The 135,120-nt window shown below is 54.3% G+C and overlaps 1 protein-coding gene, 1 long non-coding RNA gene and 1 other non-coding gene across 4 annotated transcripts; 2 read left to right on the forward strand and 1 right to left on the reverse strand.

Annotated features, from left to right (window-relative positions):
• The first annotated feature begins 51,440 nt into the window (after nucleotides 1-51,440).
• On the forward strand, nucleotides 51,441-52,461 carry LOC139010025 (uncharacterized). Its single transcript, XR_011471463.1, has 2 exons — nucleotides 51,441-51,768; nucleotides 52,247-52,461. It is a non-coding gene; the product is annotated as an uncharacterized lncRNA (long non-coding RNA).
• On the forward strand, nucleotides 51,811-51,940 carry LOC139011904 (small nucleolar RNA SNORA24). The gene has a single exon (XR_011471715.1). It is a non-coding gene; the product is annotated as a small nucleolar RNA SNORA24 (small nucleolar RNA).
• Nucleotides 52,462-53,373: 912 nt separating the features above from the next.
• PRSS12 (serine protease 12) lies at nucleotides 53,374-121,684 on the reverse strand. Of its 2 annotated transcripts, XM_070416890.1 has the most exons (13): nucleotides 121,216-121,684; nucleotides 110,232-110,370; nucleotides 104,653-104,825; nucleotides 100,872-101,028; nucleotides 89,272-89,450; nucleotides 87,032-87,173; nucleotides 80,625-80,821; nucleotides 79,082-79,223; nucleotides 70,704-70,909; nucleotides 67,377-67,455; nucleotides 66,674-66,796; nucleotides 59,124-59,404; nucleotides 53,374-55,494 (listed from the first exon to the last, which is right to left on the reverse strand). In XM_070416890.1, the coding sequence occupies exons 1-13, from the start codon at nucleotides 121,682-121,684 to the stop codon at nucleotides 55,187-55,189; spliced, it is 2,595 nt and encodes an 864-aa protein (XP_070272991.1). In that variant the 3' UTR covers nucleotides 53,374-55,186. The 2 variants fall into 2 exon arrangements, with proteins under 2 accessions (XP_070272991.1, XP_070272992.1); XM_070416891.1 differs by lacking the exons at nucleotides 87,032-87,173; nucleotides 89,272-89,450.
• Between the last annotated feature and the right edge of the window lie 13,436 nt (nucleotides 121,685-135,120).

The raw sequence follows: 135,120 nt of genomic DNA on the forward strand, positions 1-135,120 counted from the left end.
AACACACATTTGGCAAATCCTATATAATAAAAGCCTAATATGCAAATCAACCAAACGGCGGAACGACCGGCGGAACAACCGGTTGCTATGACGTGCACTGACCACCAGGGGACAGATGCTCAATGCAAGAGTTGCACCCAGCCCTCAGGCCCCAGGCTGGCCAAGGCGGGTGCCAGCAGGGGCTCCCTGATCACCCCGTCGGTCTCCCCACAGAGGGAGGTGACCGGTGGCAACGGCACGGGGTGGGGCCTGTGAGCAGGTAGGGCCAGGCCGGCCAAGGTGGGTGCCAGCGGGGGCCCCCAATTGCCCGGCAGGTTGCCCCACAGATCGGCCCTGATCGCTGGCCAGGCCCAGGGACCCTACCTGTGCAAGAATTTTGTGCACCGGGCCTCTAGTAAATGAATAAAGAGTAGAGTAGAGATTGGATGGGATGTTAAAAGTCACCTCAGACTTGTGATTCATCCTCTGGGCTGGAGGTCTCCTATGGAGGGAGGGAGGGAGGGAGGGAGGGAGGGAGCTTGCTTTTTATTTTATCTTATCTGTTTTTGTCAGGACTGTGGTACAGAAAACCTTTTTTAATGCAATGCATAAAATATTTAAATTCTACAAATAAGCTTTTCTCCTCAGCTGTATTCTGCAGCTGTAAATATTTAGGGGTGTATTCCCCCACATTCATGTTCTGCAGCACAAACTCATTTCTCGTCTCTGCAAACAGGTAAGTGCTGTGGCGTCTGTGTGAATAGGTGGCACTAGCGCTCCTCGCTCCTCATCTGAGCGGAGCGCTGGCCCCCGTGAAGGCCGTCTGTCTTCCTTTTGTTTCTCCCCAGTGTCTGTCCTCGCCTCTGTTTTCATTTCTCTGAGCTAATTTTTCTCTGGGTTGCCTTTCTTTTCTGGGCGGAGGCAAGAAAGACAGGAACTATCATTATTCATTTAAAATTTGCACAATGCAAATCGAGAAATTATTCACTATTTTTTTTATGATTTTCTTCTCTTCTGCTTTCTTCTTTGATTTACAACGAATTTGGCACGTCTGTGCTGTCAACATTTCCGGTTCCTTCCCACTACCTGCCCCCAGTGTCCAGCGAATCTCTTTCCCACAGCTTTCCCAGGACTCAGTCATTACCAAAGAATTTTCGATATCAAGGGGACTGTATTCCTCTGAGAAGCAGAGCCTTGAAATGTCCAGAAGCACTTCAAGTAACCAGATCACCCTCCCTCGTGTGGGCGGGCCTCAGCCTTCTCTCCCTACTTGTGTGGAAGTGTTTGTCCTGCTTAGATGTTGAGCTTTGTCAAATCCTTTTTCTGCATCTATTATATGATCAGGTGATTTTTTTCCCCTCCTTTATTCTGATAGTGCAGCTAATTGCATAAATCATTTTCAAATGTTGAACCATATTGCATTCCTGTTATAAAACCACTTGATTGTAATGCATTTTTTATTTATTTTTTTTAAAGAAAGGCTATGATTGCACTTTCTTTTTTTTTAAATACATTTTATTGATTTTTTACAGAGAGGAAGGGAGAAGGATAGAGAGTTAGAAACATCGATGAGAGAGAAACATTGATCAGCTGCCTCTTGCGCATCCCCTACTGGGGATGTGCCTGCAACCAAGGTACATGCCCTTGACCGGAATCGAACCTGGGATCCTTGCGTCTGCAGTCTGATGCTCTATCCACTGAGCCAAACCGGTTAGGGCTGTAATGCATTTTTTAAAAATGTTATTGAATATATTGGGGTGACATCCTATATAATAAAAGCCTAATATGCTAAGTGTCCAGTCGACTGGTCAGCTGTTCAACCAATCAAAGCATAATATGCTAATCATATGCTAAGGCCACTCAACTGCTTGCTATGACATGCACTGACCACCAGGGGGCAGATGCTCCAACTGGTAGGGTAGCTTGCTGCTGGGGTCCAGCTGATCAGGACTGAGCGAGACAGGCCGGACATGCCCTGGAGCCCTCCCATAGTCCCTCTGTGGCTGGCCAACCTCACATATCCCTCCCAGGCCCCAATCGTGCACTGGTGGGGTCCCTTTGCCTGGTCTGTGCCCTCTTGCAACCCGGGACCCCTCAGGGGATGTCAGAGAGCCAGTTTTGGCCTGATCCCACAGGCCAGGCCAAGGGACCCCATTGGTGCACAAATTCGTGCACTGGGTCTCTAGTTGGTTAATAAAATTACATAGGTTTCAAGTGTATAATTCTATAATACATCACTGGTGTATTGATTGTATTGTGTGTTCACCAACAATAGTCTCCTTCTATCACCATTTATCCCTTTACCCTCTTCTACCTCCCCCACCCCCCTTCCCCTCTGGTAATCACTCTAATACTGTCTTTGTCTATGAGTTGTTGTTTTTCTATGCTTAATCCCTTCACCTTTTTTGCCCAGCCCCGCCTCTCCCCTCCCCTCTGACAGCTGTCACTCTGCATTGTCTTTGTAATATAATTCTACATGTGACTTGCATTGTTTCGGATTTTATGCCCGTGATCACGACATTGATCTGTAATTTTATATAATGTTTTTGTTTGGTTTTGGTGTTAGGTTCTGGTCTCATAACAGGGATTGGGGTGACCTCCTCCTCCCTGTTTTATGCAAGACTTTTCACAATATTGGGATTATTACTTCCTTGAATGTTTTATAGCTTCCACCAGTGAAGCGATCTGAATCTGATTTTTTTTTTGCAAATTAAATTTCTTAAATCACTATAGAGCTCTTCATATGATATAATTTTTCCTAAGGCACTTTTGGTAAATTGTACTTTTCAAGGACTTTGTCCATTGCATTTAAGCTTTCAAATTTATTGGCATAGAGTTGTTGGTATTGAATTCTCTTTGTTTTCATTTGCATAGAAATGCCTTTATTTTACCTCAGGTTTGACAGATGTTTTGCTGGAGAGAGAAACCTGGATTAGCAGATTATTTTTCAGCACTTTAAGTAAATTCATTCCATCGTCCTCTCCCTCCATTGTTTCTGAGGTGAAGTCAGGTATCAACTGCACATGTTCAACTGTTTGTAATCAACTGAATAATATTTCTTTTCTTCTCTGCTGCTTCCAAGATTTCCTCATTATCTTTCGTTTGCAACAGCTTTACTACGCTGTGCCTAGTTATAGTTATTCTGCTTGGAGTTTGCCGAGCATCTCAGATCCGTAAGCTGATGTGTTATAATTAAATTTCAAGGAAAAAAATATGTTATTACTTCTTCAAATATTTTCTCATATTTGTGGAACTTTACCCATATGCCAGACTTTTTTATATATTTATTTCAGCTGTACATCATAGTGACTAGACAATTACATCATTTACAAAGAGATCCCCCTGATAATTCTAGTACCCACCTGGTCCCATACATAGTTATTACATTATTAGAGGCTCAATGCACAAAAATTTGTGCACTCAGGGGGGTCCCTCAGCCTGGCCTGTTCCCTCTTGCAGTCTGGGACCCCTTGGGAGATGTCCACCTGCTGGCTTAGGCCCACTCCCTGGGGGATTGGGCCTAAGCTAGCAGTCAGACATCCCTCTGGCAGCCCAGGAGCCCTCGGGGGATGTCCACTTGCCAGCGGGGAGCAGACCTAAGCTACAGTCGGACATCCTTAGCACTGCTGAGGAGGCAGGAGAGGCTCCCACCACCACCGCTGTACTGGCAGCCATCAGCCTGGCTTGTGGCTGAGCAGAGCTCCCCCTGTGGGAGTGCACTGTCCACCAGGGGGAAGCTCCTGCATTGAGCATCTGCCCCCTGGTGGTCAGTGTGTGTCACAGTGACCAGTCATTCTGCTGTTAGGGTCAGTTTGCATATTACCCTTTTATTATATAGGATAAAGACTGGCTGGTTTGCCCTAAAGGGTGTCCCGGATCAGGGTGGGGGTCCTGCTCGGGTGCCTGGCCAGCCTGGGTAAGGGGCTGAGGGATGTTTTCAGGCTGCCCATAACCCCTTCAGAGTGGGAGGATCCCACTGGGGTGCCTGGCCAGCCTGGGTGAGGGGCTGATGGTCGTTTTCAGCTGGCCACGCTCCCTGGCGACCCAAACTCCCAGCCTCTCCTTTTTTTTTTTCAGCGCCTCCTTGAATGGAGGCCAGAGTGGGCTGGAAGCAGGTGTCTGGGATTTATTTATCTTCTATAATTGAAACTTTGTAGCCTTGAGCAGAGCCCAGGGCTGGCCAGGGCAGGCGGGAAGCTTGGCTTCCTCCATTGTTGGGGGCAACCCAAGCCTCCTGCTAGCTCCAGGTCTGTGGTTGCCCCCATCTTAGTTGGGTTAATTTGCATAATTGCTCCTGATTGGCTGGTGGGGGTAGCAGAGTGGTGGGGTGATGGTTAATTTGCATCTTTCTCTTTTATTAGTGTAGATTATTGACTGCATTCTTTATGCTGTATTTTATTTTATAATTGCCAATTTTTACTTCTTAATTCCTTCACCCAGCCCCCAACCCCTTCCCCTCTGGCTGCGATCAGTCTGTTCTCTCTATCTATGAGCATGTTTCTGTTTTGTGTGTTTCTTTTGTTCTTTAGATTCCCCTAAATCTAAATGTGTCGTAACATCACCCATAGGCCAGACTTTTGATATGTTGCTCAGAGCACGGACGCTCTGCTCATTTTTCTTGAATCTCTTTTTCTCTGTGTTCATCCAACTAGATAATCTTGATTGATCTGTCTTCCAGTCAACTTACCTTTCTTCAGGCAGCCCTTATACGGATGAGGGACCACAAGGCTTTTCTAAGTTTCTAAAGAAACACTTTATCTCTGATAGCTACCAGGTCAAGATTTCTGAAAACCTGAACCAAAGTGTAAACCTGTGGGTGTCAGATCATCCCCTTATGTACCACTGAGCACACGATAGCATTTCCAAAGCGCAGTCTGAGATGGCAGGGTCTGTATGTTAGAAAATCACCTTCATTACAACAGAAGTCCTCCTTCTCAGTTATGATCCTGTTCTAACGATTCCATGTGCACGATTATTACCTTGATGTTTAAAACTATAAAGTAAAATTACCAATTTATTTCGACTTATAAAAATTCTCCAGCGTCTTCTTCGGCCATCTGTCAGGCCTTTTTATGGCAACTTGCACATTGGCGTGGCTATTTCAGTGTCTGCTCACAGTTCACGAGAAAAGTAATGCATGTCTAATTGTACAGGGTTGATTCTATCAGTTTCATCCATCTGTGAATAGGCGGTTCTAAGTGGAAGAGTAATAGGTAAAATTGAAGCCATTTGCCGTCAATCACAAAGCCTTTTTGGTATAATTCAGCAAAATTGAGAAAGTGAATGGCTCTCGTGCTTAGGTTACAATTATTTCTTTTTTTTTTTTACAAAATGAATGACTTCCAGTTCTTTGTTTTAACAAATTGAAGGAGTACCTAGTCAAGTCATCAGGTGAGAAAATATTAAAAATAGTTTTTAGATGTTTGCCGGGGGAAAAAAATGAAGAGAACTGAGTAACATTGCTAATACAAGACTCCTTAACATTCCATGTCCTCCCATATGGTAGTAAGAAATTTAAATATTTAGTTCCAACTCACAACATGCTTTGTGCCAGAGAAGCAAACTCTGAACGAATTACGAATAAAATGCAGCAAAGTTGTTTAGAAGTGAAATGGGAATCCTAGTTTACATAAAAAGGATAAGGCACCAAATCTCTGGCTATTCAAGACTTGGGTCATGTGACTTACGCATGGATGAACAGGATAAAAGAGCGCCGTGCTATTTGGATAACGTTAGATCCATTTAAAAGTTGAGGTTGCAAATTCGTTTTTATGCCGAAGCACATGTGCCCGTGGGCCAGCTCTCAGCCTCCTGCCCACATTCACCCTTCACTCTCTGCTCTGTGATGCTGGACAACGGCCCTTTGGGCACCTGCCCTGGTAGCAGCAGGATGTCCGGGCGTCATGACAGGGAGCTGGGAACCGACAGAAGAGGTTCCCTCTGCCTCCAGAACACTGCTGCGGGGCCTTCTTGCACCTGCTTACAGCCCATAGCGGCTGTGTGCTTCCAGTCTTTGATCTATGGGTTTGATGACTTTAGAATCTAATAATAGTGGGGTCAGGCATCGGTGTCCTCCTGTGGCTGGCTCGTTTCACTCAGCATCATGTCCTCAGGGTCCACCCGGATTGTTTCGCGTGAGAGGACTTCCGTGCTTTTAAAGGCTGAATACTTTTCCTCACGTGTAGCCCGCACTCCCCGCTCACCTGTCAGTGGACATTCAGGTAGTTGCCACAGCGTGGCTGTTGTGAATAAAGCCGCACGAACAGGCACGTGCTAGCAGCTCCTCGGGATACTGATTCAGTTCTTTTAGATAAATACCTGATGGTAGAATTTCTGGATTATATGCTAGTTCTGTTTTTAATTTTTAAGGCACCTCTATAATGTTTTCCACAGTGGCTGCACCATTGTGCATTCCCACCAGCAGTGTACAAAGGTTCCAATTTCTCCACATCCTGTCCAACACTTTAACACATATGTTAAATATATATTATAGATATACATAATATATTATATTAATTATATTATATTAATTATGTTATATTATATGTTAGCCATTCTAATAAGTGTGAGGTGGGACCTATCTCTATGGTTCCAATTTGTGCTTCCTGATGATTTGTGACATTGAGCATTTGTTCATGTACCTGTTGGCCATTTGCATGTCTTCTTTGGAGCAATGTCTAGTTATATTCCTAACCCATTTTTTAAAATAGAGTTACTAATTTTTTGCTCTTGAGATGTAGAAGTCCCTTATATATTTTAGAAAACAACCCTTATCAGATAGATTCAGTAAAGTTGCAAGACACAGGATCAAGATACAAAGATCAGTCATGTTTCTACACACGAATAACAAACTATCTGAAGAGAAAAACCATTCCATTTGCAATAGCATCAAAGAGAATAAAATTATTTAGGAATAAGCTTAACTAAAGAAAGACTTGCACACTGAAAACCACAAAATACTGATAAAAGAAATTAAAGAACACAATTGGAAATACTGACAAAATACTGATAAAAGAAATGAAAAAACAATTGGAAAGATACCCCGTATTCAGGGATTGGAAGAATTAATATTGTTAAAATGGTCATACAGCTCAAAGCTATGGAGAGAGTCAATGCAATCCCTAGCAAAATCCCAATGTCATTTTTTTACTACAGTAATAAGGAACACAATTCTAAAATTCACCTGGAACCACAAAAAGTCTTGGGAAGAAAAAAACAACAAACTGTAGGCATCACAGTTCCTGATTTCCAAATAGATTACAGAGCTACAGTAACCCAATTGTACACCTGAAACCTATGTAATTTTATTAACCAACTAGAGGCCCAGTGCACGAAATTCATGCACTTGGGGAGGGGGGTGCCTCAGCCCAGCCCAGCCCTCTTGTAGTCCAGGACCCCTCAGAGGATGTCTGAATGACGGCTTAGGAATAAGCTTAACTAAGCCACCTGTCAGACATCCTTAGCACTGCCACAGAGGTGAGAGAGGCTCCCGCCACCACCGCTGCACTCGCCAGCCATGAGCCCAGCTTCTGGCTGAGCAGCGCTCCCCCTGTGGGAGTGCACTGACCACCAGGGGGCAGCTCCTGCATTAAGCATCTGCCCCCTGGTGGTCAGTGCACAGCATAGCGACTAGTCATTCTGCCATTCAGTTCATTTGCATATTAGCCTTTATTATATAGGATGCTACCCCAATAAATTCAATGGAAATTTTTAAAAAATAGTATGGTGCTGGCATAAAGACAGACATATAGACCAACAGACCAGACTAGAGACACCAGGAATAAGTTCACAGTTAGATGGTCAGCGGATCTTGGACAAGGGCACCCAGACTAAGGCATGGGACAGGGATGTTGGCCTTTAGTAGATGATGCTGAGAGAGCTGGGCAGCAGATGAAAAAGGGTGAAACTGGGCCCTTACCTCACTCCAAAGTACAAAAATCAACTCAGAAATCCCTGGCCAGCGTGGCTCAGTGGTTGAGCGTCAACCTATGAACCAGGAGGTCACGGTTCTATTCCTGGTCAAGGGCACATGCCCAGGTTGCAGGCTCAATCCCCAGTAGGGGGCGTGCAGGAGACAGACGATGAGTGATTCTCTCTCACCATTGGTGTTTCTAACTCTCTCCTTCTCCCTTCCTCTCTGAATCAATTAAAATATATTTTAAAGAGAGAGAGAATGGATGAAGGTCTGAAACTGTCAGCACCAGGAGCGGGTAGCCCTGCTGAAGTGGTCAGTCTTCCCAGCCACTCCCATCCTTGTCCTCAGCCAGTGTGCCTGCAGACTGATCACGACCTGAGGGGACTGACCACGGCCTGAGGGGACTGACCACGGCCTGAGGGGACTGACCATGGCCTGAGGGGACTTACCAAGGCCTTAGGGGACTGACCACGGCCTGAGGGGACTGACCAAGGCCTTAGGGGACTGACCATGGCCTGAGGGGACTTACCAAGGCCTTAGGGGACTGACCACGGCCTGAGGGGACTGACTAAGGCCTGAGGGGACTGACCAAGGCCTGAGGGGTCTGACCACGGCCTGAGGGGACTGACCATGGCCTGAGGGGACTGACCAAGGCCTTAGGGGACTGACCACGGCCTGAGGGGACTTACCAAGGCCTTAGGGGACTGACCACGGCCTGAGGGGACTGACTAAGGCCTTAGGGGACTGACCACACCTGAGGGGACTGACCACAGCCTGAGGGGACTGACCACAGCCTGAGGGGACTGACCACAGCCTGAGGGGACTGACCAAGGCCTTAGGAGACTGATCGAGCTGTAAGGGGTGGAGCCATGCCCAGGCTTAGCTCCATGGTGCCAGTTCTACTGAGGGCTCACTGCCAGCTGGGGAGACCAGCCAGTGCAGGGCCCTGTCTCATGCAGGATCCCAGCGACCAGAGTGGAGGTGACCAAAGCTTCCCACCAGGTGGTGCATGCCTCGTCCTCACACTCCCTGGGTACGGAATTCATTGGAATGAAAAAAGAACATTCAAGAATTTCTAGTTTTACTCTCCTTACAGCATATTTTTCCATGAATAGCAGCTATTTTTTGTTTGGTTTGGGTTGGTTCTTCCAGTTTTTTCTTCTTTTTCTTTTTTTCTTTCTTTCTTTCTTTTTTGTTTTTTTTTTTTTTTTGGTTTTTTGTTTCCTGTTTGGAAGGAATTAGAAGTCTGGGCACTGCCTTCACCTATAAAATGAGGCTTTGGGAAACTAATACTTCAATCTCTGAGGTCTCTCCCAGACATTACAGTTTATAATGTTACTAGAGGCCTGGTGCACGACATTCATGCACTGGGGGGAGGGGGGTCCCTCAGCCTGGCCTGTGCCCTCTCGCAGTCCGGGACCTCTCGGGGGATGTCTGAATGACAGCTTAGGCCTACTCCCTTCACCGCTACGCTCGCAAGCCGTGAACCCAGTTTCTGGCTGAGCGGTGTTCCCCCTGTGGGAGTGCACTGACCACCAGGGGGCAGCTCCTGCATTGAGCACCTGCCCCCTAGTGGTCAGTGTATGCATCATAGTGACCGGTCATTTTGCCATTTGGGTGATTTGCATATTAGCCTTTTATTCTATAGGACTAGGGGCCCGGTGCATGAAATTCGTGCACTGGGGGGGGGGGGGTCCCTCAGTCCAGCCTGCCCCCTCTCACATACTGGGAGCCCTCAGGGGATGTCCTACTGATGGCTTAGGCCCGCTCCCAGCTCCCCTTGGGGAGCAGGCCTAAGCTGCAGTCTGGCCTCCCTTTGTGAGAGGCGACTGGGCTGATCAGGGGAAGGCACCAGCCCCGTCACCCTGCTACTGCAGCCACTGCCAGTCACCGCAGCCACCAAGGTGTTTTCATCAACACAGACTCCAGTCCCTTCACCATGAAAAAATGACAACTTTCTTTAGGCATTTTCAAGATGTGTCTTTCATAGGATATAACATTTCTTTCTTTCTTTCTTTATTATTTTTTTATCCTCACCTGAGGATATGTTTCCATTGATTTTTAGAGAACGTGGAAGAGAAAGGGAAAGACAGAGAGAAACATCAAAGTGAGAAGAACACCTTGATTGGTTGCCTCCTGCATGAGCGCTGACCTGGGCCCCAGACAAGAAAGAGCCTGCAATCTAGGTACATGCCCTTGGTCAGAATTGAACCCAGACCCTGCGGTCGGCAGGCCGAGGCATTATCCACTGAACCAAACCGGCTAGGGAGGATATGACATTTCTTAGCCCTCCAGCAGCGGACCATCGTTTTTTTCTCCAGGAGTGAGGTGGAAAAACCCTAGATCACCTTCTTGGATTCTTATTACTCAAGTTACTAAGAATATTATCAGTGGCGTACAGGGAGCTTAACCAATGAGCGGTCAGAAAAGGTGTTTCCTCTGTAGTTCACTCCAATCCCCGGCTCGGCCTCTGCCCAAGCTTAAGGCCTTAGGCCAGGCTTTAGGCCTGGGCAGGGGACCCCAGCCCCAGGCAATAGCTGGCTCCACCCCTTCCCAGGCCTGGGCAGAGGACCCCCAGCCTCGTGTGATTGCCGGCTCCGCCCCTGCCCAGGCCTCAGGCTTCTGGCCGGTGTGATCACCGGCTCCACTCCCCGGGTGGCATCTGGCGCTGCCCACCCCACCTACAGTATGCAAATTTAACGGCCATCTTTGTTGAGTTAATTTGCATACTCTTCTGATTGGCTGGTGGACATAGCGAAGGTACGGTCAATTAGCATCTTTGTCTTTTATTAGTGTAGATGAACAGGGATGCTGGGCATCACCTGAGGACATAGCCTTCCCCACCCACTTCTCCCCTCCAACTGGCTCCTCTCACGCCCCTCGAGGGTTCCCCAGCTCGCCCACCCCCACTCGCGCAACAAAACAACTGCACCTGAGCCCTTCTCGGGCGCCTCTTCCAGGGAATCCACCTGGCGCGGGACACAGCTCCTTCCAGGTGACTGGACATCTAACCTCATGGATGCCTGACCTGACTCGTCTGATGAGAACATCACCTCCACTTGTCAACGAAAAGAAGAAAGAAATGACGGAAACTAGAGGCACAGGAAATGTAGGGAAATGTAGCTTCGAGGCCGGGACTGCTTCTTCTCCTTTAAATGGAGATGCCCTTCCTCAGCCTCTACAAGGGCTCCAGGCCAGCGCCGTGCACAGTGTGACTCACAGCCCTCATGGTTCCTCAGATAACCTGCCCTCCTTCTCACACTGAGCAGACGCTGGTTTACAATCCTCACCTGCGAATAAATAAGCAAATAACTAAACGAAGCCAGGCTGCCGCCGATCCCTCGTCCAAACGGGTCAAATTCACGTTTCTGTGCATCTGTCTAGGCCAGTGACGGCGAACCTAGGACACGCGTGCCAGAGGTGACACGCGAACTCATTTTTTTGGTTGATTTCTCTTCGTTAAATGGCATTTAAATATATAAAATAAATATCAAAAATATAAGTCTTTGTTTTACTATGGTTGCAAATATCAAAAAATTTCTCTATGTGACACGGCACCAGAGTTAAGTTAGGGTTTTTCAAAATGCTGACACACCGAACTCAAAAGGTTCGCCATCACTGGTCCTAGCCAGTGGTCAGCAAACCATGGCTCGCGAGCCACATGTGGCTCTTTGGCCCCTTCAGTGTGGCTCTTCCACAAAATACCGGCTCTTCCACAAAATACCGACTTCTGCGCATGGCCCACGAAGTTTCAATCGCACGTGGTACTTTGTGGAAGACCAACACTCAAGGGGCCAAAGAGCCCCATGTGGCTCGGGAGCCTTGGTTTGCCGACCACGGTTGGCGCATGGCCTCCCCACGGACTCGGGCGTCTACCCGGTGCGCGGGCAGCTGTACGTGGCCTGGAGGCAGGTGTGGGGCATCCACGTGGCCAGCACGGAGGAGTACCCGCACCTGGAGCCCATGCCGACCACAGGGGCTTCGTCCACAGCAACATGATGGTGAGCCGCGTGGGCGCACTGGGAGGGGAACCCCAGTGGCCCCCTGGGAGCGGGGGCGCACCCCTCAGAGCTAAGCCAGGGGCGTCCCCTCCAGTCACCCCCTTTGAACTCCTCCAATGGCTTCATTCTTGCCCCGCCGCCTGCACTGGGTGAGGTTCAGGGAGCATCGCCTCTGAGGAGCACCCCGTGTGGGAGCCGCCCCCCAGAAGGCGGCCTCGTGCGTAACCTCCCCAGCTCTGCCCTGACCGCTCCCCGTGACAGGCCCGGGCCCCTCACTTCACCAGCTCAGCCTGAACCTCAGCGCTGAGCGCCCAGCACCTGTGAGGTCCACCTGCCCCGCGAGGGTCACAGGGGAGCACGCAGCAGCCCCCGCCCAGCGCTCCCCACCTGCTCTTCTGTGTGTGTTTAGTTTTGTGTTTTTCACGCTGGTGACAAACGTATGTTGTGAAGACCTGTCGCTACTAACACCCTTGAGCCTCCCCAGAGTGATTGAGCCTCGTTTTCTCCCAAATCAAACAAGGCAGCGGCCAGGGAGGGGGCGGGAGGCAGGGCGCTCCGAGCCCGGGCCCCTGACACAGTCGGAGGAGGTGGGACCCTGCGCTCAGGACAGGAGCAGGGCCGCCATGGGAGAGGCTGTAGAGCCAGCCGTGGGCCAACGCCTGCCTTTCACTTCCTGCCACTCTGGGATGATGGCAAACCCGGGTGGGACTGGGGTCGCGATGCCAGGCCGGCCAAGGGCATGGCCTCCTGCACATCGCCCGCTGTGACTGCGCTGACATGTGCGGGCAGCGGGGAGAGCCTGGGGCAAGTCCTCACCACCAGCATGAGTGATGGACGCGGATCACAGCTTCCAGGGGCAAAGGGAGGGAAAGGGCTTGTCACTGAGTGACCTTCTGTCATTTGCTTGTGACCCTTGGTAAAGGGACTGGCTGATGCATCCCTGTCTGACCTCTGGGACTGAGGGCCCAGGCAAGCCCTTCCCGCTGGGGCAGGCGAGGATTCGAGGCTCCGGCCTGGGCTCCGACCACAATGTCACCTCCTAAGACCCGCGTGACGTCAGTAACCGGCTCCGTTTCGGATGCGAGTGCAGGATCGGGCAGGAAGGATCGGCCCTGACACTCGCCCGACTGGAATCACGCCACGCGGACGCCTCCCTGTTTGTTTAGCTCTCATGTCCCTCATTTTGCTTTTATTTCTTAAGCTGCTGGGACCCACCAGGCTTCGTCACAGAAGCACCAATTGGGGGTTTAAAACAGACGCGTGTCTGAGAGAGCCCACAGTCTCGCCCAGTTTAATGCCATCCTGGACGCTCCCGGGTGCCCGCTGGGCAGAGGCCGGGAGGGTTCTGCGCCCAGCAATGCCTGAATCCTGGCTCCAGCCTGTGTGCCTTCGTCCACGAGGGGGAAAAAAGCTGGGTTCCGACACACGAGTGGGAGGCCCGTTCCCCTGACTGTTCATTCTTCCCGCAGGTTCTCCCAGGACAAACCTGTGGGCTCTTCACACACATGATCTTCTACAGGGAATACCCGGGGGGCCCCGAGGCGCTGGACGGAGCCTCCAGGGCGGGCAGCTCTTCTTCACCCTCGTCCTCAACCCAGTAAGTCCCTCGAGGTCCCCAGTAAATAGTGAAAAGCGAAAGGGCAGATGCAAATTAACTCCATCCCAACACCAATCATCCTGACTTATACACCGGAAATCACCTGCTCTTCTAACGTCTCTCTTCTTTTTTAAAAAATATATATTTTTATTGATTTCAGAGAAGAAAGGAGAGGGAGAGAGAGAGAAACAGCAATGAAGAGAGAAAATCATTGTTTGGTTGCCTCCTGCACGCCCCCTACTGGGGATGGAGCCCACAACCTGGGCATGTGCCCTGACCAGGAATCGAACTGTGCCCTCCTGGTTCATAGGTCGGCACTCAACCACTGAGCCACACCGGCCGGGCCTAACTTACCTGTTCTTTACAAATGAAAGTATCTCCAGAATCATCTGACGTGGCTGTCCTCTTTTTTCTCAATTCGGAGAGTAATACTCAGGCAAAGGGTTAAACCAGCACCGGATGCTGAGCTGGAGACTCCGTTCATAATATGCTGTTCTCGATACGCTAACATTTCCGCCAACAATTGTAAGACCCTTTGATCTATAATCTACAAGATTCGATGTGTCACATTTCCTTTCATCACAGAGCCATGGGGCTATGAGGAGACCATCATCTACTAGTGCTGGATCCTGTGAACCAGTAGTTGCACTGACACATGAGCAGTTCTTAGTGGAATTGTAATTCTAGAGCTTTCTGTCCAAATCAGTTCCACGTACAAGGGGGAAATTCAAATTGGGGTCATTCACGTGCAATAGATTTGCAAGAAACATTTTATACTTTTCACTAATGGAAAACCACATTATTTTCTTAGTTGGAAAAAAAAAAAATCTTGCCGTAAAGCTCGTGTGAATGTTGGATACTCACTTGGCCTAAACTAACTGCCCGGCTCCCTGAAGGTTCAGCAAGCGCTGCCCCTTGTCAGGCTTTTATCAATAATATTTGGCGACTTGGTCTGTGCGGATGCGGAGATCCACGGGGGAAGGAGGAGAAAAACTTCCCCATGATTCCTTCCTGATTGAGAGAACGGCCAGGAGACCACCGCTTTCCCACACGCTGGGGATAAAGCGACAGGCCCTGTCCAACACTGTGAGGCCGGCAGGAGCCCACGCTGGGTCCTCTGGGAGCCCACGCCAATGTCGGGGTGCAGCCGCAGCCCAGCCGTGCTGAAGGGAGATGCACCCCCTCCAATGTTGGGGTGCAGCTGCAGACCAGCTGTGCCAAAGGGAGATGCGCCCCATCCAATATCGGGGTGCAGCCGCAGCCCAGCCGTGCTGAAGGGAGATGCGCCCCCTCCAATGTTGGGGTGCAGCCGCAGCCCAGCCGTGCCGAGGAGGATGTGTCCCCAGCAGTAGTGGCTGCCAACAGGGCAGGGGAGGGCAGCGGCGGGCGTCCCAGGAGCTCTGCACCCCAAAGTCCATGCTGAGATCAGGCGTGCGGTGAAGGTGACGACGGCCCAGTGCATGCTGGGAGTGCGGCAGGTGACCGTCCTCCTCAGGCCGGAGGAGGGGTGCGGGGTGGAGTGGGCCCTGGCTGCAGGAGACACGCATTGCCATCAGCGGGGAGCGGACGAGCCATGGTCCGCGTCCCAAAGCGCCCAGGCCGCGGGCAGACGTGCCCTGACCGGGGGAAACCACATGTGTTCGTTGTTCACTGTTCACTGTTCACTGTTCACTGTTCACTGTTCACTGTTCACTGTTCACTGTCAGAGGGAGACGTGTGCTGGACACAAGCTATGCCGCTTACGTATGTTCCAACACAGCAGACTGAGCAGGAAGGTATACCTGGACTTTAACGAATGCATTTGGACAAGGTCTTCCCACGCGTCCACATAATGACAAGGGCCCCAATCGTCAGGACGGGGTGAAGGGGGCTGTGACCTCAGGGTTACACTGGTCCCAGCAAAGGGCCCACCCTCCTCACACAGTGACCACCCTCCTCACACAGGAACCGGCCTCCTCACACAGCAACCACCCTCCTCACACAGGAACCGGCCTCCTCACACAGCAACCACCCTCCTCACACAGCAACCACCCTCCTCACACAGCAACCACCCTCCTCACACAGCAACCACCCTCCTCACACAGCAACCACCCTCCTCACACAGTGACCACCCTCCTCACACAGGAACCGGCCTCCTCACACAGCAACCACCCTCCTCACACAGGAACCGGCCTCCTCACACAGCAACCACCCTCCTCACACAGCAACCACCCTCCTCACACAGCAACCACCCTCCTCACACAGCAACCACCCTCCTCACACAGTAACCGGCCTCCTCACACAGCAACCACCCTCCTCACACAGCAACCACCCTCCTCACACAGCAACCACCCTCCTCACACAGTAACCACCCTCCTCACACAGTAACCACCCTCCTCACACAGCAACCACCCTCCTCACACAGTAACCACCCTCCTCACACAGTAACCACCCTCCTCACACAGCAACCACCCTCCTCACACAGCAACCGGCCTCCTCACACAGCAACCACCCTCCTCACACAGCAACGGGCCTCCTCACACAGCAACCACCCTCCTCACACAGTAACCACCCTCCTCACACAGCAACCACCCTCCTCACACAGCAACCGGCCTCCTCACACAGTAACCGGCCTCCTCACACAGTAACCGGCCTCCTCACACAGCAACCACCCTCCTCACACAGCAACCACCCTCCTCACACAGGAACCACCCTCCTCACACAGTAACCGGCCTCCTCACACAGTAACCACCCTCCTCACACAGCAACCACCCTCCTCACACAGTAACCACCCTCCTCACACAGCAACCACCCTCCTCACACAGCAACCGGCCTCCTCACACAGCAACCACCCTCCTCACACAGCAACCGGCCTCCTCACACAGCAACCACCCTCCTCACACAGTAACCGGCCTCCTCACACAGCAACCACCCTCCTCACACAGTAACCACCCTCCTCACACAGCAACCACCCTCCTCACACAGCAACCGGCCTCCTCACACAGCAACCACCCTCCTCACACAGTAACCACCCTCCTCACACAGCAACCACCCTCCTCACACAGCAACCACCCTCCTCACACAGCAACCACCCTCCTCACACAGCAACCGGCCTCCTCACACAGCAACCACCCTCCTCACACAGCAACCACCCTCCTCACACAGCAACCACCCTCCTCACACAGCAACCACCCTCCTCACACAGTAACCACCCTCCTCACACAGTAACCACCCTCCTCACACAGCAACCACCCTCCTCACACAGCAACCACCCTCCTCACACAGCAACCACCCTCCTCACACAGCAACCACCCTCCTCACACAGTAACCACCCTCCTCACACAGCAACCACCCTCCTCACACAGCAACCACCCTCCTCACACAGCAACCACCCTCCTCACACAGCAACCACCCTCCTCACACAGTAACCACCCTCCTCACACAGCAACCACCCTCCTCACACAGCAACCACCCTCCTCACACAGCAACCGGCCTCCTCACACAGCAACCACCCTCCTCACACAGCAACGGGCCTCCTCACACAGCAACCACCCTCCTCACACAGTAACCACCCTCCTCACACAGCAACCACCCTCCTCACACAGCAACCGGCCTCCTCACACAGTAACCGGCCTCCTCACACAGTAACCGGCCTCCTCACACAGCAACCACCCTCCTCACACAGCAACCACCCTCCTCACACAGGAACCGGCCTCCTCACACAGCAACCACCCTCCTCACACAGTAACCACCCTCCTCACACAGCAACCACCCTCCTCACACAGCAACCGGCCTCCTCACACAGCAACCACCCTCCTCACACAGCAACCGGCCTCCTCACACAGCAACCACCCTCCTCACACAGTAACCGGCCTCCTCACACAGCAACCACCCTCCTCACACAGTAACCACCCTCCTCACACAGCAACCACCCTCCTCACACAGCAACCGGCCTCCTCACACAGCAACCACCCTCCTCACACAGTAACCGGCCTCCTCACACAGCAACCACCCTCCTCACACAGTAACCGGCCTCCTCACACAGCAACCACCCTCCTCACACAGTAACCGGCCTCCTCACACAGCAACCACCCTCCTCACACAGTAACCGGCCTCCTCACACAGCAACCACCCTCCTCCCACAGTAACCGGCCTCCTCACACAGTAACCGGCCTCCTCCCACAGTAACCGGCCTCCTCACACAGCAACCACCCTCCTCACACAGTAACCGGCCTCCTCACACAGTAACCGGCCTCCTCACACAGTAACCGGCCTCCTCACACAGCAACCACCCTCCTCACACAGTAACCGGCCTCCTCACACAGTAACCGGCCTCCTCACACAGTAACCACCCTCCTCACACAGTAACCACCCTCCTCACACAGTAACCAGCCTCCTCGCACAGTAACCGGCCTCCTCACACAGTGACCACCCTCCTCACACAGTGACCGGCCTCCTCACACAGTAACCAGCCTCCTCACACAGTAACCGGCCTCCTCACACAGTGACCGGCCTCCTCACACAGTAACCGGCCTCCTCACACAGTAACCGGCCTCCTCACACAGTGACCGGTCTCCTCACACAGTAACCGGCCTCCTCACACAGTAACCGGCCTCCTCACACAGTGACCGGCCTCCTCACACAGTAACCAGCCTCCTCACACAGTAACCGGCCTCCTCACACAGTAACCGGCCTCCTCACACAGTTACCAGCCTCCTCACACAGTAACCGGCCTCCTCACACAGTGACCGGCCTCCTCACACAGTAACCGGCCTCCTCACACAGTAACCGGCCTCCTCACACAGTGACCGGCCTCCTCACACAGTAACCAGCCTCCTCACACAGTAACCGGCCTCCTCACACAGTAACCGGCCTCCTCACACAGCAACCGGCCTCCTCACACAGCAACCGGCCTCCTCACACAGTAACCGGCCTCCTCACACAGTGACCGGCCTCCTCACACAGTAACCACCCTCCTCACACAGGAACCGGCCTCCTCACACAGTAACCGGCCTCCTCACACAGTGACCGGCCTCCTCACACAGTAACCGGCCTCCTCACACAGTAACCGGCCTCCTCACACAGTAACCACCCTCCTCACACAGTAACCGGCCTCCTCACACAGTAACCACCCTCCTCACACAGTAACCACCCTCCTCACACAGTAACCACCCTCCTCACACAGGAACCGGCCTCCTCACACAGTAACCATCCTCCTCACACAGGAACCGGCCTCCTCACACAGTAACCGGCCTCCTCACACAGCAACCACCCTCCTCACACAGTAACCACCCTCCTCACACAGTAACCACCCTCCTCACACAGTAACCGGCCTCCTCACACAGTGACCGGCCTCCTCACACAGTAACCACCCTCCTCCCACAGTAACCACCCTCCTCACACAGTAACCAGCCTCCTCACACAGTAACCGGCCTCCTCACACAGTAACCACCCTCCTCACACAGGAACCGGCCTCCTCACACAGTAACCGGCCTCCTCACACAGTGACCGGCCTCCTCACACAGTAACCACCCTCCTCACACAGTAACCACCCTCCTCACACAGTAACCGGCCTCCTCACACAGTGACCGGCCTCCTCACACAGTAACCACCCTCCTCCCACAGTAACCACCCTCCTCACACAGTAACCACCCTCCTCACACAGTAACCGGCCTCCTCACACAGTAACCAGCCTCCTCACACAGTAACCACCCTCCTCGCACAGTAACCGGCCTCCTCACACAGTGACCACCCTCCTCACACAGCAACCGGCCTCCTCACACAGCAACCACCCTCCTCACACAGCAACCACCCTCCTCACACAGTAACCGGCCCCCTCACACAGTAACCACCCTCCTCACACAGTAACCACCCTCCTCACACAGCAACCGGCCTCCTCACACAGCAACCACCCTCCTCACACAGCAACCACCCTCCTCACACAGTAACCGGCCCCCTCACACAGTAACCACCCTCCTCACACAGTAACCACCCTCCTCCCACAGTAACCGGCCCCCTCACACAGTAACCGGCCTCCTCACACAGTAACCACCCTCCTCACACAGTAACCGGCCTCCTCACACAGTAACCACCCTCCTCCCACAGTAACCGGCCTCCTCACACAGTAACCACCCTCCTCACACAGTAACCACCCTCCTCCCACAGTAACCACCCTCCTCACACAGTAACCACCCTCCTCACACAGTAACCACCCTCCTCACACAGTAACCACCCTCCTCACACAGGAACCGGCCTCCTCACACAGGAACCGGCCTCCTCACACAGTAACCACCCTCCTCACACAGTAACCACCCTCCTCACACAGTAACCACCCTCCTCACACAGGAACCGGCCTCCTCACACAGTAACCGGCCTCCTCACACAGTAACCACCCTCCTCACACAGTAACCAGCCTCCTCGCACAGGAACGGGCCTCCTCACACAGTAACCACCCTCCTCACACAGTAACCGGCCTCCTCACACAGTAACCACCCTCCTCCCACAGTAACCACCCTCCTCACACAGTAACCACCCTCCTCACACAGTAACCACCCTCCTCACACAGTAACCACCCTCCTCACACAGTAACCGGCCTCCTCACACAGTGACCGGCCTCCTCACACAGTAACCACCCTCCTCACACAGTAACCACCCTCCTCACACAGTAACCGGCCTCCTCACACAGTGACCGGCCTCCTCACACAGTAACCACCCTCCTCCCACAGTAACCACCCTCCTCACACAGTAACCACCCTCCTCACACAGTAACCGGCCTCCTCACACAGTGACCGGCCTCCTCACACAGTAACCACCCTCCTCCCACAGTAACCACCCTCCTCACACAGTAACCACCCTCCTCACACAGTAACCGGCCTCCTCACACAGTAACCGGCCTCCTCACACAGCAACCACCCTCCTCACACAGCAACCACCCTCCTCACACAGGAACCGGCCTCCTCACACAGCAACCACCCTCCTCACACAGTAACCACCCTCCTCACACAGCAACCACCCTCCTCACACAGCAACCGGCCTCCTCACACAGCAACCACCCTCCTCACACAGCAACCGGCCTCCTCACACAGCAACCACCCTCCTCACACAGTAACCGGCCTCCTCACACAGCAACCACCCTCCTCACACAGTAACCACCCTCCTCACACAGCAACCACCCTCCTCACACAGCAACCGGCCTCCTCACACAGCAACCACCCTCCTCACACAGTAACCGGCCTCCTCACACAGCAACCACCCTCCTCACACAGTAACCGGCCTCCTCACACAGCAACCACCCTCCTCACACAGTAACCGGCCTCCTCACACAGCAACCACCCTCCTCACACAGTAACCGGCCTCCTCACACAGCAACCACCCTCCTCCCACAGTAACCGGCCTCCTCACACAGTAACCGGCCTCCTCCCACAGTAACCGGCCTCCTCACACAGCAACCACCCTCCTCACACAGTAACCGGCCTCCTCACACAGTAACCGGCCTCCTCACACAGTAACCGGCCTCCTCACACAGCAACCACCCTCCTCACACAGTAACCGGCCTCCTCACACAGTAACCGGCCTCCTCACACAGTAACCACCCTCCTCACACAGTAACCACCCTCCTCACACAGTAACCAGCCTCCTCGCACAGTAACCGGCCTCCTCACACAGTGACCACCCTCCTCACACAGTGACCGGCCTCCTCACACAGTAACCAGCCTCCTCACACAGTAACCGGCCTCCTCACACAGTGACCGGCCTCCTCACACAGTAACCGGCCTCCTCACACAGTAACCGGCCTCCTCACACAGTGACCGGTCTCCTCACACAGTAACCGGCCTCCTCACACAGTAACCGGCCTCCTCACACAGTGACCGGCCTCCTCACACAGTAACCAGCCTCCTCACACAGTAACCGGCCTCCTCACACAGTAACCGGCCTCCTCACACAGTTACCAGCCTCCTCACACAGTAACCGGCCTCCTCACACAGTGACCGGCCTCCTCACACAGTAACCGGCCTCCTCACACAGTAACCGGCCTCCTCACACAGTGACCGGCCTCCTCACACAGTAACCAGCCTCCTCACACAGTAACCGGCCTCCTCACACAGTAACCGGCCTCCTCACACAGCAACCGGCCTCCTCACACAGCAACCGGCCTCCTCACACAGTAACCGGCCTCCTCACACAGTGACCGGCCTCCTCACACAGTAACCACCCTCCTCACACAGGAACCGGCCTCCTCACACAGTAACCGGCCTCCTCACACAGTGACCGGCCTCCTCACACAGTAACCGGCCTCCTCACACAGTAACCGGCCTCCTCACACAGTAACCACCCTCCTCACACAGTAACCGGCCTCCTCACACAGTAACCACCCTCCTCACACAGTAACCACCCTCCTCACACAGTAACCACCCTCCTCACACAGGAACCGGCCTCCTCACACAGTAACCATCCTCCTCACACAGGAACCGGCCTCCTCACACAGTAACCGGCCTCCTCACACAGCAACCACCCTCCTCACACAGTAACCACCCTCCTCACACAGTAACCACCCTCCTCACACAGTAACCGGCCTCCTCACACAGTGACCGGCCTCCTCACACAGTAACCACCCTCCTCCCACAGTAACCACCCTCCTCACACAGTAACCAGCCTCCTCACACAGTAACCGGCCTCCTCACACAGTAACCACCCTCCTCACACAGGAACCGGCCTCCTCACACAGTAACCGGCCTCCTCACACAGTGACCGGCCTCCTCACACAGTAACCACCCTCCTCACACAGTAACCACCCTCCTCACACAGTAACCGGCCTCCTCACACAGTGACCGGCCTCCTCACACAGTAACCACCCTCCTCCCACAGTAACCACCCTCCTCACACAGTAACCACCCTCCTCACACAGTAACCGGCCTCCTCACACAGTAACCAGCCTCCTCACACAGTAACCACCCTCCTCGCACAGTAACCGGCCTCCTCACACAGTGACCACCCTCCTCACACAGCAACCGGCCTCCTCACACAGCAACCACCCTCCTCACACAGCAACCACCCTCCTCACACAGTAACCGGCCCCCTCACACAGTAACCACCCTCCTCACACAGTAACCACCCTCCTCACACAGCAACCGGCCTCCTCACACAGCAACCACCCTCCTCACACAGCAACCACCCTCCTCACACAGTAACCGGCCCCCTCACACAGTAACCACCCTCCTCACACAGTAACCACCCTCCTCCCACAGTAACCGGCCCCCTCACACAGTAACCGGCCTCCTCACACAGTAACCACCCTCCTCACACAGTAACCGGCCTCCTCACACAGTAACCACCCTCCTCCCACAGTAACCGGCCTCCTCACACAGTAACCACCCTCCTCACACAGTAACCACCCTCCTCCCACAGTAACCACCCTCCTCACACAGTAACCACCCTCCTCACACAGTAACCACCCTCCTCACACAGTAACCACCCTCCTCACACAGGAACCGGCCTCCTCACACAGGAACCGGCCTCCTCACACAGTAACCACCCTCCTCACACAGTAACCACCCTCCTCACACAGTAACCACCCTCCTCACACAGGAACCGGCCTCCTCACACAGTAACCGGCCTCCTCACACAGTAACCACCCTCCTCACACAGTAACCAGCCTCCTCGCACAGGAACGGGCCTCCTCACACAGTAACCACCCTCCTCACACAGTAACCGGCCTCCTCACACAGTAACCACCCTCCTCCCACAGTAACCACCCTCCTCACACAGTAACCACCCTCCTCACACAGTAACCACCCTCCTCACACAGTAACCACCCTCCTCACACAGTAACCGGCCTCCTCACACAGTGACCGGCCTCCTCACACAGTAACCACCCTCCTCACACAGTAACCACCCTCCTCACACAGTAACCGGCCTCCTCACACAGTGACCGGCCTCCTCACACAGTAACCACCCTCCTCCCACAGTAACCACCCTCCTCACACAGTAACCACCCTCCTCACACAGTAACCGGCCTCCTCACACAGTAACCAGCCTCCTCACACAGTAACCACCCTCCTCACACAGTAAACGGCCTCCTCACACAGTAACCACCCTCCTCACACAGGAACCGGCCTCCTCACACAGGAACCGGCCTCCTCACACAGTAACCACCCTCCTCACACAGTAACCACCCTCCTCCCACAGTAACCGGCCCCCTCACACAGTAACCGGCCTCCTCACACAGTAACCACCCTCCTCACACAGTAACCGGCCTCCTCACACAGTAACCACCCTCCTCCCACAGTAACCGGCCTCCTCACACAGTAACCACCCTCCTCACACAGTAACCACCCTCCTCCCACAGTAACCACCCTCCTCACACAGTAACCACCCTCCTCACACAGTAACCACCCTCCTCACACAGTAACCACCCTCCTCACACAGGAACCGGCCTCCTCACACAGGAACCGGCCTCCTCACACAGTAACCACCCTCCTCACACAGTAACCACCCTCCTCACACAGGAACCGGCCTCCTCACACAGTAACCGGCCTCCTCACACAGTAACCACCCTCCTCACACAGTAACCAGCCTCCTCGCACAGGAACGGGCCTCCTCACACAGTAACCACCCTCCTCACACAGTAACCACCCTCCTCACACAGTAACCACCCTCCTCACACAGGAACGGGCCTCCTCACACAGTAACCACCCTCCTCACACAGTAACCACCCTCCTCCCACAGTAACCGGCCCCCTCACACAGTAACCGGCCTCCTCACACAGTAACCACCCTCCTCACACAGTAACCAGCCTCCTCACACAGTAACCAGCCTCCTCGCACAGGAACGGGCCTCCTCACACAGTAACCACCCTCCTCACACAGTGACCGGCCTCCTCACACAGTAACCACCCTCCTCCCACAGTAACCACCCTCCTCACACAGTAACCACCCTCCTCACACAGTAACTGGCCTCCTCGCACAGTAACCACCCTCCTCACACAGTAACCACCCTCCTCACACAGTAACCACCCTCCTCACACAGTAACCACCCTCCTCCCACAGTAACCGGCCCCCTCACACAGTAACCGGCCTCCTCAGACAGTAACCACCCTCCTCACACAGTAACCACCCTCCTCCCACAGTAACCGGCCCCCTCACACAGTAACCGGCCTCCTCACACAGTAACCACCCTCCTCACACAGTAACCGGCCTCCTCACACAGTAACCACCCTCCTCCCACAGTAACCGGCCTCCTCACACAGTAACCACCCTCCTCACACAGTAACCACCCTCCTCCCACAGTAACCACCCTCCTCACACAGTAACCACCCTCCTCACACAGTAACCACCCTCCTCACACAGTAACCACCCTCCTCACACAGGAACCGGCCTCCTCACACAGGAACCGGCCTCCTCACACAGTAACCACCCTCCTCACACAGTAACCACCCTCCTCACACAGTAACCACCCTCCTCACACAGGAACCGGCCTCCTCACACAGTAACCGGCCTCCTCACACAGTAACCACCCTCCTCACACAGTAACCAGCCTCCTCGCACAGGAACGGGCCTCCTCACACAGTAACCACCCTCCTCACACAGTAACCGGCCTCCTCACACAGTAACCACCCTCCTCACACAGTAACCAGCCTCCTCGCACAGGAACGGGCCTCCTCACACAGTAACCACCCTCCTCACACAGTAACCACCCTCCTCCCACAGTAACCGGCCCCCTCACACAGTAACCGGCCTCCTCACACAGTAACCACCCTCCTCACACAGTAACCGGCCTCCTCACACAGTAACCGGCCTCCTCACACAGTAACCACCCTCCTCACACAGTAACCAGCCTCCTCGCACAGGAACGGGCCTCCTCACACAGTAACCACCCTCCTCACACAGTAACCACCCTCCTCACACAGTAACCACCCTCCTCACACAGGAACCGGCCTCCTCACACAGGAACCGGCCTCCTCACACAGTAACCACCCTCCTCACACAGTAACCACCCTCCTCACACAGTAACCACCCTCCTCACACAGGAACCGGCCTCCTCACACAGTAACCGGCCTCCTCACACAGTAACCACCCTCCTCACACAGTAACCAGCCTCCTCGCACAGGAACGGGCCTCCTCACACAGTAACCACCCTCCTCACACAGTAACCACCCTCCTCCCACAGTAACCGGCCCCCTCACACAGTAACCGGCCTCCTCACACAGTAACCACCCTCCTCCCACAGTAACCGGCCCCCTCACACAGTAACCGGCCTCCTCACACAGTAACCACCCTCCTCACACAGTAACCACCCTCCTCACACAGTAACCACCCTCCTCCCACAGTAACCGGCCCCCTCACACAGTAACCGGCCTCCTCACACAGTAACCACCCTCCTCACACAGTAACCGGCCTCCTCACACAGTAACCACCCTCCTCCCACAGTAACCGGCCCCCTCACACAGTAACCGGCCTCCTCACACAGTAACCGGCCTCCTCACACAGTGACCGGCCTCCTCACACAGTAACCACCCTCCTCCCACAGTAACCACCCTCCTCACACAGTAACCACCCTCCTCACACAGTAACCGGCCTCCTCACACAGTAACCACCCTCCTCACACAGTAACCGGCCTCCTCACACAGCAACCACCCTCCTCACACAGTAACCGGCCTCCTCACACAGTAACCACCCTCCTCACACAGTAACCACCCTCCTCCCACAGTAACCGGCCCCCTCACACAGTAACCGGCCTCCTCACACAGTAACCACCCTCCTCACACAGTAACCGGCCTCCTCACACAGTAACCACCCTCCTCCCACAGTAACCGGCCCCCTCACACAGTAACCACCCTCCTCACACAGTAACCACCCTCCTCACACAGTAACCACCCTCCTCACACAGTAACCACCCTCCTCACACAGTAACCGGCCTCCTCACACAGTAACCACCCTCCTCACACAGGAACCGGCCTCCTCACACAGTAACCACCCTCCTCACACAGTAACCACCCTCCTCACACAGTAACCACCCTCCTCACACAGTAACCACCCTCCTCACACAGTAACCACCCTCCTCACACAGTAACCACCCTCCTCACACAGGAACCGGCCTCCTCACACAGTAACCGGCCTCCTCACACAGGAACCGGCCTCCTCACACAGTAACCACCCTCCTCACACAGTAACCGGCCTCCTCACACAGTAACCGGCCTCCTCACACAGTGACCGGCCTCCTCACACAGTAACCACCCTCCTCCCACAGTAACCACCCTCCTCCCACAGTAACCGGCCTCCTCACACAGTGACCAGCCTCCTCACACAGTAACCGGCCTCCTCACACAGTAACCACCCTCCTCCCACAGTAACCGGCCTCCTCACACAGTAACCGGCCCCCTCACACAGTAACCACCCTCCTCACACAGTAACCACCCTCCTCACACAGTAACCACCCTCCTCACACAGTGACCGGCCTCCTCCCACAGTAACCGGCCTCCTCACACAGTAACCGGCCTCCTCACACAGTAACCACCCTCCTCGCACAGGAACCGGCCTCCTCACACAGTAACCGGCCTCCTCACGGAGAAGCTCTGTAGCCTGGAATGCTCTCCGTTAACCGCAGCATTTCTCAGCAGCAGTGAAGAAAGGGCCGACCCAGCGAGCGTCCCTCGGTGAAGAGGGACCAGGACCGAGGCCAGCTCTCCAGTAGTGAGGGCCCCTGCTCCGTGTGGAGCTGGGATGTCGCCGTCCCAGGCCCTCGGGTGGACGCAGGGTTTGTTTGTTTCAAATATATTTTTATTGATTTCAGAGAGGATGGGAGAGGGAGAGAGAGAGAAACACCCATGATGAGAGAGAATTTTGATCAGCTGCCTCCTGCACGCCCCACACCGGGAATGGAGCCTGCAACCCGGGCCTGTGCCCTGATGGGAATCGAACCCTGACCTCCTGGTTCCTGCGTTGATGCTCAACCGCTGAGCCCCGCCATCCGGGCTGTTCGCAGGGGTTTTGGTTATGGACTCGGGTTCGGCGCCGTCTTCTCCGAGCCCGAGACGTGTGGCTCGGGGGCTGGGTCAGTCCCGACGCTGGGTGCGGCCTGCCTCGACCCGGAAACCCCGCAGAGGAGAGAGTGGGCTGAGATGTACAATCCTCCCCCCCAGGTGAAGGAGGGAGGCTCATTAATTTCTATTAATAGGAGGCCTTCTGCTGACCACCTCTCCAGCAGGGATCTGGCCAGCTCACGGATATGACAGATGGACTGGGAATTCTGCCAAAAGACGGGGTGCCAAGGGATGCCATCACAATGGTGCCAGTTCCCCTGGTTACAGATTAACACCCCAATAAAAATATTCACATGGGGTCATTATAGAGACACGGTGCTTGAAAAATGCTTTTTTTGGGGGGGGGGGGGGGGTCTTTTTTTTAGGTTTGATTCTCATAAGGGATTCTGGTGCCAGCTACTGGAAGAAGGAAAAACAGAAGGGACAGAGCGAGGGCAGGCGGTACCCCCGCCCCCCATGGGCCCCGAGGTGAGTAGAGGGTGCCGTGCCACTCAGTGAGCAAGACCAACGAGGATGCGAGCGGCTGCTTAGACCCGCGGCTCTAAGAGCTACAGGAGGCCCGCGCTGTGCGCACCGGGCGGCTTGTTTCGGTTTCCCAGCGGGCGTCCCCTGTCCGGCGGGAATAGAGAACAGGACTCCCTCCCGTTCTGAATCAGAACAAAGTCAGCACCTCATCCGGGAAAGAAATGTCAGCACGAATGTGACCTGAATCCCAGGCGGGAAACCTATCTACGGGCCACTGAAAACAGGACCAGAGTTCCTTCGCTCACTAGGTCACTCTGCAGCCGTGCGTGTGGCTGCGTGACAGCGGTCACCAGGGCACGAGGCTCTGAAGGGTTACGAGGCCACGGCCCCCGGGCCAGTGTGCAAAGCTGCCACGGGCCAGTCCACGGCTGGCCGACCGACCCTCAGTGTCAGGGGCTCAAGCCACGCTCCCCGGGGATGGAGAGAGAGACGGAGCCCGGAGTCTCCCTGCTGACGGGCCAGGCGGTGGGGCAGCGGTTCCCACGGGGGTAGCCCAGCCGCTGGCACGCAGGGCTCCGGGCGCAGAGGGCACAATGCGGAGGGAGCCATCTGGAGAGAAAACGTGGGACCCTCGGAAACTCACTGTCTCTGAGCGCAGCTGCTCCCTGGACTCCGGGTCTGGCTGGGGCGACGGGCAGACCGCAGGCTCCCAGGGGGGGCACAGCTCTCTCCGCTGCGTTGGCCTGAGCGAGCCGGTGGGCCGACGGGCGGGGAGAGGCCGGAACCAGGCCGAGGAGACAGACGGACACGCAGCCACACCAGGTCGGGTCTCGCTCGCCACCGGGAGCTCAGCATGGGCGCCGCTCAGCCCAGTGCCAGGGACCATGGTGCCTGCACCCCCCCCCCCCCCCCCCCGCCCATGAAATTACCAGCACAGGGCGCGGCTTTCGTCCGGGCATTAAAGCACCACGTGGGCATTTAAAGGAAAGCCCGTGGCGGACGCAATAGAACCTTTTAAAGGTTGAGCCCACTGGACGCTCAGCACAGTGTCGGGTGCAGACGCAGATGCAGGACCCCTCGCAGCAGCGCTGCCGGCCCTGGGGCGGCGGACCCCCCCTTCCCCACCCCCCCTCCCCCCCGAAGGCCAGGGCGAGAGCCCATTTCTGACCGTTTCCGTGAGGAAGACGTTGTCCTGTGTGAAGCCGGGAGCGTGCGGGGCTTCCTGTCCGTCCTGTCCGTCCTGTCCGCCCTGTCCGTCCTGTCCGTCCTTGGTGACCGTCCACACACCAGGTCCGGGCGCTGCCCGTCGGCCGCCGCGTTCCGGCTCAGCACGCGCTGACCGGGTCAGTGTTTGTAGGAGCCTCACCAGGCCTCTCAGCGCCCCCCGCCCCCCCCAGATGTAAAAGTAAAGGATGCCGACCAGGAAGCTTCCGGAGCACAGACTGGCCGAGCGAGCCCTCTCGGAGCTTGGGGTGACGGTCATAGAGCCGAACAGTAAACCGCCAGTGGTTTCCAGCCACCCGGGCTGGTGATTCTAACATTTAATTCTGTGCTGTCACACACCACGCTTCCTAAGAAAACTCTTCCAGCATGGGAGGTGTGTGCGTGTGCGGGGGGGGGGGGGGGGGGGGGGGGGGGGGAGGGTGCTGAGAGCGGCCCCTGGTCGATCTCGTGCTAATGCATGTGCATCGTGCAGGTGGCAGGTGCTCGCTGAGGGCCGGCAGCGGGGCACAGGGGTGCGCCTCAGAGTGGGTGACGTTTGCTATAATAAACTGTAATGCAGAATGCGCTTCCCCCCCCCCCCACCCCCCCCACCCCACCCAGAGCAGAGCCTTCCTGTGTGGCTACTGCCAAGACCACAACACAGAGCTGTCCCGGCTGCTGCACCGGCTCGGGCTGCCCCTGCCAACCTGGCTGCGCCAAGAGCTGCGGAAGGCCAGGTAGCGCCCGCGGGCACCGGGCCGGGCACCTTCCCAAAGCTCCCAGGAGCCATGGAAAGGCTGTTTAAACATGACGGGCCAGGATGTGGGGCCAGCAGTTACGAGGCCACGGCCCCCAGGCCAGTGTGGAAAGCTGCCCACAGGCCAAGGAGAAGATGGAACCCAGTTCCCTCCCTGGCAGGTGGGTGATGAGAAAGGAGAAGCACCCGTCACCCTGGGGCCAGGCCTTCCTCCTCGCCCACCCCTGAGCCCGCAGGGCTGCTGAACGGATGACATCAAACCCATAGGAGGCCCACCCGGTCCCCACTTCCCCTTCCTGCATCAGCCAGGACTGTGTGTGTCTCTGTAGGTGTCAGACACTGTTGGCCTGGACAGTGTCTTCTTGCTCTGATTCTAGAAAGCGTCCTACAGCACAAGCAAGATAAGCCTCACACTGTAGCATGAAATGCCAGAGGCCTGGCCCCGTGACAAACCCACCAAAGTGCTCAGAAAGAGTCGTAGGTGACCGCGTGCGGGAGAGCAGGGTGGGAAAATGGTGAGCGAGCTTCACCTGCACCCGAGAAACGTAACAGCTACGGAAAAAAACTAATTTTCAAGCAGAATCTAGTGAGTTCATGTAAAAATTAACTCCTCTTCAGTGCAGCGGTGGGTGCACCGACTTCTCTAGACCCGCGGGCAGCAAGGCCTGACCGAGTCCTCCCCGGGGAAGCGCTGGGTCTGAGGGTGGAGGCTGACACTGGTTCTGCGGAAACCTGGGCCGGAATCGGAGGGAAGGGTCGGCTCTGAACACACACGGGCATTTCAGTGGGAATCACTTTTTAAAAATGTTCCTCAGAACGAAACCTAGTCCATGAAAACTGGATGCTACCTGAGGTTATTAACACTTAAACTAGAGAAAAGCGACATGTGATTAGACAGTTCAGAAGGAACCTGCGTAGTGTACACCAAAGAGATGTACGCCAAAAAGCAAATTAACATGTGATTGTTACCCGATACTTGTGGCGACACGTTCAATACAAGGCCGGAAAAACAAGCCGGGTGGAGCCCCGTCTGTGGGATATTCCCTGCGTCGCTCTGGGAGGATATGGAACATAGTGCATTTATGGGTCATAAACCAAATTAGATGAAGTACAAAGATGAGCCAGGTGCAGTTCCTAAAACACATGACTTACATTTCAAATGATCGCATGAGTAGCCAAGTATTCAGGAAAGAAAAGAATGTCATAGGTATCATCCTGGGCTTATATTTACTTAATTTTTAAAATGCGCACTCCCCATAAAAAATGCAAGTAGTAAGTAAATTCCCTGTCGTGGTTATAAAAGCTTTTATAAAATGTTATCAAAAGTATGATTAGGAAAAACATGTATGTGCACGGCAAATCTATAGCCCACACATTTTTATTGTTGTGTGTGAAACTATTATCAATTATTCACTAATCAGAAAATAATTTTTAAGCTCCTTCCACTTACTATAAATTTTTCAAATTATATGATAGTTATGAATGAGCTAGGACCTGGTGCATTAAATTCATGCATGGGTAGGTCCCTAGGCCTGGCCAGAGATCAGGGCCGATCTGTGGGGTGACTGGCGCGGCTATGGGGGGCCCCCCGTCTTGGCTGTCCTGACACTGACCACTCGCCAGTCCCACCCCCCCCCCCACCACCACCTCCAGTCACCTCCCTCTGTGGGGTGACCAGCGGGGCAATCAGGGGACCCCTGCTGGCACCAGCCTTGGCTGGCCTGGAGCCTGAGAGCTGAGGGCAGCTCTGCATTGAGCGTCTGCCCCCTAGTGGTTAGTGCACGTCATAGCGACCAGTCGTTCCACCTGTCATTCAGCCATTGGGTCAATTTGCATATTAGGCTTTTATTATATAGGAATGTCTCTTGAAGTTGTATGCACCCAAATAATACACAAATTTTTAAACGAACAAGCTATTAGCAGACAGAATTGGCAGAAGGGTCAGCTTTGAAGACCCTTGGCTGTAAGAGTGAAATCAGAGTCATTTGGACAACAGGGGTGGGGTGGGGTGGGGGGAGACTGGGCCGCCAGGCCTCCTGCTGCCTTCCTTGCTGGAGGGGGAATGATGCAGTCCACCTAGGAGGCCTGGCCAGGGACCAACATGGTGAGACCGGCCCAGCAGTCACATACACTAGCATGTTTTCACCTGGACATCTCTACTGATAAAACAAAGAAGACTAGAATAGAAAACAGATACATTGATGTTTTAATGACGAGAGGTGCATTGAAACTTCTGGAAGAGCTGCTCCGGGCATGGTTTTGCCCAGGTACACGGGGTCAGCTGACCAGTCCAGCCTTTCAGGTAAAGGCTGAACACCTGCCTGTGTCATGAGAGAAGGAGAAGGAGGAACACAGGCCACCCTGTCCTCGCTCACAGCGCCGGGGCTGCCACCGGGAGGGGGGAGCCCAGGCGAGGACGCCGGCCGCTGGTGTCCAGGGGCCACGTGGAGGTTCTAGGACACACACACTCGCCGCGCCCTGTGCCCCCGCTGGCCGCACGGCGTCTGAGTGACATCAGTACACGAGAGGGAGGGACCGTGTGATGTGGACCTGGCCGTGGATGGACTCCCTTCGCTGCTGGCTCCACGCTGCCCCCTCAGGAAGAGGCGAGGGGCGTCCCCGTGTTCACACGCCCTGTTCCTGTCCTTCATGCTGAATGGAAGTGGCTGGAAGCATGGTTTCCCTCTGAGTCTTTTGAAATTAAACACACACCAACCTGGCGATGATTCCGACAGGAGCGTGGCCCTCGCAGGTGCAACAATAAACTGTGATGGGAGAAGGGGTGTCTGAGCCCCGGGTTCCGGGGGCCTCGGCCCGGGCGTCTGGGCCCCGGGGGACAGACCGGGAGGCGGGAGGTGGCCACGCGATCGGCCACGGACAGATGTGCGGGGATCCCGAGGGAGACGTAGGACGTTTGCCTTTCGTGCTAACACCCGGTGAGATCAGGGGCTTCGGGTCCAGCAGCCGCAGGCGGCTCCGCGGGGCCCTGTGGGGAGAGAGACCCGCGGCGGGGCCCCCAGACCCGGGAGGTGAGGCGCTTCCTCCCCAGACGCCGCGCTGCCCCACGGGCTCCGAGCTCTCCACACCTCGCTGGTCTCTTGTGTTAAAACTGCAGGAAAGGGGGTGGGAGAGAGACATTCAGCACGTTTCCCACCGACCTCTCTCCTCCGCCCCCTGCCCGTCTGGACATCAGACACTCTGGGTCCCCCCCTGCTGGGTGCCCCCCGAGTTCTCCATCTGGAACACGTCTCCCCAACTTCAGGGGGTGCTGTTCAACACGCCGACCGCCAGGCCCTGGCTTTGATGACGCCATCGCGCCCTTTCCCGAGAGGGCTGCCCTGCCGGTTCCTGGAGACGGTTCAGCCGAAGGCTCACCAGTGAGAGGCACCGGCTGCTCAGTCGTTCATGGAGAGGGGGTCCCTCATTTCAAACTGCACCCCATGGCTGAGCTCTGGTCCTCAGAGCTGAGTCCACTCGGCTCCCGCCTGCAACACTGCCGCTGCCTTCTTCCAGCCCACCCCACACCCCCCACAAGCACCCCCATGCGTGCACCCCCACACACACTCCCATGAACACATGCATCCCCCACACATGCACCACACATGCACCCCCCATGCACTCACACACACCTGTGCACACATGCACCCACCACACATGCACCCCACATACACTCCCATGCACGCATGCATCCTCCACACATGCACCCCACACACACACACCCATGCACACATGCATCCCCCATGCACTCACTCCCCATGCATGCTACGTACATACCCCACACACTCCTACCGCCCATGCATGCACACAGCCCCATGCATGCATCCCCCACGCATACACATACTCCCATGCACGCACACCCCACACACGCACACACACGCACCCAAATAGCCGGCAGGCGTGGGGAGGGCAGCCGGTGCTAGTGGGGGATAGTCCTAGGAAAGGACTGTGTTGGTTTGAAATGTTTCCCTCCTCTCACTCGCTACCTACGAGCAGACTCTAGCTCATACGGCCCAGCCATGGGTCCCAGTGGTGAGGATGAAAACGAAAGACAGTGTGACACGACCCGTCCCCAGGAAAGCTGGGCCCCACCAAGAGCAAGCTCTGCCCTGCGGCCCGGAGGCTGAGCAGACCTGGGGCCACTTCCCCACCCGGCGCTGCTGCTGGTTCTTGCCTTTCATGGTCCCCGGTTGGGCGTGTGTCCGAGTTCTCTGGCCAGGCCTGTGTGGCTCGGTGGCTGACATGGACCCATGAACCAGGAGGTCACGCTTGGATTCCCAGTCAAGGCACAGGCCCAGGTTGCAGGCTGCATCCCCAGTGGGGAGGACAGGAGGCAGCCAATTGATGATTTTCATCATTGATGTTTTTATTTTTTAAAATATGTTTTTATTGATTTCAGAGAGGAAGGGAGGGGGGGGGGAGAGATAGAAACATCAATGATGAGAGAGAATCACTGATCGGCTGCCTCCTGCAGGCCCCACACTGGGGATCAAGCCCACAACCCGGGCCTGTGCCCTGACCGGGAATCAAACCATGACCTCCTGGTTCATAGGTCGACGCTCAACCCCTGAGCCACTGCTGCTGGGCTATCATCATTGATGCTTCTATATCTCTCTCCCTCTCCCTTCTTCTGTCTGAAATCAATAAAAACTTTTTTTTAAGGAGTTATTTGTATGGTCAGTGCTCTTAACAAAAGTCACGAAGGATTATTCACTTTGTCTTTAGTGCATGAAATTCTGTAACCTCCCCTGGCACCTTCTTCTACCAGCCCTGCAGCTCTCTTAATCGATGAGGTTTTATCGTTCCTCAGTCTCATTCCCAAACATTACAAATACAAAGTGAACACACCCCTGAGGCCGGAACCAGCCCTATCGCCACCGACCTTCGAGCGTCCTTAGAGGAAGAGGAACGAACGGAAAAGTGTAAGAATTTAGGAAAGACGTTCGCTCGCCAGATCCAGGTCAGATTCTCAGTCTGCTCAGTGATCCCTTTCAGGGACGTCCAAGCAAACCTCACAGACTCCGAGACCTTGTCAGGAGGAGCGCGTCCGCCCCCAGCGCATCGCACAGAGAACCGCGTTGGACTGAGGGAAACGGGAAACAGCCCCAAAGCTCCGGGGCCTGCGACGAGCCTCCCGGGAGACCGGCTCCGCGGGCGGGCGGCGGGTTATGCGGGACAAAGTGGGTGCGGGAGACGCTCTCTTTCCATCGGTGCCTGGGGCGGGCCCAGAGCTTGCTCTGACATGTCATGCGTGATGCACACAGCGGGCCGAGGGGACGGGCTTTCTTTTCTCCATTCGGTAAATAATCTTCTGGACCTGGATTTTTCCAGTGGCGCCCGCTTTGAACAGAAGTGCCAGCTCGCCAGGCCATGCACGCGCAGGGTGTTGGCGTATCTTTTCAGAACTTAATTTGTGTCCCTCAAAGCACAAAGCAAACAAACAAAACTTCTAAAGGCACACAAAACACACACGCACTATCAAAAAAAATAGTTTACTTCACCTACAGATGAATAAACTGACAAACTTAGAAGTTGAAGATTATCATTTTACAAAACAATGAAAAGCTATGAAAATACAATATTAACAAACCCCCACTCCCCCCTGTGATCCGCTTGGTGCACATGTTGCTTCTCGGCAGTCAGTGGCAGGGTGTCCCCGGGGCAGCTGGGAACAAAGGGCACAGAGTGGCCCGCGGCCCAGGACCAGCTCCCTGGTCCGCACCGCGTAGCTCGCTCTTTCTCTGGGGGTTCAAAGCCCCGTCTGTCGATGAAAAAAGCCAAATGGGACCCTTGGTAACTGCCTTTCCCCTTTTATCAGCAGTTATTGCGACACTGGACTCTCCCACCCCCACCATGGTCTGCCCAGGGCAAGCCGCCCCCCGCCCCCGCCCCCGGGGTGGAAACGCTGGAAGCAGAGGTTGGGCCTGAGTGGCTGAACCCCTCCTCCCTCCTTCTCTCCGGGGACCGCCCTGGCCTGCTTTGGGCCCCTGGTAGAGTCAGCAGAAACCTGCGCTCAAGGACAATGTGTAACGCCACAGGCATAACCAACAGAGCTAGACACGAACCTAGAAACCTAAGTGCCTGCTCCAGGGAGGATGAGCAAGCGTGTGCATGAGGAAGGTGACGGAAATGCCTCCTCCTTCGTGTGGGAGCCAATGGCTCTGCTTCAAGTCGACAGACCCAGGAACCCAGGTGAGAGAACCTGGGCTGTGAGGTCACCCGCGCACCCGAACAGAAGCGGTGAGTGATAAACGGGACTCGAGCGAGGGACCAGAGAGAAACATTTGCATTTGTATTTCCAAGTGCATGTACTACTTTTTAATTTTTTTATTTTTATTGATCTTAGGGAAGGATGAGAGGGAGAGAGAGAGAGAAACGTCAATGGGAAAGAGAAGCATTGATGGTTGCTTCCTGTACGCACCCTGACCAGGAATCAAACCTGAATCCTAGCCCTCGCCGGTTTGGCTCAGTGGATAGAGCGATGGCCTGCGGACTGAAGGGTCCCTGGTTCGATTCGGGTCAAGGACACCTGCCTGGGTTGTGGGCTCCATCTCCAGTAGGGGGCATGCAGGAGGCAGCCGATCCATGATTCCCTCTCATCGTTGATGTTTCTATCCCTCCCTCTCTGAAATCAATAAAAATATATTTTAAAAAAGCAAAAACCTAGGCATGAGCCCTGACCAGAAACTGAGCCCACTGTCCTGTGGTGTTCAGGACGATGTCCCAACCCCCTGAGCCACACCGACCAGGGCCATGTACCACTCTTACAACCAACGCACCAACGGTAACCTATCCCTTACAATATATACGTCTGATGTTCATGACCGCCCGTGTCCAGTCTGGTGGGGAGATCACAGACAGAGATCTCAGCACCAGGTGACCTTAGCCTCAGCAGCTGGACGTCAGCCATGAGAGGAGCCGGGAGAGGAGCCACCTGTTGCCGTGGGCAGCCTCCCGCCAGAGCCTTCGTGCGCACTGCAGGGCGCTGGTGCTCCCAGTGTTGTCTGTGGGCCCTGGCGGTCCACGTCCCCTTCAGGGGGCTGCGAGGTCAAAACTGTTTTGCATCCCTTTGTCACTGCGTTGACTTCCACTGACTTTGCTACAGCAATGAGGGGCCCACAGGAGCCTGAGTCAGTGCTGCAGCCACGAATTCCTCACCAGCACGCTCAGGACCCAGTCAGCCCACCGGGGACACTGGTACTGAATTAAAGCCCTCGAGCACCGGTCGGGCTCATGTCCCCTGGCAGGCGTGGCGGACGCCCGCACACTTCTGCACCTGCTGCCGTGGGCAGTCGCCTCAAGAAAAAGCCCTCGAGCAACTGTGTGGGTTGCACATTGAACGAGCGAGCGGCTTTATAGCTTCACAATTCGTACTCGATCGACTTAAACCAGAGGAAGCCTGGCTGCTTCGTGCGTGGGCTATCGTTTCTGCGTGAACGAGTGACCAGCAGGGAACCCCGGTCATTCGGACATGAGCAACTGCCAGACATTTTTGGAAAATGAACCAAGTGCGTGTGTCACGTCGAGACAAACAATTGGCAGTACTTGTTGCCAAAGACAAAATGTGAGCGTTCGAGGGAACATGAGAATCCTGCAGGCCTCGCACTCGCTCCCGGCAGCCTAGCGGCGGACACTGGGACACTGTCTCTGAGGAGATGGATCGACGGTGACACATAGGACTCACTGTTACAGGATGAAACGTGTCAGCAGGGGGCACATCTGCATCGCCCAGTGGCCCGCATTCTCCGAAGGACCAACGCAGGAGGCTACAGAATAACTGCACCGAGTGCAGTCGCTCTAATGTGGAACGATCCATTCTTAGGGCGAGAGGAACTCGTGGCTTTTAATAGAGCTGAGTACGAAAGGGTCATTGCCATGGTTTCAGAGTCCACGTTACAGACACCCTCTGGGGAAATGCCACGCGTCAAGGTTCCGTGTCGTATCCAAGGGAAACAGCCACGGCTTCCCAAAAGGCCACGGATACACACTTCCCTTCCCCAAATGCGTCTCTGTGTGCGGTCACCTTTCCTTTAGATACTTCAACTAAGACAACACTTCAAAACAGACTGAGGGAAAAGTAGATATCAGACGCCGGCTGTCTTCTGTTGAGCCACGCATTAATGAGAATGGCAAAAAGGCAACACGGTGGCACTCTTCTCACTGATTTTTGTTTTGGAAAACATAGTTACTTTTCATTAAAAGTGCAGTATTCTGATGAGTTTGCTCCTATTACTTTTAAGTCACTTGATCTTTTTAATGCCTCGATTCGAATGTCTAATGCAGTGAGCACCGACCGGCATCACCCTACGACAGTGATGGCGAACCTATGACACGCGTGTCAGAGGTGACACTCGAACTCATTTTTTTGGCTGATTTTTCTTTGTTAAATGGCATTTAAATATATAAAATAAATATCAAAAATATAAGTCTTTGTTTTACTATGGTTGCAAAGATCAAAAAATTTCTATATGTGACACGGCACCAGAGTTACGTTAGGGTTTTCGAAACGCTGACACGCCGAGCTCAGAAGGTTCGCCATCGCTGTCCTATGAGCACACGCCTGGGGGGCCCGTAACCCTTTTAAATGGAAGGGCTCCTGGGACGGAGCGGGTGAGAGCCACGGCTCAGGAGGTGCCAGTAACTTAAGTTCCCAGAGCGACGCTCTCACCGCGGGCAGCGGCACAGAACACAGGAAAGGGGCTTCGGCAGAAACACCAGGAACAGGCCTCTGGGGCCGCAGGGATGTGGGCCGCTGACCTCACAGACTCTGGCGGTCGGGAGGAGGAGCCCAGAGGCCGCTCGGTTCGTCCGGTGGGGCGAGGACCGACCACGGCTGAGGCCCAGGCGTCTCCGTTACCAATCCTTCCCTCAGAGCCTTGAGCTGCGCTTGAGGCCCGGGCCCCGCCCCCTCTGTCTGCAGCAGGTGGACTGGCATCCTTGCCGACTCTCTCGGAGCCCCAGCCCCCACAGATGTGCACGCCGCTCACTCCTGCGATCTATTTGGCTCTTTGCTCAAACGTCATCTTTTTAAAAGTCCAACACCAACAACCCGACAGGAAAATGCAGCCTTTCCCCCGCCCTGCACCCCGGGGTCCTGTCGCCTGATCCATTTTTCACTATATCCTTATAACCTTGTAACTAACTCCATAATCCACTGACTTCGTTACATCTGTGGTCTCCTATGCAAATAAGCTCCTTCTGTTTTTATTTTTTATTATTATTATTTTTGTTGTTAATCCTCACCCGAGGATATATTTTCCATTGATTTTTAGAGGGAGTGGAAGGGAGAGAAGGAGGGAGGGAAGGAGGGACAAAAGAGACACACAGAGAGAGAGACAGACAGACAGAGAGAAACATCAGCATGAGAAAGACACATCAACTGGTTGCTTCCCAAACTTGACCAAGGCCAGGGATCAAACCCGGAACCCTTTAGTGCAGCGGTTCTCAACCTGTGGGTCGCGACCCCTTTGGCAGTCGAATGACCCTTTCACAGGGGTCGCCTGAGACCATCCTGCATATCAGATGTTTACATGACGATTCATAACAGTAGCAACATTACAGTTATGAAGTAGCAATGAAAATAAATTTATGGTTGGGTCACAACATGAGGAACTGTATTTAAAGGGACAGAAGGTTGAGAACCACTGGTTTAGTGTAAGAGACTACACTCCGGCCGAGCTAAAATTTGTGTGCGTGTGTGTTTTGTCTTTCAATTTTAATAGATCATTTTGAAAGCTTTGGGACAAATCATTTTTAATTGAATTTATTGGGTTGAAATCGGTTAATAAAATTGCACAGGTTCCGGGCATACAAATCTTACATCATCTGTATGTTGTATTGTGTGTTTGTCCGCCAAGTCGAGTCTCCTCCTCAAATAAGCTTCTTGAATGCAGGTGTATTTGTCTGTTTCTCTCATCGATGTTCCCTCAGATCGATGTGCCTCGTCTCTGACACATAACAGGTGCTCAGTAAATACTTGTTGAATGAATGAACTGATTTAGCAATAAACAATGGGGAAGGAAAAAGGGCAAAGGATGAAAGCGTTAACATTCTACATCTAAGTATCAGAAAAAGTGTAATTTTTTTAAATCAATAGATTTAATTAACAAAGATATCTATTTCACCAATCACGCAAAGACTTACAACTCTTTCTTCTAAGTAACAAGAAACAAATTCAGACTTCACATAATCATGCACTCCTGATAAAGAATTAAAATTTTCAAAATGATTTTAAATGTAAGACAAAACAATACACACACACACAAACCCCACCTGGCCTTTAGAGAGAGCTCTCTACTTACGCGGAGATTCTTAGGAATTACCTAACAACAGCAGAGGGAGAAATGCCAGCCTCCTTCACAGACGGAGAAGCGAGCTTGAGAAGAACGGACGCCGCTCACAAGGCTCACAGGAAGCAAAGTCAAGTTTGAGATCCGAGCCCGAGTTCCATTCACCTTTTCCCCAAGACCCTCCTTCCTTCCAGGCGAGAAGGTGACTGAGCCAGCGGGCCTGTCCGCATGTTGATCACAGAATTTCTCGGGGCTTCGATTTGCTCATCAGGCCAATGGAGATAATGACAGGGATCCTCACACAGCTGCTGGGAGGAGGAATGTGCCACGAATGCCCAGAGAGGTGCCCACTAAACACCAGCGTCCTTGTGGCATCGGCCCATTTCCCACCAATTCCCTGCTCGGACCTCCTGGGCCATCGCTGCTCAGGGCCCTAAGGAACCACGAGTGTCCGCATTTCCTAGTTGCTTTCATCAAACTGACTGAATTTCGGGGATTTCTTTCAGGACTCTTCGGCTTTCTAAGGCACACTCTCTATTTACATAAGTTACCATACAGATGGGAGGGTTTTAAATCAGAAAATATAAGAGTCACTTCTCTGGTCCTAATGTAACAGGACAAACCATGGGTCCGGCCGCCTGTCACCACCTGAGCCAATTCGGCAGAGACAGGGTTGGATCCTCTGTGAGCGTTTATTCCAGTCCTGCCGGCAGCAGGGGGAGCAGCAGGTCGCCCACAGACATCTGCTCTGCACCCCCCATACACCAGCTGCTTATATTGGGAGGACAAAGGACAGTAGGCAAAAGGGCAAAAGTTTACAGCTATGCAAAGAGGCTGGGGTGGCCTGGAGAAATAGCCAGAGGGTGGGCCAAATGGGCAGCTACCAGGTGAGCAGGTGGAGATTTGCAAAGGCCTGTGGGTATGCAAAAGGACTGGCGATTCTGGTTTCTGCAGCAAAGTTGGTCATCTTCCCATGATAACAGCTCCAAATGGGGAGGGTGGCTGCACCTCCAGGTGAGCCCCCAGGTCCAGAGGGCACCCCCCAACCAGGTTAGAATGTGCTTCTTTAATCAGAACAATGCAATCACTGCTAACAGGGCACGATTCATATTTCTTACAATTCTAGCTGGTCCGCAACATTCTATTTCTGCCCCCTTTTACCAATTCTACTTGGTTTTCTATGCATTTACTTGGGTAGAATTAAGAAATAACTACGCAAACACCTTACATACTAAATTGAAGAATTCTCATCTACCATTCGAAGTCTTTTATTTTCGTTTTAGAGTAAGAGAATGGTATTTCTAGATTCAGCTCAAGCTTGTTTTTCAGAGAGGATCAAATAGAAATTGATCACTATAGTCCTTACTGTCTCATGGAGAATATAAACCTCTAAGCCTGAGAGTCAAGGCACTGAAAATCTATTCCAATTATAAATATCGACTAACAGGAATCAGCTCCGAAGTTGGCCGTTAAATTTTCTCTGTGAAATGATTTCCATCATAAAATTTGAAATGTATTCTCACAGGAGGAGAAAAAAAAAAACACCTCAATTTAAAACTTTGGCAAAGACAGAGGTAAAGATGTGCCCAAGGTCAAAAAGCATTTGTCATGCCCTAACCGGTTTGGCTCAGTGGATGGAGGGTCGGCCTGTGGACTCAAAGGTCCCAGGTTCGATTCCGGTCAAGGGCATGTACCTTGGTTGCGGGCATATACCCAGTGGGGAGTGTGCAGGAGGCAGCTGATCAATGTTTCTCTCTCATCGATGTTTCTAACTCTCTATCCCTCTCCCTTCCTCTCTTTAAAAATTCAATAAAATATATATATATTTTTAAAAAAACATTCGTCATGTTTGCTTTAATCTACTCCCTTGCAGTTCATTTTTCCTTTTCAACAAAGAGTGTGATTTCCCAGAATTCTTTTTTACTTTCATCAGCCCACTTCCCCACTGGGCAAGGCATCCCCTCACTGAGCTCGCACTGCGCAGCGAGCACTGCACCAGGGGAGACGCGGGCGCTGACGCCCTTGTCCTGGGGTGGACTGGGCAAAAGTGTCACATTCCCCAGCAGAACCCGTGGACTGTGGCACACCCATCTGAAAAGCAGCGACTCAGGGAGGACCTAGGCCAGTGATGGCGAACCTATGACACGCGTGTCAGAGGTGACACACGAACTCATTTTTTTGGTTGACTTTTCTTTGTTAAATGGCATTTAAATATATAAAATAAATATCAAAAATATAAGTCTTTGTTTTACTATGGTTGCAAATATCAAAAAAATTTCTCTATGTGACACGGCACCAGAGTTAAGTTAGGGTTTTTCAAAATGCTGACACGCCGAGCTCAAAAGGTTCGCCATCACTGACCTAGGTAACACTTTCAACAATAAAGATTTAAAATAAAAGAAGTCGAAAGAAAGTATCAACCTCACATCAGGAGGCGCGTTAAACCTCTAATTGGCTACTTTAGTGTTTTAAAAACCTACATGTCAAGTTCGCGTGCATCAAAGGTGTGTGGTGTTCCGATTTTATTAGATTCCTTTTCAGGAGCCGAAGGTTTTCAATATTCACGATGGATACTGGTCAGATGAAACCGGAGCCGAGATGTAGGCTGCTAGAACCATTATATACGCTGACTTTTTCAGGTTATTACCCACATGTTCATTTACAAAACACTCATGCACAATAATAAGTGAGCGTATTTAATTTTAAAACTTTAAGGTTTTAAACGGACCTAAATAATGGGGTAACATCGCCACCTAATGGCTTCATGAAAATTAGATGCTTCTAATTTTCATTCCATTTTTCTATATAAATAAGCTTATATAATATAGATATTTATGCCCTGGCCGGTTTGGCTCAGTGGATAGAGCGTCGGCCTGCAGATTGAAGGACCCAGGTTTGATTCCGGTCAAGGGCACATACTTGGGTTGTGGCTCAATCCCCAGTAGGAGGCAGCCGATCAATGATTCTCTCTCATCATGGATGTTTCTATCTCTCTCTCTCCCTCTCCCTTCCTCTCTGAAATCAATAAAAATCTACACTAATAAAAGAGAAACATGGTAATTGGCGTACGACCGCTACCCTTCCCATTGGCTAATCAGCGTATCCTTATGCAAATTAACTGTCAGCCAAGATGGCGGCCGGCAGCCATGCACTGAAGCGAGCAGGGAGGCTTGCTTCCTCCAGGGACTGCGGACTCCAACGTTCCCCGCCTCACTTTCCGGCCTCTCAACTGCAACTCTAAGCAACTATTACTATGTTGCAAATAAGAAGCTAAACAAAACCGGCTGTCAGTCAGCCCTGGACCGCAACATTGTATCCATGTTTTCAGCAGCGAGGCCTCAGAGCTAGAGCTGGCCCAGAATAAAAAAAAAAAAAAAGAAAGAAAACAAGGAGCGGTTGGGAGCTTTTAGTCAACTGCCAGCGGGAAAACAGCCCTCAGCCCCTCAGCCAGCCTGGCCAGGCGCCCCAGTGGGGACCCCCACCCTGATCCAGGACACCCTTCAGGGCAAACCAGCCGGCCCCCACCCGTGCACCAGGCCTCTATCCTATATAGTAAAAGGGTAATATGCCTCCCGGCACCGGGATCAGCGGAGCAGCGAGGCTCCCGGCACCAGGATCAGCGGAGCAGCGAGGCTCCCGGCACCGGGATCAGCGTGACAGGGGGCAGCGCCCAAACCCCCTGATCAGCCCTGCTCTGTGCCTGATAGGGGGGGAGCTCCCCAATCCCCCGATTGCCCTGCGGCTCTGTGTGTGACAGGGTGCAGCGCACCAACCCCCTGATCGGCCCTGCTCTGTGTGTGACAGGGTAGAACCATAACCTCTCCATCGGCCCTGCCCTGAGTGTGAGAGTGGCGGCGCCCCAACCCCCTGATCGGCCCTGCTCTGTGGGTGATAGAGGGTGGCGCCCCAACCCCCCTCCACGGGCCTTGCTCTGTGTGTGACAGGGTAGAGCCATAACCTCCCCATTGGCCCTGCCCTGAGTGTGACAGGGTGCAGCACCCCAACCCCCTGATCCGCCCTGCTCTGTGTGTGACAGGGGGCGGTGCCCCAACTCCCCTATCGGCCCTACTCTGTGAGTGACAGGGGGGAGCTCCTCAACCCCCTGATGGGCCCTGCTCTGTGAGTGACAGGGGGCAGCGCCCCAACCCCCTGATTGGCCCTGCTCTGTGAGTGACAGGGGGCAGCGCCCCAACCCCCTGATCGGCCCTGCTCTGTGCATGACGGGGGTGGCACCGCAACCTCCCCATCGACCCTGCCTTGAGTGTAACAGGGGGCGGTGCCCCAACCCCCCAATCAGTCTACCCTGAGCGTGACTTAGGGTGGCATTGCAACCTCCCGATCCGCCCTGCTCTGTGCATGACGGGGCAGCGCCCCAACTCCCCAATCGGCCCTGCTCTGAGCCTGACCAGGGGCTGCACCTAGGGATTGGGCCTGCCCTCTGCCACCCGGGAGCAGACCTAAGCCAGCAGGTCGTTATCTCCCGAGGGGTCCCAGACTGGGAGAGGGCACAGGCCAGGCTGGGGGACACCCCCCCCAGTGCACAAATTTTTGTGCACCGGGCCTCTAGTATTAAATAAATAAATAACTTCATTTTTAAAAATTAAAAAATATATAGATATTTATAATTCTTATAGATGGTGGATCAGAGGAATTTTGGATCTGAGTATTAGAGTAAATCATAAAGCATTTATATATTACACTGAGTGGCCAGATTATTATGACCACCCCATCAGTACAATGAAGTGAATTAGTTATGCAAATAATAATAATAATAAAATCTTGAGAGTATTTGCTTAGGAAGTTTTCAATATTCAGTATTTTTGGAAGTGTCAATGAAGTACTGTTGGGGTGGTCATAATAATCTGGCCAGTCAGTGTATATTATAGAGGAAAACAGAGAAACACAAGTAAAGAGGATTTTAGCAAGTGATCATTAAATTTTCAAATTATTTTAATATCTAGCATAAAAGCATTAAATATTTTACAAATACCAGTTTGTAAATACTCTAAAACAGTAATAAGATATGCTGTTTTAATGTAATATATTGCTATATTAAGTATTAAATAAGCAATCTTTTATTTCATAAAGGTGTGCAAACCAAACCAAATAAACAAAAAAGCCTCGATAGTAAGTAGATTAAACCGAAGGTTCAGGATCACAAATGCTCTGAGAAGAAATAGAAAGTCAAGCTTTTGCCAGTCAGTGTGGCTCAGTGGTTGAGCATCAACCTATGAACCAGGAGATCACGGTTCAATTCCCAGTCAGGGTACATGCCAGGTTGCTGGCTCTATCCCCAGGGGGGGGCATGCAGGAGGCATCCAATCAATGATTCTCTCATATCATTGATGCTTCTCTCTCCCTTCCTCTCTGAAATCAATAAAAAAATATTTTTAAAAAGTCAAGCTTTTGAGATGTTAAATATATTTTAATATATATTACTATTATTATTATTATTGATAGTATTACAGATGTCTCTCATTTCTGCCCCCTTCACTCCCCTTCTCCCAGCCCCTACCCAACACCCCCAGGTCTTCACCACACTATTGCCTGTGTCCACGGGTTATGCATATCTATAATAATAAAAGTGCAATATGCTAATTAGACCAGACAGCTGAATGACCTTCCGGATGTCCTTCCTGATGAAGCTGCGGCTGTGAGAGCCAACCACCTTGCACGAATTTCATGCATCGGGCCTCTGGTTGGTATGTAAGTTCTTTGGTTTATCTCTTCTTGCCCCCACATCAAGGTTTGTCAGTCTGTTCCATGCCTCCCGGCTTCAGGTCTTATTTGGTTGGTCAGTTCATTTTGTTCATTAGATTCCACAGATAAGTGAGATCATGTGACGTGTCTTTCTCAGTTTGGCTTATTTCGCTCAGCGTGATGTCTAATGAACTGAGAAGCCACCTCCCACCAACAAGCGCATTTCACAGCCAAGCCGGGCCAACCCCCTCCAGGTGACACGGAGAAGCCAACCAACCCCGTCCAGGTGACACGGAGAAGCCATGGTAGAACAACCGAACATCCGGTGGCTATGATGTGCACTGACCACCAGGGGGATCACAGGACGCCTGGGCAGCTCCACTCTAGGTTAAACCACACAAGGCTCAGCATGACTCTTGCTAAACTGCTCAATGCACGTCTACGTTGCGGGTGTTTAATGGAGGCACTGACTGTAGAGCCCCAGCTCCACATTTCCTTTCACCCTCCGTGACCTCGAATCCACGGATCTTACATTTCCACGTCCCCTGCTCCTCTCAGGAGTTACCACCCTCCTCACTGGGTTAGATTCCATGGCAGCTCCACGGACCTCGTCCCTTCCCACAGCCCTTTCCCTGCTCACTCTGCTCACTCTCCTCACAAGCCCCAGCCTTCGTTCATTCCACCGCTTCGCCGCCTGCACCCCTGCACCTGTGCAGCTGGGCTGGGTGTGCACACAAGGCACAGTCCTGCTCCTTTTCAAACAGAAATGAATTCAAATTCATGACAAGACCCCACGCAGGCCCTGGCGTGGCCCAGGGGCCCTACTGCCCTTCAATGCACTCACACGCTCTCCTAACGCCACCCCCTCCTCTCTTCTCGGCATCCAGCACTCCCTCCCTCCCTCCCTTTGTCGATGAACTTGCTTTCTATTGCTCAGGCAGGGAGGGCTGGATTAATGGATGAGAAGACAAAAAAAGGTCCCAGAACACAGCCTCCCGGCCAGCATCTGGGCCCTCGACTGCTGCTTCGCAGGTGAAATGCTCACGGCCCCAGGCCACTCCCACTGTGCGCCCCAGACCCACCTCCCCAGCCCAGCAGGTCTCCCCGACCCACCTCCACTGGGTCTCTCCCATCAGTGCACAGATGTGCCTCATGGTCTCCGCTCATAAACAATCCATTCTTGATCCCACACCCTCCTCTGGAGACTGCCCCATCTCCAGTTCTCCCCTCCCCCCATTCTCTCTGGGGCTCCTCCCCACAGAGCTGTGGGACATGGAACCTCAGGTCCCACCTTGTCACTCCTCTACTCAACTCCCCAGCGGCTGCCACGCTCACTCCTAAAACCCTACAGACCCTAAAAACCGCACAAGGACCAAAGGCCTCAGTAGCCGTTTCCTTTCTCGCGTCACTTCCTACCTGCTCACTGCACTCCAGCCACCCTGGCCGCATTCGCTCCTTGAACGTGGCCAGTATAGGAGTTACGGATGCGGGTAACAAGTCACAGAATTCACCGGCTTTAACAATACTTCTCACTCTCTCCGCGGGTCCCAGAGCCGGCGGCTGAGCAGCCTCTCGGGTGCAGGTCTCCCCCGGCTGCCACCCACGGGGGCCCTGGTCTCTGGGCCCCCAGCCCAAGCTCACTTCCTGGGTGCTGCCAGGATTCAGTTCCTCGTGGGCTGCTGGTCTGGCGGCCTCGGCTCCTCCCCGGATGTAGGGAGAGGCCTCCCCAATAGAGCAACTGGCTTCATCAGAGCCATTCAAAGAGGGAGACGAAGAATGGCCGCAGACACAAGTCAGAGTCCTTCGCAATGGTCCCTCAGAGTGACGGCTCATCATTCGGCCCCTGGAGGGAAGGGGGAAGGGAGGGGACAGGGGGTGGGACCACCGAGAGCCTTGAGAGCAGCAGGTGCGGCCCCTCGGGATACCTGGCTGCTCAGAATATTCTCCCTCCAGGTATCCTCGTTTCTCCCTCACCTTCTCCAAACTGTGACCTAATGGCAGCTTCTCGTGGCCCGGAACATTACTAAAATCTCAACCCCTACCCCCCAATACTTCTCCTCCCCCTCCTCGCTCTGTTCCTCTGTGGCCCTGGGTGGCTGCACCATGTCGCTGACAACTTCCTGGGCTGGGCCTCCGTTCCCAACCCCTTCCCTGGACAGGGGCAGGCTAGCGTGGGCCAGAGACGTTCTGCATGAGACAATCGAGGAAGCCAGCGGGGGGTGGGGGTGGGGGGCTCTGAGAGGGTGTGAGGCGCACCTGCAGGCCAGACGCCTGTCCCTTCTGTGCCTGCCCGGCCGGCCGGTGTGGGGTCCCAGCCAGGTCTGCACCTGCTTCAGCTGCTGCCTCTCCCCCGCCCACTTCAGGGCCTCCTGGTCTGACAGGGGACCAGCTCCTCCAGGTGTCTCCTCTGTTGTCCGGTGGGGCCTGGGGCCCAGGGAGAGATGAGAGCAGGTGCCAGGCGCCTCAGGATTCGGGTCAGGCACAGCCGACCTTATCACAGATCTCCTCTCCCAGGGGTTCTCCTCTCGCGGGACTCCCGGTCCTGGTTCCATCTACTCCCGCCACTAAAAGACAAGCTCTGGCAGACAATGTGGCTGTTCTGTGCACTGCTCTCGCCCTCGCTCCCGGAACAGGGCCTGTGTATAGCAGGAACGCATTAATCATTTATGGATGAGCCATTTTTTAAAACACAAGGCACGAGTGAGAAAAAGCCCTCAGGCCACTTCCTGACTGCTTCCTCCTGAGAGATGTGCAGTTAATTCTGTTCCTCTGATAATCACCAGCGTCTCTATCCAAAAACACGAAAGGCCAGGGTGGGGAGGAGCAGGGTGGCTGAAGAGCACGCATTCTGCACCGAGCTGCTCCAGTCCCGTGTCAAATGCAGGGCTGAAACCCTGCCCCGTCTCACTGTAACAGGTCTACAGCTTGCCTTGCGCGCTACATGTAAAATCCTTGAGCCAACCTTTATTTACAGTCAATTGTTTATCCTCCTGTTTATTATGCCACATTCTCTCTCCTGAGTATCCCAAGTCTCAATGACGAGGCTTCACAGTGGGAAAATCCATTAGCTTTGTTCCCCAAACCCCACAAATTTATTGCTAGCTAAGCCACAAATTTCACTAACCGTAGACAGGAACGGTCCCTGAAGCATTGCTTAAAGTGAAACTAGACTAGACTGCAAAGTTATGAATGCTTTTTTATTAGCTTTATTTTCACAAGTTTTACATTTACAGAAAAGTTGAAAAGCAAGCCCACAGATGGAGACAGATCAGGGGTGGCGGGTGGGGGTGCGGGAGCCAAAAGGTACAAACTTCCGAGACCCTTGTAATTAACTAGTTATTAATGACAGGAAAGGCGCAAAGGGAAGGCCGAAGACGTGCTTCCCCGTCACACGTCCGGTTCAAAAACCAGTCGGTCCAGGCTGAGATGTACGCATGGCGACTAGTTAATGCTACTGCATTCTGCGTATTTCAAAGTTGCTGAGAGTAGGTTTTAAAAGTCCTCTTAAAAGAAAAATATTACAACTACGTGTGGGGCTGAGTTTAACTAGATTTGGTGTGATCATCTCACAACATATAAGATATCCATCACTATGTCTACACCTAAAACTAACAGAATGTCCCGTGTCAAGTCTATCTCAACTGTTAGAAAGGAAGAAAACAGATGGGAAAAAGGGCACACGGAGTATGGAGGCCGTCTCGCTCTCTCGTGGTCGGTGTTTCAGCTCCTTAGCCCAGTGGATACGTCCATGAAAACACCTCCGGCCCTGTGTATGGCTTAGTGTGCTGATAGGGCCTTGGCTGCCTTTTCCTCCCCGACCCCCTAATCCATTTGTGGGAGCCCTGACCCCAGAGTCTCAGGTCATGACTAACTTGGAGAGGAGGGCTTTAGGGATTAAGGTTGAAGGAGGTCATTGGGATGGACCTAATGCCATATGGGTGTGGCCTTTACAGCACAGGGAACCCGGGTGCAGGGAGCCCAGGTGGACGGAGCCCGGTGCAGGGAGCACGGGTACAGGGAGCCCAGGTGGAGGGAGCCCAGGTGGAGGGAGCCCGGGTGCAGGGAGCCCGGTGCAGGGAGCCCGGGTGCAGGGAGCCTTAGTGCAGGGAGCCCGGTGCAGGGAGCCCAGGTGCAGGGAGCCCGGTGCAGGGAGCCCGGGTGCAGGGAGCCCGGTGCAGGGAGCCCGGGTGCAGGGAGCCTTAGTGCAGGGAGTCCGGTGCAGGGAGCCCGGGTGCAGGGAGCCTTAGTGCAGGGAGTCCGGTGCAGGGAGCCCGGTGCAGGGAGCCCGGGTGCAGGGAGCCTTAGTGCAGGGAGTCCGGTGCAGGGAGCCCAGGTGCAGGGAGCCCGGTGCAGGGAGCCCGGGTGCAGGGAGCCTTAGTGCAGGGAGTCCGGTGCAGGGAGCCCAGGTGCAGGGAGCCCGGTGCAGGGAGCACGGGTACAGGGAGCCCGGGTGCAGGGAGCCCAGGTGGAGGGAGCCCGGGTGCAGGGAGCACAGGTGCAGGGAGCCCGGTGCAGGGAGCCCAGGTGCAGGGAGCCCGGTGCAGGGAGCCCGGTGCAGGGAGCCTTAGTGCAGGGAGCCCGGTGCAGGGAAGACGCGTGGAGACGCAGGGAGGGGCGCCATCTGCCGGCCGGAGAGAGGAAAGGGCGCCGGGGACACCATGACGTCAGACCCCGGAGGCCCGACAGGGGAAGAGGCATTCCCGCTCAAGCCCCGGTCCCGGGCAGTTCAGAAGGCCCGGCTAGAGACTGTAGATAAAGCCCCGCTCGCCGGCGGCCCAGGTCAGGGCCGGGCCTCTGCGCTCACACCTGACGGGGCAGGGGGACCCGGGGAGCGCTTGGTGCTCCAAAGGGCCCGCACTTTCCGGAAACGGGTCCGCCGAGGCCCGGCGCACGGCAGCAGGGCTGCCACGAGAGGGTGCAGGGCGGCAGGAAGCGCACGTGCCCGGCGCCCGGCCTGTCCCTGCGCGCCCGCAGCCCCGCGTCGCGGGCGGCGGCCCGGAGGTGCACCTGCACCGCCAGCGCCGGGCGGCGGGGAGGGGGCCGCGGGGTGGGACACTGACGCCCGGGGACGCACCTGCGGGGCCTCCAGAGCGTCGCCTGACCCCGCCCCCCTACCCTGGTGACGTCAGGCCGAGCCGCCAGCAAACCCTAGAGCCCGGCCCCGCCCCCGACCGCCGCGCCATTCTGTGGCCTAACCCACCCGAAGGTGAACTCGCGGGGACTCGTCAACCGGCCACTTCGACGGTAACTACCCGGAAAAGGCTGGACTCAATCTCTCCACCCGTCAGCCGAGCGCCCTCCCGCGTCGGGATCTCCAGTTCTCGCGAGAACTTTTTGGCTGCCCCTGTCTGCGCATGCGTCCGACTCGGAAGCCTCGGGAGCTGCCCCGCTGCCAGGGGCGTGGGAGGAGCTGGGGCGGGGCCTGCGCGCTCGCTCCCTCCCAGCCCCGCCCCTCGCGGCGCGCCCCGGAAGGGCGTCATCCGCCGTATAAGAGCGCGTGCGCAGGAGCGTGCGGCCTTTCCCCGCTGGGCCGCGCTGCGTGTGGGTCTGTGAGCGGTCGTGGTTGGTGCGGGGCCGCGTTCTGTGCGCTAAAGCGATGATTGGGACGGAGCCCTCGGGCCTCGACAACATGCAGCCCACGCGAGGGCCTTGCGGCGGCAGGTCGAGGTCGGGGTCGGCAGCCCGCGGGCTGGGAGGCCGGGGCTGACTCGGGGCGCCTTAGGCCGCGCGGCCTCCACGTGCAGCTCTAGGTGCCGAGTCCCAGGCGGCGCGCATGCGCCCCGGCGAGTCCCGGACGGTCGGGTCCACGCGGCGCCCAGTGGCCGAGCGGGACGCCTGCAGCCGGCGGGTGAGTAGCGTCGCTCGCGGCCGTGTCGCGGGCGGGCGGGGTCTCCATGTGTCTTTGGGACCTGTCTCTGTGGCAGTCTCCCTTCCTAGCCATGGAAGAGCATCCTCTTGTTTATTGGCAAAGCTGTCACCATTTAATTGGTATCAGATTCTGACTTGCACAAGTGACATTCCTCACGTCTGCAGCCCTGGGGGTGCGGGGTGACTGCGCCGAGATGTATTTTTCAAATGTTTCTGCGAGGTTGGACTAATGGCTGCAATGGGTGATGGGAAGCATACGGGCCGGTACGTTCCTTTCCGTCCGTATTTCAGAGCTGGTCTTACTGCGAAGGACCCGGGAGGCCGGAACTGGCCGTCCTGCCGGCGGTCTGTAACTCGGGAGGGTAATGAGCCGGGGGTAACCGAGCGCCCTGCTGCGGCCTCCGCCCTGTGAGTTAGGGCGCAGACGGGAATGTTGTAAAGCTGTTCTTCCCTTCCAGGGACGAGAAGGCCCTGCCGCGGGTGAGTCTCCGGGAGCCTCCTGCATGCCCAGGACAACGGGATTTCGAGTCGGCAGCTCCGGGATGGCTGGGAAATGATGCAATGGGAACAAAACGATGTTCTGGGAACTACAGGAAGTATATTCAGTTATGCCTGGATGTTGGCAGATGAGTGCGTGCTTGTTAGGATTAAATAAAGTGCTGGTTCCTCTGGCTGTTCCGTGTGCCCTGGCTGATCACTGGGTGGGAAGGTGCTTACAGGTGCAGGTGCTCTGTCGGGGGAGCATTCGGGGAAGTGGATACAGGAGAACCAGGTCACCCCTGAGAGGTTAAAGTCCGTGGTGTGCGGGCAAGTGAGACAGCCATCTCCAGCAGTGATTAAAGAACATCGACTTTATTTAAGGAGAACGGGGATATTCCAAGGGAAGGGGTACACTGAGAAAGGGGGCCTTGGAGACAGGTTCGGGGGTTAGCCCAGGACGAGCTGCTGCTGCCCATGGCTCCCCTGGGTGGAGTCTCCTGGAACCCTTAGAGGTGGGGGGGGGGGGGGTGGCACAGTGCTCCTTGGGGGAGTGTTTGCTGGTCCTTTGTCCTGAGCTATTTAGCTCTTATAGGTGGAAATCTTAGGTGAGGGTATTAATAGAATATTCCTCAGCTTTCTAGGTGTGATCACTGATGGGTAGGTGCCAGGGCAGGGGGTCCCGAGGCAGCCGTGTACCACTTGTCAGGTTTTGCTTTTCTGGGCCTAGAGCTGAAACAACAGGCCTGGGTGTTATCTTTAGGGAGAAAAAGGTCAGGGTCCAAACGGCATGACCAGTGATACACTAGGGGAGGGGAGGTTACCCTGGGGGCGAGGTGCTGTTTTCCCAGGGTTTTTTGTAATATATTTTCATTGATTGGCTGCCTCCTGCACCAGGGATTCGGGGAACTGGCCCACAACCCTGGCACGTGCCCTGGTGGAATTGAACCATGACCTCCTGGTTCATAGGACTAGGCTGAGCCACTGAGCACGCTGGCCAGGCATCTGGAGCTCTGTGCCCTGGTGAGTCTCCGGCCCGTCGTCCGTGCTGTTCATGTCTAACCGCCTCTAGGGGAGAGGAGTCACCCACACAAATTCGACAACTGCACAAGGTGAAAGGCTGCACTTTATTTACACGTTTGTATCGTAACAAGTCACAGTCAACAAATTAGAAAAGTATATTTTGAACCAGAAGTTTGAGTTGGAGGTTGAAGGGAACTTTATGCCACTTTTAAATAAAAGTTCCCTTTAACACCTAAAAGCTCAGGCTTTTGATAATGTTGCTCTACTTGATACAGCATTGCAGCTCTACAATAAAGCAAAGCACCGTTAGGTTAGCACCAGTTTTACTAAAGCTCAGGATTTACAAAAGGACACAATCTGGCACAGAAGGAAGGGAGAAAGAAGTCCCTCTTTAGAAGGATCACTTAACCCAGCAGTTCTCAACCTGGGGGTTGAACGACCCTTTCACAGGGGTCACCTAAGACCATCGGAAAACATAATTACATATTTTTGTGATTAATCGCTATGTGTAACAATGAAGTTGGGGGTCACCGCAACATGAATGTATTAAAGGGTCGTGGCATTAGGAAGGTTGAGAACCACTGCCTTAACCATTCTGAAGCCTAAAGTTGGCAGTGACCTCTGCCCGTTTCTATGATTCTACTGGGATAGAGGAGAACTAGACAACAACCCGGGGTTTGGGGAGGACTCGCCTGTTGGAAGGACTCTGGAGTATCCTGGGGGCATGCCTTCCATCCTTGGGCAGAGACCGCACTGCCACCAGGAATGTCCTGAAAGGTTACAGGGGCAGCTAGTCCTTAGCACTTTGGGGAATGAGCCCGAGGGAACTCCCCTTTGGGCAGGAGAACATGGGGGCACAATGCCACTGTCAGCTTTGGATTCCAGGCCCACCAGCTGTCTCACTAGCCAGGCCTGTTTTCTGACAAGCTTTTTGTAAGCAATGCCGTGCCCTGGCACACGCACCGGCAGCCTACACGGTGCCCAGGCACACACCCGTGAGTGTGTTACACCGGATAAACAGGGAGAGCATTGTTAGTGTTTATTAAACAGGACCGTCAGGCTATCTACAGGTAAAGCGGCAGATGACCCTCAGGTCATGGTGCAGGAAACAGTGCTAAGGAAGAAACGTTTACCAGTTATCATGTGACATGGTTAAAAGTAACCAGAGTAGATACGCTAACAAATCAGGTGGGTAAATTAGGTTGTGCATCCAACAACTTGAAGACATTCTTTACTGTGTTAGGGGGAATTCTTCCACATTTTCCTAGCTACATACAAGGTGGCTAGAACACTAGTGATTGCCGTGTGCCTGGTGCAGAGGCCTCGTTCATGCATGTGCCGTGACAGCCTATCCAGTAGGTCCCTTCCCTCGGCCCTTATCTCACCTGACGAAGGCCACAGAGATCACACGCGTGAAGCTTTGTCAGCCTTTAGCTTAAACGTGTGTAAACAGGAAACAAGGGCACTGTAACTCTGAGTGAGGTCATGAGTATTTTTCCCGTCAAACATGGGCACTTAATGTGAACCCATATGTCACTGATTCAGTTATAAGTTCTCCAAATAAAGGTAAAAACAGCGTTATTGCACCATCAGTATATACAGTAATACCCAGAGGATTCTGAGAAATAGAGTTAAATAAGGTTCAAATGAGAATAAAGTTAGTCCCCAGTGGGACTAGCTTGGGAGGCGTCGATGCTAATTCAGGATAATCAGTACCACATCGAGGTTCTACAGAAACGGTCACGCCACAAGCTCTCCCAGGCAGCGGAGGGGACACCGTCCTACCAACAGCACACCCGGGGCCTCGGGCCCCATTGGCGGGCCTCTGGCTGAGGACCAACGCTGAGGTTGAAAGTTGCCAACACATTTTTTAAGTATTTCCTTGAGGGTTCCACCAATTACAGTTTGGTGACACTTTTTATCCAAGGAACAAAGGCTGAAACTTTGGTATAAACGCCGGGCGAACCCTTGGCTCCACAGCCATAGCCCCAGGAGGTCACCCCGTACACGGCCCAGCCGGCTCCCGGCCGCTCGCACACGAGGGGCCCGCCGCTGTCCCCCTGGCAGCTGTCCACGCGGCTGTGTCCGTGGAGGCTCCCGGCGCAGAGCATCCTTCCCGTGAAGCGGCCCTGGTAGCGCTCCTCGCACCGCCTCCGGGGCAGCAAGGGCACGGCGGCCTGCTGCAGCGTCCTGGCGTAGGCTCGCCCTGCAAACCAGACACCGGTTAGCTTCCAGCTACCGTCCTGCGGAAGGAGCTGCCCTGGGCAGTTTCAGGAACATGAACATCTTTCAAATAAAAGCGCTCCTGTGACATGAGTGCAGTTTAAACGCACACAGGCCACCGCCTGCCTTTGTCATGCTGCCACTCGGCACCTTACCCTCCGCTAACCCGCTTCTCAGCACCGAGTCCGGAAGACGAACTAGCAGCACTGTGGACTCGTACAGACAGAGCCCCCGAGAGCAGGTGCACAGGCCTCGGCGCCTGAACTGCGCATAGAAGGTTGCCGGGAGCCGGTCCATCCTTGCTGTTTCAAGGGACCTGGCATATGTGGCATACTGTTCTTAATATGTTTGCTCCCTTTAGCGCCATGTGTTTTAACCAAGGTCACCTCTCCGAGAATGGTTGTTTCCCCAGGTGGGGATCTTTCCCTGAGGTTAGGGAGGGGATACAACCCCTTAATTAAGTGCCAGGCGGGTAGTTAAGCTACATAATCTTTACTCCCTGGAATGGAGATAAGAAACGCCCTAACCTTTGTAATAGAAATTGACAGGATTAAAATCGGCTGGTATAAATACGGATGTAACAAGACAATAAACATCAGCTCCTCATCAGATCCTCATCAGCTCCTCGTCAGCTCCTCATCAGATCCAAACCAGAACCTAGCCAGAGAACATGGCAAAAGATCCTGGACAGAACCTGGCTACAGAACTTCACTGGAGAACCTAGACAGAACATGGCAAAAGAACCTGGATAGAACCTGGCGACCGAACCTGGCTGGAGAACCTGGCTAGAGAACCTGACTACAGAACCTAGAGACAGAACCTAGCGAGAGAACATGGCACCAGAACTTGGTTGGAGATCCTGACCAGAACTTGGTTGGAGTTCCTAACCAGAACTTCGCTGGAGATCCTGGAGGGAGAACCTCGCTATGCTGATGAACTGAAACCAGTTTCCATGTCATTCATTCTTCGCCGACTCCGTCCACACCTTTGGGGATCCCTGGACCCGTTGGGGTTGGACCCCAGCAATAATTCCCCCTTTTTTATTTTTTAAATGATAGCGCATGTAAATTAGCGGCCACCTCTCGGATTGGGTTGTTTAAGACTCAGAAGAAGACTGGCAAGCAATGACAGTGAGCATAGCTATAAACATAGTGGATGGAGCGCACATGGAGCCTTGTTCCTGTAGAAGGTTGCTGGCCTCTTTAGTCAAGGGATTTCAGCTGTCCTCAAGTTGGTGGTTTGGTTGTCCTTGTTGATCCGGCTAGTGGGCAGCCATTGGCGATGGGCTTCCCGAAGCGTCAGTGAGTTGAAAGGCTACATCAAAGGGTCCATCAGGGCCGTGCTTGATGGTGGTGTCGGTGTCCGGGGAGGAGTCAGCTGTGCTCTCTGGGTCGGACAATATGGATGATACCGGGGAGGAGGAGGATGAGGAGGAGACGGAGGGTTGTGTGACATAAGGTCGGATTAGACGGTCTGGAATCCACACAGGTGATTCTGCATCCTGTGGAAACATACAAGCATCTCCTCTCCCCCAGGTTAAAAGTACATCAGGCCCCTTTCAGGCTCCAGTAAGTAAGTGTTTCTATTTGACGAAATAAGTGAGTTTCTGCTAAATGAAAGTTTCTTTTGCTGATTTACTCAGAGTTCTCGGACTTGGCTGAGAGAGTAGCTTCCACTTCTTGATTTTCTACCATCTGTTGGGCCTCAGTTGTTAACTTCTTCAGCTGACCCCATGTTGGCACCTCAGTCCCTTGCATAGCCTTTCTTTTCTTCTTTTTTCCACTTTTCTGTCATCGGGGCAACTCTAAGTCTTTGGAACGATGGGACAAGGAGTTTCTCTGGGTCCATTGTGGTGATGCACGTAATGCATTTACTCAATCCAAAGCAGGCATTAAAAGGAAAAACCCCAAATGCTCTCTTGTATCCATTTTAAGAGTAGAATTGGCGCTTTCCGCTATTACCTGAGTCCTGATCTATCACCCCAGGGAGAGATTTCCAATCCTGCACTTTTCCGGGGTGGAAAGGCTGCAGTGGGGTTTAGGATAAGGTTCTTGAGCCTACCTTCTCCCATGCCTCTACATTTACCTTTCCGGCACCTTTCCTTCCTCAGAAAAGCATGGACATACTTCTTGTATAAAACATTCCGTCTGACTGGGAGTAAACTTAACTCCTCTGCTAGCAAGCAAATGTGTTAAAAGATCGATACAGAGTCTTTTTTTCTTTAGACTCAGTATGGCACATCTTCTTAATCTAAAGATCAATACAGAGTCTTCTTTCTTTGGACTCAGTATGGCACATCTTCTCAATCTAAGTTCTGTACTATCCACCTTCTTACCCTACTTATCCTCTATAGGGGGGTCTGTAGCACCCTGGTGGAGTCCTATCTGTCCCGAGTGGGGGGGTTCTCAATGGGGGTGGGGGCTTACCTAGGGGAATCCTGTTCCAGGGGTTCCCAAAGGTGTGGACAGAGTCAGCGAAGACTATCCACCCTCTTTCTATGGTGGAGTCCTATCCGTCCCGAGTGTGGGGGGGCTTACCTAGGGGTCCCTGTTCGGGCGCCAATTGTTGGGGTCCAACCCCAACGAGTCCAGGGATCCCCAAAGGTGTGGACGGAGTCGGCGAAGAATGAATGACATGGAAACTGGTTTCAGTTCATCAGCATAGCGAGGTTCTCCCTCCAGGATCTCCAGCGAAGTTCTGGTTAGGAACTCCAACCAAGTTCTGGTGCCATGTTCTCTCGCTAGGTTCTCCAGGTTCTCCAGCCAGGTTCAGTCACCAGGTTCTTTAGCCAGGTTCTATCCAGGTTCTTTTGCCATGTTCTGTCTAGGTTCTCCAGTGAAGTTCTGTAGCCAGGTTCTGTCCAGGATCTTTTGCCATGTTCTCTGGCTAGGTTCTGGTTAGGATCTGATGAGGAGCTGACGAGGAGCTGACGAGGAGCTGACGAGGAGCTGACGAGGAGCTGACGAGGAGCTGATGAGGAGCTGATGTTTATTGTCTTGTTACATCCGTATTTATACCAGCCGATTTTAATCCTGTCAATTTCTATTACAAAGGTTAGGGCGTTTCTTATCTCCATTCCAGGGAGTAAAGATTATGTAGCTTAACTACCCGCCTGGCACTTAATTAAGGGGTTGTATCCCCTCCCTAACCTCAGGGAAAGATCCCCACCTGGGGAAACAACCATTCTCGGAGAGGTGACCTTGGTTAAAACACATGGCGCTAAAGGGAGCAAACATATTAAGAACAGTATGCCATATATGCCAGGTCCCTTGAAACAGCAAGGATGGACCGGCTCCCGGCAGAAGGTGAGGGCCGCCGGGCTGGTTTGGGTGAGCACATCCGCTCTAAGGCCCATCTGCTGCACTGACGTGAGGATGGTTACAAGCGACAATGACCCGTCAGCACGGGAGGGGACAGTAACTCCTACACAGAAGCCGTATCCCATGTATGACGGGCTTTAGTTCCACACCCAGGATGGGAACCCAAGTTCATGACCTCACCCAGCAGGACTTCCTAACAACTTGCCCGAATCCGCTAAGATTCTACAACGGACCGCAGGAGCAGCCACGGCCCGGTGACCTGGCCCACCGCCCGGCCTGTCGTTCCCGTTACCTGTGTCTCCCCAGCCGGTGATGTGGCAGCCGGCGGCTGTCCGCTGTGGCCTCTCTCTCCAGAGCGGCAGGCAGGCGGGCAGCACGTGGCTGCTGAGCCTGGCGCACTGCCCGTCCGGCCCCTGCAGCCTGACCAGGGCGATGTCGTGGTCACTGCTGTCCGGCCGGTACGCCCCGTGGATGACAATCTGTTGGACTCCGATTTCTTCTTCAAACTCCTCGGGCACCAGCGTGTGGTAATCTCCGACCCGGACAGCGTAGCTCCGCGAGCTGTTCCCGTACCTGAGAGGCGGGCGCTAGTCAGCGCGTCAGATGCTGAAAGGCGTCCTCGCCCGAGTGACGGCCCCTAGAGCTACTGCAAGCCCGTGTCCCACGTCGCCCGCCCCCTAAAGTCCCCCCTTTCCTTCCATTGCTCTGCCCCCACCGCTGTGGGACTCGAAAGCCATCCTCCCACCCCACGGGACCTCAGTCCCTTGACCCCGACCTCCCTCTCCCCGGGCTGCATCCCATAATCCCTCCGTCCTTTTATCCACCAAACTCCGGCTCGGGCTCCATGGGCACCACGTGCTAGGCTGCGGAAGGGGAAATGACATTGAGCAGCTCTCAGCTTCACTTCTTCCCGGAACATGAAAGCGTCCACTGGGTACCAGACCTGTTCTCGGGTGTGGACTTAGAGAAGCTGGCATTCTCAGTGACTGCCTACCTGCACAGCAGACCCTCCCACTCGCTCCCGTCTATTCCTGGGAGCTAGACACTGCCAAACATTCGAACAGGCTATGCAGGGCCCTGACAACCCCGCCGTGTGGAAAGCAATTTAACTGCCCAGCTGAACACTAGGCAACGCTACAGAGACGACGTAGCTGTCAGCCACCTACCACAGACCCATAACACCACTTCCTGTGCCTCCCTGAGGGTCTCCATTGCCAACTTTATTCATCTCCTTCTTTAACACCCAGAGGCCTTTCACATGGTGCACCTACAGAATATCACCTGCTGGGCTCCACTTCAAAATGGAAGCAACATTTAGGGCTATTTCACATCCTGAGACTGTAGAAAGCAATAGTGGACAAGAATCAGATGTTTAGATAATTCTCACTTAGCTCCCACTTTCTGTGTACTGATATTACTATTATAAAGATTCAATATGCCTAATTAATGTACTCGGGTTTTAAAGTAAATACCACAAGTGATTTATTACTTTTCTAACAAGAAAAACTGGGGTTGCACTCTTGAAAGTACTGCTCAAATGTTTCATGTATCTTTGGAATAGAATTTAAAAGCCATCACTGGCCAGTACAGCAGCCAGCAGCCACCTGTGTCTGTTGAGTAGAGTAGCCAGCAGCCACCTGTGTCTGTTGAGTAGAGTAGCCAGCAGCCACATGTGTCTGCAGGAGAACTTGAGATGAGGTTAGCCTGAATGGATACGTGCTAAAAGTATAAAGAAACTCAGGACTTTAAATATCCTATCTAATAAAAGAGAAACATGGTAATTAGCGTACGACCGCTACCCTTCCCATTGGCTAATCAGAGCAATATGCAAATTAACTGCCAGCCAAGATGGCAGTTAACCGCCAACAAAGATGGCGGCTAATTTGCATATGTAGGCACAGTGCTGGGAGGCGAAAGGGAAAGGACAGAAGAAGCCCCCTGCCACTGACGGTGATCGGAAACCCAGGGGGGAGCTAAGAGCCGGGGGAAGGGCAAAGGCGGCCCCCAGGGCCGCCTTTGCCCTGCCCCCCAGCTGTGATCAGAGAACCAGGCGCCTTTGCCGCCTCGGCCAGAGGCGTTAGGCCTGGGCAGGGGCGGAGCCTGCAATCGCCTGGAGCTGGGGGTCCCCGGCCCAGGCCTAATGCCTCAGTCATTAGGCCTGGGCAGGGGCAGAACCAGCCATCGTGGGGAGCAGGGGCGGAGTCAGCGATCCTGGGCAGCTGGGGGTCCCCTGCCCAGGCCTAAGGCCTCGGCCAGAGGCATTAGGCCTGAACGGGGGCGGAGTCAGCAATCATGAGCAGCTGGGGGTCCCCTGCCCACGCCTAAGGCCTTGGCCAGAGGCATTAGGTCTAAGCAGGGGCAGAGCAGGAGATCGCGGGGAGCTGGGGGTCTCCTGCCCAGGTCTAATGCCTCCACCAGAGGCCTTAGGTCTTGGCAGGGGCGGTGCCAGAGATCGTGGGTAGCAGGGGCAGAGCCGGGAATGGTGGGAGCTGGGGATCCCCTGCCCAGGCCTGACACCTCTGCCGGAGGCCTCAGGCCTGGGCAAGGGGCCCATCCGGTGATCGGCGATCGGAGGGTGATGAGGGTCAACTCCTCTGGCCGAGGCATGAGGCCTGGGCGGGGGGCGGAGCCGGTGATTGGGGGGATATGAGGGTCCCCTTGCCCAGGCCTAAAGCCTGGGTCAGGCGTCAGGCTTGGGCAGGGGGTGGAGCAAGCGATCAGAGGGAGATGGGGGTCCCCTGCCCAGGCATGATTCCTGGGCCAGAGGCATCAGGCCTGGGCAGGGGTCAGAGCCAGTGATCGGGGGGAGATGGGGGTCCCCTGTCCAAGCCTAACGCCTCTGGCGGAGGCGTCAGGCCTGGGCAAGGGGCCGATCAGGCAATCGGAGGGTGATGGGGGTCGACGCCTCTGGCTGAGGCATCAGGCCTGGGCGAGGGCGGAGCCGGTGATCGGGGGGAGAGGGGGGTCCCCTGCCCAGGCCTGAATCCTGGGCCAGAGGCATCAGGCCTGGGCCAGGGGCGGAGCCAGCAATCGGAGGGGTCTGGGGGTCCCCTGCCCAGGCCTGACGCCTGGGCCAGAGGCATCAGGCCTGGGTGGGGGGCAGAACCAGTGATCGGGGGGGAAATGAGGGTCCCCTGCCCAGGCCTGACACCTCTGGCAGAGGCATCGGGCCTGGGCAAGGGGCCGATTCTGTGATTGGAGGGTAATGGGGGTCAACGCCTGAGGGCTCCCAGTATGTGAGAGGGGGCAGGCTGGGCTGAGGGACACTCCCCCCCACCCCCACCCAGTGCACGAATTTCGTGCACCAGGCCCCTAGTTTAGTATAAAAAAAGGGCTCTATATATAATGAATGTTTCTATGGATAATAGGAAAATTAAATAACTCAATTTTTATATTATATTTTGCAATGATAATGTTTTGGACATATTGAGTTAAAGTGTATTATTAACATTAATTTCACCTGTTTGGTCTTTTTACCTTTTAATGTGGCTACTAGAAAATAAATGTAACGCTACATGTATGACTTGTATTTGTGGCTCATTATATTCCAAATAGGCAGCACTGGCCTAGAGAAAGAAGTTGGCATAAACGAGGCATCTGTTTATGATATATCTTTACCAGTCTCCTAGGCTGCTTATAACTTAAGCTGGACTTACAAGACATTCCCTTCACATGTCAACACTTTATGTCCTTTAAGATAATTACATCTGCCCCAGCCAGTCCGTGGAAGGCGCTGATGCGTGGCTGCACTAGGCCTTGCATCTGAACTGGCCGCAGAAGCAAGTCCCCCACGATCCAGACGTGGGCCGCAGGAGGACGCCACCGCACGGGGACAGTCCTGACTGAAATGCGCGTGAAGCCCGGGCAACCTCGCGTCTCGCGTCACCTCGTGCCTGGACCACGGCAACAGCCCACCACGCGCCGTCCCTTCGCGCTCTGACCTGAGCATCATCGCAAGCGTAACTTGAAATGCACCCTCCACGCTGCGGCCAGAGCGCCGTTTCCCGCAGACAGAGCAACTGCCCCTCTGACGACCCTTCGCGGGGTCCCCGCGGCCGACCTGCTGCAGGTCAGACCCTTAAATGATCACCCACCGGCCGAGAAAGGCCTGTCCACCCCTCATCCGGCCGGGACCCGTGCCGGCTCAGGGCTTACATGGGGGCCTCAGCCCGCGGCTGCTCAGCGGGTGGGGCGTCGCGCACGCAGGGAGAGGAGAGGAGAGGAGAGGTCTCAGGCTCCATCCCCAGCGGGGGGCGGGCAGGAGGCAGCCCGGCAATGATTCTCTCATTGATGTTTCTCCCCCGTACCCTCTCCCTTCCTCCGTCTCTAAAATCAATAAAAACATTTTAAAAATTTTTTAAAAAGTGCCTCACAGCCTCCTCTTCATCCAAACCATTTGCAGTAATACCCCACCCCCCGCCCCCCGCCCGCCGCCATCCTCCTAGGCAAACACAGGCTTGATCTCTCAGGTCTCAAGTCAAGAACACATAGCAGCCCTGCCGCCCGGGAACGGCCAGGCCTCTGCGCACTCCCAGCAGCAGGCCCTTCGCCTTCATCCCGGCTTCTCGGACATGCTAAGAGGTGACAGGCCCCTCGGGTGCTCGCTCGCTGTGCTGACCACTCGGGGGACCTGCGGCCGAGGTCCCCGTGCGGCTGGACGTGCACAGCTCACTGTGGGCCCAGGCTTCGCAAGAAAACAGACTGAGGGACCCTAAGGGATAGCCGTTGCTGAAAGGCCTTCGACTCCCCTCAAATGAAACGGAGGGAACCCCCAAACATGCGGCAGGAGAAGCCAGCAGCTCAGCAAACCCAGCCCCACCCGCTCTGAGAGCCCAGGTGACCCTCACCAGCAGCAGCAGGGGCGAGAGGGAACAGAGCCGGTCACGCAGGGGCGGCCACATCTGTGCTGGCCCCTCCATCTCCTCCACGACCAGGGCTCCAGCGGCCCAAGCGCAGCTGCGACGGGCTCTGCTGTCGGATGGACCCAAAGGCTGACACGCTGCTGTGTAGGCGGCTCCGTGGCTTAGAGCAGTGGTTCTCAACCTTCTGGCCCTTTAAATACAGTTCCTCATGCTGTGACCCGATCATAAAATTATTTTCGTTGCTACTTCATCACTGTCATGTTGCTACTGTTATGAATCGTCATATAAATATCTGATATGCAGGATGGTCTTAGGCGACCCCTGTGAAAGGGTCGTTCGGCCGCCAAAGGGGTCGCGACCCACAGGTTGAGAACCGCTGGCTTAGAGAGAAGTGGCCTGTGTAGCAGGACCCATCACACCGGTGGAGTGAGGACCCACCACCCATGTGAGCACGGACCTGCTGCCCGTGTCGAGCGGGGACCCATCACACAGGCCGAGTGGGGACCCACTGCACATTGGGGACCCGCCGCACACGGGCAAGGCCAGTTCAGCTGGGGAGACGCAGCTGACGAGGGGGCAGAGCTAACTTCTAAAGAACCCGAAAGGCCACCCTTGGAACCGAGCGCTCGGTCCCCCCTGCAGTCTCCGCAGGTACAAGGGGAACCTGTCCCCTTGGGCCTCTTTCAGAGCTTCTGATAGTTAGAGGGGGGCTGTGTCACCCCAAGTCCCCGAGCCCAGGAGGACACCATCTGCAGCTCGTTCTGGTCCCTGGACTCGGTCCCGTGCCTTTAGGAAGCTCGCTGCACTGGAGATGAGTCGCAGCCGCCGTGGGCACCTCGAACCGGAGGCCCACGGCCCCGGGAAGGCCAGGGACCGAGTCCCATGGATAAAGCGGTCCATTTGCAAAACAGCCCTCTCCCTGCTCACAGTCAGGGCGGCACCGTGTCGGCAGCCACCACGGGGCCCCGCCCGCATCCACCCCTGCTCCCTCACCGCTGCACCCTCTGGGCATGCAGGGGAGACACTCGAGTGAGCAGGAGGCAGCGGGTCGGGTGTGACGTGCACTGCCCGCTGCCCGCCAAGAGCGCAGCATCTCAGCCGACCCACCGCCTGGCACCGAGCCCCGTCGCCACGCAGCAGCCATCTAGGAGCCTCCAGCCGCGCCGAGTAATAGACGAGACGCTGGTTTACAAACACGGGAGATCACTGACTTCCAGCAACAACCGAGGGAGCAGGCCTGGGCCGTCCTGCCGTGTCCACAGACAAACCCGGACGCGAGCTACAGAGACCTCCCAGGAACCCGAGTCAGATCAAAGTCTTCAGCCTCGAGGGGAATTGGGGGCGATGTCCCCACTTTTGTGCTTTAGCCTTGAACCCTGTCTGTCACTCCTCACAGAGACCCAACGGGAGGGTCGGAGTGAAGCGCTGAAGCGTTTGCTGACTCCGCCCGCGGCTTCTCTGGTCCCCAGCGCCACCCCCTCCTCCATTCACAGAGCAAGGCCGCCGGACCCCCCACTCCACTCACGATCATCTCTGAGTCCTCTTCTCGAACCCGGACCCCTCCCAGCCAGCGCCGTTCTGAGCTGGTCAGTGTATAGAAGCCTCCCACGGGCAGCCACTGCCCCTCGCCGTGGACCGTCCGGCCTTCACTGCGAGGCCGAAGACCAGGCTCCACGAGGCAAACCCCCCCCCCCCACAGTTCAGCAATGACAAGAGATAATCCAACAGAAGAGCAGGCAAAGGACAGAAACAAGAATCATGAAAGAAGACGACGCTCATCAGGCACATGGGTGTTTTAAAATCCCAAACCCCGGGGAAGGCGGAATTGGAAATGCCGACGGCGTCACGCGGAGGCGGGTGAGGAGCGGCCACGTCCCTGTGTCATCACCAGCACCAGCACCGGCACCTCGGCCCTGACTCCGCCGAGCACAGGCGCAGCATGAGACCTCGAGAGGGAAAGATGCCCCGGCCCAGGACCGGCCAGCCTGCCGCGTGTCCCGGTGAAACGGGCAGCGTGTCCACCGCAGCCCCGCGCGCCCACGGAAGCCACCCCGCCAGCCGCCGCAGGGGGACACGGCAACAAGGAGCTGAACCCGCTGCAGCGAGCAGTCCCCACAGATGGATGCGGGTCCACAGGAGGCCACAGCACAGCTCGTGGGAACACAGACATCGAAGGTTTGCTTGGGGGAACTTCTTCACCACATGGCGCCCAGTTTAGTTAAAGTGTGGTTTGGGGCACTTTCAAACGCACAGGATGAGGAGCACATAGTGGGACTCCACCCTCATCAGCTGCTTCAGTCATTCCCAGCACGTGCCAAGTTCAGGCTGGGAAATGGCCATGAGCGGGACCCGGAGCAGGGACAGGGGGGAAGGGGGGCGGGCTGGGACCCCAAGCAGGGACGGAGGGAAGGTCAGCGGGCTGGGACCCCGAGCAGGGACGGGGTGGGGGGGAGGGGAAGGCCAGCGGGCTGCAGAGCAGACCCCCCTGAGCACTGGGACGCTACTCCCTGACTTCCTGTGTGTATAGGGGGGGGGGGGGGGGGTGCCTCTGAACTGGGAGACTTCAGCCGGAACGGACAATGTGTGACAGGAGGAAATGATCAGTTTGCCACCTGACTCTCCAGAAGGTACAAACAGAGAAACTAAAACACACAAACACAGGACCCAAAGGACCATAACCGAGCCTGCCCCCTCCCCGCCTTCCTAACCACATAACCAGGGGTCTCCGCCTGCTCTCAGGCACCGTGTCACCTCGGCCATGTTCTCGGGAAGCTCTGCCGTGGCTGCCTCCCCGACATCATCTTCTGTTCCCCCTAGTCTAGGCTTTGCTCTAACCCCAGGGCAGCAGGGGGCTCCCCGAGGGCCCTCGCTCCTGTGCCCCTCCCTCGCGTGCCCGGGGCAGACCTGGCCCTGCCCCGGTGCTGGGGGAGGAGGGGCAGGAGGGCCAGGGAGCCACGCTGGGCCGTCTGGGGGGACGTACCTCTTGAAGCAGTGCGCGGCCGTCAGCACCCAGCAGCTGCTCAGCAGGGTGGCCCCGCAGAGGAGCCGGCCGTCCCCGCGGGGGGACCTGAGGCGCAGCGACACCTGCCAGGGCCAGCCGCCCCTGCAAGAAAGCAGGCGGCCATCACGGTCCGGCGCGTCCTTAGGACACGACGGGCGGGCTTGGGGGCATCGAAGGGCCTGGATGAAAGATCCCCCTGCGGTGGGAACGGCGCCCCCCGCCCTGCAGACGGGCACCTCGGCACCCCCTTCCAGAAGCCAGCCCCTCCTCTGGGCCTTGGGATGAGATGTCCTCCCCCCGCCCACCCCCCTTATCCGCCCCCCCCCCCCCCCCCCCCGCAAGCAGCCTGAAGAGCATCCACTGGGCACAGGGCTGGTTTTCCCTTAGTAAATCCAGCAGCGAAGTAACGGGTGGACAGGGGGCAAGTCCAGAGGAGCAGGCGCTGAACTCCGTGAATTCTGCATCCGCAGCGGCGCCCCCAGGTCTAGGGGGAGCCGGTTTCTGGGTTTCAGCCTCGAGCGCTCAGCAGCCCAGAAGCAGGACCGCCCCGAGAGAACCCGCACAGGCCCGGAGGCTGAGCGTGGCCGGGGGTGATGGGAAAACACCACGAGGCCAGCACGCCCCCGTTTGTACCCGAGTGCATCCCAGCCCCTCTGCCCTGGAGTCTGCCCCGATCCTGTACCTTAGAGAGTTCTTCCCGCCAACGATGCGCTTCTGCCGACTGTGCAGCGGTCGGAGCCCACAGCCGGGCGGGACGGGCGCTGGGCGGAAACGGGAGGAATTACTCTCAGGCCGAGGCGGGAACAGCCACACAGCCCCGCTGCTCCTGCAAACCAATGCCTCCTTCCTCAAACCAATGCCTCCTTCCTCAAACCACAGGCTGCTTTCCCACGGGAGCCAAAGGCTGCCTGTCATGAGGCAGCGCCACTCACAGCAGGCGGGGCACTGGCTTCCCTGTCCAGATGTGACCTGTCAGCACCCACACCGCCTCCTCTGCTGGCCAGAGGCTGTTAGGGCTTCGGGAACATTAACCAAAGGGCACAGTGGTCTCCTCACTTGCTTCTCACACACAGCCCTCTGCCAACCCCTGTGCACATGCCACCCTCAGAGGGCATCTGGCCCAAAGGCACACCGGCTCCCACATTCACATATCAAAAGGGCTTACTGCGCCCCTTCAGGTGGCAAACTGTATTTACTTGTTTATTTTTTTAGGGCCTTCCAATAAAAACCAGAGACCTGCTAGACCAGTGGTCGGCAAACTGCGGCTCGCGAGCCACATGAGGTTCTTTGGCCCCTTGAGTGCATCCACAGTGGCCACGAAGTTTCAATCACACTGTACGTGCGCGCCCGCACGTGGTATTTTGTGGAAGAGACACACTCAAGGGGCCGCAGTTTGCCGACCACTGTGCTAGACAAATTCAAGAAGAGCTGTAAGCACTTCTAAATAATTTTTTATTTTTTTTATTTTTATTATTTTATTTTATTTTTTTTATTGCTAAAAGTATTACAAAGGGTATTACATATGTGTCCTTTACCCCCCCCCCCCCCGCCCTTGACAATCCCCTGGCCTCCCTTAACCCCCAGTGTCTTATGTCCATTAGTTATGCTTATATGCATGCATACAAGTCCTTCGGTTGATCTCTTACCCCCCTCCCTCCTGCCCCCCAACCCTCCCTGTCTAAATAATTTTTTAAAAATGTTTTTATTGCTTTCAGAGAGGAAGGGAGAGGGAGAGAGAGAAACGTTAATGATGAGAGAGAATCATGGATCGGCTGCCTCCTGCATGCCCCCCCCCCGGGGACTGAGCCCGCAACCCAGGCATGTGCCCCGACTGGGAATCAAACTGCGACCTCCTGGTTCATAGGTTGACGCTCAACCACTGAGCCACTCTGGCTGGGCTGGCAAACTGTATGTAATCACACTTCCAAGATAACAACCTTTACAGCAAGAGCATGAACAAAAGAGCCAAATTAAAAATATATAAGTGGTGTGCAAAAGCGGATGAAATCTAAGGCGTGGCTAATGTTTCCATGTTTCAGAAGGTAGAACTGATAGGCGAGCATTCTGCTCTCTGGGGAAGGACATGTGTAGAAAGGGTAGGTAGAGACCGTTTGTCCATCTGGGTGAGGACCGGGAGCCCTGGCAGCACCAATGGCTGCCTGGGTGACCAGCAGAGGGCGGCCCAGCAGGCAGCCAGCACTAGCCTGTCCTATGGAGGAGGTCCCCCGAGGTCCCCGGAGGACGGAGTGCCGTGTGAGCTCCTGCGCAGGCTGGGTCCTCACCGCAGGACGCCAGGCCGCTCACTGGCTCTGCCCACTGTGAGTCCTGGGAGAACAGACGTTGCAGGAACCCTCCCAGCCAGGCCTGCGGGAGGCCGCCAAGCGGGGCCGAGGTAATGCTGAGCTGGAGGGGCTGGTGTTGACCTCGTTCTGGGCGGAGCACCAGCTTACAAGGAGGAAAATCTATCGAGGGCCACAAAGTCCACCGTTACAACGATTAACAGGCAAAATGAAGCCCATTTATAAAAGGATCCCCTCGGATGACCAACGGCTGGAGTCTGAATCACCTTCTAGCAGTCGGTCACTAGGTCTCGAGCCTCAACACGGAAGCAACAGGTGAGTGAGCCAGACTTTCACTGGGGGGTCTGAGATAGAAACCTTTTTATCTGACGGACAGTAGCACTGGGACCTTGGAAATGTATCAACATAAACGCTGCTGCAGCTCTAGCAAGGCCTGTCCTGGCTGGTATGGCTCAGTAGATAAAGCATCAGCCCATGGACCACAGGGCCCCAGGTTCAATTCTAGCCAAGGGCGCGTACCTGGAGGGCAGGCTCAATCCTGGCCCCAGGTCTGGGCACATGTGGGAGGCAACCAATCCATGTGTCTCTCTCACATCGATGTTTCTCTCTCTCTCCCTTCTACTCTCTCTAAAAATCAATGGGAAAATATCCTTGGGTGAGGATTAACTCTAAGAAGGCATAAGAACAAATGCATAAATCGTGGAGAAATAAATCTGTCATGCTTTAAAATAGGTTTACGTGGGACTATAGTAAAACATTTTACAATTACTGGGTTTTTGTGTTTGTCTTTTGCTTAAGGAATAATTGACAGGATGTTCTATTAGTTATATTCAACTTGTAACTGGAGGTTGGATTACTGAAGGGAGTTTAATAAAATGAGCTATAACCAATACCTAGGAAGAACTGGCTTGCCAGCTCGTATTTGTCACGTATATAAATGCATGTGTCTCTGAGCACAGAGGGTTGTAAATGTTTCTCTACTTTCAAAAGCCCCTCGGAGAGTGAAGAACCACAGGAACAAGATCCAGCGTGTTCGCTGTCTGCTCCCGGGACGCTATGAAAAGACGTCAGAGGAGAACACCCAAGGGTTGATGCACCCGCTTTGCAGAAACTCCAACACGTCACGAGTGTGACCTTTAGTCCACGTCAATAAAGGGTGATTGTTCTTTCCATGAAACAGGGCCAGTTTCCTCCGAAACAGCCAGTGCCCGCTGGCTCCCTCACCCCGTGTGCGCCATAAGCGTGGCCTCCGTTCAGACCCGTGGCAGTGAACTGGCTAACGCAGTACTTGTTTCACAAAGTTACACTCGGAGCTTCCAAGAACCTTCTATTTAAGCACAACACACGGTGCCTGTCTCCTGTGAAAAGACTCTTTCTCCTTTTCCTGACGTTTTTAATTTCACAAAATAAAACCTACAAGAAATAATTTCTTCTTCTATTTAAGAAACGATCCCTGTTGTTTTAAATATCAGGATGCGTAGCAGTGCCTTCCTGGTATTCCTCTTCAGATTTTAATTTCCTTTTAGGAAGTAAAGGTCAACTCGGGCTTTCGGGACACCACTGACTGGGAGGGGTCGCTGCCTCCGGGCTGGGGCAGGAGCGGCCCTGGCTCCCCGGACGGCCCTCCTGCCCCCCAGCAGTCCGGTGCGGCCGACATTCCTGGGCGTGGGGTTCGGCTGTGGGGGTGTAGGGGCCAGAAGGGGCCTTACCTTTATCTCCGTTGCCTGGCGCTTTCTTGCCAAAATAATCACAAATCACGCCCGCGTCTTCACTGTGGCGGCAGTTGTGCCGGCCGACCTCCTGTTTGAGGCAGTCAGCCAGGGCCCGCTCGCCGCCCGTGCACGCCACGTTGTCCAGGTGGATGGGCCCGCGTCCTTCCCCGAAGTACGCCATGGCCCTCGCCCTGGCGGGGCCCCTGCAAGACAGCACCGGGCCTGAGGGCGCCCACCGGCCGGGGCCAGAGCGGCATCGCCTCGGGGCCTGCGTCACCGCTGGCCGGGCCGTCCCGGAAGCCAGCTGTGCACCTGCCCCGTGGGCGGCTGCAGGGGGCGAGCTGAGGGCACAGCCTCTCTCGCTGTGTCACCCCGGGGCCCCCCGCCCGGAGGTGTCCTGCTTAGTGGGCGCCCGGGGTCAGCTTCACTCTAGTCCGAAGTGACCGTCCCAGGAACTGACTGCTGCCGCGTGAAGGCTTCCTCACCTCCTTGCCTATCAGCTCCCAGGACCGAAGCCACTGCCCGGTCTTCAGAGCTCAGTGAAGCAGACCCCCGTGGCAGCGCCTTAGAACGACCTTCGGGGGCTTTGAAAATACAGCCAAACCCATAACCGGCCTGGGGAGGGCTGGTTATGAAGTGGAGGACTGTCTCACGCTGTACACTCGAAACTAGCACAAAACCACACTGAATGCAAACTGTAAATGAAAAAAACTAAAATCTAGCAAAACCCGAGCCCCACCTGACCGCATGAAAGGAGAGCCGTGGGTGGGGCCAGGCCTGGGCAGGGTCTCTTCGTCCCCGTGACTTAAGGGGACGGCCGAGGCCAATGCCGCTGCTGCCGTGGGTGTCGCTGGCTCTGTGCCTGTGCCCGCGGCCCAGGGCTTTCCTCCCAGTTGAATTCGGAAATGAAGCCCCTCCCTGCTCCCCACACCAAGAAACAAGATTATATGAGGACAGCTTTTTCATGTACAGATGCGTTTCTCCTTTGTCTTCCCATTAGGGTTGTGATGGATCATTTATTGGGTCTTCTACCTGCAGTACAGACCTAGTATTTTTCACATCGGTCTCAATGATTGCCAAGTATATTCCTAGATTTTTGTTTGTTTTTGTACCTTCTATAAAAGATTTTTTTCTTTTTATTTTCTACCTAACCTATAGGAACACTAATGCTTTTAAAAATATTTATAATTTACATTAATGAACAAGAGTTCTACTGTCTTTCCAGTTGATTCTCTTGGGTTTTCTAGGTGGACAATCATCCTATAGAATAAAAGCCTAATATGCTAAGTGTCCAGTCATTCGGTTATCTGTTCAACCAATCAAAGCGTAGTATGTTAATGATATGCTAAGGCTGCTCAACCACTCGCTATAACATGCACTGACCACCGGGGGACAGACAGTCGACCAGTCGACCAGTCGCTATGACCTGCACTGACCACCAGGGGACAGATGCTCCGATCAGTAGGTTAGCTTGCTGCTGGGGTCCGGCCGATCAGGACTGAGCAAGATGGACCTAGAGTCCTCCCGCGGTCCCTCCCCGGCCTGACCATGCACTGGTGGGGTCCCTCAGCCTGGCCTGTGCCCTCTCGCAGTCCGGGACCCCTTGGGGAATGTTGGAGAGATGGTTTCAGCTCGATCCCGCAGGCTACTCCCCTTGGGAGGGCGCCAGACACAGGGCTCATGGCTGGTGAGTGCTGCTGCCCGTGAGCCTCTTCTGATCAGGACTAATTGGACATGAGCCCGCGGCAGGCACAGTGGGGCCGGGATGAGCGAGAACAGGTAGGGGCTGAAGGCAGCGTTGGACTGTGGGTTTTGGCCCGATCCCTGCAGGCCACCCAGAGGGACCCCACCTGTGCACAAATTCATGCACCAGGCCTCTAGTTATTTATATTACAGTTCTGAAGTCCTTTTCAATACTGATACTTCAATTCTATTTTTAAAAATATGAGCAAAACAAGAGAGAGGAAGGGGGGACAGATAAAAAATATCAATGAGAGCCCTAGCTGGTTTGGCTTGGTGGATAGAGCATTGGCCTGGAGACTGAAGGGTCCCAGGCTCGATTTGGATCAAAGGCATATATCTCAGTTGCAGGCTCCATCCCTGGTCCTGGTCACAGAGCTGTGCAGGAGGTAACCAATCGATGTCTCTCTCACATTGATGTGTCTCTCTCTTGTCTCTCCCTCTCCCTTCCCCTCACTACAATCAGTGGAAAAATACCCTTGGGTGAGGATTAAAAAAAAAAAAGAAAATATCGATGAGAGAGAAACATTGATTGGCTGCCTCCTGCATCCCCCTATTGGGGATTGAGCCTGCAACCTGGGCCTGTGCCCTGACCCAGAATGGAACTGCGACCTCCTGTTGCACGGTGGACGCTCAGCCACTGAGCCACGCCGGCTGGGCTGGTACCTCACGACTTCCTGAGTCGTGGCCGTTGTAGCAGGCACCCTTGTCCTGTTCCTATTTGATGCGTGTTTATGACATAAAATTAAGGTGGTTTTATTTTATTCTCAGGTTCCTTAGCAATATAAGTATTACTGACTTTTAATAACTTTTCAACAGCATTAAGATGATCAGTTTTATTTTTATTTATAGACAACTCAAGCACATTAACTGAACGCCTCAGCTCTAACCACTCATATTCTTCAGCAGATCCTAGCCGTTTGTGCTAAATTGCTCTTTTACGCCATTGGGTTAAACCTGCTAATATCTTATGTAGAATTTTTTATGTAAATCCATGAGACTGGGTTATGGTTTTCTTTGTCTTTGTGCACTTTGTCTTAAAAGCAAGTCATAGTAGTCTCATCGAATGGATGGAAATATTTGTCTGTTTCTGTTGGTTTTTTTCATTTTTATTTCTTGGTCTGCAACCATTTCTGGGACTCGAGACCCTTTGTCTTGAAGACAGTCAACTCTCCAGTAGGGGATCAGAGTCATGTCTCCCAGGGCAAGTCATCCGTGTGGTTCCTATCTGCTGCTTCAACTTTGATAATTATATTTTTGTTGAAAATGTAGCTTCCGAGGTAACCGTCCATAGCGCGTACATTTCCAGATGTATTCGCTAAAAGTAGTTCACAGTACCTGCGATTGTTAGCCTTTCTGTGCATCTGGGTTTATATCCCTTTTCTCATCTCTACTGTTTACTGCGTCTCCTCCCTTCTCCGTCAGAATCGTGAGAAGCTGTTGCTTAGTAACCTTTTTAAAAATTAAACTAAAAGAGAGAGAGAGAGAAACTAATTGTTGATGTGGATGAGTAATGTGCAGCCATTGGAAATTCCAATAGGCATAACCTGAAATTGAACAATTAACAGCAGGCAGAAACCAGTATCACAGATGATTCTCAAGAGCTTGAGGAGTGAGGATGAGTGGAGGTAGAAAGTAAATAACAGGGTGCTGAACGTCTTGATATTTTTCAGGAAGCAGAAGGTACAGATAATAATTTTTGAAATGGGTAAGAAAACATGGCAGTATGTTTGCTAAAAATTTAGAGAACTTGTAGTAAAACAGTAAGAATGCTGAACTTCAGTGCATTAGAGGAAAAAAAAAATAGAAAATTGGATTGCCTGCAAATAAAAAGGCAGAAGGGTACAGAGAGACAGTAACGCATGGCATTAGCATAAATGTGGCAAGTAAAACCAAATAGGTAGCCAATGAAGTTAGGACTCACTCAATAAAACAAAAGGGTAATTGGTTAATAATTTATCAATCAACTTACAGACTAAAAAGAAAGCAGCAGCCCTAACCAGTTTGGCTCAGGGGATAGAGCGTCGGCCTGCGGACTCAAGGGTCCCAGGTTCGATTCCGGTCAAGGGCATGTACCTTGGTTGCGGGCACATCCCCAGTAGCGGGATGTGCAGGAGGCAGCTGATCGATGTTTCTCTCTCATCGATGTTTCTAACTCTCTATCCCTCTCCCTTCCTCTCTGTAAAAAATCAATAAAAATATATTTTTTAAAAAAGAATGCAGCATTCAACAAGTAGGAATTAGAGAACATTTTTACTAATAAAAGTGCATGATTAAATGAAGACATTCTCAATGATACAGTGAAATCGAATACATTTTTCTTTGACTTTTTATTTATTTATTTTTAAATGTATTTTTATTGATTTCAGAGAGGAAGGGAGAGGGAGAGATGGAAACATCAATGATGAGAGAACCATGGATCGGCTGCCTCCTGCACGCCCCACACAGGGATCGAGCCCACAACCCAGGCATGTGCCCTGCCCGGCTGACGTTTGTTTAATAAATAAGGACTGTGTCATCTGTAGGAAAGAGAGAAGAGACCCCACCCCCCACACCCCCAGGCGGGGTGGCAGTGACGCACAGAGGGAACTTCAAGGAGACAGGAAGCTCTAACATTCACCCTTAACCTGGGTGTCAGGGCTTAGCGGGAATCGATATTCAGATCCTCAAACTCATGTTCAGTCTCCCTAAAAGCTGGTCTTGCTGAAATCAAGACGAACTTCTCTTTCAAAAAGTCCCTTCTCCCCCACAAGAGAAAGGCATACCTTTCACCGTCCAGAATCCTACTGTCGCACGTTCCTCCAAGACTTAAGCCTCTAACGTGGCCAAACAGTTCAGAATAGATGATGCAATGGTCCCTTCCTTACTACAAGCACCACAAAGCCAATCCATGGGTCTAATTAAGTGGGGGCCTGAGTCAACTCTTACCTCCTATGTTTAATAATTATTTGTTGTTTTAATCAGTTGTGCACTAGAAATTTAAAAATCCAGAGAGGAACCTGTTAGAAGAATTTGATTTCTCGTTCTTGCACTGTGTGTGTGTGTGTATAAGTACACACACATTTTTTAAAGCATAATAAATTCTGTGGGGAAAGCAATTTAAATGACAATTTCAAGGAGAAAAACAAGCTATGTAAAATTTGTGAAGGTCAAAGAAGAGCTTGCTCGTGTATTTTTAAACTCAGTGACAGAAATGTCACTCCCTGTGATATTTATATTTCATTGGATGTGATTAAAGAGGGATGTGACTGCTCTATTTTTAAATGTCATGTACAAATACGCCAGACCTGAAACCCTTTGCAGCTACTGAGGTGTGAGACACAATTAGATATACTTTTTTTTTTTTTTTTTTTTTTTGCAAGACAAACAGCTCTCCTGCAGGAGGGCGTGCAGGCACACCGTCTGGGAGCACACACCTACACTGGATGTACTTGAGGTTGGGTCTCTGCCTACACAGCGAAGGCCCACAGATTCTAAGTTGTGTGAAGGGAGACTCGCGAATAATCCTGCAGTTCCGGAAGAATGCCACCTGGAAGCCTGAGCTAAGGGACTGGCAGGAAGTTCAAAGGGGACGGACGTCCTTCTGCCTTGGGCTGTTCAGTCCACCTTGGCGAGTGAGCGGATGTCAGCACATCCCTCTCAGCCTCGGAGACCGTGTGCCATGTGCTGGGCCTCCAGACATCACGTGGCCCCTCAGGGACTAAGGCGGCTGGCTTGCTGGTGACGGTCAGCACGTCGAGGTGAGGTACCCCCACCTTTCCTGGTCCATCACTTCGGTTCTGCCTCTCCCATGAAGGAAGTGCATTTTAACGCTATTTGGACTCACCCTCCACTAGCACAGAGCTGGCTCGGAACGGGCCTCCGGACTTCTTACCAAGAAGGCCCAAGCCTTAGCAGCTGTAAGGTTTTCTTGATTGGTGTCTACAAACGAAGGCTTTACTGGAGACTTTTAACAATTCAAACACAGGGAGACGACCCCTGCTCTAGTCACAACCCATTCACCATTCTGTGCGTGTTCTCCCAGGAAACCCCACTTCCTAGTGGGAAGGTATTAAAACGCCCAAGTGCATTCACAGAGCAAATATCTAAATGATTCTCATTTAAATACTGTTTGATGGGAAAGTGTGGATTATGCACTAGAAAGTGATTACCCAATTTGTTATATAGGAACATTAAATTACTCTTTTACTTACTAAGGGGCTTTATTAAAAAAAACAATTACAAAGTAAAATATTCTTTCAACGCTTTTCCTGATCACTGTTCCAGAAACACTATGGCAAACTGCTGCAGACGTTCAATAATGTTCATTAATCTGGACTATTTCTCACTTCAGTTCACCATTTGAGTTGAACATAGAATGGACTAAGTGATGATAAGTAAAAAGCAATGACAAACGTAGATGGAAGTGAAAATGCATGATGGGTGCGCATAGGGACCTTCTTCCTTCCTCAACTGTGGCTCCAACACATGTGAGGATCAAACTTGGCCTTTCCCTGCATATTTCAAACATACTATGAGATTTCCTGGATCGTGTCTACAGAAAAACTGAAGTATGGCCCTAGCCAGTGTGGCTCAGTGGTTGGGCATCATCCTGTGCACGTAGAGGTCACCGTTCCATTCCCGTCAGGGCACAAGCACAGGTTACCAGCTCGATCCCCGGTGGAGGGCGTACAGGAGGCAACTGACTGATATTTCACTCTCACCTCCATGTTTCTCTCTCTCTCCCTCTCCCTTCCTCTCTTTCTAATAATCAAATTTTTTTTTTTTTTTTTTAGAAAAGGAAGAAAAAAAGGAAAACTAAAGTATGAACAATAAAACAGTCTCAAACAGCAATGCTCTTTAATGGCTGATTTTAAATAAGGAAATTCCCTGGGAAGGTAATGGAAGAACAATTGTGTGTGTGTGTGTGTGTGTGTGTGTGTGTGTGCTCATGTTCAAATGGAGGAAGGAGTGTTAGAAATGTGTGAGAAAGGAAATAAAAGAAACCACTGACTAAGTGCATGTGGGCATCTGAGGGAGGCTCATCCTGCCTGCCTCTACGGCCTACACTTTCAAAGCTGGAAATCCACGTCACATGCCAATTGCGGACACTGAACATGTGGTCACCAATAATGCACTCACTGGTCAGCGGGCAACTGGAATTGTAACTAGGTCCAAAACTGAGCAGTAACTCAAAGTAATATCTGAGTCACAGAAAACAAACTTTGAATTAAAACATTAGAAAAATATTTTTGAATTTTAATTAAAATAGAAATAATGTAGTCCTAGCTAGCATGGCTCAGTGGTTAGAGCGTCGGCCTACGCACCAAAGGGTCGAGGGCTTGTTTCTGGTCAAGGGCATGTACCTGGGTTGATGGTTTGATCCCTGACCCTGGTCGGAGCTCATGCAGGAGGCAACCAATCCATGTGTCTCTCTCACATCCATGTTTCTCTCTCTCCCTGCCTCCCTCCCTTCCACTCTCTCTGAGAAAACAATGGGAAAAATATCCTCTGGTGAGGATTAACAAAACAAATAAATAAAATAGAAACACTTTTAAAAATAAAAATGAATCCAGCGTAGAACTAGTTAAATGTACACACACAGGTGTATAAAAAAGGGTACAGCTTAAAATCCAAACCACTATTCGTAACCCACTACGAGCTGGGCAGTGTGTGCGCATTAGCTGAAACGTCCCAGCTCTCTACGCGGAACACGTTTCCGACATTTGCACACTCACTGTATACCTGCACGAAGCCTCAAACCCCTGCATGGCTGGGGGAGGCCACAGGAGGGGCCCTGCCTCCCCGTGTCCGCTCTCACAGTGGGCACCAGCGTCCTCCTGCCGGCTGGTGAGGGCCGTGTGATCGCTGGGACTGGGGCTGAGCGGAGCCTGGGAGCCTGGGAGCCCGTGGACGTCCCCGCACAAGCACACAGCCCCTGCGCTCAGGAGAGCTAGGCGCCAGCGTGGGCCATCGAGGCAGTGAACGTGTCCACAGAGACAGCACAGGGAAGGCAAAGACAAGAGGCAGCTGGAGACGGCCCAGGCTGGCCATCTGCAAGCCCAGGAGCCGGACGAAGGCCTTAGTTCAGAAGCACAGGGCTCGCTGTCCATGAGTTTACAGGGTGTCACTGCCCTGTACACTGAGAGCCACTCACTCTTACTAACTCCACAGCCTCTCACGGCGACCGCACGAGACAGACACCACGCAGGATGGGCTAGCTTAGCCCCTGCTGGCAGAGCAGTATATGGAGTCAAGAGTTATTACACAACTAGAGGCCCAGCGCACAAAAATCATGCACGGGTAGGGTCTCTAGTGGCTGCAGTCTTCCTTTGTTCTGCGCTGCCCCCTGGTGGTGAGCGCACGTCATAGCGAGCGATTGAACTCGTGGCCGGTTGGTTGAACTCCCAAGGAGACACTTTGCATATTAGGCTTTTATATAGAGAGATTTGTTATTAAATAAAAGCTACGTGTGTATGTGACATATTGTATGTCTCTTGTGAGAAGACAGAAAATTTTAAACTCTCTACTTAGTATTCTTTACAATCCTGAATGAGATCATGTAAATTAATTTTCAAGAAATAACTCACTGGAACTAGGCTTTAAAGACTCAGAAGTGTCCCTGAAGTACCAGCCGAGCAATCAGGCTCCCGTACCTGTAGCCGAGCTGCCGGCAGGTCACAGCCGCGTCCCGGTCAGTCCAGCCGTCGTCACAGATGGTGCCCCACTGGCCCTGGAGGAAAACCTCCACGCGCCCCTCTCTCTCATTTTCTCCGTCCACCAGTCTGATGGGGAAGCCTAGGGCATGATCCGAAAGTATTAGGAAACCAAACACGCAAGTGGAACAGACGCAGGAGACTTCCCCAAACACAACTTGTTCTCTTTTTTTAAAAAATGTATTTCTGTATTGATTTCAGAGAGGAAGAGAGAAGGAGAGAGAGATAGAAACATCAATGATGAGAGAGAACCATTGATCGGCTGCCTCCTGCACACCCCCCACTGGGGATCAAGCCGCAACCCAGGAATGTGCCCTTGGCCGGAATTGAACCTGGGACCCTTCAGTCCGCAGGCTGATGCTCTATCCACTGAGCCAAGTCAACCTGTTTTTAGAATCAGCTCTGAGTCACTGGGCAATGGAGAGAGAGAAGGGACAACAAAAACTCTCCGCTTTGGCCTGATCTTGTGAAGCTGGGAGGCCACTGCTCAGCTCTGTGGCCAGCAGAGGGAGGGCAGGCGCCAGCTGCTGGGGAAGGAGGGAGGGAGAGAGGGAGGGAGGGAGGGAGGGCACTGTAAAAGTGTGGCTCAGTGGTTGAGTGCCAACCTAGGAACCAGGAGGTCACGGTTTGATTCCTGGTCCGGGTACACGCCCGGGTTGTGGGCTCGATCCCCAGTGTGAGGAGGCAGCCGAACCAGGCTTCTCTCTCATCACTGATGCTTCTATCTAACCCTTCCTCTCTGAAATCAATATAAATGTATATATTTAAAAAATAAAATAATGAAATAAAGTCGCACCTGATTTTATTACCACTAACTTCCACTAGTGAGTAGTAAGACATTCCCTTGGAGCTGTGTTATTTCGTGCCTGTTCGCTCACCTGGAACAGCCACGCTAAGACCCTCAGGAGCATAAACAGACACGAGGGCCCGTGGCTGAGAAGAGCGCCGAGCCTGGGAGACAGCAGCCCCCGTGTGCAGAAGGAGCGAGCGGGGAACAGAGGACAGAGACACCTGGAACATGGGCTCTGAGGGCAGGAGGGCACCGCCCCTGCCGGGCCCGGAGGGGCAGGGGGGCCCAGGATTGCACCGTTAGGTCCAACAAGGCAAAGCCGTGCACCTTGACCACCTAAGTGCCCAACACGGTGAACCCGGGGACCACAGTCCTGCCTTTTTACAGCATGAAGATCAAGCTTCCCCATCTCAGGGAGGAGGACGCCAAGGGGCCGGCGCAGCCCGCGGTTAAGAGTGAGAAGCACTGGTCATCGGCTTCTGTGACCCCGGCAGGAGCGGGGGCGCGGCGGCCTTGCTCCGGGTAAAGGAACGTAACGGAGGAGCAGGCATTTGACAGTGTTGGTGGGAAGACTCAGAAGATTTAAACGGAAATGACTGACCGTGAGAACATGCAGGAGACAGAGTGAAAGGTCCAGCGAGGACGCGTCCCCTGCGCCTGGGACAGACAGCGGCGCAGCGGCTGTGTCCTCACCCAGAGACGGCCGGTGTCCCTCGCCGCGCGGGGCACAGGCCACGCCCACGTCCTCGCGGTGGCTGCAGTCGTGGCGCCCCCACGGGAGCCGGGAGCACTGCAGGAGGCTGGTCTCCCGCCCGGAGCAGCTGACCTCGTCCAGCCAGATGGGCCCGGCGCTCTCCCCGAAGGGGCTGGCGGGCGCCTGCTTGCCGTACCTGCACAGTGAGACAGACACACGTGGAGGGCTTTGCCCCCCTCTTACGGAAGCCAGCAGCCGGCCAGGAGTCCTGACCCGAGGACACGGCTCCTGACAACTCCGCACAGAGCACTGTTCGCGCCTCACACGTCTCACCCTCGTGCCGGCGCTGGTTTGCGCGGTGCAGCTAACGGACCACCACCTTCCTCCCTGCCCATTCTTGGGTTTGGTCTGCCTTTTAACCCTCCAACTGAGAGAACGCAGACCAAGAGCTAACCCTCGGGTTCCTGGCCAGGCAGAGCACTGGGCCCAGAGCTGAGACCGCCGGCCGCACGTGGGCCTCTGACCAGCCTTCTGCGCTCCTGGGTCCCATCAGCTGTGCTCGCCTCTCTGGTCTCCTCTCCCCCGGAAGGAAAAGTGGGAGCAGCTCAGTGACTCCCCGGCTCTGTGTCCATCAACATCAGGGCACTGACCACGTTCCCCGAGGGCACAGGAACTTGATCTTTTCAGTTTTTATGGAGGACACTTGCGTCCCAGCTGACTGTACCTGCAACCCTGCACCGCTGAGACCTGACGCTCTAATGGACGCTCCTGCACTGGGACCTGCGACTAGCTCAGCCACACTCACACGCCTCCCCCAGCGCCTTCTCTCGCTCTGCAAAGCGCCGGCCGCCAGAAGTCACCGACTGCAGCTGGCTAAGCGCCTCCCGGCCCTGAGTCCCTGTGATTAAACCCACTCGCACAGGGACGGCCTGAGTCCCTGTGATTAAACCCACTCGCACAGGGACGTGGTCACTTCTGTACTGAGAGCACGAAGACACCTCTCCATGTGGCTCGAATCCCCCTCATCCTCTCCCTGTGCACTTAGTCATCGCACATGCGTAACAAGAACAGCATTCGAACAAACTGAAAAAATGAGACTCTTTTTTTTTTTTTTTGAAGTAGCAACGAAAATAATTTTATTTTATTTTTATTTTTATTTTTATTTTTTTATTTTTCGCTAAAAGTATTACAAAGTGTATTACATAAGTGTCCTTTTTTCCCCCCCGCCCTTGACAGACCCCTGCCCTCCCTTACCCCCCAGTGTCTTATGTCCATTAGTTATGGTTATATGGATGCATACCAGTCCTTCGGTTGATCTCTTAATCCCCTCCCTCCTCCCCCCCAACCCTCCCTGGCCTTCCCACTGCAGTTTGACAATCAGTTTGAGGCAGCTCTGCCTCTGTATCTATTATTGTTCAAAAGTTTGTAATGGTCTTTATTATCCATGAATGAGTGAGATCATGTGGTATTTTTCCTTCATTGACTGGCTTATTTCACTTAGCATAATGCTCTCCAGTTCCATCCATGCTGTTGCAAATGGTAAGAATTCCTTCTTTTTTACAGCAGCATAGTATTCCATCGTGTAGATGTACCACAGCTTTCTAATCCATTCATCTACTGATGGGCACTTAGGCTGTTTCCAGATCTTAGCTATGGTGAATTGTGCTGCTATGAACATCGGGGTGCATATATCCTTTCTGATTGGTGTTTCTGGTTTCTTGGGATATATTCCTAGAAGTGGGATCACAGGGTCAAATGGGAGTTCCATTTCCAATTTTTTGAGGAACCTCCATACTGCCTTCCATAGTGGCTGCACCAGTCTGCATTCCCACCAGCAGTGCACAAGTGTTCCTTTTTCTCCACATCCTCTCCAGCACTTGTCGTTTGTTGATTTGTTGATGATGGCCATTCTGACAGGTGTGAGATGGTACCTCATTGTTGTTTTGATTTGCATCTCTCGGATGATTAGTGACTTTGAGCATGTTTTCATATGTCTCTTGGCTTTCTGAATGTCCTCTTTTGAAAGGTGTCTATTTAGATCCTTGGCCCATTTTTTGATTGGATTGTTTATCTTCTTTTTGTTAAGTTGTATGAGTTCCCTATAAATTTTGGAGATTAAGCCCTTATCAGATATGACGTTGGCAAATATGTTTTCCCACGAGGTGGGTTTTCTTGTTGTTTTGTTGATGGTTTCTTTTGCTGTGCAGAAGCTTTTTATTTTGATGTAGTCCCATTTGTTCAGTTTCTCTTTAGTTTCAACTGCCCTAGGAGCTGTATCAGTGAAGAAATTGTTTTGGCATATGTCTGAGATTTTGCTGCCTTTGTATTCTTCTAGAATTTTTATGGTTTCCTGTCGTACATTTAAGTCCTTTATCCATTTTGAGTTTATTCTTGTGTATGGTGTAAGTTGGTGGTCTAGTTTCATTTTCTTGCATATATCTGTCCAATTTTCCCAACACCATTTATTGAAGAGACTATCTTGGCTCCATTGTATGTTCATGCCTCCTTTGTCAAAAATTAATTGAGCATATTGGTTCGGGCTAATTTCTGGACTCTCTATTCTATTCCACTGATCTATATGTCTGTTCTTGTGCCAGTACCAGGCAGTTTTGAGAACAGTGGCTTTGTAATACAGCTTGATATCTGGCATTGAGATCCCACCTACTTTGTTTTTTCTCAGGATCGCTGCAGCTATTCGGGGTCTTTTTTTATTCCAGATGAATTTTTGGAGAGTTCGTTCTAGATCCTTGAAGAAGGCCATTGGTATTTTAATGGGAAGTGCGTTGAATGTATAGATTGCTTTGGGTAATATGGACATTTTAATGATGTTGATTCTACCAATCCAAGAACATGGTATGTTCTTCCATCTGTTTATGTCTTCCTCTATCTCTTTTTTCAACGTCCTATAGTTTTCTGAGTAGAGGTCTTTTACCTCTTTAGTTAAGTTTATTCCTAGGTATCTTAATTTTTGGGGTGCGATGGTAAATGGGATTGTTTTTATAATCTCTCTTTCTGAAAGTTCACTATTGGTATATAGAAATGCCTCGGATTTCTTGGGGTTAATTTTGTATCCTGCTACATTGCCAAATTCATGTATTAAGTCTAGTAGTTTTTTGATGGAGTCTCTAGGGTTCTGTATGTATAATATCATGTCATCTGCAAATAAGGACAGTTTTACTTCCTCTTTTCCAATTTGGATGCCTTTTATTTCTTCTTCTTGTCTAATTGCAATGGCTAATACTTCCAGGACTATGTTGAACAGGAGTGGAGAGAGTGGACATCCCTGTCTTGTTCCTGTTCTTAGGGGAAATGGTATTAGTTTTTGTCCATTGAGTATGATGTTGGCTGTGGGCCTGTCATATATGGCTTTTATTATGTTGAGGTATGATCCTTCTATTCCCACCTTGCTGAGAGTTTTTATCAAAAATGGGTGTTGGATTTTGTCAAATGCTTTTTCTGCATCAATTGATATGACCATGTGGTTTTTTTCTTTCAATTTGTTTATGTGATGTATCACGTTTATTGATTTACGGATGTTGTACCATCCTTGCATCCCTGGGATAAATCCTACTTGGTCATGGTGTATGATCCTTCTGATGTACTGCTGGATCCGATTTGCTAAGATTTTGTTGAGGATTTTGGCGTCTATGTTCATGAGGGATATTGGCCTGTAATTCTCTTTCATTGTGTTGTCTTTACCTGGTTTTGGTATTAGGGTGATGCTAGCTTCATAAAATGTGTTTGGAAGTGTTCCATCCTCTTGGACTTTTTGTAGTAATCTGAGGAGGATAGGTTTCAGTTCTTCCTTAAAAGTTTGGTAAAACTCCCCTGAGAAGCCGTCTGGTCCTGGGCTTTTGTTTGCTGGAAGCTTTTTGATGACTGCTTCAATTTCTTCCATCGTTATTGGCCTATTGAGATTTTTAGATTCTTCCTGATTGAGTTTTGGAATGTTGTATTTTTCTAGGAATTTGTCCATTTCCTCCAGGTTGTCTAGTTTGTTGGAGTAGAGTTGTCCGTAGTATTGTTTAACAATCATTTGTATTTCTTTGGGGTCTGTTGTTATTTCGCCTCTATCATTTCTGATTTGGTTTATTTGGGACCTCTCTCTTTGCTTCTTGGTGAGCCTGGCTAGGGGTTTGTCAATCTTGTTTATCCTTTCAAAGAACCAGCTCTTGGTTTCATTGATTTTCTGTATTGTTTTTTTGGTCTCTATTTCATTGATTTCTGCTCTAATCTTTAAAAAATGAGACTCTTAATGACTCGTTCTAAGACCTCCTAATTGGCTGACCCATCAAGGCTGGGCTAGGAAAGAAATGAGCCTAAATGCCGACTCACTATCACTGTCCACAGACACCACTTTCCCACCAGGTGCGCCCACCTGGTCACCCCCCGTCCACAGCAACCACACCACAGACCCGTGTACACAGAGAAGCCCCGGCCCAACACTGCTCACACCCTGACCAATATTTCCTTCCAACGATTCCCAGGCCAACTGCAGGTATACGGAGCACACATGCCAATTCCAACCGTCATCCAGAACTTTTACAAATACTAGTGAGAACATTTCAGAACGCTGTAGATGCAAAAAACAAAACAAAACCGAAATGGATTTGTGAAACAAAATAAATAAAGTGAGGGGAGCCCTAGCCGGTTTTGCCCAGTGGATAGAGCATCGGCCTGCAGACTAAAAGGTCCAGGGTTTGATTCCGGTCAAGGGCACATGCCCATGTTGTGGGCTCGATCCCCAGTAGGGGGCGTGCAGGAGGCAGCAGATCAATGATTCTCATCATTGATGTTTCTATCTCTCCCTCTCTAAAATCAATAAGAATATATATTTTTAAAGAAATATAGAGAAAAAAATCAGTGTCACTCAATTGTTTACCCTAATAAAGAAAAATATAAAATAGTAAATAAAGTTTTTATGAATCTTTCTAAATCTATGAAAATGACATCTAGCCCTCAGTCTAACAAATCACCTTGGAGATGAAATGACATTTATTAAGTACTTTTCATTCATTAAATATCATTATTTATTTGGATGGTATGTTATACCCCTTAACCCAATAATTACAACTATAGTGCCCACAAAAATATTGGGCAATAGCATGTGTTGATAGTACGATGACAGTATTTATAACAGAAAAAACTAACCTAAATATTAAACAAATCATGGCATACACATTCAGTGGAAACTATGCTGTCACTAAAAATTATGACTACGCCCTAATCGGTTTGGCTCAGTGGATAGGGCGTCGGCCTGCAGACTCAAGGGTCCCAGGTTCGATTCCGGTCAAGGGCACGTACCTTGGTTGCGGGCACATCCCCAGTGGGGGGTGTGCAGAAGGCAGCTGATCGATGTTTCTCTCTCATTGATGTTTCTAACTCTCTATCCCTCTCCCTTCCTTTCTGTGAAAAATCAATAAAATACGTTTTTAAAAAATAAAATAAAAATAAAAATTATGACTATGTAGTAAAATAATGGTGAAAACGTGGATGGAAACAGCCCGTGCCCGCTGCCGGAACGGTGATAGTTACACATGCAGGTTATGCTGATGACGTGTGGTTGCACTGATACAGGAGTGGGAACGTTATGGGCACTTTTAATTTTCTTCTTCAAACTCGCTAATATTTCACATTACTTTCACAAATTAAAAAAAACACGTCTCCACCGTGGCCATGCCTGGCCTGAACGAAAGTATATTTTAAGTTTCATGCATATTTGCAGTTAGCTCTGTCCTGAGCTGCAGTGAAATGATTTCGCCAGATTTCAGCACGACAGGAACCCGGACAAGAGGACAGAACGGGCTACCATGAGCTCGGTGAGGCGCCGTCTGCGGGACTCCCGCCTCTTGCCCTGGAGTGCATTGGGGGGGCGGGGGGGGGGGGCACCAAGCATGTCGCCCAAGTGTGACCCCAGCTTTTACAGGGAGGTCGAGGGTGAGCTCCCAAGGTCACCTCATGACAAGGAGGCTGTTTTCTCGATAAAAGTGGGCACTGTCTTCGCATTCTGAGAAAGGGAATAAGGGAAGCCCAGAGCCCTGCCGCGGGCGCTCTGCCACGAGAGGCAGTGACGTCAGAGCTGGCAGCATCCACGCAGGAGGGCGCAGGTGACACCGGGCACCCACAGCGCACGGCCGACTCGAACAGACACCGCGGGACAGGAAGCCACCCACCCCTAAGCCATCATTCCAGGAGAGGCCGCGGCAGGGAGGTGAGAGAGACAAACAGCAAGACACGGCTATTTGTCAGCAGAGAAAATGTCCCTGTTTCTATTTCCTACCTGCACGTACAGGCCCAGGGGGCAGGCCGAGGAGAGAACGTGCATTCCTGGCGTGGGAGTTACGAGCAAGGACTTCAATCGGCTTAAACAGACGTGGCCGCCGGGCCGCCTGTCACCGGGCCTCACCTGAACCCCAGCTGCCGGCACACCACGTGCGCGTTCAGCTCCGTCCAGCCGTCGTCACAGACCGTCCCCCACTGCCCCCCGTGGTACACCTCCAGGCGGCCCTCGTGGCTGTCCTTCCCCCCTGCGAGTCTGAGGACGCCGTCTGCGAGGAGAGGAGACACAAACATAAGCAAAACAATTCTCAGGAAAGAGCAAAACGGCGTCTCATGTCACCAGAAGCATCGCCAGGGGCAGGGCTCTCTGACTCCAGGCCCTGAGGCCACTGGGTGTTTCCAAGCAGGACTCACGCATCCCTGCCGTCCCGGCTCATCTGCCGCTCTCGGAGCAGGAAAACATGCTGCTGTAATCCCGTGGTAGCTGTTCGGGTTTCTCTGGATTAAATATTTGGGAAATGTCCTGAGGCTTCAATCGCCTGAGGTCTGAGCAGTATTTGTCTTGTAAGCTTCAAAAGTAAGAAAACAGCCCTAACCGGTGTGGCTCAGTGGATAGAGCGTTGGCCTGCAGACTGAAGGGTCCCGGGTTCGATTCCGGTCAAGGGCATGAACCTTGGTTGCGGGCACATCCCCAGTAGGGGGTTTGCAGGAGGCAGCTGATTGATGTTTCTCTCTCATTGATGTTTCTAACTCTCTATCCCTCTCCCTTCCTCTCTGTAAAAAATCAATAAAATATATATTTAAAAAAAGTAAGAAAACATAGTAACTTGGAAATAGCTGAAAACTTCAGCTGCAAGGGGAAAAATTAAAACATGGAGCCTGGACATGACTGTGGCCGGAGAGGAGGCTCCCGGTGATGCACTGGCTGCGGCAGGCGCCGTGGACCTCAGACCCGGCACAGGGCGCGCCTCCGGGTGCCTCCTCATCACGCAGATTTGAATTTGAACCTTATGAACTCAACGAGTGTTAATTCCCAGAGAACCCTGTAACTACGTTCTAAGCGGATTCACAACACGATAAATGTATCCCCAGAAAGTAGACTTAAAAGCCATTACCACCCAAAATAATCCAAATACTGTCCCAAATGGAACATACAAATAATCTTGGGCAAAAGTCATACTTTTCATGAATCTCGGATCTTTTAAAGCACAAGCATGTCTCTTAGAAGGACCTAGTGTAACACTACAGTCCGCCCAGCGCTGCGGCTCACGGCCACACCACAGGCTGGCCGTGCGGACAGGCAGGCGCACGGCTCGGCCTCGGCAGAATGCTGTGCTCCTGCTGTGCTTAGTAAACGTGCTGTTCTGCTGATGCAAACAACAGCGTGCACAGACCTTGGTAATGAAAAACTGTAACTTCAGCACTTCGTAGGCCCTAAGGTTTTTAAAAAATTTCTTTTAAACACAGTTTAAAACCCCACATTTTCGAATTTTTTACTATAGACACAGTGGCTCTGCGATGACCTGCCTTCCCTTGGTGTGCACGTCTCTCTTCCACCCCCAGGGCGAGTAAGTGCGGGTGTGCGTGTGTGTGTGTGTGTGTGTGTATGCGTGCGCACACACGCATCAGCCCTCCAGCACGCCCTTCTCCGGCACGTGGCGTGGCGGGTGGCAGCGCTGTGGTCTGGCTCAGTCTGACGGTGGAGCATACCACGGTGGCCTGGTTGCTTTGACGGTGCTGACTCAGGACCCCACCAGGCAGTTCCACCAGCTGCAAACACATTCTGAGTGTCAATACAGGTTCAAAGAGGAATGGACTAGAGGTCTAATACCTAAAATGTGACGTTTACCACTGCACGCGATTTTCATTACTGGGGACAACTAGTATATAATGAAACAAAGTCATATTTTGCAACAAAATCATCTATTCTGACCTAGCTTTACAGGACTGTATACCCTTTATTTTTTAAATATGTTTTTATTGATTTTTTAGAGAGAGAGAGGAAGGAATTGGGAGAGAAACATCGATGAGAAACATCGTCGATCGGCTGCCTCCTGCATGCCCCCCACTGGGGATCAAGCCCACAACCCAGGCCTGTGCCCTGACTGGGAATCGAACTCGTGACCTCTGGGTTCATGGGTCGATGCTCAGCCACTGAGCCACGCCAGCCGGGCAGCACTGTATATTCTTCCAGTGAAAATTCCGCAATATCTATAAGTAAGGGGCTAGCGTTTTAGCAGACCATTTCCGTTAGGTTTTGTGGGCATGTTTATTTTTATGCTCAATTAGTAAGACTGCCTACATTGAGACAAAGGAAAGGGCAGCCCGCAGGAGCTGGGCCGGAGCTGCCGGGGCCGGGAAGCCTACCCGTCAGAGGGGTGCAGGACACGCCGGCGTCCTCTCCGTGGCCACAGTTGTGCTCGCCCCAGGAGCCCCTCGGACACTCCTCGATGGCCAGCTCGTTGCCCGTGCAGCGCACCTCGTCCAGCAGCACCGGGCCGGACCCCTCCCCGAAGTGGGCCCGCGTCCACGCTCTGGCGACGCCACTGGCACGACAAGAACTGCGTTAGACACGGAGGGTCTGACGTCCTGCGGCTCCTGGTGAAAGTTGAACAGGGTGAGCCCACACTTTCCCTCGTCGTCGCTCCGCAGTCGCCCACGCCCTCCCGCACCGCGGTCGCTGCTCTGTGCGTTCTTGGCGTGACAAGTGCTCCCAGGGCCCTGGTCGTGCACAAAGGCATCTCCTTTCAGAGGAACGCACCTCGGCCGTTGGGCGCAGGCTGTCCCCGGAAGAGCCGCACCCCCGGCTCCCCTCCCGGAGGAACGACGGCTGCTTATTTATTTGTTGTAAAATACACGTAACATAAAACTATCATTTTGAGCGTTTTTAAGTGTGCACTTCCGTGGCATTAACACATGCACACTGTGCAAGGTCACACCATCATCTGCAGACCCTGCCAGCATCCCGCGCGGACTCCCACCACTTCCGAGCAGCACGGCTGGCCCAGCGGCCCTGGGGGAAGTGCCAGGGCCCCTCCTCCCCACTGACCCAGGCTGGGCATGGCTGCAGCCCTGGCACTATCAGGGCCCTCAGCAGCCAAAGGAGACGGAACTGCGAGGAGGCGGCCTGGGCCCAGGACTGCAGAGCCGGACCTGGACCCGCCCTAGCGGTGCCTCTGGTCCCTTCCTGAGAGAGAAGGAAGCTGGCTGCAGCCACTGCTGTTTTCAGCTCTTACAGCCAAACGCCTTTCTAAGGAAAACACCGCCTCACTCAGATCACTGGCCTAACTGTGCTTCTCCACAGAGCGCCGAGGCACCGGGACCTGCTCAGTGCCGGCCAGGCCCGCCCGTCAGCACCAGGCACGGCCAGGACACGGCACGCCCAGCTCCCCTCGGCCTCTCACTCTCAGACCAGAGCATCTTTCTGCTGTTTACTGTTTAATGACGCTTCACCCACCCCATTATTTTAGCTGCCCTTTTCCCATAACATTACAACTACCTTGAGAATTTTCAACCAAATATATATATATATTTTTAATTTCTTTTATTTTTTTATTTATTTTTTTATTCTTTTTAAAAAAAAATATAATAAGTATTACAAAGGGTATTACATATGTGTCCTTCCCCCCCCCCCCCCCGGCCCTTGACAATCCCCTGCCCTCCCTTACCCCCCAGTGTCTTATGTTCAGTAGTTATGCTTATATGCATGCATACAAGTCCTTCATCAACCAAATATATTGAAAAAAAGCGCGCTAGATAGGTACAATACCCCAGGAACGGTGAAGTCTCGAAGAGTAAATTTATGGTTAAAGAGGAACTTGTTTGACTCATTGCAGTAGATACTATGGAAGTTTCTCGTAAGAGAACACGTCTGAAGAGATCTGAAAGTAAACCCTTTAGATACCAGGAAAGCCAATTACTGCTTCCGTCCCCACCCGGCCTGTGTGACCTGCAGATGGCGCCGCAGGGGGAAGGAAGGGATTCACAGGAGGTGGAGGAAACCGAGACAAAAGGAGCAGCAGGTGGAGGAGGGTGTTTGGGCGGAGTTAACATTTTACCGCTTAGAGTCCGACACTGACCGCAGTCTGTCATACAGTGAACACCGAGAGTCCGCCCCAGCAAAGGTTAAAGGTGAGCATCTACCGCCAAGAGGGCAGATTTCAAAGGGAAAAAGGGCATTTTCCTAACACAAGTGATACTGTCAGAACAACCTGATGTTGTGAGCGGATGTGTTTGCTTTGCTAAGGGACAGTCAGGATGCCATCGCTAGTCTCCTGGACAGAAGCCACGAGTGCTCGGTTAACAGGGCTTTTATTTATTTTTTTTATTATTTTAAAATATATTTTATTGAGTTTTTACAGAGAGGAAGGGAGAGGGATAGAGAGTTAGAAACATCGATGAGACAGAAACATCAACCAGCTGCCTCCTGCACACCTCCTACTGGGGATGTGCCCGCAACCCAGGTACATGCCCTTGACTGGAATCAAACCTGGGACCTTTCAGTCCACAGGCCGACGCTCTATCCACTGAGCCAAACCGGTTTGGCTAACAGGGCTTTGAAAGCTATGTGTTTGGTGGTTGCGATGCGGGTCTGTGTGCCACAGAAGAGAGCCACGGACATCACGGGCCCACGCTCACCGGCCGGGCGGAAGCCGACGCTCCGGGCTGAGGCTGCAGAGCAAAGGCCGATGTGGGGACGGGCCTTCCGGTGCAAGGCTGGGCTCCGGCTGGGCTCCCCCCACAACTTATAAAACTTTCCAGGCCCAAGAGGCTTCTTTTAAACACAGAGTAAGTAAATAAATAACTAAATAAATAGACACGGGGGAGGCCCGCTCTTTCGCACGCACGTTGTGAGGATGACCTGAGGCAGGGCCTCGGGCCGGTGGTCCCGCCCGCCTGGCACGTGAGCAGCGCCCCCTGCAGTTGGTGAGTGACACACCTCCCGGCTGAGCAGTGTCCACAATCCACTGGGCACCACGTTCAGCAAACATCAGTTTCCTTCTCCCCGCTCCGCCAAGGCTGCGCTGGGCAAGTGGAGAGGAGAGAGAACCCGCTAAAATCCCAGCATGTCCCGGTTCACGTGGTAAATGTTTTTCCTTATCTGTTTGGTTTAAAGCAACCTTTACAATAACACGTCTGTGCAGTCTCTGCAGCCTCTGAGGCACGGGACAGGTCGGCGTTGTTTTATTCTCATAAGACGGGGCTCCCGCACGCACAGTGTTTCACGGAAGCCGCGGCCGTGGACAAACAAAACCTAGGAAGCACGTATGTCCCCAGGAAGGTACTTTTATACCAAAATGCCCTGCAACAGTGTCCATAAGGCTGTGAAGAAGTTAGAGGGCTTTAAGAGTCAGAGTGGGAGAGCTCTCCCTTCCACAAGGAAACCTGCTCGCGGCCACCACGCTACAGGGGGCAGCGGGCCTGTGACCCCGGCTGAACACCACCCCTCGCCTCCCGCCCTGGTTGTGAGCTGCTCCCGGAACCCGGGGCGTGAATGACTGGACGGCGTGGTTTCGCATGCGCCACGTCCATGCTAGGCTGGGTCGGAGGAGGGGTGCCCGAGGTCCGGCTCCTTCCTGCAGGAGGGCCCAGGGAGCAGAGAGGCGGGAGCTGGGGCTGGGAGCAGAGAGGGCGAAAGGCGGCCCGGGGAGAAGCGCACAGGCCCGCTCCTCTGTGCTGGAGCCAGTGCTCTTCCACCTTCTCTCACGGGTTGGGGAAAACTCAAACAAAGACCTGATTTGTGGCGTGTGAAAATCACGTGAAATCCCCACTCCACCGCCGGGACGCAAAGCTTCGCTGGAACAAGCCCACGCACAGCTCCTGGGCTCTGGGAGCCTGCACGCCACAGAGGCACGGCGCCGGCTGCAAAGCCCAGGACTATCTGCCCTTTCAGGCCAGCCTGCTGCCCTGTCCCCAGGGAAAGGACTAACTCTGCAGACCTGCAGCCGGCTCAGCACACTGAAGGCAGGGGCGGGGCAGAGAGGCGAGGCTGATGGAGGCAGACTTGGGCCAGGGGAGGCCGGACAGGAGAGCTGGGGAAAGGAGGTTCCCCTTGGGCCTTGGTCCTGGGACGGCGCTAGGAGAGGGAACGATGTATGAAAACATTTTCAATGGGCACAATCCACCGAGCCAGGATTCGGAGCTCCAAGAACGCCAGGGACCAATCTGGGAGGATATAACATCTGATCCCACCTCAACAGCAACAACAATAAATTCCAGAAGGTTCAAAGACCCACGTATGGGAAGAAAGAAAGGAGGAGGGGAGGAGGAGGGAGGGGGGACAAAGAGAAGGCAGCAGGCAGATGAAGAAGTGCCCAGAATAAAAACACTTCCCGTAACCTTGGGAGTAAGACCTCCTGAACAATATCAGAAACCCAGAAGTCGGAAAACTGCAACTAAAACTAAGAGTTCAATTGAACCGCGTACAGATTTAAACTTCTGTAGAGCAAGACTGTTGAAACACAGTGTATCTTGGGTGCTCTGTCCTAATCAGAATCAAAAGGCAAACTGACCATCTGGAAGAAATATTGGAACTATGTAACAGCAACCAAAGGGGGAAAAAAAAACTCCTAGAAATTAATATTGTGGTGAAAGACAAAATAACCGGTACACACCCAAAAAATGGGGCAATGGAGAAGATCAAGCTGTGTCCATGGCCACTGACCACGTGGGGAAACGCACAACCTTCCAGTGGCCACATTAAAGCAACAGTAATGCATTCTCCCCTCTTCCATGTTTAGAGTTTAAAGACTAATATCATCTTCACACAAGATTTAGGCTAAAAGGTTACAAACTCAATTCTTTTTATCATCAAGAAAAAAAAATAACAAACCCAACCTAGAACCACCCATTGGCTGAGAGTGACTCAAGACAGGCTGGGCAGAGCACAACGCACTGGGCAGAGCGCCAAGATACATTGTGTTTCAACAGGCTGCACAGAGCACCTGGGGTACATTGTATTCAACAGGCTGCACAGAGCACCTGGGATACAGTGCATTCAACAGGCGGGCAGAGCACCTGGGATACAGTGTATTCAACAGGCTGCACAGAGCACCTGGGGTACATTGTATTCAACAGGCTGCACAGAGCACCTGGGATACACTGTATTCAACAGGCTGCACAGAGCACCTGGGATACAGTGTATTCAACAGGCTGCACAGAGCACCTGGGATACACTGTATTCAACAGGCTGCACAGAGCACCTGGGATACACTGTATTCAACAGGCTGCACAGAGCACCTGTGATACACTGTATTCAACAGGCTGCACAGAGCACCTGGGATACATTGTATTCAACAGGCTGCACAGAGCACCGGGGATACACTGTATTCAACAGGCTGCACAGAGCACCTTCGATACACTGTATTCAACAGGCTGCACAGAGCACCTGGGATACACTGTATTCAACAGGCTGCACAGAGCACCTGGGATACATTGTATTCAACAGGCTGCACAGAGCACCTGGGATACACTGTATTCAACAGGCTGCACAGAGCACCTGGGATACACTGTATTCAACAGGCAGGCAGAGCACCTGGGATACATTGTATTCAACAGGCTGCACAGAGCACCTGGGATACACTGTATTCAACAGGCTGCACAGAGCACCTGGGATACATTGTATTCAACAGGCTGCACAGAGCACCTGGGATACACTGTATTCAACAGGCTGCACAGAGCACCTTCGATACACTGTATTCAACAGGCTGCACAGAGCACCTGGGATACACTGTATTCAACAGGCTGCACAGAGCACCTGCGATACAGTGTATTCAACAGGCTGCACAGAGCACCTGGGATACATTGTATTTCAAACCTGAAAGATGATGTGTGTGCACTCTTTTCTTCCTTATATATCCCCACACTTTCCATTGTGGATGGAAAGGATGTAAGAGAGGAGAGGGAGAGGGAGACTGAGAGAGAGAGAGAGAGAGAGAGAGCGAGCGCATGTCTAGGAGCTAGTAGAGCAGCAGTTCTCAACCTGTGGGTCACGACCCCTTTGGGGGTCGAACGACCCTTTCACAGGGGTCACCTAAGACCTTGGGAAAACACATATATAATTACATACTGTTTTTGTGATTAATCACTAGGCTTTAATTATGTTCAATTTGTAACAATGAAATTGGGGGTCACCACAACATGAGGAACTGCATTAAAGGGTCACGGCATTAGGAAGGTTGAGAACCACTGTAGTGGAGCAAGGAGGCCAGGATGGATGGGCCATGAACTTGCATAAAGATGAGGCCCATCTGAGGCCAAGGATGCAGACCAGGCCAAACACCTGGCCTCTCAGATGGGGCTGGAGGCCACTTCTGTTTTGGCAATTTGGCTTTCCCCAGGCCCCAGAGCTGCCCCTCAGCCCTGGTTGGGGAGGGGGTGGGGGGCTTGCAGGGAGAGGGGGGCTGGCCAGGCCCTGGCTCGGGGAGCAGCGGCATGTCCACGCCTCCCGGCCACGGGGACTGCAGAAGGGGTGGCAGGACTGGAGACCACATGCTCATGCAGACACAGGGCTAGAGGTTAGTGATGGCCCCACAGCACACGTTCCACATGTTAAGGCATCATGGTTAGACGGTCACAGACGGCAATGGATGAACTGACCAGGGAGGAGTGGGAGCAGGAAGGATGGCCGGCCCCAAGGCCCTGCATGGTGCACCCCACCTCACCCCACCCTACCCCGGAGGGGAGACAACCGAAAAGGCCCATGGGACCTGCTCCCCACTCCCTTGGGAAAGCCAGGGCTTCCGGTTGGGTGAGGACAGGTGGGGACCCTGGAGAGACCCAAAGGGAGGGGGCCTGAGCTTCAGATCCCCACCCGCAGCACAGGCGGACGCAGTGGGACACTGGACTACCCAGGAGGCAGGGCTGGGACTGGGCAGGAGGTGGATGGGGCCCTGGCAACACTTTGGTGCGGGATGGGGTGGGGTGGGGTTGGGTGGGGTGGGGTGGGGTGAGGTCAGTGGGGTGGGATGGGGTGGGGTGGGGTGGGTGGGGTTTCCAGCTGATGTGAGGCTATTGGAATGAAGAAGGTACTATTTACACACATATTCCCGGGCCAGTCCCGGGCTCCTGTGCCTGGGCTCTCAGGGGGCCACCAAAGGAACTGACGATCCTGCCTTGAGAGATGGCGGTACTGGGCAGAGCAGCATAAACCCTACGGCTGTGACAGCCCAGGGCCCTGTGAGTTCTGGAAAGCTGCCTGGTCTCTGTTTCATCCTGGTGACAGCCCCGAGCGGCTGCCTCTCTTACCCTCTGACCACAGAGGGAACCTGGGAACTGGTGCTCTGATAGGAGACCCCGAGTTACCAGCGTTTCCTGTAGAGCTGTTTGCCCCACAGAACAGCAAGCCCCCAAGACACAGAACTGATTCCGTGTCCGACCCTCAGCCCGAACATTCCTACACCCATCCACTAATCAGACTGTACTCGCATAAAGGTTTGTTGTTTTAGTTTTTCATGAAAAAAAAAAGACCAAATCAATAGCCCCATTGGACTAACTCAGTCTTCAGGCCCAGCAACCACTTTGAACAGGCCCTTCCACTGTGCAAGGTAGTTACTTGTTAGATTACGAAAAATGGGTCCTTTAACTACAAATATCAGTTTGTGACACTTGTAACCTATGGATGAAAGAACTCGTGTTAAATGCTCAATAGCCTAGATTTCTCCCTGGAAAGCGACCCCCTCCATCTCCAAGAATGAGGGCTGACGGGCACCGAATGCTCACTGCTGGCTGGGCACCAGGCTCCCAGCTTCCCAGGCCTTAACTCATCCAATCCTCCCTGTAACCCCATGGAGGCACTCTCCCCAACTTACAGCTGAGGAGCCTGAGGCCCAGGCGTTAAACCGTTTGCCCAGGGTTACCCACCGCTGGGTGGAAAGCCGGCCTGAGGCGCTCTGCTGGCTCCCAGCCTCCTGGGCCTTTTCAGTGAGGGCCCGTGGCCCCTCAAACACTGTCTCCCTAAAACGTACTCATTTTGCCCTGGCCGGTTTGGCTCAGTGGATAGAGCGTCGGCCTGCGGACTCAAGGGTCCCGGGTTCGATTCTTGCGAACACATCCCCAGTAGGGGGTGTGCAGGAGGCAGCTGATCGATGTTTCTGACTCTTTATCCCTCTCCCTTTCTCTGTAAAAAATCAGTAAAATATATTTACAACATACTCATTTCCCCCCATTAATTAACCTTTCTTTCTTCACTCCCCTACTTCTTTCAGCCCCATATTTGTATTTATTCTTAACACACGGCTGTTTTGTAAACAGTGTAACGTGAAAGGAAGGAATTCTAAGCTGGGAGCCTCTGACCTCAGGCTCCTGGCTCTCATAGCAGAAGACGCCTGGCCTGAGGGTCCTCTCAGAGCCCTAACTCCCGCACCGCTCTTCTTCTCAATAATGCCCTACACCAGGCCCTCTTTAGGGTAAATTTTATAAAATATTTTTAAAAACGAAAGAACAGTAAAATGAAAGAGCAAAGAAAAAACTTTTAAAAAGCCATTTGTACGAGAAGAATTTTTATTCTGACCACTCAATAATATGGCTTTGTACGATAACTTTACAGCAGAAAAAAAAAACTGTTTGAAACTGTTAAATTCCTATGCCAATTACAGCATATCCACACAGTCCTGAGCTGTGCTTTTCAGGGTTCTGAAAGGCACAGAAAGGCTTTCATGTTCCTGCAGGAAAGCAGCTCTAGTGAAGGTTCCCCTGGAGCTTCCGTGTACAGATGCTTTCCCAGGTTCCATTGCTAACATCTGGCTGCCTCCCTTCCTCTCCCTCCTTGTTCTCCAAGCTCGGGGTTAATCAAACCCCGGTATCTTGAGCACAGTAATTCCTCTGGTATTCGGGAAGCTTGCCAGCCAGCAAACTCTACAGACACCATGGGAAGAGCAGAGAAACCGCAGCCCCCTCCGCGGGCAGGCATGACGTCGTCCCCCTCGGGGAAGCAGCAGATCCACCAAGGCTGAGACGTAGTTTGCTCAGGAACAAACCATAAATGTGGACAAGCAACCATCTGCTGTCTGCTTACCACCAAATGCCATTAAAAACAACTCGCCTACAGAAAGCACTGTGCCTTTAGGTGAGCAAACACATTCTAGAGAAGGGCAGTTGCAGACGCTGTTTCAATGCAAGTTTGTGAGAGAATTGTAAATGGCAGCTCAGCGCAGGCTGGGTGGTACCGCCAGGCCCGAGGGCGACCTTTGCTGCCGTGTGTATTTGGAGATATTTTCCCTTTGAATCATCTCCCAAACATGAGTCCTCACACAGAAGACAGCAATGAGCTAATGCTTATGCTGTAAGCACGTGCCAACACGTGAGAAAGAACCCACACATGTGCTCAGCATGAAGAGAGTCGTCCTTGTGGTTCTATCTGTATGTTCTTTCTATGTGCAGACTGTTGGCAACATAGTCTTTGTATAAGAGCTGTTGATGTGAGCGAAAAAAATCTTTGCCCTTTCAGAATCACTTCTATAACCGCAAATATAATTAATATTCACCGTGTGCCATTTAAATTTTCTATTCATTTTTCTGAGCAAAAAAAAAAGGCCTGCCTTTTTCTCCACAGAAATATATTAGTGATTTTTAAAAATGCCTTATAGCTTAAATTTAGATTAATCCACACTGTAACTGGGAATGCTAAATATGCTATTACTTACTATACTCTCGAAATCCTTACCACTTTTGACCAAGACATAGGTTTCTCAGTAACTCACATGAAAACCAATTAGCACACCACTGACCACGTGATCGATACGCAGTGAATACACACGTTAACGAGAGTGTTTTAAAATGGCAACTTCATAGGCACCTAACTGAACAGAAATTCTGGATAAAGGAATGGCGGCTGATTAAACTCACCACCCAAAGGTCAGTTTGCTTTGAATGTTTACTAACATCCTCCAATGACAAAAGTCCCTAATCAGACTGCCCTCCATTGCCGAAGCGTGCCGCGTGCTTGCGACATTAGTCACTGAACTCCCCACGTGAGATGCGTCACAGAGGGGGACGCTGCGCTGAGCGGTATCCTGCGGCCACCGTCTCCAGGCGGGCCCACCGCAGCCCACACCCAGCCCCGCGCTACTCGGACTCCATCACCTACAGTCTGAGGAAAACTGGTCCTGAAACTGACACCCAAGCAGAACAGTTTCAAAATCTAGTGTGAAGCCCAGCCCGTGTGGCTCAGTGACTGAGCGTCTACCTAGGAACCAGAGGGTCATGGTTCGACTCCCGGGCAGCGCACATGTCCGGGCTGCAGGCTCGATCCCTGGGTCCCCAGTGTGGGGTGCGCAGGAGGCAGCCGTTCAGTGATTCTCATCATTGATGTTTCTATCTATTTCTCCCTCTCCCTTCCTCTCTGAAATCAATGGAAATATATTTTTTAAGTCTAGTCTTAAACATGTAAGGATTAGTACATTTTCTCAGGAAGAGCTAGTTGGCCTCACTGCTGACCCATCCAAAGACAGTGACCACAACGACCTCACGGTGCCCGCCACATGCCGCGACCGTCAGTCCTGCAGACACAGGCTTGGTCCTGCGTGTGCCAGTCCACACGTGGACCGGGGAACGGCGCTGAGGCCCCGGGTCAGCGGGCCAGCGGGTCAGCGGGTCAGCGGGGCGGGGACGGCGGGGAAGTGTCGTTCCCAGGCGGCCCAGAGCTGTGCCTTGCGTCCTGGCGGGAGGCGGGAGGCGAGCATGTCGCCTGGGGGACGATCCTTCAGCCAGAGGCTCCCGTTTAAGGGATTAACACTGACCCAGGAGGTGGGCGCTCTGCAGCACATGAGGCTGGTCCCTTCCACAGTCCCTGTCACTGTCACAGAGGGCTCTGGCCTGGGAGAGAGAGACCTCAGGGACCGCGCAGCAGGACGAGGGGGCTGCCGACCAGCCACGGTGTCAGGCACCGTCAGGAATGGTCACTTGTGATAGGGTCAGCTGGCCACGCAGGACAATGTCCTTATTTTAAGAGATGCACAGGGGAGTGTTTAGAGGTAAATTGTCTGTATTTTACTTTAAAATACTTCGATATAAACATCGAGTTTTTCAAAGGAGGCGGGTGATTTACAAAAACAACTGCCAAAGACAAACGAGTGGAGACAGTTCACATTCCAAAGACGACCACCGTTGGGGACGGTCCCTAATGGCCGTGCGGACAGAGAAGCCCCCACAGGGCTCAGTGACAAGCCCCAAGGTCAGGGAAAATATCAAATATTAAAAGCCCGTTAACAGAACGTCAGAGAAACCTCGGGCTCGCTGTGCCTACATCCAGAACCACTGGAGGGGGCTGGCGGAGCTGGGGCGCAGACCATGTCCCGGACAGTCCCCACCGTGCCGTGCGGCAGGGAGCACGGACTGCCATGCTCTCCATGGCCCACCTGCACTGCCCGCCCATGGGAGCCATCTCCTTGGCACACCAAGCAACACTGTTTGTTCTACACACCCCAACAGATAAGGAAGCAGAGGTCAAAAGCGCAGACATCGGGGAGAAGCTGGATGCTGCGGTGTCATCATGTGACTGACAGGTCTCTGTGGCTGCCAGGTCTGTGTGACTGACAGGTCTCTGTGGCTGACAGGTCCCTGTGACTGACAGGTCTCTGTGACTGCCAGGTCTCTGTGGCTGCCAGGTCTCTGTGGCTGCCAGGTCTCTGTGGCTGACAGGTCTCTGAGACTGACAGGTCTCTGTGGCTGACAGGAGCAACACAAAGCTACTATGAGAAGCAGCGCAAGGCTCAGCTTCCCTGGGTATAAAACCCTCGGAGCTCCGATAGGACAGAGGGGACCGCAGAGCAGCACACGGAGCTCCGATAGGACAGAGGGGACGCGGAGCACACGTCCTCCCTGGGGAGCCGCAGGCTTTAGGAAGCACAAAGCTGGCATTTCCCACTTGCTCAAGGACGCGCAGTTTGAACACACAGCACCTGACGACGGGCAGGAAATACCAGGTTCCAACGTTAAAGCAAAATGGAACAAGGACGAGGAGAACCAACCTGAGGCCCAACTGCCTACAGACGACTTCCGCGTCGGCGTCGTCCCACTGGTCGTCGCAGACGGTCCCCCACTGGCCGGCGTGGTAGAGCTCCACGCGCCCCTCGTGTGCGCTGCTCCCGCCTGCGAGGCGCAGGACGGGGGAGGCGGGGCCTGCGCCTGGGAAAGCAGAGACAGTGACAGCACCTCCTGACAGGAGCAGAGGAGGAGGGCTCCCCAGTTCTTTCCCAGTCCCCACAGTGAAGTGGTGTTGACTCAGGCACTTCCGTGATGCGGCACACTCATCTACCTCACGCTCAGCTCAGCCCGTGGGCACACTCCGCACTGAATTCGTTCACACAAGCTGCTCCTAAGAGGAAGCCGTCTGTCCCCACGCATCTTTCCCAGCGGCCTGGCCTCAGGAACCAGAAGGGACCCGCCCGCCCCTGCAGGGAGCACACCGGGTGTCCATGCAGTGCCGTGGGGACAGACTGTTCTCCCGACGCCTGGGCATTCCCGACCTGTAACCACCACGAAGGGCACTCAGTCTGCAGCAACCTGTTTGAGCGCAGACAGACATGGACATCCGCAGAAACCAAGGCCAGTGGGCGCCTGACACTTCATGACACGGTGGTGGGTGTCTCGGGCAGGAGCCGGTTCAGAGTCCCATCCTGTGTCTGGAACCACGGTCCTCCCCCCGATTCCTCGTTAGCCCGTGCCCTGAGCTGGCCCCATCGCTCTCAAGTTCCCTCCGCTCCGGCCTCGGTCAGGACGGCCACTCTGCCCTCCTCCCATCCCCGGACTCCTGACGCTGGCCCGGCCTCGGGCCTGCATGTCGGCGGCTCCTTCTGTGGGAGTGACGGCCCCACAGGCCGTCACAGGGGCCCCTTCTCCGCAGTCCTCCACTCCGGACGTCCTCCTGGGAGCCTCCCTGGGACCTGCCCACTGCCTGCCCCCGTCTCCCTCGGGGCCACCTTCCCCTAAGTGCGTGACGGGGTGGTCACACGCCACGTGGAGTGCAGCGCAGAGCGCCTCTCCGTCCCTGCGCCCAGGCACCCAGCACCCAGGGGCCGGAACACAGGTACGCACGGCTGGATCCACGAGTGACAGCACACGCCTAGGAAGGACACGAGCTGGCGTTCCCTCAGCTCTGCTTCACAGGCAGACGGGAGGCGCCTGCTTGTGCCAGGGGGTGCCCAGGTGCTGCAGGGCACCCTGGGTCCTGGGCAGCCCTCACCTCCAGGTGCTTCCTGCCAGAGTCGTCAGGAAGGCCGTGGAGCCCGGAGCTTGCTCACCGCTCACCGGGGCAGCGGGCATCTGTTCCGGAGAAGCCTGGCTGAGGGCCGCGAGGGGGGGGGAGGGAGGGGCGGGGAGGGCGTGTGGGACACAGCAGGCGGCCTGCATTCCTAGAATGAAGGCTGTGATGTGGTAAAAGGGTCAGAACAGCTGGGTCCCTATTAGGAGGCTTAGTGGCACCTCCTGCCAAACGCTAACCCTTGGGCCACAGGAGACACACTGGCCGGCCCGGAGGCTCTCAGCCCGGCACCTGGACGTGTGCGTTTGCAGCACCAGCCGAGCTCGGGGCAGGCTCGGCCCATGCGCTCGGCACACACTCCTGTCCACTGCGTGCGCGTATGCAGGTCGCGGGCTCTTATTTGCAAAAGAATAAAGACAGGCTGAGCGAGCACAGCTGTTCCCAGCATCGTGTATTGCTCCCATAATTAACTGATGGCCCAATTATGGTAGGAAACAAATTTGCATAAGTCATGTGTATTTTTCCTCTAAAAAGCGTGGAAAATACAGAAAGATAATTTTAAAATGTGTAAGTTTCTTAAGTTATTGCATCCTCCCCTGCCTCCCCGCCCCTTTGTGCTGTGGTAAGCTTAGAGAACAGAGAAAAACAAAATATTCTCGAAGGAAATTTAAAATCGCCTACAGCCCGGGACCATTACGGCACACCACCTTGCATCGTTAATGCCGTGTTTTATTTGAAAGCATGTGGCTTTTCTGGTTGTGTGAGTAATTGTAAAACAAGAAAAGCTGGAGGACAAAAGGAAGTCAACATCCCACATCCTCCCCACAAACACACAGCATCACCGGAGAGAGAACTTCCGGGAGGCAGCCGGCTCCTGCTGGACTTGCGGACCAGTAAACCCCCCGAGGCTTTCACGGAGGCGGCTGCTCCCGGGCCAGTGCCCGCACGGTGGCCTCCAAACGCGTTGGGACGGCGGCAGGTCCCAGAGGAAGAGGCACAAATGTCACCTCCCGATTGAAAACACGCCCGGAAAGTCTGCCGATGGCCCGGCGGCGAAGTCAGTGTTCACTGGTTCCAGCTATTCGCTTCATACTCCCGTGTAATTTACCATAAGAGCATCTTTTTCTCATTCTGACTTCACATTTGTCTCAACTTCCTATGTTTCATATATGGTGATAAGTGACCTTCACTCTATCTTTGCAACCAGGGTTTAAACAAGTGGATTGCTTATAGAGAGCAGAATGCACTTTTTTAAGAAGTAGAGAAATATCCAGAGAGAGAGAGAATTGTTGTTTCTAAGACTTTACTTACCTCTCTACTTGAAAATGTAACATTGCATCCGTCCGGGTGAGCAGAGAACACAAGCAATAACGGAGGAAAGCGCAGTGGTGCTCCGTGGAGCCCCATCCGCCCGTGCTCCAGGCAGCCGTGCAAACACAGGCTCGGCCAAGGGCAGCCTCCCCACAGGTGGGGGATGAGAAGGGAAGGGAAAGACCAGACAGCCGCTGGGCAGACCAGAAGGTGCACCTCCTGTGGGAAAGGGCTGCAGGGCGGAGATCTTCCGGCCAGCTCACAGGGAGGCCCCTAGCCTGGCCTCTGTGGTTCTGGGGTGGGAGCTGGCTCTTCCTCCTGACACCTGCACTCACACAGGCCCGCTGCCCTGGGGCACCTCCGAGGACAATGAAAAAGGGGTTCTGTGAGGTGTGGTGGCCCTGGGTTGCCCATTAAAACACACCTTGGTCCCGGAAACACATCAGCCTTTGTGACGGCAGCTGCCCCCCCCTCTACTTCCGTCCCTACGAGCACAGGCCTGTGTGGGCTGAGCCCTTTCTGCTGGTCACCTCGTGCCCAGTACAGTGGGCCCTTGACTTACGAGTGTCCCAACTAACGAGTTTTTCAAGATACGAGCCGTCTCTTGGCCGATTTTTTGCTTTGAGTTGCGAGCTAAAATTCGGGTTACGAGCCAGCTTCAGATACCCCACCGCTAGTTGGCGCAGCGAACGTCACAGTGAACGCCACAACATCAGCCCAGCATCACGTGTCTCACTCGTTCACTTTTGATTTGACATACGAGTAATTTGAGTTACGAGCTCCGTCACGGAACGAATTAAAGTCATAAGTCAAGGCCCCGCTGTACCTGGTGCTTAACGAAGGCCGCACCCACGGGAGGAAGTCATCCTGCAAAGCCCACAGGGGACACGGGTGCCTGACCCCCTCTCGCCCGCCGTGAGCACAGCTGTGGCTGCTGCAGGTTCCCTCTGCTCTCCAGCTGACTTTCTACCACGCATCCATCACGATTTCCCACCAACAAAGCAAGTGTGTCCTGCACAGCACATACCGTTTCTGTCAGCGAATCAGGGAAAATAGAAAACACGCTGAGCGTGCGGCCGAATGGTGTGCACAGGAGACACACTCCCAGGGAAGATTAACCAGGACCGAACAGGGCGATGCCTGGACTCACTCTCGCGGGAAGTGGTGTAACAGAGACAGCCATCCCCTGGAACCAGGCCGACAACACCATGGAAGGAAACACGGATGAAGCCCTTTACCGTGGGACACGCTGCACCTGACGGCGGCCGCCTCCGGACACGCCCCGCCCCGCCAGGCGTCCCTGGCGCACAGCTGGAGGCTCTCCTCGTCTCCTCGGCAGCGGACGCCGCTCCAGTGAACGGGGACGCGGCCCAGCCCGGACAGCGGGGTGTGTTCTGCGACTCCCTTTCTCCTGGAAGAACAATGATCGACGTCAGGTTCAGCAAAGGGGGGTGCAATTTGGTCACATCATTTGGATTTTTCAAATGGAAGAAACCCATAAAGACGGACGTGGACGAGAAAGGAAAACACGTGGGTTACACAAGCTTCAAGGAAATGACAAGCCGGGTGGGTTACCCAGGGCCATCTTCTCAGTCAGTCTTGAAGCCACGGTGTGCATGTGGCTTTAACGTCCATGGCAGGTTTTAGAAGAAAATGGGCAGATACACCCACATAAAGAGGGACCGGGGCTGTGGGAGGAGCGAGTCATGCACATGACACCTGGAGCCCAGTCGGACTCAGCTCAGATCACTCTGAGCTGGGCCTGCCCACACCCGGCCTTCAAATGTGAACAGATCACTCTGAGCTGGGCCTGCACACTCCCGGCCTTAGATGTGACAGATCACTCTTAGCTGGGCCTGCCCACTCCCGGCCTTCGGATGTGAACAGATCACTCTTAGCGGGGCCTGCCCATTCCCGGCCTTCGGACGCTAACAGGTCACTCTGAGCTGGGCCTGCCCACTCCCGGCCTCAAATGTGAACAGATCACTCTTAGCTGGGCCTGCACACTCCCGGCCTCACACGTGAACAGATCACTCTGAGCTGGGCCTGCCCACTCCTGGCCTCACATGTGAACAGATCACTCTGAGTTGGGCCTGCACACTCCCGGCCTTCAGACGTGACAGATCACTCTGAGCTGGGCCTGCCCACTCCCGGCCTCACATGTGAACAGATCACTCTGAGCTGGGCCTGCCAATACCTGGCCTCAGATGTGAACAGATCACTCTGAGCTGGGCCTGCACACTCCCAGCCTCACATGTGAACAGATCACTCTGAGCTGGGCCTGCCAATACCCGGCCTCAGATGTGAACAGATCACTCTGAGCTGGGCCTGCCCACTCCCGGCCTCACATGTGAACAGATCACTCTGAGCTGGGCCTGCCAATACCCGGCCTCAGATGTGAACAGATCACTCTGAGCTGGGCCTGCCCACTCCCGGCCTCACATGTGAACAGATCACTCTGAGCTGGGCCTGCCCACTCCCGGCCTCACATGTGAACAGATCACTCTGAGCTGGGCCTGCCAATACCCGGCCTCAGATGTGAACAGATCACTCTGAGCTGGGCCTGCCCACTCCCGGCCTCACATGTGAACAGATCACTCTGAGCTGGGCCTGCCCACTCCCGGCCTTCGGACGTGAACAGATCACTCTGAGCTGGGCCTGCCCACACCCGGCCTCAGACATGAACAGATCACTCTGAGCTGGGCCTGCCCACTGCCGGCCTTCGGACATGAACAGATCACTCTGAGCTGGGCCTGCCCACTGCCGGCCTTCGGACATGAACAGATCACTCTGAGCTGGGCCTGCCCATGCTCTGCCTTCAGACGTGAACAGATCACTCTGAGCTGGGCCTGCCAACTCCCGGCCTCACATGTGAACAGATCACTCTGAGCTGGGCCTGCACACTCCCGGCCTTCAGATGTGAACAGATCACTCTTAGCTGGGCCTGCCCACTCCCGGCCTTCGGACGTGAACAGATCACTCTGAGCTGGGCCTGCCCATGCTCTGCCTTCAGACGAGGAAAAGAAGAAGCTGGAGCCTGAAGAGTGTTTCTCGCTCCACACTTCAGCCCAGCATTTCAGAATGATGACCCCCACTGTATCTAAGCAAGACGCACCAAGAGGCAATCCATTCACATTGAAACCCTTATATACAGTATACGCCAGCACGCCTTTTGCCAGTTAGTAAGTTAGTAACAGGCAGATAAGCTCTGCGTTTAGCACAGCTAATGGACATGCTTTTATATGTACAGATGGATGTTGCATTTGAAATAGAGGAGACGGTTGTCTGATTAACACGGCACTCTCTCTGCCTGTCTCCATGCAGCAGTGCATGTCGGGAGCACATCTGCATCATGACTGTCCTGCCGGCAAGTAGTCTGGGCTCCGCTCGCCCTCCCGGGCGCTGTTCACAGCGGGCACTCGGGGAATGTGAGCCTGACTGTCCGGCAGCGGACCGGTCAGCTCCCGGAGTCCATGGCCCTTCCGGCGCTCCGGCCTCCCAGGTCAGAGCCTCAGGGGACACGGTTCCTCCCCGGTTCTCAGGGAACCAAGGCACAGGGAGATGTGCCCGTAGGAAGATGCTGACACTGCCACCCGATGCTCACACCCTCAGGCTCTCCCAGGAGACGCTCAAGCCAACATTCTTTGAGACGGAACCCTCATTGATAAAATCAGAATTACCACTCCTACCACCACACGCTTACAGGCCCCAGCTTCCGCCTCTCCTCCTGATTCAGACCAACGCTCACGTTTAAAATCAGTAAGTAACTAGATACATTAACCCTACTTGCTGCTCTAATAAAAAATCTCAACAAAACTTGTCTTCAAGGTTTGTCTCTCCTGAATACTCACGCCTCACCCTCCTCATGGGAAGCAGGAGGAAGCTGGCAAAATCTTACTGGTTTCACTGGGGCTGACTAAGCTTTTCATCCTATAGACTAGAGGCTCGACGCATGGAATCAGTGCAAGAGTAGGCCTTCCTTCCCCCAGCTGCCGGCACCGGCTTCCCTCTGGCACCTGGGACCCAGGCTTCCCTTGCAGCCCCAGCTTTGTCCAGAAGGTTGTCTGGAAGGACATCTGGAAGGACGTCCAGTCTAATTAGCATATTATGCTTTTATTATTATAGATTATCACTCACTGATTATTAATGCAAAATATTTCTAAATTGCAAACCTTTCTTTCAGTCTTTTAGACCTGCATTTTTCTTTTTTAAATATATATATATATATATATCCTATATAATAAAAGCCTAATATGCTAAGTGTCCGGTCGACAAGTCAGCTATTCAGCCAATCAAAGCGTAATATGCTAAGGCCACTCAACCGCTCTCTATGATGTGCACTGACCACCAGGAGGCAGACCCTCTAACTGGAAGGTTAGCTTGCTGCTGGGGTCTGGCCGATCAGGACTGAGCAAGATGGGCCAGACACACCCTGTAGCCCTCCCACGGTCCCTCCCTGGCTGGCCAACCTCCTGTGTCCCTCTCCACCCCGATCATGCACCAGTGGGGTCCCTTGGCCTGGCCTGCGTCCTCTCGCAATCTGGGACCCCTTGGGGCAGTGGTTCTCAACCTGTGGGTCGTGACTCCTTTGGTGGTGGAATGATCCTTTCGCCTAAGACCATCCTGCATATCAGATATTTACACTACGATTTATAACAGTAGCAACATTACAGTTATGAATGTAAATAATTTTATGGTTGGGTCACAACATGAGGAACTGTATTTAAAGGGCCAGAAGGTTGAGAACCACTGCCTTGGGGGATGTTGGAGAGCTGGTTTTGGCCCAATCTCTCAGACCAGGCCGAGGGACCCCACTGGTGCACGAATTCGTGCACCGGACCGCTAGAGTGTGTGTGTGTGTGTGTGTGTGTGTATTTATTTTTTTATAGACTTCAGAGAGGAAGGAGGGGCAGAGAGAGAGAGAAACATCAATGCTGAGAGAGAATCATGGATTGGCTGCCTCCTGCACTCCCCTACTGGGGATTGAGCCCGCAACCCAGGCATGTGCCCTGCTGGGGAATTGACCTGTGACCTCCTGGTTCAACCACTGAGCCACACTGGCAGGCTAAAGATGCTTTGTAAAGATCTCTGGTCAAAAAGGCCAAGAAAAACATATGGCATGTGACCTTAGAAAAAAGAAATCAGACACAAAAACAGAACAATAGGAATAACAACAAAAATAAAACTTTTGCTCCAAAATGGAGTCCCCGCTCCTGGCGAGACCCTCGGCTAAGGCATGGAGGGCTGGGCCACTTTAGTGACGCCCCAGGGCTGCGGGGAGCGGGCAGATCCTCGGGGGGCCCATGTCACCCAACCATCAGGGACGAGAGCACAGGTGAAGGTCACCTCTTTCTCACACAGCACGAAGCTTGGGGGCTTAAGGGAGTTCAGAGCAAGTGGCAGCAACCAGGGTGACCCGCCTCTGAGGAATTCCCGTTCTTAGAACCAAAGTCCTCGCTTCCTAGGACTCAACAACTATCTGCTGAAAGAGAAAGACCAAGAGGCGCTTTCACTCCTGGCCAAGGACAGGCCCAGCCGTGGCCAGCGAGGGAGTGCCGTGGCCAGGGGGGCATGCCATGGCTAGCGGGGGGGAGTGCCGTGGCCAGCGGGGAGTGCCGTGGACAGCAGGGAGTGCCGTGGCCAGGGGGGCATGCCATGGCCAGCGGGGGAGTGCCGTGGCCAGCGGGGGAGTGATGTGGCCAGCGGGGAGTGCCGTGGCCAGCGGAGGAGTGATGTGGCCAGCGGGGGAGTTCCGTGGTCAGCGGGGGAGTGATGTGTCCACCGGGGAGTGCCGTGGCCAGCTGGGGAGTAATGTGGCCAGCTGGGGAGTAATGTGGCCAGCAGGGGAGTGCCGTGGCCAGCAGGGAAGTGCCGTGGCCAGCGGGGGAGTGTCGTGGCCAGCAGGGGAGTGATGTGGCCAGCGGGAGAGTGATGTGGCCAGCGGGGAGTGCCGTGGCCAGCGGGGGAGTGATGTGGCCAGCGGGGAAGTGTCGTGGCCAGCGGGGGAGTGATGTGGCCAGCGGGGGAGTGATGTGGCCAGCGGGGAGTGCCGTGGCTAGTGGGGGAGTGATGTGGCCAGCGGGGGAGTGCCGTGGCCAGCGGGGGAGTTCCGTGGCCAGCGGGGAGTGCCGTGGCCAGCAGGGGAGTGATGTGGCCAGCGGGGGAGTGCCGTGGCCAGCGGGGGAGTTCTGTGGCCAGCGGGGGAGTGATGTGGCCAGCGAGGGAGTGATGTGGCCAGCGAGGGAGTGATGTGGCCAGCGGGGGAGTTCCGTGGCCAGTGAGGGAGTGATGTGACCAGCGGGGGAGTGATGTGGCCAGCGGGGGAGTGATGTGGCCAGTGAGGGAGTGATGTGACCAGCGGGGGAGTGATGTGGCCAGCGGGGGAGTGCTGTGGCCAGCGGGGGAGTGCCGTGGCCAGTGAGGGAGTGATGTGACCAGCGGGGGAGTGATGTGGCCAGCGGGGGAGTGCTGTGGCCAGCGGGGGAGTGATGTGGCCAGTGAGGGAGTGCTGTGGCCAGCGGGGGAGTGCCGTGGCCAGTGGGGGAGTGATGTGGCCAGCGGGGGAGTGATGTGGCCAGTGGGGGAGTGCCGTGGCCAGTGGGGGAGTGCCGTGGCCAGTGGGGGAGTGATGTGGCCAGCGGGGGAGTGCCGTGGGCACACAGAGTACGTGAGGGCGAGAGCTCCCTCCCTCCCGGCCCTTCTCAGCAACTGTGCTGAGGAGAGTGGGATGAGGAAGGAGGACGAACCTTCCCACAAGCACCATGGTGCCCACTTGCTCCCGGTCATGTGCCCCGCCCAGGCGAGGTCGCGGACTCACCCCAGCCGCAGCTGGTGACAGACGACCGCAGCGTCCGCGTCGTCCCAGTGGCTGCTGCAGACTGCGCCCCACGCGCCGTTGGCGTACACCTCCACTGTGCCTTCCACCCGGTCAGCGCCGCCACGAAGCCGGACGGCCCCTGCAGCGGGAAGAATCCCGAGCCCTTTAATGCCGTGACCGTGTGGACGCCCGGTGTCCCCACTCAGCATCCCTTCTTCTCCGCGGTGACGGGGACCGGCCCCCACGGCTCAGGCTTCTGCCCTTACGTGAGGGTCGGCAGGGGGTGGGTGGGTTTTAGCTTTGTTTTGTGTTGGTAATTACCATCCGCATGTCAGTGCGAATTATACGGAGCTTGTATCTGGGCAAACAGAAGTCCAGGTGGAACTCCGAAAGGGGAGAAGTTCTCATCACTCGCAGAACCCTCCTGCCTTCCCGTGCGCCCTGAGCCATGAACCCAGTGCTCTGCCTGGCCCTCCACTCCCGGGCGGGGCACAGCCCTTCTCCCTGCCTCCTCCTCCACCAGAAGGAGGAAGAGCTTTTCCCCCGTTAGACTCAGGCAGCTCGACCTAAAGATCATGCAGTCATCCCAACCCTGTGTGTGGGGACAGTGGCCACTGTCAGCCTCAGGGGCCGTCGCCAGGTGGGGTGGCTGGTGTGCTTCCCCCCAGAGCACCCCACTCTGCTGCTCTAGAGGTCACAGTTTGCCTCATTCTCTTCCGTCTTTAAAGGGGCGGAAATGTAAGTGCGTTTCATCCATTCAGTGTGGGCCGAGCGAGGCCTGTACTTGTCTCTGCGTTGGTCCTGGCGGACGGCAGGTGCAAAGGAGAGCAACTGGGACGTGGAAATGAGAATCGCACTCAGACAACTGCGGAATTTCACCAAGTCCTGTGGCAAGCCTCCTAGAAAGGCCTTCATTTCAAAGGTAAGGAAATGAAGAGATTAAATCCCACCCACAATCCTGGCATGTTTTACATATGTCCAAGTTATTACGTGTGGATTTAAAATGATTTTCCAAAAACATCAGGTTCACAAACAACCCGTTGCTCCAGCCTCGTCACCGACCACCATTACCTCCCACCAGCATCCCTGAGCACGGAACGAAGAGACACATCCAGTTCCTCCTGACAACACGCACACAGAAGGCGTCAATCCATGGAGACGAGCATCGCGGCCACGCCTGAATGGGGGGCCCTGGGCCGGTCCACCTGGCGGGTAACCTGCCATGGTCACACCCCGACCCCAGTTCAGGCTGAGCAGGGGGGCCCTCCCTGCGTGTGAGCTGTCTGGACAGCTTTGCTGAGCTGCAATGTTTTCATCACACGATCTCGCCTACAAAGACCCACGCAGGCCACGGCAGCACGCACACCACACATGCCAGCAGCTTGTTTCATTCCAAGGACTCCATCTGCTCACCTCAAGCAGACAAGTGAGAGAGATATTTAACCTATTGTCTCTGTTAACCCAACACACCTCCACCGAATCACGCATGTCAAGGCCGGAAGGAAGGTCTGGTCGTGACAACAAACTGGAACTCTTACGCAGGTGAGATAACCACAGTGCACGGCAAACCAGCGCCCAGATCGCCACGCGGCTGGCAGGAGAAAGGATGCATGTGTGCCACCTAAGGGTCAGGGCAGCCAGGGGCGGGAAGGAGGACTGCATCACGTGTATGGTTGCCACGCATGGGTCTAAGGCAGAGGAGTGCTGCCAGCCTCCGGCCATTTCGCCCGCACTTCTCAGCGGCTGCGCAGGTGCCGAGAGCCGGGCCCGCGCTGAGCTGCACCTGCTGAGGGCAGGACACTTGCAGCCTCACCTGCCTCCCTTCAACCAGGGATCACAGTGCGACAGCTCTGCAATGCACCTGCTGTCAGTGACTAACACACTCTCCTTCAGAACCCACCCAGCGCCACACCCCCAGTGCCTATATCCCTACACCACATGTCCAGTGCCAACATCCCCAGCGCCACATCCTCAGCGCCACATCCCCAATGCACACGTGCCCCGCACAGTTCACCCTTTCCTCGTGCATGGCCACAGCATTTCTAACGTATTCTGAGAGATCTACCTGGGACTCAGAGGATTCCTTAATGGTATGTAATTCCATGAGGTTCCCAATTCTTCTAACAATTTTTTGAAAGAGTTTTGTTGTTTTTTTAATCAATATAGCCCTGGCCTGATTAAAAGCCAGGTTGATTAAAGCATCTTCCCATACAACAAAAAGATTGTGGGTTCAATTCCCAAGTCAGGACCCAGACCTCGGTTGCAGGTTTGACCCCCCAGCCTGAGCATGTGTGGGAGGCAACCAATCATTGGCTCGCTCTATCTATCTATCTATCTATCTATGTATATAAAAGCCTAAGCCACCTTCCGACTCTTTGACTGATAGCTATGATGTGCAATGACCACCAGGGGGCAAACGCTCAATGCACAGGCATAGAAACATGGAACAGACTGATGAATCTCAGAGGGAAAGGGGGAGAGGGGAGGGTGGGAAGAGATTATCCAAACATAGTAAAGATCTTATAGGCATACTAGAGGGCCGGTGCACGAATGCACCGGTGGGGTCCCTCAGTCTGGCCTGAGGGGATTGGACCGAACCTGGCAGTCTGACATCCCCCGAGGAGTCCCGGATTGCAAGAGGGTGCAGGCCAGGCTGAGGGACCCTACCGGTGCACAAATCTGTGCACTGGGCCTCTAGTATGTGTGTGTGTGTGTGTGTGCGTGTGTGTGTGTGTGTGTGTGTGTGTGTATTTATTTTCCTCTCTCTTTTTCTCTCTAAAATCAATAAAAAAATATCCTTGAGTGAGGATTAATGACAAAGTAAGTATAATAATATGCTCCAAAATGATAAAGTATGAACACACCATTTATACTATATATATTTAAGGTAGGTGGTAGTTTTTTATTTGTTTTTTGTTTCACTTTGTCCTCGCTTCATTTATCCTCTTGAAATGGCTGAGGTGATTGTCACCTCCACATAAGAAACATTCGAACCTGTGAAAAATGAGTGTGAGTTTATTTGAGCCAAACTGTCAACAACTGGCAGGAAGCAGACTCTCAAGGGATTGAGATAATGCTCCGGAGAATGGCGGTTTTTCACCTTGTTTGATGCATTGCAATCTAAATAGGAGATGTAAGTGGGTCACATAACATCCATTGCTGATAGATTAGGGAGGCGGGAGAAAGCCAAGGGGGGAACCTCTGGGATTGGATAGAGAGTAAAATGATAGACACCTGCTTCTTTTACTCAGGTGGGTGCAGGGTAGTTAACAGTCAGCAATTAACTCAATAGCAATGAGGGGCTCTGTGGTCTCTGCAGAGCGGTGCCTGTGCTTGGAGGGGCCCGGGAAAAGGAATATGACTTTGACCTTCCAGTGCTATGCTATGTTATGGCAGGTGCACAAAGACCACAGACAGGCTCCGTTACGGTCGAGATTGACCTTTGTCAGGAAGATACTGGCCTAGAACATGACTATGCACCATAAACTGCTTTTACTTTAAAAAAACGTTTTCCTTTCAGACCCTCCTTTGCAGTTGCTTTAGTTCTGAGTTTGCAGGCCTCCCCCGAGTCATCAGGTTAGCACGTGGCCCTTTTCCCCACATGATGGAGGTCCTCAACACCGTCATTCGTCTCCCTCAGCTGACTGTGGAGGACCCAGTCACCGAGCAGCTGCGGAGCCGTGGGCCCTGTCCCCTGGAGCCTCTGCGCCTGCTCCCAGCTCCAAAATCCGAGAAGAGCCTGCGATGCCACAAGCACCTGCTCCTGCTGCGGGTATCGGCCACCTCACACCTCACGCCATGTCGCGCTCACCATGCTGCGTGAAGTATGACCGCCATCCGCCAGCTCCCTGGGAACCAGCAGCCGGCAGGAGCAGAGACAGCCAGTGTGTGCGGGACACACCGGCGAAGGCTGGTCCTCCAGGGGGCGCTGCTGTGCCCCGTGAGCTGCACAGCTGTTAGGCGCACATGTCTGCAGGAATCTGTAAATGCACAACTACAAGGTAAAGGGGACGTACCCTTCGCTCCCTGGAAATAACGAGAAACGATAAAGCAACCCAGCAGGATCACGCCTGGTGAACAACAAAATTCCTCAATAAATTCTAGACCAATAGCTTTTGTTTGGCAAATGTTGCTCAATTGTCACCATCTCTTATTCCCAGAACTCGAGCCCCTGCTCGCTCCCGCTCCCTCCCGCTCCCTCCCGCTCGCCCCTACAGCTGCGCACCGGCCGCGCTCCCAGCCTCGGCCCAGGCCTCTGGACCACACCCAGCGAGCCAGGCCTGCGCTGCCTTACTCGAGTGCACTGGGTGGAACGCTTCTCTTCTAACTGCTCCCATCTTTAAGACGTGCACCGATAATAATTTAAAATCTGAAGTCTCAAGCGGGGGTTGTGGGTCCACAGTGACAGGCACAGTCAGCATACAGACCCAACCAGGGAGGGCAGAAGCTGGACCGTGAAGCTCCGCGTGACGGCAAGAGCGCTGAGCTCACGGGAGGAACCGGTGCAAAGGCCACAGGCCGTGTGCTGTGCCAGTCGGCTGGGGGTGCAGCCGCTGAGGTGACACACGTCCAGGTCCCAGGATGCTCGGAATTCTGCCACCTTCACTGTCTGCCAGACGTGGAATTCACTGTCCTTTACCGTTATTTTCCTTCCATGGAGATGTACCTCCAGGCTTATAAAGCAAAGGGAACATAAATGCTTCATGTTACAGAAATGTGCTTTATGGGCAACTTGGCTGAAGAACGGGAATTCCTGAACAGAAAGGCACTGCAGGGGGGCTCCCTTTACCACGGCCCCCCTCCATCGATGCAGGTGGCCCAGAGAGGAACAGGGCCAGAACAATGCCCCTCACGGGCTCACTGGGTCTCAGTTCTTCAGGCGACTGTGACGGCTTGAATACTGTCCCCCAAAAGCTGCCGACGTCCTGGCACTGGGACCTATGAGCGAACGTGACCTCATCTGGGAGCAGGGTCTTCGCAGGTGGTCATTTACGATGAGGTCACCGGGATGGGCTCTGACCCGGTGTGACCGAGGTCTGCAGGAAGGGGACACATGCAGGGGAGAGCGCCCTCTGACACTGGAGCCGGGGGAGGGGGAGAAAGCCCGGCACAGAGCCTGCCGGGGCCATGGGAAGCCTGGCCCAGCAGCCACCTTCGTCCTGGGCTCCGAGTGTCCAGAACTGTGAACAGAACGTTCCTGTTGGGTAAGCCACTCAGTTTGTGGGGCTTGGTACAGCAGCCCAAGCACCCAGCTGTCATGGTACCCCCTCCTGGGCAACCCACCCCTCACCCTCCAGATTCCGGGGGCCTGCAAGAACCAGGAGAGAAACCACGGGCGGCCGTCCTATTCCCTGGATCCAGCTCCCTCCAAAGTCAGCCGGAGGGAAAGACGTGCCTGCACAGTGACCTTCTTAAGATGTGCTTACAGAACAGCACTGACTCCCTGGAAGAGGAAGAAAAAAGCGGCAAAAACAAAGACCCATCTCCATACTGTTTTCTGAATAGCATTAATAATAAATACCTTTAGTCTTTTAAAATCACAGTTTGACAAATGAGTAAAAGAATTTAACATTATCACACATTATCCTTTCTCATCTATCACTGAACTTCACGGAGGCACAAAATAATTAATTTTAGGCATTTTAATTGTCCTGATGGAATCAGAGAAAATGCTGGTGACATCAAGCTATTATTCTGATCCTTGATAAAAGCATATGTCAAACTGAAAGTGATATAGAAATTTCAGTTTATGGACTATTAAGAAAACACCTATTACATGTTGAACAATTTAATACACATATTTGACAAATGAATTAAACATAAACTATGTCTTATACCAAAAGCAACACTGGGAAAATATGCTAAATGGTCATTTCCTATATTAATTATGAAATATACAAAAAATTCACATTGCCTAAGAACAACTGAATCGGGGAGCTGTTAGCTGGATTTTTCAAGTTCAGTCGGGGAGGCTAGGTTGGTTTTGATGTTGTTTTTCCCTACAGCCCACCGGACAGTACCAAGGTATAATTTTTGTCTATGATTAAATTTCCCCATAACTGAAACCTGTTTAAGCACGGCGAAATAGATTTATTATAATCACGCCACATCAAAACGAAATAAAATTACTTTTAGCACACGGAGCAGTCCCCTGAGCCGAGACCCCACTGGACTGCATCTGCCTCCACCAGTTTCCGTCGATAATTCATTCTAACTGCCATGTATTATTCATGCAGGTGCCGTCAGTACTGAGAGAAGTCGGAAGTGCTCTAGCGCAGAATGAGAATGTACTCTGCATAGCAATTCTACCCCCTTACACTGGCTTATTAGAAGCTTATAAATCTTATCACTTATTCTTCGGTTTAAAACATTATACAGTATTATGCAAAAGAAGGAGATGCTCCACATTGTTCAGTTAGGTTATACTCACAATAGCTGCCTGCGCCACCCTAGCAGAAAATGTCACAAACCGCGTATCTGAACTGCTCACACATGAGCAAATGGCATGAGTGTCACCATTCTACTGTCCGTCACTGGGTGATGACATCACACGCTCCTGTCTCCCAGAGGAGCTGTCACAGGAAAGGTAACGAAAATGCTCAGGGTCCTGCTGACACTCGGCCAGCCTGTGGGCGTCCGCAACCAGAGGGCCGGCGGTTTCCCAGTCAGCCCTGTAGATTCTGCTCCCACTGTGAACGCGGCAAACACTTAGTGACTCTATCCTTGCCTTGTTACAAGAATCAGCGGTTTCCACTTTGTGATCCTAATGAAAAGTATTGAGGCTGAGTGTCCGTGCGTGGCTTGTAGGAGGAGAAACTCGCATCACCTAGTGCTTTGCACACTAATTCTTATGGGTACTGTGCTAATTGGAGGAGGAGGAGGGGGAGGAAGACACCACTCCAGAAAAGATGCTGAAGAGGCTACACACTTCCTGGCTTTCAGGAGTACATTTCTAGGACACGTGACCTGTACAGTACATCCTGTGCTCACCCCCCAAATCAGATCACCTTCCATCACCATATATTTGGCCCCCTTTACCCTTTACTACCTCCCCCATCCCCCTTCCCTCTTGTAACCCCCATAACTGTTGTCTGTGTCTATGAGTTTCCATTTTATAACCCTCGTATGAGTGAAATCATCTGGTTCTTATCTTTCTCTGACTTATTTCACTTAGCAGGATATTTTTACGGTCCATCCATGTTGCTGTAAATGGCAGTATTTCACCTTTTTTTTTTTTTTATAGCTGAGTAGTGTTGCACTGTATATATGTACCACATCTTCTTACCCAATCATCCATCGCAGGGCACTTTGGTTGTTTCCATGTCCTGGCCACCGTGAATAATGTTGCGATGAACATAGGAGGGAATATATATTTGCAAATAAACATTTTTGAGTTTTCCAGGTAGATATCCAGAAGAGGGATTGCTGGATCATATGCTAATTCCATTCTTAATTTTATGAGGAACCAGCATACTGTTTTCCACGGTGGTTGTACCAGCTGACATTCCCACCAGCAGTGAATGAGGTTCCTTTTCCTCCACACCCTCTCCAACACTTGTTATTGCTTGTCTAGTTGGTAATGGCCGCTCTAACAGGTGTGAGGTGGTATCACTGTAGCTTTGATTTGCATTTTCCTAATAGCTAGTGAGGTTGAGTATCTTCTCATATACTGTTGGCCATCTGTCTGTCTTCTAGAGGGAGCTATCTGTTCAGGTCCTCTACCCATGTTTTAATGGGCTTGCGTGTTGAGTTGTATGAGTTCCTTACGATGAGAGCCCTATCAGGTGCTGAGCCTGTCTCACCCTCAGGCATCGGCCGCCTCCGGCCGGCCAGCATCCACGTGCGCTGTCACGGAGAGGACCCCCTGCCGCAGGGAAGCGAGCTGCCCGCCTGCCATGGCGGAGAGGAGAGCGATTCCCTTCCTTGTGGGGGCCTCACTGCTGGTGGCTCCCCCTGTAGACGTGGGCACACACCTGGCTCCCACTACGAACCGCACCCTGTGAACCAGGCTGCCGTCACCTCACGCCAGTCAAGTGGACACCACAGTGCTGCTGTCTACCCCACACACAACCAACATGCCTGACCCTCACCCAGCAGGCCACAGAATGGGGGACCCTATCGGCCCCCTGACCTCCACTGTGCGTGTATTCAGGGGGCTCCGATGCCTCCGGGGTTTCCCTGAATGTAAGGGGGCGGGGGGGGGGGTCTTCAGCATCTAAAGCACCTTGACTGGGCGGGTCCAGGGATCACGCAGGTAGGGCCGCTGAAGGCGAGGGCCCAGGCCTGTGCGTCATCACAGGCCCCGGTGCCTCCCAGGCCAGGCTCACGGTGAGAGCTGCTCCCGGGGCTGCTGCGGGTCTCCGTTCCCCGGGGACCCTTGAGTACTAACAGGCAAGCTTCCCTCGACCAGGGCCCAGGCATCACCTTTCTCCGTCTCAGACATTCCTGCCCCTGGAGCGCCCGGCCCTGCCCAGCTCACCTGGGATCCCTGCTGCCCCTCCAGCTAGGCCTCAGCCAGCTCTCCGCCCCGCCCCCGGGGCCGCTTCCTCTTCCCCTGACGCCACTCGAGCCGTGGCTCTGCCTCCAGCTCACTTCTTAGAGGTGGGATCTCATTACCACAAATTTCTCTCCTTTTGTCCTAGTTGTTTTTTGTAAAAAAGGAAAGGAAGACAATCCTGGATATTTGTAAATAACAAGAGGCTAGAAATCTTATAACCTGGACCGAACACAGTTCCCTTCCTCCTTCCTTTCATTCCAGTTAATCCTGAGGCTCCAAAAGGAGGCCTTCAGGCCACACGGGCTCTGCTGCATGATTATGTAACTGAAGGGGGAGAGCAAAGGGGCCGGGGGCAGAGGTGCTCCGGGTCATGCTGCCACGAGGACCACACGAGGAAACCGACATGCAGCTCTGCCCGCGCCCGCCCAGCTGTTCCCACGGGCCAGGCTGCCTTCCCCCGCTGGTGCTCAGCGCTACAAAGGCCTCCGAGTGAACCTACCACCAGCTGCTCCTCTCCAGACAGGGCACCAAAGCCCGGGGGTTAAGAGACGGACCCAGCACTGCGCAGCTCCCGCAGAGCCCGCAGACACCAAGCTTTCTAACGCACAGTCTCATGCTCTTCCGGCCACCGGCCACCGGCCACCGGCGCGCTTAGCTCACACTCCTAAGCGAGTGCAGGACCGAGAAAGCCACAGGCTCTGGATCCGCCCCTCGTTTTCAAGGTATGAGTTATGCCCGATCGGTAATCGAAGAGGAAATGACAGCATGAGTTACAAGACAGAGTCTGTGAAAGCAATGAAATGAGCACACAGCCAGCCGGTGGCTTTCCTGGGTTGGGGGCATCTACCTCCCACGTGGGTGGTTTTTTTTGTCTCCCTGTGTTCGTCCCTTTACCCCACGGCTCGGGGTTCTTTCTGGTGGGATTCACCGTGGACGTAAGGTGTCGCAGGCTGTGCTGCTATCACCACCTCGAGCAGGCAGCCCACGGGCCAGCGGCTCCCTCAGGTGGGACCTAAAGCAGAGAGAGCAACAGAGCCCTGCAGTGCCCAGCTCTGAGTTCCCGCCTTTCCTCCTTCCTCCACTGCACATACACCGCGGACCGTAACAGCAGCGGGAAAATGAAAAGCAGGCGCTGTGCGCTGTTTGTTACACAGGAGCTTCCACTACGAACAGCCTCTCGGGAGCCGATGGGACAGCGCGAGGGCTCGGCTCGAAGCGGCCTCAGATGCTTCACAGCCACATCGGCATTCTGTCCACGGAGCACGCACAGCGATGACTTCATCCTGTGGGTGAAGGGTAACGGTGTCCCCTGCCTCTGTCTCCTTTCGGTCAGAGCTGATGCAATAGGAGGCGAGATAAACGACCACTGGCGGAGAGGACGGCCCGTGAGCGCTCACCTCCAGGTCACCTCCACCGAGCACCCGGCCCCGTCGGTCAGCACCCCGCCCGAGAACCGCCCACAGCTCATGTGGAGAGCGGCCTTTCTTCCTTCCTTTTTTTTTTTTGAAGGAAAATTTAAAGTTTGAAGGACATACGTTTTTTCTTCCCAGCTACAGGAGGAGAGGAGGAGGAGGGGGGAGGAGGAGGGGGAGGAGGGGGAGGAGGGGGAGGAGGGGGAGGAGGGGGAGGAGGGGGAGGAGGGGGAGGAGGACACTCTCAGAGCAAACAAAATCCCAAGCTCAAAACGAAGCAGTCTGCTAAGGCAGGTGATTCACCTTCACTAGATCTATCCAGGTGACGCCTTCATGACCACAAAACTAGACCGTCTCACCGCCTTTCCTCACCAGCGCCCCGACCCCACCAGCGCACACAGCGAGCAGAGCGCCCCTGACGCTGCCCTGGACGCTGCAAGCTGCTTCCTCCCTGAGCCCGCGCTGTCTCTCTCCCCCTTTCCTTCACTCACTGATGATCCTGACCACACTCTGCCCCAGACGTGGGCATCGTTTTCACAAGTTATATTTTGGCCCAGAAATGTTGTCATACTTTTCCAAATAGAGGTCAATGTGTGAAGTAAGGCCAAAGCTCTACATGTTTTCAAATAGGGCTCTGGGGAGGGGGAAAGGTTATAGATTGTCCTATTAGATTTAATATTTCCCTTTCTGAAACAAGTAGTTAAAAACTTGCCACTTTTGCGTAAATATTGTAACACCTTTAAGGCAAACTGATCTAGATAAAGCGCGCGCGCGCGCGCGCACACACACACACACACACACACACACACACACACACACACGCTGGCACGGTGGCAAGACAGAAACAAGACCACATCCAGGCACCGGAGCGAGCGCAGCCCTGGCTGAGAAGCCAGCGCCCTGACGCCCGCACAGCGCACCTTGCAAAGTTAACACCAAGGCACCGGCACGTGGCTGGGAGCTCGGAGTGGCCACCGTCCCTATGGGCCACGCCGGCCGCCACCCCACGCCCTCTCCCTCTTCTCCCGGCGCCCCCCTCTCCCAGCGCCCCGGTCCCCGCGCCCCGGCCGCTCACCGTGTCCGCAGTCGCAGTGGCCCCAGTCCCCGCGGCCACGCGCGTTCCGGTAGAAGCACCAGGGCCGGCCCGCGCCGTCGGGGCTCCGGCAGAAGTTGTGGCGCTGCCCTCGCAGGGGAGCCCAGTCCGCCGGGGGCAACCGCTCCAGGAGGGGCGGCACGTCCGCCCAGCGCAGGCACGGGGCGCCGAAGTCCGTCACGTTGGCCCAGGGCCCCCCCGCAGGGCAGCCCCCAGGGGGCGTCGGGGGCGCGTGCGGCGCGTGGAGGGCCGGCGGGCGCTGAGCGCGGGGCGCTGGCCGGGGGTGCGGGGCGTGCGCCCGCGGGGTGGGAAGGCGGTAAGGGAGCGGGGGGCCCGCCGGGGGCCGGTGGCGATGGCGGTAGTGGAGGGGGTAAACGGGGACCGGGTCAGAGCCGACCACGGCGGGCAGCGCCCCTAACATCAGCGCCACCACGAAGCGGGCGGGCGTCATGGTGCCGGAGCGGCGGAGCTGGGCCCCTGCCCCTGCCCGGGCTCCGCGGGTCCTGAAGGAGGGAGGGGGGGCGGGGCTCCGCGTCCCCGCGGCCCCCCACCCGCGCCCGCCGCCCCTCCCCGCGCCTCGGCGCCTGCCGCTCGGGCGCTGAGGCTGGAGCTCCGCGGGCGCCGCGGCGGAGAGGACCGGCCGGCGGACGGGAGCCCAGGTAGCCGCGGCGCGAGCCGCAACGCCGCCCCCCGGCCGCGGGCGCCGGCTCCGAGGGGCCGCCCGGCCGCCCAGACCCGCCCGGACCCCGCCCGCCGGGACCTGGCCGCGCCGGAGCGGAGCGCGCAGCACAGCTCGCGCCTGGCGGCCCGGCCCGGCCCTGCTGCCCTGTCCTGACCCTGCGCGTGCCCCGCCTGATCGGTCTCTGCAAGAAGCGCGTTTGGGTCCAGTCCCTCCCCGGCAAGTCCCGGGCTGCAGCTGTGGAGCCGAGGAGGGAGGAGGAGGCCGCTCCCCTGAGCCGCGCTGCCCGGCGGGCGCTTCCTGCAGCGGACACCGTGCCGAGCTGCCCACGCTCGCCGGCCCCGTAAACACTCGCTGAGAGTCAACTCCCCACGACCGGCCCGGGGAGGGGGGGGGGGGGGTGCGTCCACTTCCCGCCGCCCCTTCCCCGGCCGGGCAGCACCGCGGTGTGGTTATACTGGGCGCAGCGAGGGCTCTGAGCACAGCTTCCCTCTCTAACCTGAGACTTCCCCGGCCCGCACCCGACCCAGCAGCCCGCCATCCACACCTGCCCTTCCCGGGGCAAGGCCAGAGCAGGGGCTGGTGGCTGCCGGGGCTCGCCCTTCCTTCCCCGGAGCCGCCTCCGCGAACAGCTGGCTCCGAGTTTGACCACCGCTGGCGCTGGCTGCCCGGGGCTCCCCTGGTGGCCGTCCTGGCCCGGCCCTGGGAAGGCATGTCTTCCCGCCAGGCCCGCGCAGTGAGCCGGCGGGACACCGAGCTCAGCTGTTTATCCTTAAAACCTGGGTTTCCGGTGGGAAACGCATGAACGCCCTGCACCTAGTTCAAGCCACCCCGCTCAGCGTACCCTCTGCACATAACCTCGTGAGGTGGTTTCCGCCCTGTTAATGGCATCGAGGATTTTCCTTCGTTTCCCTCCGAATAAACATATTGATTCCAGGCGCTGTCACGGAGATGCTCGAACCCACTCTGGTGTCACACTAACATGTCCCCGCTCCAGGCGAGCTGGCCTACTCTGGGGGCAGAGTGCAGGGGAAGCACGGGATGGGGGAGGATTTGTTCCAGGAGGAGGTGGACAGCGTTATGCCACAGACCCTGGATGTGACAGGTGACAGTTCCAATGGGAGTCACACCTCCTCCCCTGCCTCTCCTCCTCTGCCCCTCACTGCAGGCCCAGGGTCCTGGCTGGCAGAGCCCCTGCCCTCCCCTCACCCCCCCCCCCCCCAGTGGCTCCCACCCCCTGCTCTCTCCCCTCCTGGGGCAGCAGGCAGGCCCAGCCCCACAACTCTGCTGCTGAAGAGGGGACTGGAGCAGTGAGCACAGAGGCTGCTGGAACCGGAGCCGGGCTGGAGGTCCTGGGGCCACTGCACTGAACGGGCCGCAGGCAGCCGCGTGCAAGGCGGAGCTGCCCACAGAGCAGGGCACCTGGATCTCATCCCTTACGCCCTGGAACCCCTTTCTCAGAAAACAGAGCGGCGGTGGTGGAATGGGGCGCGAGCTCAGGGCCCTCAGTGTGGGCTCTGTCCTCTCCTGGGGCACAGCATGGCCGGTGCACAGACCTGGGGTGTGCACATCGCCCCTCCGCCACCAGCATCCCTCCGGCTCCTCGGTCATCGGCCTTGCTGCTGCCGACCTGGAGTGTAGGGTGTCCCATCCCACGCGCCTCTGCCAGGCCCATGTGTGTTGGAGGGGCGTGGGGTGCAGGGAGAAATCCTCTCCTGCTCCCGCTCCCCGCCTCCACTCGGCTCTGCCCAGCACACTCCCCTCAGGTTCCCACACCCTCTAAGTCAAAGAGTAGGGGAAGCGACTCCATCTTGTTAGAACTGTGAGAAGCCCACTGCCCCAGCCCCTCCTAGCAACCAGGGAGGCCTCCACCACCACCCGGAGTGACCCGGGGTGGGGGAGAATGGGGCAGGGGAGGCCCCGCGATCCCTGTGTCCCCTCTGCCAGCGGATTCCATCAGGCACCCCTGTGGCTCCAGGGCCCTGAGACCCAGGGCAGCAGGCAGGTGGGCGTCTGGGCGGAAGTGGGCACCATGTACCAGCCTAGCTGTCTCTCCCAAGGCGACGGTGCGCTGTAAGAAACGTTGGCTTGGTGGTGGTTTGGGGATCAGCTTACTTCACATACATATGGGCTGAACAGCTCTTGTGTAGTACAGCTTGGAAATATAACTAATAGCATATTGTTTTTAAAGAATTCCAAAAACCAACATATAAAATAACTTCTGGGAAAGGTCCATTTACAGTTTGGGTGCTGCCTGCATCTGAGAGAAAGCTAAGAGCTTTTAAACACGTGGCATAACAGCAGGTTTGCTGCACAATCCCAGGCAGTCACACCAAGGGCTGGCTTCGGGACTGTGGGGGGCGACAGGTTACAAGACATGACCAGGACATGAGAGGAAGGAGCACAATAAAGGACACAGAATACTTAGTTGGAAGTTCAATAAGGAAAAGGTCCAGCAAGTAGCAGCGAATTGCTGGACAAATGGCACAGTGACTCCGAGGCAGAGGCCGCCTGTGAGCAGCAGGTCACGTTCATGCCCCTGCCTTACACTGGCCACAGTCTTCTTTGGCCATGAAGTCGTCTGAGGCCGTGTGACAGCAACACCGCCCTGCATGGGACCATCCATATGTACAAAAGCCTGTGACCGGTAGCTATGATGCACACTGACCACCAGGGGGCAGACGCTCAAGACAGGAGCTGCCCCCTGGTGGTCAGTGCACTCCCACAGCGGGAGCGCCACTCAGCTGACCAATTGGCGTTAGAAGCCGCGCTCATAGCTGGTGAGCGCAGCTGTGGCAGCGCGAGCCTCTCCCACCTCCGCAGCTCTCCGCACCTCTGAGTGGTGTTGGCAGGCGCAGGGGGGCCGGGGTAAGCAGCAGCAGCATGGTGCCCGGCCCGGGCTCGGCTCCTCCCTGGCCACCTGCAGCGTCACGCACTACTACATCCCGCGGGGGATGTCCGACTGCCAGTTTAGGCCCGATCCCACCAGGCCTGAGGGGACTGGGCTGAAACTGGCAGTCTGACATCCCCCGAGGGGTCCCGGATTGTGAGAGGATGTAAGCCAGGCTGAGGGATCCCACCGGTGCATGAATCCATGCACCCGGCCTCTAGTCTACATCCTATATAATAAAAGAGAAACATGCAAATTAACCATCCCTCTACTATGCTCAAGCCACGCCCACAAGCCAATCAGGAGCGAGTATGCAAAATAACACAACTAAGATGGCAGCAGCCATGGAGCTGGAGTGAGCAGGAGGCTTGGGTTGCCCCTGGCAATAAAGGAAGCCAAGCTTCCCGCCTGCCTGCCGGCCCTTGGCTCTGCTCAAGGCTACAAAGTTTCAATTATAGGAGATAAATAAATCCCAGATACCTGCTTCCAGCCGCCGTGGCCTCTGCTCAAAGAGGGTCTGGGAGCCTGGGTTGCAACCCAGGCTCCCAGCAGACCTGGGCTCTGCTCAAAGTTTTAATTATAGAAGATAAATAAATCCCAGAAAAAAGGAAAGAAAGAAAAAAAGGACAGCATCAGCCCCTCACCCAGGCTGGCCAGGCACCCCAGCGGGACCCCCACCCTGATCCGGGGCACCCTTCAGGGCAAACCAGCCAGCCCTCACCCGTACACCAGGCCTCTATCCTATCTAATAAAAGGGTAATATGCAAATTGACCCCAACAGCAGAATGACTGGTAATGACTGGTCACTATGACACACATTGACCACCAGGGGGCAGACGCTCAATGCAGGAGCTGCCCCCTGGTGGTCAGTGTGCTCCCACAGGGGGAGCTCTGCTCAGCCACAAGCCAGGCTGACGGCTGCCAGCACAGTGGTGGTGGCGGGAGCCTCTCTTATCTCCTCAGCAGTGCTAAGGATGTCCGACTGCAGCTTAGACCTGCTCCCTGCTGGCAAGTGGACATCCCCCGAGGGCTCCCGGGCTGCCAGAGGGATGTCCGACTGCCAGCTTAGGCCCCATCCCCCAGGGAGTGGGGGACATCCCCTGAGGGGTTGCAGACTGCGAGAGGGCACAGGTCGGGCTGAGGGACCCCCCCCCCCCCCACCAAGTGCACAAATTTTTGTGCACCGGGCCTCTAGTATAGTAATAAAAGCATAATGTGCAGATTAGACCGGTCAGCCGAACGTCCTGCCGGACAAAGCTGCCATGGCTGTGAGGGCCGAGGGCAGGCAGCCGCAGCGGCCAGCAGCAGCAGCAGCAGCAGCGGCAGGGTGATGGGGGCTGCGCCTTCCCCTGATCAGCCCAGTCGCCTCTGCAGAGGGAGGCTCCCCTGGGGAGTGGGCCTAAGCCTAAGCCATCAGAAGGACATCTCCTGAGGGCTCCCAGACTGTGAGAGGGGGAAGGCTGGGCTGAGGGACCCCCAACCCCCAGTGCATGAATTTTCATGCATTGGGACTCTAGTATATATAAAAGCCTAAGCAACCCGTCGCCCGGCAGCTATGATGCATACTGACCACCAGGGGGCAGACACTCAATGCAGGAGCTGCTCCCTGGTGATCAGTGCCCTCCCACAGTGGGAGTGCTGCTCAGCTGACCAACGGGTGCCAGGCTCATGGCTCCCAGTCCCAGCATCGGGACTGACTGGGTGTGAGCCCGCGGCCACTTCTCTGACACCACGCAATGACGAGCAGTGGCTGCACAGTCATGAGCACGCCGGTATCGCCCTAAGACGGGTGTGGAGACCACAGTGGAGAGGCAGCAAGCCTACCAAGCGGCGGCGGCAGGCGCAACGAAGCCAGGATGAGCGGACCGGTGCAGCGCCCGGCCCAGGCTCAGGCTCCTCCTGGGCGACCTGCTGCTTCATGCACTACTTCCTGCTGTGCAGGATTGACACGGACAGCGGGCTGGAGCCCAGCGGGCTGGAGCCCAACGAGCTGGTGTGTAAGGCTGGGCTGCAGTGGCGTGGAGGTCACTGATCCCCACAGGCCAGGCCGAGGACCCCACTGGTGCCCGAATCTGTGCGCTGGGCCTCTAGTATCCTATAACCACGGACAGGGCTGCTGACCTTGCATATGGTGTCCAAGAGCCACAGACAGCTTCTGCTGACTCCTCGTACCCACATGCTCCCGAGAGCCACTTGATCTCTACTTTTCTCATTGTTTAAAATTGAATTTGATAAAACTCTTTTTTAAAAATATAGCCCTGACCGGTTTGGCTCAGTGGATAGAGCGTCGGCCTGTGGACTGAGGGGTCCCAGGTTCGATTCCGGCCAAGGGCATGTACCTCGGTTGCAGGCACGTCCCCAGTAGGGGGTGTGCAGGAGGCAGCTGATCGATGTTTCTCTCTCATCGATGTTTCTAACTCTCTATCCCTCTCCCTTCCTCTCTGTAAAAAATCAATAAAATATATTAAAATAATAATAATAATAAAAATATGTTTTTTTATAATTTCAGGGAGGAAGGGAGAGGGAGAGAGATAGAAACATCAATGATGAGAGAGAATCATGGATCAGCTGCCTCCTGCATGCCCCCCACTAGGGATAGAGTTCACAACCCGGGCATGTGCCCTTGGCATGTGCCAGGATCCTTCAGTTGGCAGGCCGACGCTCTATCCACTGAGCCAACCCAGCCAGGGCAATAAAACTCTTTTAGTGTTGATAATGTCTTTAAAAATTCCTCTAACCTTGGTATAATCCCTATATGGGAATTAATTCTACAGATTCATCTCCAGGGTCACGCAAATTACACATGCTAATGGATGAGGAAGATCGATATAGACGTAGGTTTAGATGTAGACATCACACACAGAAAGCTACTTCCGCCTTGGCACGCACTGGCGCCCAGCCTGGCTCAGCGCTCCTCCCTGTGGGTCTGGCAGCCCCCCTCCTTCCAGGGCCAAGGCCGCAGTCACCCGGCCCGAGAGGCCTCTGAGAGCGGCATTGACGTCACGCATGCACACTGTGGACGCGGTACCAGTACATGCCAACCAGGTGCGGTACAAGAGCCTCTGCGCCCGCCTGGATGCTCAGCCCCTCACACGCAGTCGCCATGTGAAAGCGCCTGGAGGAAGCAGGGAATGTCCTGATTCTGCCCCCCCCCTCCCCCTATCCTGTCTCCTACTGCACCTCCTAATTTCCTCTGAGACCCAGGACAGTGGGGAGGCAGCCCGGCTCCCATCACGTGGACGCTTGACCTCTCGCTCCCTCTCAAGGACTCTGTCCATGAACGTTAATGGACACTAACGAGTATTTGGATTAAAACACTTTTCCTAGGAACGTGCAGAGTGTGAGGAGTGGTTTTCAAACCCCGGGGTTGCCAGTGGGTGTGGCCACAGGTGAAAGACTAACCATTGAAGAGAGGTGGGGGGATCTCAGTCTCACTGCTGAGGGCTCAGAGCCCCGACTTCCTGTCCGCTGAGGAATCCTTCCAGAACTTCCTGACACGGGACTGCTGCTATTTCCTGAAAACTGTTGGTGGGGCAGTTCCTCCTTGGGAGCCAGCACACCCCTCTCTATAAACCCCAAGTTGTTGGGCAGTCTTCCCTTCCGCCCGCCAGAGGGGCCTCCAGGCAGAACCCACCGCATCCAGCTGTGACTCTGGTTCTACCCTGGGTTGATTTGGTATCGAGTTTGAATCCAGCAGACCTGGGTTCAAATCCCTATTAAATTATTGATTAGCTCTAAACCTAAAACTGCTCTTTAAAAAGCCTTAATTTAGCCCTGGCTGGTGTTGCTCAGTGGATAGAGCGCCGGCCTGTGGACTGAAGCATCCCAGGTTCGATTCTGGTCAAGGGCATGTACCTTGGTTGTGGGCACATCCCCAGTTGGGGGTGTGTAGGAGGCAGCTGATTGATGTTTCTCTCTCATCGATGTTTCTAACTCTCTATCCCTCTCCCTTCCTCTCTGTAAAAAAAAAAAAAAAAAAATCAATAAAATATATTTATTAAAAAAAGCCTTAATTTAAAAAAAAATGGCAGCCAATAAACAGTCATTGAAAAATGAGATCTTCAAATAAAATGCAAACAAGCTTTTTTAAATGTTTTCTAATATAGTGTCTACAAGAGAATTCACAAGCTAGCAGCCAGCAAGATAGTCATGCCACCCAGGCATATTTTATTTGGTGCAGAATCATTTTAAAAATTGAAGTTCAGCCCTAACTGGTTTGGCTCGGTGGGTAAAGCGTTGGCCTTCGGACTGAAAGGTCTTGAGTTCGATTCCAGTCAAGGACATGTACCTTGGTGGCAGGCACATCCCCAGTAAAAGGTGTGTAGGAGGTGGCTGATCGATGTTTCTCTCTCATCGATGTTTCTAACTCTCTATCTCTCTCCCTTCCTCTCTGTAAAAAATCAATAAAATATATTTTAAAAAATTGAAGTTCATTATTTAAAAACAGTAGCTCATTAATAAAGTTTCCATGTAACACGGGTCAGCTGTGAGCAATGGGGTCTTCATTTTCTCACAATTGCATCTCCTACTCTACATCACAAGCAGGCTCAGTCTTGTTCTTTGGTTGCAAGAAAGCAATAGATTCTATCGATGAATTCAGGTATAAAACCCAATGTGTTAACCATCTGGAGTTAACATTTCAGCAGGGACAAAGAATGCGTGGAATGGCCAAGGGGATTGTGGGATTCCAGGCATCCCTGTGCTGGCCTCACGGGAGCAGGAATTTGGACAAGGAGATGCCTCCTGAAGCTGTACCACTTGCGAGGCTGTCTGTGACCCGGCTGAAGAGAGACGTAAAAGAAGACAAAAACACCGGCCACTCTGCTGCGATTACAAGCCTTTTCAGTTACATTGTATTCAACATCTGTAGCATGAACAACTCCCAGCATTTTGCAAACAATAGAGTTTCTCGTCCAAGGAATTATGCTACACATATTACTGTTTTTTTTCCTAGATACACTAACCCAAACAAAAGCCCCAAAGCGTCACAAGGCTTCTCTGTATGTCTAACACTGCTACCACTGGAAACCGCATTTTCGGTTAGAGCTGAAATCAGAAAGCATTTTTCTCCTGCCACTTTCATAAAACGGTGACACTGTGAAGGACACATGGCCTCGCTGCGGGATTCAAGATAGATTCAGTCCGAAACAGAGACTCATGGGCAGCGTGTACAGCTGAGCTGTAACAAAACATCCCAGGGCATTGAAAATATGAGGTTGCTCTAGACCAGGGGTCCTCAAACTTTTTAAACAGGGGCCAGTTCACTGTCCCTCAGACCGTTGGAGGGCCGGACTATAGTTTAAAAACAAAAACTATGAACAAATTCCTATGCACACTGCACATATCTTATTTTGAAGTAAAAAAACAAAACGGGAACAAATACAATATTTGTGTTTGCATGTGGCCCGTGGGCCGTAGTTTGAGGGCCCCTGCTCTAGAGACTCTGTTTTTAGGAGGCTAGAAACCTCCGCCCCTATGAAAAAGGCTCCCTCCACATGCCACTGAAGCCCTCTGCCACCGAGGGCAGCCAGTCAACGAGCAAACAATACTCCCACACAGGGTCAGTTTGTTGGAGCTCAAGCTGAGTTTAGGCAGCTTTGCGGAGCCTAAAATAAAGCGTATTAACTAGCGAGCTTTTGTTCCAGGAAAGGACGCCTGTGGGTGCAAGGCACATGTCTTTCGGAATGCTTGTCTCTAGAAATATTACAGGTAAATTATTTCAAAGACTCAACAAGGACTCCGAATGGCATTAGCCTTTGGAAATTAGCTCAGCAGGGCCTATAATGACTAAAGAGAAGGGATAAATCCGCTAAGAAACAGGGCTCTTGAAGAGTTTGAAGTGTTTAAACACTGAAAAGCAACACAAAGACCTGAACGATAACATCAGTTTTAAGAAGGTAATTGTTTGATGCCATGGTTTCATTTCTGACTGTGATACATAATAGCCTTTGAAAGCTACACCCTTATTCCTTCAGGTCTGTCTGCCTGTTGAACCGCAGCTCAGGTCCAAAGCTCACTTTAGCAGCATCGACTTTTAGGCTGACAGAAAGAAAGGCGGCTGAAGGGTCAAAGTCAGGGGCCTGACATCTTCGATTAAATAACAGGAGTCGACGTTAATTGAACACCTACGTTCAAGTCCCCGCACTTTCACATTTTCAACCGTCCATGTAACACATATTTATTAATCCTTCCCAAGTCCTGTAATATAGGCGTTACTATCCCATTGAAAGAAAAGGAAACTGAGGTTTGGAAAGTTACGTCAGCGTGCCTAAATCCGCACAGGTGGTGCCTATGTGACAGGTGAAATCCTGGCCCGCTGCACTATACAACAAAAAACAAGCTTTCTTTTCAACCGAATTATCCTCATTATCTTCAGCACTAAATGTCAGTACAGACCAGTGATTCCCCAAGTGGGAGCTACCGCCCCCGGTGGGCGCTGCAGCGATCCAGGGGGGCGGTGATGGCCACAGGTGCATTTGGGGGCGATGAGTAACTGCTATGAAAATGTAAAAAAAATTAATTTCCAGGGGTTGAGTAATATTTTTTCTGGAAAGGGGGTGGTAGGCCAAATAAGTTTGGGAACCATTGGTACAGTCAACCAGGGGACCGTTTTGCAAAGACAAAGACTAAGACAAAGACCGTAGTAGCCTCCCTTGATTACCCGACAAAGCCCCACGGACCTGCAGACCAGAGTCGGGCTCTGGGAGCGCAGCCACACAGCACACAACTCGGAAAAGTCGACTTAGGGGCTGGTCCTTGGGTCCAGCGCCCGAGCTGATGGGCAGGTGTCACTCGGGCACCCGCTGGGACAGACCTGCTGCTGACACCTGGGGACCAAATGGCGATCGACACAGCTAACGAGAGGCCCCCGCGAGCTGCCCGCCTCCCGGGCTAAGATCTCACCACACGGCCGAGGTCCAATCGCGCAATCTGGCCGTCACCACGCAGGCCCGGGGCAGGACGGCCGGGTTCAAACCATCTCAGCAGCTTAGTCCTGATGGGACGGAACCCCCTAAGCCTCCTAGACTGCTGGGAGGTGAGGGGATGACTGTCTGCTGAGAGAGGAAGGGGAGGCGGAAGGGTGGGCGAGTTGAGTTCGGGACTCGGCTTGATGCAGCCACAGCGTCCACACCAGGCAGACTCCGGCCCGGCATAGGCGCCAGGTAAGCCTTAGGCTCTGCTCCCAGGTCGGTGCTGAAGAGCGAGCGTAACCCCCTCCCGCCAAGCGACACGCCAGTCCGGCCCCCGGGTGTCACAGAAAGACGGCCGGCACTGCGTGCTTCTTCGTTGTTCAGAAGGGAGGAGCAGAGGCTGCTCGTCTCTGAATTCCTGAAGTGCTCACCTAGACGTCACGTGAACCCCTAAATGCTAAGAGGCCAAAGGCATGAGGAGAAACCCTCTCCTCGCCCTCAGGGGACAGTGTGCCAGGGCGCCAGGGCGGTGCGTGGCTGCACGCATTCTTCCCTGTGTTCCCGGCCTCCTGGGCCCATCACTGGACTGTCGCCTGGGTCCTGTGGGCTCCTGGCGGCTGGCGTTCCTGCTGGGAGGAGGGCGGTTACAGTCAGTGGCCCCGACGAGCTGAGCTCCGCGTCCCTCTCCGCATCAGTGAAGTGCTCTCTGCACCGCCTGTGGCATCGAGTTAGGGACACGCACTGCCTGGGGCAGCACACAGCCTGGCAGCCGCGGAGGCCGATCCCACTCAGCCTTCCCAGCTCAGCCCTCGGCCAGCTCCTCTCGGCTGCCTGCAGGGGCAGAGCCACTAGGCTCGCGAGCGAGGAGCGGGGGAGGGTGAAGACGCTGCGCGGGCTGCGGCCGGGACTCCACCGATAGGTGGGCCTGTCCCACTGTCCCCTCCGCAGCCGCTCAGTGTCCGTTCAGCATCACCAGAGGCTGACGGTCCTGCTCCCAACGCCCGCGTCGCGAAGCAGGTTCGCAAGCCGGGCACGTGGCCCTGCCAGGAAGAGAGGTTACGAACCGAGAACAGGGCCGCCTTAGAAACACCTCGCCTAAGGCGTCTGTGGGGCCCTGGGTCCAGTGAGTGACGTGAGGTTAATTAACACCCCAGCTCCTTCGTGGACGTGAACTCGGCCTTCTCCATGGGCAGGCAGAGGGATTTAGAGCGAATCAGTGCTCACGACTGGAAACACGGATGAAAGGTTGCCGCTAAGGACTCCATGAGGCACGGGCGCTCCTGGTCCCCAGGCAGCAGTGGGAGCGTCTTTCACTTTATTACAGACACAAAGCACTGAGCCGCTGAGCTGTGTCTGTTGTGTTGCTTTTTAATGACGAGACCAGTGGCATCGCCTCCATTGTCCTCTGGACTCAAAGGCCAACTGTGACAAGTGCAGCCTGGGGTCTGGGCGGACCACTCCCCCCCCCCCCCCCCATGCGGCAGTGCGGGGTGCCCTTTCCCTGGTAAAGTGAGGCCCGCGGTCACGGGGTGTCCCCGGGGTTTGGCTCTGGTCCCCGTGGCTTTCGCCCCGAGCTGCCTTCTTCTCTCCACACCCACAGAGACCGACATGGACGAAGGGGCCCTGGCTCCTCCTGGGTTTCCTCCCGGTCACAGCGTCCCCTCCACATTCTCCTCTCAGTGAAAAGCCACTGTGTGCGCGTGGCCGCCCTGCAGACGCCTCCGACTTTCTGTCCTTTGTTCACTTGCTCTGGCCACACTGTTCTTATTGTCCTACTGATTTCGTCCCTCCAGTGTATCAAGGTCACTGCTAGTTCAGGCCTCTGGACTTGCTGCTCCTCTGGTCAGTGTCCCCCCACGGGTCTTCCCACGCTGTGTCTTCCCAGGGCCGGCCCCTCATCTCTCAGACCCCAGACAGGTCTCTCCATGTCCTACCTGAGGCCCTCCCCCGCGTCCCTCTCTCTCCCACAGGCGCGTCCCCTCCTCCCTGACCCGCCACTGCCTGGAATGGCCGGCCTCCTGCTCTGCCCGCTGGAGGGCGCACCGGAAGGCAAGGCCAGGAGGCAGGCATCTCCCTGCTGCCCCCACGGCACCCACGGGCTCAGCGCTCAGAACAAAGGAGGCATCCAGTCCTCACCCTCCGCCCGCCTCTCTCAACCTCGCCAAGTGCCCGAGGCCCCTTTTCTCCCTGCAAGTGCCCTGCCGGAGGGCCTGCCCACGGTGCTGATGGGCACAACGCCCTCTAAACTGCCCGCAGCGTGTCCCCGCTCCCCCCCGCCCCCACTCTGCCCCACGTTTGTTACCAGTCAACTGTGACTCAGACGAGTGCCCTTGATGTGGGTTAGAGCCCAGGCAGCTCCCAGAGGCTGTGCGGGAGGACAGCACCCTTAGGCCTCAGCCCAGACTCAGCTCGGGACCTCGAGGGCCTCCGCCTGGTCCAGGGGAGAGTCGTAGACGGGGCTCCCGTACCAGCTGCCCAGGACCGTGCGGAACCCCAGCCAGGCCCAGGCCGGGCTCAGCTGCTGGCGGGGAGCTCATGGGAGCAGGTGAGTTGCCAAAAGCTCCGAGCGGCGGAATCCCCCCCTCACTCCCAGTCGCTGTGTGGTGCCCTCCGTCTTCTCAAGAAGCCGCCACCTGAGTTGGGCCCAGGGCCCGGTGCCCGGGGTTCATACCCCAGCTCCTCCCCACAGTCCCTCACGGCCAACACTTCCTGTGGACAAGACAGGCCTTAGAGTCCAAGTGGCTCATGAATGCATTCCTTTGTGCTGGAACTAGCACATCACCCCGGCCCTCTCCCTCGCCAGCACTCCTGACTCGGTCCTTCACGCTAACATCACCTTGGTGTGTCGCCCAGAGGAGCAGTAAGAGGTGGAGGCGGCAGCAGGCCGAGACGTGCCCTGGACAGCAGCCCGGCAGAGCTTGAGGCCTCTCTCCTGGGGTGGCCGCAGCTCAGGCCCCAGAACCGGCCCAACCCTCGCAAGCGAGCATGTCCTCTGGGAAATGAAGTGCCCCCTCGAGGCCTTTGCTTCCTGGTCGTTTCTAACTGCCTGGTCTCCGGTGGTCTCCCCGCGCCCGCGCGCCCCCCCCCCCCCCCCCCCCCCCCGCAACCCACGCAGCTTCCTGGGATTGTCCCAACTGTCTTCCCCTCCCCCTCTCCTTTTCTCTTTCATGTACATCTTCACATCTTCACCGTCTTTTAAATCCCCTTTTGAAATCTGTTGCTTGCGTAATGGACGTGCCAGCTCTGAAGCTTCCCCTCGGGAGTGGGCTGACGGGAAAGCAGGAGATGAAAGGCGCTGGTCTGTTTCCCATGGTCCTCTGTGGGCGGGGGGTGGGGGGAGGGGGGGGGCAGAAAGCAGCCCCAGGAGCTCCCCACCTCCAGGTCCCTCCTGGCCCTGAGGGGCTGGG

This window comes from Myotis yumanensis, unplaced genomic scaffold (genome assembly GCF_028538775.1).
Source record: "Myotis yumanensis isolate MYYU_CA2020_CCGP unplaced genomic scaffold, mMyoYum1.0.hap1 SCAF_5, whole genome shotgun sequence".
In the NCBI taxonomy this organism is placed as follows: Eukaryota; Metazoa; Chordata; class Mammalia; order Chiroptera; family Vespertilionidae; genus Myotis; species Myotis yumanensis.

Excerpts from the sequence above, each read along its gene's own strand:
- PRSS12 (XM_070416890.1), bottom strand. The coding sequence starts at position 121,684 with ATGACGCCCGCCCGCTTCGTGGTGGCGCTGATGTTAGGGGCGCTGCCC. Across the intron at positions 70,910-79,081 it reads TGCCGGCAGCTCGGCTACAG|GGGCCCCGCCAGGGCGAGGG; the intron begins GTACGGGAGCCT and ends GCTGTCTTGCAG. Across the intron at positions 66,797-67,376 it reads GGCGGGAAGAACTCTCTAAG|GGGCGGCTGGCCCTGGCAGG; the intron begins GTACAGGATCGG and ends GCTTTCTTGCAG.